A 108,366-nucleotide genomic window follows, 5' to 3' on the forward strand; every position below is an offset into this window, starting at 1 on the left:
TAAAAAGACCCGTCCCATTTCACGAATGTATAATTGTCTTTTTATTTTTAAACATATCTTTATTCTTTATGATCACTTTGTAGTCAAAATGTTTCAATAGGTTTACAAGCCCTTTGATCTTAAATATTTTTATTAGTTGTTTAAATGTGTTTCAACTGTGTTACTGTTAAGTAGGTTTTTGTTTATTTTATCTTTTCTGGTATATTTTATATTATTTTAATCCTAACCCTAATGAAATTTTATGTATCAATGTACATGTAACAAATTTCTTGTGGCAGTCTCTGTTCTTTTCTTGATTGCTGTACATTCCACTTCTGTATTACTGTGTTGGGATCTTAATGTGCCAATTTTAAACAATGTAAAGGCTTTTTTGTTTTTTGTTAATTTATTATCCATAGGTTTATATTATGTATGTAGTATGCTAGAATGAAACTTCATATTACATATGTTAGAAGTAGTATGCTAGAATGAAACTTCATATTACATATGTTAGAAGTAGTATGCTAGAATGAAACTTCATATTATGTATGTTAGAAGTAGTATGCTAGAATGAAACTTCATATTATGTATGTTAGAAGTAGTATGCTAGAATGAAACTTCATATTATGTATGTTAGAAGTAGTATGCTAGAATGAAACTTCATATTACGTATGTTAGAAGTAGTATGCTAGAATGAAACTTCATATTATGTATGTTAGAAGTAATATGCTAGAATGAAACTTCATATTACATATGTTAGAAGTAGTATGCTAGAATGAAACTTCATATTATGTATGTTAGAAGTAGTATGCTAGAATGAAACTTCATATTATGTATGTTAGAAGTAGTATGCTAGAATGAAACTTCATATTACGTATGTTAGAAGTAGTATGCTAGAATGAAACTTCATATTATGTATGTTAGAAGTAATATGCTAGAATGAAACTTCATATTACATATGTTAGAAGTAGTATGCTAGAATGAAACTTCATATTATGTATGTTAGAAGTAGTATGCTAGAATGAAACTTCATATTATGTATGTTAGAAGTAGTATGCTAGAATGAAACTTCATATTACATATGTTAGAAGTAGTATGCTAGAATGAAACTTCATTGGTTTTTATTATATATGTTAGAAGTAGTATGCTAGAATGAAACTTCATATTATGTATGTTAGAAGTAGTATGCTAGAATGAAACTTCATATTATGTATGTTAGAAGTAGTATGCTAGAATGAAACTTCATATTATGTGTTAGAAGTAGTATGCTAGAATGAAACTTCATTGGTTTTTATTATATATGTTAGAAGTAGTATGCTAGAATGAAACAGAAATCTGGGTGAAAGTTGTTTTTGATGATATCTGTTTTTATATTGTATATTCAATTTTAGATGTAATTTGATTGATTACATTCTCTCATTATTGAACTTTTATTTCCTTTCTTTTTGATGGAATTTTTTCACATTTTATTTAAAAATTTTATGACTAGTGAATTTTCATAGAATATGAATTTCTTTGTTTCAATCAAGTCATTCTTTTTTTTTTTGACTTAAGATGTTAAGGTTTTGTATTTTCTAAAGTCTACTTCTTGCTCAAATGCTGCATGTTTAATATGTGTATGTGTTTAGTTCCCAAGAAAACCAGAATTGTGTCCTTCTCATATTTCTAATAGAAAGACTTTTATTATCTTGTTATGTTTTGCATCTTGTGAACTGTTTAATTACATTTTTTTTCTCAAGTACATTACAAATGCAGATTATTTTTTTTTAGAAACAAACTTAAGATTTTTTAAAATGCACTCAATTTAATTCTCTATCATTAAGCAGAAATCATAATTTTTTTTATGTGTAAATTTATTTTATTTTTTAAGTAATTTTTTTTTTTTTACACATAATGACATTTAATAAGATTTATTTCAAAAGTCAAATAATGAACTATCATTGTTTTGTTTTCAATTTACTTTGTCATCAAAATTACAAATTGATTTTTTTTTTTTTTAGATCTTTTTATTTGCTAACTATTTAAAGCCAGACTTTGAACTTTCACTAGTTCATTCTCTTCTGCACTCACCTGCAAGTTGATCAAGGTTCTAGCACAAAGGTTGCTTTCTTTCCTGTTTTTTTTTGTTTTATCTATTTCCCAACAATGTTGTATATACATTGCTTCCCTTTCCCTACACACAAAGTATAGAAAGCCTTCACTTCCTGGTTGGGGTGTTGCATTCCAGATATTTTGTTGTTGTTGTTAATAGATTGGGCATGTTTTTGATTCTACCTTTGAACAAACTGTGATTTTAATTCTATTGTGTCATAGTGTTAACGCCATATCACAGTATTTAAAACATTGACTTTATTGTGAAGTGATCATTTAGAAGTTAGCTACATTTGTATGGTGTTTGAATCTTAATAAATTCATGATGAGTTAAATAAATATTGCAAAATCTATTTATTGATTTTCACTTTCATATAAATTTGATTGACTATGAAGTCTAATAGTTGTTTATTTATATTCCCCATCCAAAGTTTTTTTGTTAGCTGTGTAAATCTTTTCTTATTTCATTTTTTTTTTTGTATTCACTTCTTTTTTACAGTCTATGGAACTTCTTAGTTTAGAATGTACACTTGTTTGTTAAAAATATTTATCTTCATGTTGATGTTTTCTATTATACAGAGACCTAGAAAGTGTTGATTCATTGCTTTCCCCAAATACTTACTTTTAACATAAAAAACAAAACTTTGAGACCTTGAGGGGCTGGTAATGTACACTTCTAACAACAACCAAATGTCTATAGTTTCCCAACAAATGTCAGCTACTTGTTAGAAATGAATGGTCAAGCATGTCATCCCATTTGGAAATCTCAGCCCAGCTTTAGGATCAACCCTCTTGTCCAGTTACTTATTTCCTCCTTGAATAACTAATAGTTGATTCAGGCTCATTGAATTTGATTTGAGCCAGCAAGTCTATTCATAGACACACTGGCTCGAATATTTTAAAAATGGAAAATGCCACATTCACCCCCCCCCTTTTTCTCAGAATAAAACAAAAAAAACCTACAGATGCTTATGAATTGTTGCATTAATCTAAAACTAAATTTACAGGTAGTCTCTTTGAGGTTATTGCAATAACTGGCATCTGAAATACACTTTATTGTTTATGTAAAAAAAATGTTCATGAACTCAGTCAAAGTTTGAGAAATAATGTGATCTCATGTTGACTGTTTGACAAAGTCACTGAATTATATCATGCAAACAATCAGATTATCTGTATAGTTTCTATATGAATCAGCAATGTTTCCTGGCATTCAGCCTTTTCACCTGCAGCATCTAGTTATGAACCTCATATGATTTTCCTGTCTTCCAAAGCAGCCACTGCATTTTGAGTAACTTTTTGCAAGTCTTCATTTCCATTTGAAACTCATTTATAATGAGTACAATTGTGTGGTCATTCTCTGTCTGTTGAGATAAGTCACTTTCAAACTGCACTTTTGGTCAGATTAAGCAGAATTTGAGGCAACTGAAAAGATTCAACTAATATAATTGGGTTGGTTTCAGATCTATAGTATTCTATTTGAATGAGCAGTAAAGCAGAGTATTTAACTGTACTTAATAATACAAGGGTTTTTGCATTGTAGATATTTGATTTTAAATGAATTGCATGCTTAAGAAATCAAAGATATATCAAGTCTAGTATGTGATAATGATGGTTCTATAACTTATTTTTAATTTGGTTTATCTGTGACATATTGAAAGTTGTTTAAAACATGTAAACAATGCACTGATAACTGTGTAAATGTTAAGTGTACAGCCTAATAATGTATTGAGCTTCTATTCAATACACAACGTAATCAGAACACAATTGATATGCAGTTGTTGAGTGCTTGGCATTGACCAGGGTTATTTTTTTTGTTTTGTTTTATTATTCTATGAAGAACAATTTTGTCTTGTATAAAATTTTGCACAAGTAATGGGGGAAAACCCAAAGTAACAAAACAAAATCATTTCCTCCTTTTCAAAGCTGAAGACTTTTTGTATGACCATTTCCTTCAGCCTCTATACCTAATGTAGGATCAATTGAAACTACTAACACAAAAAAAAGTTTTTTCTCAGCTCTGAAACTGAATATTTTTTATTTATTTTTTTATAAAAAAAGGAAAATTTTATACATAAACTGTCAAAGTCGTAAGAAAATTGTTAGAGCTGTATTTAAAATCCCTGTCCAGGTTCCAGGCAATGTCCCTCCACCCATGAATTTACAAGTTAATAAGAGGAATATAAGTGACTTATATAATTTTAAAAAAGTAAAAAAAAAAAATTCCTGCTTTATTAAATTGATGACTTATTTTGAGAGTGATTACTTCAGTTCTTAGAATGAATTATTATTCTTCATAGTAGAAAAAAGCAAAATTTTTATCCCTCCAGTTTCTCCTTAAAAAAGTAAAGTTCCCCTTTCAGACCTTGTGGTCTATAGTGCAGATGATGTAAAGGTCATCTGTTTTTGTGGCCTGCGGTTAACAAGGGTGTCATGTGGTCAGCATAATGACCAACCGCCTTTACTTTTCCCCAACTTACGTCAGGTACCCATTAGAGCTGGGTGGACTCAGAGGTGCCAGAAGATCCCGAAATAAAAAATCCCAGTCTTCACCAGGATTCGAACCTCGGTTCGGAAGCCAAGTGCTTAACCACTCAGTTTCTCCTTAGTTGCCACTTATTTCCTAATAGCACTTTGTATCACTATTGACATCCTTAAGGGTTAAGTTGTTTACAAATATATTCTTTGAAATTGAAAATAAAAAAGGGAGTTTAAACTACAAATATTTTTTTTTGTATTTTGTCTAATATTCATTTTGTAGCAGTTAGGGCAAAGGTCAGTTTCGCACACTAAGTTGAACTTTGGTTTTGATCATGTGACTGAATCCTGGTCCAAGGGAGCATTCAGTGTTTAATGTTGTTTGTATTATATCTACTGCTTGTTATGATATGGGCATTGAAATGATATTTATGCTAGTTTTTATAATTAAACATTTACAATGATTAACACTAAAATGTTGTTGTTATTGTTTTGTTTTTGCGTTTTTTGTTGTTACACGCCAAAATGGGAAGTTAAAGAAAGTTTCATTATAATATCATTACAAAATGATAATCTAGAGTTCCAAGAAAATATCATTACAATATCATTGCATAATAATAATATTACAAAATGATAATCTAAAGGTCAAGAAAGTATCATTATAATTTCATTACAAAATGATAATCAACGTCAAGAAAGTATCATTGGGGCCTATCAAAGGAACATAATTGCATCATTTCTCTACTTTGTCTTGTGTTTCTAGAGCTGAAAGATAGAAATAATAAAGACTTGAGTTTAAACTTGCTCTGTTACAACGTTGAATGAATTCCCATGAGTCTAGTTTGATGTTTCCTAAAGGAAGAAGTCACACGATGTAGTACACTTTACAATCAATGTCTTTCTAATAGAATGACACTTTGATCATTGCTTTCAACCATATGGGAACACATCCAGACATTTTTTTTAAAGAAGCATTTTAGCCAAGTACTTTGTTCTTATTTTCTAAATCAGAAGTATTTTAGCCAAGTACTTTTTTCTTATTTTCTAAATCAGAAGCATTTTACCCAAGTACTTTTTTCTTATTTTCTAAATCAGAAGCATTTTAGCCAAGTACTTTTTTTTCTTATTTTCTAAATCAGAAGCATTTTAGCCAAGTACTTTTTTCTTATTTTCTAAATCAGAAGCATTTTAGCCAAGTACTTTTTTTTCTTATTTTCTAAATCAGAAGCATTTTAGCCAAGTACTTTTTTCTTATTTTCTAAATCAGAAGCATTTTAGCCAAGTACTTTTTTTTCTTATTTTCTAAATCAGAAGCATTTTAGCCAAGTACTTTTTTCTTATTTTCTAAATCAGAAGCATTTTAGCCAAGTACTTTTTTTTCTTATTTTCTAAATCAGAAGCATTTTAGCCAAGTACTTTTTTCTTATTTTCTAAATCAGAAGCATTTTAGCCAAGTACTTTTTTTTCTTATTTTCTAAATCAGAAGCATTTTAGCCAAGTACTTTTTTCTTATTTTCTAAATCAGAAGTATTTTAGCCAAGTACTTTTTTTTCTTATTTTCTAAATCAGAAGCATTTTAGCCAAGTACTTTGTTCTTATTTTCTAAATCAGAAGTATTTTAGCCAAGTACTTTTTTCTTATTTTCTAAATCAGAAGCATTTTAGCCAAGTACTTTTTTCTTATTTTCTAAATCAGAAGCATTTTAGCCAAGTACTTTTTTTTCTTATTTTCTAAATCAGAAGCATTTTAGCCAAGTACTTTTTTCTTATTTTCTAAATCAGAAGCATTTTAGCCAAGTACTTTTTTTTCTTATTTTCTAAATCAGAAGCATTTTAGCCAAGTACTTTTTTCTTATTTTCTAAATCAGAAGCATTTTAGCCAAGTACTTTTTTTTCTTATTTTCTAAATCAGAAGCATTTTAGCCAAGTACTTTTTTCTTATTTTCTAAATCAGAAGCATTTTAGCCAAGTACTTTTTTTTCTTATTTTCTAAATCAGAAGCATTTTAGCCAAGTACTTTTTTTCTTATTTTCTAAATCAGAAGCATTTTAGCCAAGTACTTTTTTTTCTTATTTTCTAAATCAGAAGCATTTTAGCCAAGTACTTTTTTCTTATTTTCTAAATCAGAAGTATTTTAGCCAAGTACTTTTTTTTCTTATTTTCTAAATCAGAAGCATTTTAGCCAAGTACTTTTTTCTTATTTTCTAAATCAGAAGCATTTTAGCCAAGTACCTTAGTCAACACTAAACTTAAAAAGGAAACAACAGTCATAATCAATCATCACACTTTAGATCAAAGCAACTTAAAAAATAACCTAACATACACATCCATAACACTAAAGAAGATTACCCATCACAAATGGAAGTTCTCAATCAGACACAGCAGAAATAAATACCTATCACTGTTAATATTAATAGCAGGGGATATAGAGTCAAATCCAGGGCCTAGATCTAAAGATAGATGCAACATCTGCAAAAAAGTATGCACCATGAAACAGAAAGCCATTCAATGTGACACCTGCGATGAATGGTACCATGCATCATGTCTCCATATGAATACACCTGTGTATTTTGCCTTAGGCAACAAAGATGCATCATGGCACTGTGTACCGTGTGGGTTACCTCAGTTTACATCAGGGCTGTTTGATTCCTTTGATGCATACACTTCTAACCCATACAACATCCTAAACACCATCCCAAACCAAACTCACCAACCACTAGCCAGATCCACTCCTGTTAAACCTAAATCTACTAAAATTAATACAACAGCCTCACTAAACAAACCTACTAAAGAAGTAACACCAAAATACCTTAAAACTTTAGTAATAAATTTTCAAAGCATTAGGAACAAAACAGCAGACTTAGAAATTTTATTAGAATGTGAGAAACCAGACATAATTGCAGGCACAGAAACTTGGCTACATCCTGAAATTTATAATGCAGAAATTTTCAATAGTAATTATGAAATTTTTAGAAAAGATAGGGCTGATAATCATGGAGGAGTTCTTTTAGCAATAAAAAACACTCTTATAGCAGAAGAAATTACCTTACCTAACTCAAAAAATATAGAATCAACATTTTGTAAAATTAATACCACCTCAACATCCCTAATAATAGGCAGCATTTACAGACCACCGAATTCTAGTTTAGAATACATGAAGGAACTATGTAATCAGATTACTACACTTAAAGAGACTAATAAAAATGCAGTTTTTTGGATTATGGGTGATTTCAACCTACCTGATATAAATTGGAAAACACTAACCATAGATAAACACCAAAACCTTAAGGACATAAATGAGCTTTTCATAGAAACTTTACACAACCTAAGTTTAGATCAAATCATTAAAAAGCCAACTAGATTAAACAACACATTAGATCTCTTCTTAACCAACAGACCTGGATTAGTAGTTGATTATGATATTATCCCTGGTCTATCAGACCATGAGATCATAAAAATACACAGTCAGATAAAAGCAGTAGCCAATACAAAACCCAAAAGAAAAATCTTACTCTGGAATAAATGTAACCTAACACAACTACACCAAGCTGCATTAAACTTTCAACAAACATTCTTGTTAGAAAAAGACATTAACCAACCAGTCGATGACCTCTGGAATTTCATTAAAAACCATCTTAAAAGCATTATAGAAAATCATATACCAACTAAATACACATCAAACAAAATAAATAAATGCTGGTTTAATAATAGACTAAAGAAGCTTTGTAAACAGAAGGAAAACCTATATAGAAAATTTAAAGAAACTAATGCAGAAAGAGTTTACAAAAAGTATATAAAAATTAAACACTTAACCCAAAAAGTAAGCAGACAACTGCAGAGTGAATACATAAACAATGTAATATCTAAAGATAACAACAAAAACCTATGGTCATACATTAAGTCTAAGAAAATGGAAACAACAGGCGTAGCGCCATTAAAAGATGAACATAACATAATACATAATGATAATGAAACTAAAGCAAACATTCTAAACAAATACTTTGCATCAGCATTCTCAGCCCCAGGAGACAAAGACATATTACTGAATTTGAACCAAGTAGACAACATAGAAGATATAGTAGTACAAGAAAATGGAATTCAAAAACTATTAGCCAACACCAAACCAAATAAAGCTTCTGGACCTGATGGTATTCCAGCTAGATTACTCAAAGAACTAAGTAATGAGCTAGCCCCAGTGTTCAAAATACTCTTTCAGGCTTCACTTAACCAGTGCAGAGTACCAAAGGACTGGAAAGAAGCTAATGTCACCCCCCTATTTAAAAAAGGAGAAAAATCTGACCCAGGAAACTACAGACCAGTATCACTTACCAGCATCACATGTAAAATCCTAGAACACATAATATGTAGCAACATCATAAACCACTTAGACAAACATAATGTCCTCACACCATACCAACATGGCTTTAGGAAATATAGATCATGTGAAACACAACTAATAGGACTAATTGATGATTTTTCAAAAGGTTTAGATAATAGTGAACAAATAGATGCTATCTTACTAGATTTTTCTAAGGCTTTTGACAAAGTTCACCACCATAGTTTGCTTAAAAAATTAAAATATTTCGGCATTAATGGTCCACTGCATCAGTGGATTAAAGACTTTCTGATAGGGAGAGAACAAACTGTAATAATAAATGGTTCTAAATCAACACCGATAACAGTAAACTCAGGTGTACCTCAAGGAACAGTCTTGGGTCCACTACTATTTTTAATTTACATAAATGATTTACCAAATTGCATTACTTCAGGAACAAAAGTCAGATTATTTGCAGACGATTGCATAATATATAGAACAATAAAAACAACACAAGACACAGATATTTTACAAAGAGAATTAGATGAATTACAGAAATGGGAATCAAATTGGAGCATGTCTTTCCACCCAGAAAAATGTCAGTTGTTAAGAGTAACAAAAAAACTAAAACAAATTAATTCCACTTATCTTATTCATGGCAAACCAGTAACACAGACTAAAAACGCAAAATACCTAGGTGTTATAATAAATGAAAAACTGTCTTGGAATCCACATATTGATGAAACTACAAAAAAATCAAACAAAGCATTAGGATTTATTAAAAGAAATTTGTATAAATCAAATAAGAACATAAAACTAAAATGTTATTTAACCTTGGTTAGGCCAATAATAGAATATGCATCCTCTGTTTGGGACCCCTCAACTCAAGAAAACATTAAGAAACTAGAACAGACACAAAATAGAGCAGTGCGATTCATAACAAACGAATATTCACATTTGACTAGAGTAACACCTTTAGTAAAATCACTTAATTTAGAAAGCCTTCAGGACAGAAGGCTCAAAAGTAAAGTAGCAATAATACATAAAACACTGAACCATAATCTTCAAATACAAAAACAAAATTTAATAAAATACTCTGAAAGACACAAAGATAAAGGCACATTCCTCGTCCCATATGCTAGGACAAATTTGTACAAATACTCCTTCTTCCCTAGTGCTATTAGAGCATGGAATGGGTTGCCTGAGCTAGCCAGGAAAACCAGTGACTTGGCAGAATTTAAGTCATTGGTTAATATGCATGACTAAATGCATGACGCGTAGGACGAAATCATCTTCTTTTTTGAAGTAACGTCTGTATTATATAAGATAAGATAAGTACTTTTTTTTCTTATTTTCTAAATCAGAAGTATTTTAGCCAAGTACTTTTTTTTCTTATTTTCTAAATCAGAAGTATTTTAGCCAAGTACTTTTTTTTCTTATTTTCTAAATCAGAAGCATTTTAGCCAAGTACTTTTTTCTAATTTTCTAAATCAGAAGCATTTTAGCCAAGTACTTTTTTTTTCTTATTTTCTAAATCAGAAGTATTTTAGCCAAGTACTTTTTTTTCTTATTTTCTAAATCAGAAGTATTTTAGCCAAGTACTTTTTTTTCTTATTTTCTAAATCAGAAGCATTTTAGCCAAGTACTTTTTTTTCTTATTTTCTAAATCAGAAGCATTTTAGCCAAGTACTTTTTTTTCTTATTTTCTAAATCAGAAGCATTTTAGCCAAGTACTTTTTTTTCTTATTTTCTAAATCAGAAACATTTTAGCCAAGTACTTTTTTTTCTTATTTTCTAAATCAGAAACATTTTAGCCAAGTACTTTTTTTCTTATTTTCTAAATCAGAAGTATTTTAGCCAAGTACTTTTTTCTTATTTTCTAAATCAGAAGCATGTTTTGCTAACTATTTATTCTTATTTTCTAAATTAGAAGCATTTTAGCTAACTATTAATTCTTATTTTGTAAAAGAGTTAGCTCTGTGGTCATTGTTAGAGTTGTTGACATGTCAATGTCTAGTGTGACAGATTGGTTGAAATGTATGACAAAAGTTGGGGAAATAACTGACAATAGTGTGCAAACATAATTGTCATGTCCGTAGGAATAACAGCAAACAAATAGGACTAGGTCTCCACAGAAAGACATACAGTTGATTTGACAGTTTATGTGAAAGTTGACATTTTTATTGTAAGATAAAATTTTACATTTATTGTGACAGATTGTTACAAGTTTTACATCCTCTTGTCTATACCTCTTCTCTTAGTGGCGGGACAAAGAACGCAAGATAAGGTTCACTTACACAGTCTGCAGACGAGGGAGTAGTTTATATTTGGGTATAGCGTAAAGAGGTGCGGTACTCGTCAGAACCTGTTCAGTGTAGATCTGCAAAGATGAGATGGAATGACATTTGGACCTGATGGTATTCCTGGTTTCCTCGTGAAGCATTTTTTGTTTCTGCTCAAGTCCGAAACTTTAGGAAGGGCGCAGTAATTTTATTTGTTCTGGTCTACAACTGTAATCGCACCGGATGTAGTCGAAGCTATTGAACAATAAGCACCGATACAATAAGGTCACATTAGCATTAACCGATACTAAACTGTCTGTTACGTGCGCATCGCAGTGTAAATGTGGAATGGTGCGAATGCGTGTTGAAAGGAGACCAAAATGGAGGAATAGAAACAAAATAGTGTTTACAGTGTTAATTAAGATTACATTATTTATAAACTATGATTTTGTCGTTTTGGTGTTAGTGTATTGCTAAAAGAGTCTCATTATAGAATAAGACGTTAGACTAGCATTAATCAGAACAGTATTGTACTTTTTTTTTTTTATCTTAAACACAAAACGCACCGATTTTAAACCCACGGGGTCTTCGAGCTATACAAAATGGTTGAGAAGCACTACCGGATAGACAGGAATGCTTTGTTGGCATATATTAGTTAAATAATTACAGACGCTTTCTTTTTTTTTTTAATAATTGAAATAGAATCGCTGCGGTAACACTTTTTAAAAGGTGAAGTTAAAAAAAAACAACACATTTTGTCAACTTTAAGAAATATGAATCCGATGCATAGAAAATTGATTAGGGCCTATCTATTTATACGGACTCGAAAGCAAGCCTTATTATTATCTATTTATTATAATTTATAGACATCTATCTGCGATTTCATGCTGATTATCAGATTGTCATAAATATAATCTGTTCTAAAGATGGTTGATGTCATGTTACAATGTTGCTTTTTTTTATGATAACTGGATCAGTGGTTATCAAACGAAATCAACTTGACACGCCATTACTGTTTTATAGATATATATTACCTTTATTAGATGTCTAGTCCTAAAATCTTTAACTATTCATTGAAAAACAAAACTTAAACAGATATTCACATAAAGCTGTTCGGATCCAAAGATTAAAGCGGAGTGCAGTATTCCACGTGGCTACGCCGTCCTAGCTGTGACCTACATACTTGTCTATCAAGGGTCTTAATTTTTTCTATTTGCATTCTACGCCGGTCTTCGGCAAAACAGGTACGTAACCTACTTAAGACTATAATTTAACGGTACATAGACCATTTGTATGACCTGTATAAAGTACAAACGATGCCATTTATAATTTATACATGTAGGCCTAAAAAAAAATCTTCAAGTATGTAGGCTATCATAAAGTCAAAAGTTTATTTGGAAACGTAGTGTTTATTCCATGGTGCAGATTCTCTGTATTCACTGTTTCTGTGGTCGATAATAAATGATGGAGCAATATGCTCCTCACAACGGTGTCGGCGGGCCGTAAGTATTTCTCTGTATTCACTGTTTCTGTGGTCGATAATAAATGATGGAGCAATATGCTCCTCACAACGGTGTCGGCGGGCCGTAAGTATTTCTCTGTATTCACTGTTTCTGTGGTCGATAATAAATGATGGAGCAATATGCTCCTCACAACGGTGTCGGCGGGCCGTAAGTATTTCTCTGTATTCACTGTTTCTGTGGTCGATAATAAATGATGGAGCAATATGCTCCTCACAACGGTGTCGGCGGGCCGTAAGTATTTCTCTGTATTCACTGTTTCTGTGGTCGATAATAAATGATGGAGCAATATGCTCCTCACAACGGTGTCGGCGGGCCGTAAGTATTTCTCTGTATTCACTGTTTCTGTGGTCGATAATAAATGATGGAGCAATATGCTCCTCACAACGGTGTCGGCAGGCCGTAAGTATTTCCTCATCTAATGCCAGGCACTCATTCAAATTCAGTGGGACTAAGACAGAAACCTGAATTTAAAATCTAGACTTTATTCCTGGGCATTAAATGTGTTTTTTCCCACTCTCCAATGAATTAAACATTCTGTGAAGGCCAATATTAATTTTCATGTAATTTCATGATACAAAAGTATGGACAGCCTAATACTTACACCACCGCATTCTTTAAAAAGTTATATATTTTCTCTACGTTCACTTAAGGTTTAATTCTATCAGCCTACAATGGATAACTTTTGACGTATTCTTAGGGATACAATGAATCGCTAGGTCTGGGTCTGATTTAAACCTAGTTTAAGAACCGTTTTTTTCTGCTGTGTGTGAGAAGAGAGATAAAACAGGTCTTGTGTCGGGAAACATGTTCCTAATCTAGGGGCCGACTTGGTCTCTGGGTTTCTTTCTAGTTCAAGGGAAGAAAGGATGTTACGAAATTGATACAAGGCCTAAGTTGTGCGCGCGTGTGTGCGTGAACCAGACTGAGTGTTTGTATGCTATGCGTTTTATGATTTTATTTTTGTGTTTCAGTCGCATGTGAGTGTGAATATTTATTGTAGATCAAGACAAAGTGTCGTGAGCATCATTTCTTTATGAGATTAGGATTTGAAAGCACAAAGGTAAGGACTTAATTGACAAAGCGCTTTAATATTCAAACAAAATTAGCACCACGTGAATCATTGGATGGACATTATTTGCATGCGGCGTTGCGTGTCTGAACTTTTAAAACATTTTTACGCAATTCAATTTAAAAAATTAAATTTTAAAAAAGTTTAAAAAGGTAAGATAAAATACTCTTGGATATATGATCCTCTGTTTCTAGCCTATTAGCAGAGGGTATCGTGTGGCCAGCACAACGACTAACTTTACATCTCCAACGCTAGTTTAGTAGGTTTTCCTAAAAATTGCGAAATTTTAACATCTGTCTTCACCAAGATTCGAACTCCAGGTCCCTCGGAAGATAGGCGCTTTACCACTCACCCAGCACGGCACAGTTTTTTAAAAAGAAACCATCCTCAAGCCCACAAAAAAAAAAACACATATGAGTGACATAAGTGAAAAGAAAGAGAAAGAGGTCGAGGAAGACGAGAAGAAAGATAATACAAATTGAAGAGATGTCAAACAAATGCCACATTAATGTCCACTATCTATTTAGGACAAGAAATCTAAAAATGTTGCTCAGTACGACGCATCCACCCGAAGGTTGGCTTATTACCAGAATGTATGGCTTATTACCAGAATGTATGGCTTATTACCAGAATGTATGGCTTATTACCAGAATGTATGGCTTATTACCAGAATGTATGGCTTATTACCAGAATGTATGGCTTATTACCAGAATGTATGGCTTATTACCAGAATGTATGGCTTATTACCAGAATGTATGGCTTATTACCAGAATGTATGGCTTATTACCAGAATGTATGGCTTATTACCAGAATGTATGGCTTATTACCAGAATGTATGGCTTATTACCAGAATGTATGGCTTATTACCAGAATGTATGGCTTATTACCAGAATGTATGGCTTATTACCAGAATGTATGGCTTATTACCAGAATGTATGGCTTATTACCAGAATGTATGGCTTATTACCAGAATGTATGGCTTATTACCAGAATGTATGGCTTATTACCTGAATGTATGGCTTATTACCAGAATGTATGGCTTATTACCAGAATGTATGGCTTATTACCTGAATGTATGGCTTATTACCAGAATGTATGGCTTATTACCAGAATGTATGGCTTATTACCCGCATGTATGGCTTATTACCAGAATGTATGGCTTATTACCAGAATGTATGGCTTATTACCAGAATGTATGGCTTATTACCAGAATGTATGGCTTATTACCAGAATGTATGGCTTATTACCAGAATGTATGGCTTATTACCAGAATGTATGGCTTTATTTTTTGTCTTATTGGCAGAATTTAAGTCATTGGTTAATATGCATGACTAAATGCATGACGCGTAGGACGTAATCATCTTCTTTTTTGAAGTAACGTCTGTATTATATAAGATAAGAAGAAGATAAGATAAGATATTACCCGCATGTATGGCTTATTACGGGTTTGTGTAACATATATATATATATTCCCCTTTTTAAAATCTTGTTTTTATTTACTGAGTTCTGTAGTAGGGCCTAGTCTAGTTTTTTGTTTGTTTGTTTTTTAAGCTATTACAAAGTAATGGTAAAGACGGTGTGTGGCGTTTTTCTGAAGTCTACGAATAGAACAAAACATCTAACTAAGAAGAATACCCATAATTCCTCTATTTTGTTTTATCAATGGAGGTATGTCATCTTTTTTGCGGAAGTGCCACTTTGTACGACACTACCAGCTGACTCTGGACATATCTCTTCAGCCAGATGTGACGAGAGGGTTGCGCAGAAATAGAAATTTAGCGCCAGTAACTCGGATCTAATTAAGAGATAATCTACATTCCACGCAGGTAAAATGCAATCGCTTAACACATTGACCTTCCATCATGGAGGCTCAAGTTCGAATTCAAAGTCCAGCAATTTTTTTTAACCTCGCTTATATCAAAGCGCGAACAGTACTCTTGTCAACATGTTGATTGCAGACACCTTATAGACCAGGGCAGTAACTTAAAGCTTTGAAACTTAAAATATTTTTTTTTGTTTTTAAACGTATTTTTTAAAAATGTATTGTACAAATACAGAAGTTCGGGACACATTATGATGTTGGATGGCCAATAATGGAATATGCATCCTATGTTTGGGACCCCTCAACTCAAGAAAACATTAAGAAACTGGAACAGACACAAAATAGAGCAGTGAGATTCATAACAAACGAACATTCACATTTGACTAGAGTAACACCTTTAGTAAAATCACTAAATTAGAAAGCCTTCAGGATAGAAGACTCTAAAGTAAAGTAGCAATTATACATAAAACACTGAGCCATAATCTTCAAATACAACAACAAAATCTAATAAAATACTCAGAAAGACACAAAGATAAAGGCACATTCCTCGTTCCATATGGTAGGACAAATTTGTACAAATGCTCCTTCTTCCCTAGTGCTATTAGAGCATGGAATGTGTTGCCTGAGCTAGCCAGGAAAACCAGTGACTTGGCAGAATTTAGGTCATTGGCTAATATGTATGACTAAATGCATGACGCGTAGGACGTAATCATCTTCTTTTTTGAAGTAACGTCTGTATCATATAAGATACGACACGATCCTATGCCTGCCAGTGTTGACTTGTAAAAGTACAAACTCATTTGTTATCTTTTCCTGAGATCTGATACCCAGCATTTTTCTCTAGCATTTATGAGAGTAAATATTCTTGGATTCTTATTTCTAATGGATAGGATATGTATTAGAGATGTATTAGACATGTATTAGAGATGTATTAGACATGTATTAGAGATGTATTAGACATGTATTAGAGATGTATTAGACATGTATTAGAGATGTATTAGACATGTATTAGAGATGGGAAACGAACCGAACTCGAACCTCACTTACGACCGAACCGAACCCGAACTTTAAAACTGATAGATACGAACCGAACCGAACGAACTGTCCTTACTTTGACCGAACTGAATCAAACCTTTTGCAATATTTTTTAGTTAAAAAATTAATAAATTCAAACTTAGTTTCAGTGAGAGGATTTTTTTTTACCAGTTATTTTTAATTTTTGGAAAACTGAGCTGGATCATTTTGAGTTGTCTTTTTTTTTTTTTATTCACGCCGAATGGTACCGTAACATTTAATATTTGTGCGTTAATGAAATGGGAGAGTCGAAGAAAGGAATGTAGAAGTCAGGAAAAGTGGACAGATCTTTGCCTTTTTATGGAGCACTAAAATAAGCCAATATTTGTTATTGGTACCGGGTATTGGGATGTTAAAACAATTATTTAAACTTTAAATAATTGTTCGCAGTACGAAAAGCAATTTTCAAATCACAGAAAAGATAATCTGCTATGAGGAACATGCATTGGGACCACCACTGGCAAAGAACTGTTCAAAGACGTTTCAGACTTCATAGAAGGGGAGCATTATGAAAACAAAAACATAAACAAATATTGCGGCATTCTTAGTTTGAGCCACCAAGAAAACAATTGCCAAAAAACGCCTAGAGATTAGAGGATTGACGAGAATATTTACCAAGAAGGAACAAGAAAATTAGTCGGCGGTAAGAGCATGGTACAGAGTTGCTCACATTTTAAGTAGTGAAATGAAGCCTTTTTATTCGACATGCGGGGAATGCTTTAGAGGGGGTTACTATCAGTGATGGAAGAAATGTGTCATGAAAGTAAGAATGCAGTTGAAGCCGCCACTCTTTTTTCGCATGACAATTAGAAACCTCAATTAAAAACTAAGAGATAGAGCAGCAGAACTGGAAACGTTTACCATTAGCGCCAGCATATCTGAAAGCGTTCAACTCTTGCTACTTGATCGTAGTACGAAAAGCAATTTTTAAATCACAGAAAATATATCTGCTATGAGAAACATGCATTTGGATCACCACTGGCAAAGAACTGTTCAAAGAAGTTTCAGACATTATAGAAGGGGAGGCTTCTTTCTTTTGGGAAGAATTAGTGGGAGAGACTACTGATACCGTCAGAAGTATGGTTTGATGACATAGCGAACTGGCAGTCAGAGTTATTAGAAAAATTGTCATGTCAAACGTAACCTTTGTGGCAAGTTGAATCAACGAAAATAAACGAAAATACAGCTCTTCATTTAGCAGACGGAAAGGTGCAAAACCAATGTGGCGTAATCGCCCCACTGACGAGCATCTAGAGTCAATGCTTCAACTTGGTGTCTTATCAATGCAGTGGGATCTTCAGACGTTTGGTTTTGGATAAACTTCCTGCATCCTTGAATTAGTGTAAATATTATATTCACCAGGCAGGCGCGGTTGCTGTGTGGTAAAGCGCTTGGCTTGCAATTCCGATGGGTCCTAGGTTTGAGTCTTGGGATCTTAAGGTCGCTTCTGAGTTCACCAAGCTGTTAATGGGTATCTGACGTTAGTTGGGGAAAGGTAAAGGCGGTTGGTCATTGTGATGGTTACATGACACCCTGCTCGTTAACCGTGGACCAAACAAATAGATCATCTGCTCTATAGAGTCTGAAAGAGAAACTTTAAAAAAAATTATATCCACGGGTTTCTAATAAAAGTGCTTTATTTTTTTTTTATGTAATGTTTTTTTTTTTTTTTGTATCCTTTCTGTCATGTGCGACACTATTGTTGGTAATTAAATGGCCCACCGCCGCCAACCGGTGTTTTATCTAATTAATAATAAAATAAAAAATTATTACATGTACCTAATTTTGCTATTACCTAATTTCATAACATCGAACGGAACCCGAAATTTAGACCTGACCGAACAGAACCGAACCCGAACTATAATCGTCATTGAAACCGAACCGAACCCGAACATAAATCTGACCGAACCCGAACTTTAAAATTCCCATTCGTTCGATTCCCATCTCTAATATGTATATGTGATCATAGAAATCATAATAAGACAATGGCGGATGTGTGTGCGTGTGTTTTATCGCGGTGACACAGTTACACATATATCTTATAGACTAATCATAGACTACTTGAAAAAACAAATGTGTGCATTACACGTGGGTGTGCTACAACATTCTACAGTTTCCTGTAGTTATAGTGTACAGTTTCCTGTAGTTATAGTGTACAGTTTCCTGTAGTTATAGTGTACAGTTTCCTGTAGTTATAGTGTACAGTTTCTTGTACTTAATGTCAACAATTTATGGCAGCGTCTTTTGATAGCTAAGACAGTAAGAACTAGTGTTGAAAATATTACAAACACTAGCACACTAGTTGACATTTATGAGCCTCTACACTAGACTACCAATATCTACCTATCTTGTGTTCTTTCCCAATGTAGGCCTACTCGATGTGGCTCACAGCTGTATATAAGGATAGGCAAAGTGAAGATACTAACTAGTTGAAGAAAGAAAAAAAAATACATACATCTAGACTTTGACTAGTGTGTCAATTTATAAACAGCGATGGGCTTACAACTTTTGAGAATAGACAGTCCCTTCATTGAAAGAGATTATATCCAAGGCATAAGACAGAGTGGAATGGAGCAAGACGGTCAACAGATCTATTGTGGTGCCCCAAAAGGCTAAGAGATAGGTGAAGGTAAAGCCGACCGTATATAATGGAGGTCCGGTAAGAGGTCAAAGCAACACGAACATCAAAGATATTTTAATAATTCGACAGCAGTGCGCGTGAACCGGCACCTTCGACATGGTCACGGAGGTCACGGCGTGAACAGCTTGGCAGTGTGGTGCTTCGGACTGTAGTCAGGATGGTCCGAAGTTCGAAGCTTCTCCCCAGGAAGTTTAGAGTAGGACGTTAGAATCAGGGGCGTAGCTAAGAATTTTCCATCGATTGGGGGCCCGGAGGGCTTGGCCTCTTTGGGGGCCCCTGCAGTTGCTTAATATTAAACTTTCAATGTAAAAAACACTCATTTGGGGGCCCCCCTCAAGTGGGGACCCGGGGGGGATTTTGAAATTCTCCCCCTCCTGCCCCCACTTTAGCTACGCCACTGGTTATAATTGTTCTGAAATAAAACAAGAAAAACAACAAAAAAAAATACTTTACCCATGACTAATGACCAATTGTGGCCTGCCCTACTCTGTAATTTTGTAACAAACGGTTTAAACAATCAATAAGTTTCCTTAAACTATCCTGCACGTCATCTCAAATTGTATGTTCACTTCAATGGTCTCGGGTTTATACCCAGAGTCAGCATCAATGTTGTTTGTTTTCCAACTGATACAATGACTTCACTTCAATGGTCTCGGGTTTATACCCAGAGACAGCATCAATGTTGTTTGTTTTCCAACTGATATAATGACTTCACTTCAACAATGAACTTGCCCAACAGACAACATGAACAAGTTGAAAGTAATTCATCGCCTAGTGAATGTTTGTTTTAACTTTAGCATGTAACAACCTTTCATTTAGTGGTCATTGCGAGAGTATCGTTTAGGTGACATAAGTAACAACGACAATGTCTTAGCAGTACATACATTTTTAAGAAAACAAAAGCCTTTACCTCGACCCACAGATTCCAAACGAGACATTAGACCTGTTGGACAATGCAATTTTAGCAAAAATACTAAAGGAGATACAATCGGCGCCATTTTTCTCTATCATGGTTGACAGCACTCAAAGAGAATTACAAATGTATTAAATTTTATTTTCTGAAAATGTTTGGTGAACTCCGATGACACATACAAAAAAAAAAAATCGCAATCAGGTTTTCATATTTGTGAAAACCACAAATCTGCATGATTGACTGAACAAATACTCTAAAGTAATAAAATATCACAATCTTTCTTTGAATTACTTACGATGCCAAGGCAATGTTGGTTTTTCAATATGAGCGGACAGTACAACAGCCTTTTGGTATTGTTTCGACAAAACCAGCCCCTTGCGCATTATGTTCACTTTGTTAAACAACAGTACGTGAAGATGGTCTTCAATGATTCTGTCAGCTGTGTTCATGAACTTGCATTAGAATGTCTTTTAGTAAATGCACCGATACATACAAACTACTGGATTTCATTGTCACACAAAATATTTGTCAATTTTTGGGGGGAGGCAATCAACATATTTTTGAACCCGCCTCAGGACATAACGAAACATTCGGAGAATCTGTTACTAAAGTTAATCAAAACTAACACACATACACTGACACACACAGATCTTCCAACACAAACTAAATCAAAACTAACACACATACACTGACACACACAGATCTTCCAACACAAACTAAATCAATTGAACAACAAAAACAAAAGGTTTACATGTCCACTAAGCGGGAATGGTATCCTAGCAACCTTGACAACAGCGTGTGAGTGTTTCGTTCTAAATGAGTCAACTCTAGTTAAAGGTGAGGTAGCTAAGGGTGGTGGACGGGAAGTCATAAATTAACAATTGAAGAGTTCTTTTACATTCTATCGCATTGTCCTGAGACGCTCAGAAATTGTCTCCCTTTCATTGTCATTGCGTTTGGTCCTGTTCACTATTGTCAATGTGAAATATTTCTTTTTCTGATATTGTTGCTGTTGTTTTGTGAACTGAATTTCTGAAACCATTTTTTTTTCTCAAGGGGATAGGTGAGACTTTTGACTTTTTAATGTAAAATTTTCTTTAGGAATAAAATTTTGGAAATGTTCAGTATTTTTTGTATCATCTTCCTCCCCCCCTCCCCCCGTAAAATTATGTGTATGACTTTGATTAAGACTGTTTTATTGATCAATAACAGTATTATGTTTTGATTTCAAGGACTATACTACAAATCTTATATGAAGTCACCATAGACATAAATAAATATAGACTGGCCGATTAAAGAGTTTTATGAAACGAAAATTTGTGACCTGCAATTTTGTGTACTTTATTATACAGCATTTATGAGCAGTATAAAAGTTAAGTATTCATATCTATTTTGGCCATAACCTATATAAGTATTACATGATTTTCACTAGTGTTTTTTTTTTAAATCTCTAAGAATGAAGATCATGCAATTTTTCATAATTCGGAAATCCGAATACAATAGATATACATGTTTTCAAGTTACATGAAGTGACTTCCTTCGGCCAGTCTATATTTATTTATGTCTATGGAAGTCACTCATTATGACTGGTTTGGATGACATCTTGTACACGCTGTCTCTCCCACTTCACAGTGTCGGATCAAGTTGAATCGTGCACAGTTATTCACTGTCGATGACAAACACTAGAATCAATATAAAAAAAAAAGTACCAATTCGTTCATCAATTTTAAAAAATAACAAATGTACTAAGTAAAGGGTAGATAAGCCTACAAATGTTAAACTAAAGACTTTTATAGACTATAAAAACCCTCTATTTGTTTTTCTAAGTATTTGAATAGCTCAGTGGCTAACACGACGGCCTCGAGTTCAGGCTTAATCAACTTTATTAAAAAAGAAAATCTTTTGAAAAGCACGAACACTTTCTTCCAGATACCCCCCCCCCTCTCTCCAAACTGGTCCACTAAAGTGACAGGGCCATTGCGCATTAAGAGATCTATAAGCAGTTGCGTAGCTAGGGTGAGACGAGGGGGTGGAGAATTTACCCCCCCCCCCCAGGCCCCCCACTTGAGGGGTCGCCCAAATGAGTGTTTTTTTTACATTAAATATTAAATATTAGGCAAAATGCAGTGCCCCCAGAAAGGTCAAGCCCCCCCCCCCCCATCGGGCCCTCAGATGATGGAAAATTCCTAGCTACGCCCCTGTCTATGAGTATGAAATTTGCGTCAAACAAAAAACAGTAAATAACAAGAAAAAACATTTAAAAAAAATATTTCCTTTATTGAACGTATAGAGCGATTATTTGGCTCGCTGTAATTAATGAAGGTTACGTTTAAAAGAAAAAGGAACATTTTAACCCCCCCCCCCCCACACACACACAAGAAAAACATCCTGATGAAGCGAATGTATAATATCTACTACACTTTATAATAATCTAATTATAGTCCTTAAGATGTAGACTAAGAAAACTGTGCGCAAAATGTTCCTAAACATTAATTTGAATAGTTGAATAATACAACCATATAAGTCTATGAATACAACGCTTACATTAGGAAATAATCGAAGACGTATTGTCCTTTCCAGATAAATATTTTCGCGTTCTCTAGCCAAATTTACATTTATTTCCTTTTTTTTTTTACATCGCAAAATTATAAAGGTCAAACTAAGAATTTTCCCGGTGTGGCCAACGAGCTGGTCATTCTTTTCTCAGCGATGTACAGCAACTGTCTAATTTCCAGGAACATTATTTGAGTCCGTTTGATACTCGCTTCCACCCACCCAGATAAACCACCCACGTTTTTTTTTTGTTTCCACGAGTTTAATAGAGGTATTGTAAAAATATTTACAATCGCACAAATTTATATTTATTATTATTAGTCAAGATCTAATTAACATTAATTACATGATTGTCTCAAAAGAACTGATGCAATTACACACAGTATAAGTTTTTTTTTTTTTTACAATACCTCTATTTAAGTAGGAACTTTCTGGAACCTGGGCACGGATCTTAAAACAGATATATACATAGTGATTATTATTAGATTGTAAAAAAAATGCTTATTGCTTTAAAAAAAAGTAACTAAAAGGTCAACACAACCAATAACCTTGGAGGAAAGAAATGCCCTAACAGGTGGTGCAACTTTATCTTTTTTACATGAGAGTGTTAGTCTGACTTCTGATATGGTACTATCACTTTGGTATTATCACTTTGATATTATTACTATGCAGATCCGGATGTATAGAAAAAAAAGGTACAGAAAAAAAAACACCAGATCTAGCCCTAAAGCCATGAACTAGTGTTGTTTTGGGAATGTGAGATGAGTGTTAGAGAAGCACTTACAGGCAACGAAACTAAAACTATTAGGATTGTTCTATTCTGTTTCAGGCCAGGGTAGAGAACTACCAACAAAGGGAAATAATCAAGGAGTTTCTGTGTAAGGTGATAGATGGGTAAGAAACCTCGTGTGGAGCCTTTGGAGGTGTCTCATACTAAAGGTAAACATTTGATTCTAGTAGCATTGACTCACTCTCTCTCTCTCTCTTCCTGACATACGGAGTCAAAGAGAGAGAGTGAGGGAGATTTAATTCTATTAGCATTAATTTCCATTCTCTTTTCTCTCTCTCTCGTAGTGAAATGCGGAGTCAAGGGGGGGGGGGGGGGGGAGGGAATGAGATAGAGCGAAATTTGATTCTAATAGCATTAATTCTTCTTGTCTCGATTTCAAATTGAAAACATTCTCCCAATCCCACATAACCTTCTCAACAGGTCCACTGAGCATACTATGGTCTGCAAGATGAAAGATAAACATTTAAAAAATACATAAAAAAAAATCTCTATATACAATTTGAAATAAAATGAACTATCTTAAAAATTAATTTAAAATATTTTTAGCCCAATTAGGGCATCGAACGCGTGATATAGACATGGTCAGCTTCTTGATCAAATAATTCTACCATTGTATAAGACACCAAAGATTTAGGCTATCGGTAGCTTTATTACACGTAGACATAGACGTAGTCCCTATTGGATTTACTAAAAAAAATAGAAGCAAAGCTTAGATAATCTATCAATAAACTTAGAGCAACTTTAACTTTAATAAACAACTGTTTTTATTCTTGTGCAATTCCAATGCTATAGATCTAGGCCTTTACATCTAGACTTAAACACAATGCTATAGATCTAGGCCTTTACATCTAGACTTAAACACAATGCTATAGATCTAGGCCTTTACATCTAGACTTATACACAATGCTATAGATCTAGGCCTTTACATCTAGACTTAAAAGACGATGCGCAAAATATTCCTGAACATTAATTTCTTGAATTAATAATGCCTTACATTCGGAAATTTCCGAACTCGATAGTCCTTTCAATAACGCGATAGTCCTTTCAAAACTGATGTTCTAGTTCAGGGGTGGGCAACCTATTTGGATCGAGGGCCGCATTTCTTTAAATTTGGGAATGGCGGGCCGCATATGCATATACAACTTAGAAAGATACTCTAGCTAACTGAGTAGAATGTCTTTTAACTCATATTTACACTGTAGTATATTCACGTTTCTTTTTTTTCCCCACACTCCACGTTAAAGAATTACAAGAGTTAGCAATTTTTTAAATCAAATTAAGATTTTTTTTTAAATTGCTGTTGTTATTATTACAATAACTCCACAAATATACAGTTGTACTTAATGTGCAGTATTTTACTTTTTACACTCGTGCATAATGTTCCGGAATTGTGGAACTAGCTAACTAGTTGTTACCCTTGTGACTGCTGTCAAATTACAGTCAGTTAAGATCGAAAAGTAATTATACTTGTTTAGTTTCCTTCCCCCCCCCTTCCCAAATATAATGCTTGTTCACTGGATGAAACAATATATGTTCCGGAAGTTAAATGTCGGGACGAACGAAACTTGCCCTTGTGGAGCATCACCAGAGAATGCTGACCAGGCCCTTCAATTATGCATACTAAATCAGAGACTCTGGCCCCAAAGCCCTCCTATAGAACCAAAATATTCGGAGAGCTGCCTGATCTGGAAACCATTGTGCGGTTCATCTCAGATATAGGATTACTGATCTGAACCCTCCGACGTGTACAATGAAAACAAAGAAGTAGACGAACAGATGTATGTGTACACAAATAGTGTGAACAGCAGCAAATTTTTGAAGTGTTGACATACAGATTCTGGCACCCATAAGACTCCTGTGGTAGTACTGACTGGAACTTCTCTTTGCTCGGAGTTATGTCCTCTGGAGCTGAATCAGCTTCTTCGCTAAATGGCGAGCTAAGGGTATTGAAAACTGATTTTGACGTCTTAAAATTTGCTTTTATAAATTGCAAAATTAAGGAATCTAAATAAGTGTTGTAATTGTAATCATTTCACTAGAAATAGTTTCACCTTTCAGCAAAAGGAAAATGTCAAAACCTGTTTTCTTTTGCTTGCTGGTAGAAATGGGAAGGCCTTGTTTGAAAAGATTTAACATCCATTTACATTTCATATGCAAAAAACTCATTGCAATAGAGATTATGAAACCTGAAATCTGTCTTTCACTCTTCATTAGAAATATTGGTAACAAAGTCACAGTCAATGTCCTTCAAGTAACATAACAATTTCTTCCTTGAGATTTTATAGTGTTCTCGTTTACTTTGCCCATGCTAAGATAGCGGATATATTGGATCATTTTGTTCATAATCGGAACTACCTGTGGTTGATACTCTCAAGCGCTGATAAGTTTGATTATAGTGTTTACTTATATCTCATAAAGTAGAAATTTTATGCAGCTTTGTGCAAACTTTCCTGTTTAAAGTTTATGGTTTTTTTTACCCCCCCCCCCCCAAAAAAAAACACAAAAAAACACAAACTTATTTTACTCAGTCAAAGATCGAGCTCCACCAGTTGTTACCCTTGCCATCTTGTTCCAAGCCTACCCAACATTCAACGCAGTTCTTCATAGCATTGAGTAAATACTGATCAGAGATTGTGTCTAGCATTGAGTGTATTGATGTATAGCCAATAAGCATACTCTTCGTTTACTTGAAACTTTTTATAATGACAGTTTCAATAATTTATATTTATATTATTTTTAATATATTTGCATTTTTATAAGTATATACTGTGGACACACCTGATTTCTGTAGGTGTCGGCGGGCCGCATAAAACATTCCGGCGGGCCGCATGTGGCCCGCGGGTCGTAATTTGCCCACCCCTGTTCTAGTTCTAAGTCTAGTACTCAAGCCGCGGGCACGTTGCCCTGCCTCATCGTGGCGCCCGCGTGGAAACGGCCCCTAGAGGAAGTGGCTAGGCTAAATGGGTAGCAACACAGGACTCCCGTGGGGATGCCCACGGGTAGACGAGAGTCCACCCATTGCACGGGCGGGGTTGTAATAAAGTCCCCACAAACATGTCACCAATCCATGCGCTGTTCCTCAAAGGGACCGTTACATAAATGGCGGATCCCGCACAGTTAGCTTGGTACATTGAAGGAAAATGGCAGAAGTCCCCGGTGCATTCTCGGCCTTCGGCCGTGTCTCTAGTCCACGTGTCGGGGGTCGAACGCATCGGTCAACAGCAATGCCTTACATAGGCATTGTCTAGGGTCTCTCCCAAACAGAACTGTGTGTTCACACAGGTTTTTTTTTTTTTTTTACTGTTTGGCGTCCAAACAGGTTTTTTTTTCAAACTTAGAGCTCGAAGAGCCTTCGGCTCAGCTCTTAGACATCAACAAGTACTCAAGCCAAATTTACATTTATTTATTTTTTACTTTGAAAAATTAAAAGTTTAAACTAGAGTTTCCTTATGTGGCCAACGAGCTAGTAATTCTTTACTCAGCGATATACATCAGCTGTAAAATTTCTAGAAAAATCGTTATAGCTATTTTTGAAATCAGCATTCAGGTTCCGGTCACCAGACTTCCATGAAGTTCTGAATTGAATATAGAGGTATTGTAATTACTATTCAAAACCTGAATGACCTTTGATCCCCCCCCCCTCCTTAGGACAACAAAACTGAAACAATAATTTGTAAGTCATTTATGATCATTGTCACGAGTGTCCGTATAAGGGAAACCTTGACGTAATAGTTTTGTTTCTAAGAATACCAGTTATTTTTGACCTAACTTAAACTGCCTAATAAATGGCTAGATTATGTCTATAGGCTAGATCTATATAGAACACGGCTTTGTGTTTGATCGTCAATGTTTCAGATTATGAAATCTTACCTAGTGTCTGGCAATGGGCTGTTTAAACTGATTAAACATTCAAGGCTTGAAAGTTGCAGAAAAAAAAAGTATTAGGATGTTTTTAAATTACGTTTAAACACGTAAAATCGTTTTCATATTAATCGAGTGCAGAAGGTCATGTTATAGTATTTTGTTAAACAAGCAAAATAAAAAAAAATCCTTTTAAAAAAAGCTTATCTAATGGGGAAGAACTCCGCCATTAAAAGTATCTCTTTCAAGAATGTACACGTTACGCAATTATTTAAGGGGAATAAACCCAATAAATGTAGCCATATATATGAATACTGAAAGAATAGATTCCCTTGTTGATATCAAACAAAATAATTCATCACCAGTAATTAAATGATTATTTGATTACATTTTGTTTTATTGATTCATGTCTTGTCTACGCCAATGAATAATTGTGCGAAGTTTCAACTTCATCCGAGAATGGGTGTGGGAGAAATAACGTGTACAAACTTTTTACCAGACAGACAAACAGACAGGCAGAGTGAGTTATAGGCCTATAAGCTTTTGTAATTAAAGGACACAATTCCTCTTCACTCTCAAATATTCTGTCTCTCTGCCTCTGGCAATCTCTCTCTCTCATTCTCTCACTTTGTTTGTCTCATCTCCTTCCTTCCTTCGCTTTCTCTCTCTCTCTCTCTCTCTCTCTCTCTCACTCCCTTCTATTTAATCCCCAAAACAAGGAGTTAATGATTGGACTATATTAACATTTGTCTCAACGTAACTCATGCCTGAACTCAGAAGTAAATTACATCCAAAAGCTATTAAACATATTTAACTCATGTCGCGACATAGATCTCAGAGCGACAGATGGCGAGCAGAATCTTTGTAAACTGTATTGAAAAAAAAAAAAAAAAAGATTTTTAAGCAACATTTTTTTTACAGCTAGAAAGATCTATTTGAGACCTTGGTGGCTGCTCGATGATGCGCGTGGTGGCCAAATGACAGGTCTACGGTTCAAATTCTGTTCAGGTACCTGTTACCCTCATGCTCGGTTACAAGTAGGCCTATAAGTAATGTACACCCTTCTAATGTCATAGTAATGTCTGTTCCCATCTTTGACAGAATTTCAGTTGCACAAATCAAAGTTTAGATTAAAAGAAAAACATAAAAAATAAAACAAAGCTTATAAGCCTTCGAAGTGTAATTGTATCATTTACTTTGGATCAACAATGTAGGCTAATTAAATTTGTAATAGATCTAGACCAACAACAATAAATCTGATCGATTAGAAAATTTTTTAACAATTGTTCTTGCTTATCGCTATTTCCTGCTTTTAGCTTTCTCAATACACTATGATTCTATCACTTATCTGGAGCAGTTGTGAACATTGGGGGGGGGGGGAGGGAATGGGGCATCCCTGTTAATTCAAACTTAAGTTGTGACGTAATCAAGAAAAGAAATAAGAATCTCTACAACAAAATTCATAATCTGGATTAGAAAACAATAGTCGAAATAAGGTCGATAGTCGACCATCTGTTTCCCAGCTCACAAGTCTCGAGTGCTGGGCCAATGTGTTAGACTCAACTGAGCACCTCATTGGTACGTTGTGACAATATGAAGGATAAGTCGCAGTCCCAGGAGACAATACTTCGTGAAGGTAATTACACCTTGATCTAGATCATTATTTTATTATTAGTATTTTAGCTTAGCCAAAAGTAGTATCAATTCTCTTCCCTTTCGAGAGTTTATAAGATTTTAAAAAATATTTTAAAGGAAACCTCAGAATTTGCGCTATTCAATTTTAGCTTTATCATCATAGGAATCCTTGGGCCTTAGGCCTCTTTTCTTTGCCTCTTTTTTGGGCTTTATGTGCCTCTTTTATGGGGCATCTTGCCTCTTTTGTGGGCTTTCTTTTTTTTAATTTTTTAAATATTTTTTTATAGGTTTTTATTTGTAAGTTCTAATAATTTACAAGTATTAAATCATAAACAATTGAAAAGTGATTAACCTAAAAATAGAATAATAGTAATAGAAATATTATTTAATATCAAAGACATACTACCTAACCAATGAAACCACTAGAGACGCTATGCTATTTGTTTGTTTGTAAAATGTTTTACTTATTTCGGATGTTCCTTCAAAGTTGAAGATAATTACTTCCTAGTCCAAGCCTCCCGCAGGACGACGGGAGCGGGCAGGGTTTGAACCCGGGACCATCGATAAGTTCGAACGACAGTCCAGTGCGCAAACCGCACGACCAGGCAGCCATCCATTCTATTTCCATATTATCGCTATCAAAAAAAAATAAAATCCAAGAATTCTTATACACTTCTCAAACGATTTTTTTTGGTAAGTATAATTTTAATTATTTTCGTTTAAAAACAATAAGATCGGCCTACATTGACACTTCAGTTTTATTACAGCACTATATTTTAAGAGCTATCCACTCCTTTCTGTTATTATTTTGTACAAAGCTTCTATCAACTCACTCTGTCTGTCTGTCTGGTAAAAAGTTTGTACACGTTATTTCTCCAACGCCCAATCTCGGATCAAGGTGAAATGTTCACAATTGTTTCTTTTACCTGACAGCACAAGATCAATTTTTTAAATTAACAAATTAGTTAATTAACTATTGGTAATTAATTATTTTTGTTTGGTATCTTGGTTAGGAGTTCGGCATTTCTCCAACGGGGCCTTTATGCAATAAGGGCCGACTGGGTGTCGAAATCGGCCATGACATTACCTGACCATACACATTTAGAATCAACTCGACTTTTTTTATTCGACATTTAAAACTAAAATGTTTGGCGAACATGTTTGAATACTTTTTAAAACGTTAACGAGGGTGTCATGTGGCCAGCACAACGACCAACTGCCTTTACTTTTCCCCAACTTATCAGGTACCCATTAGAGATGTGTGGACGCAAGGGCGCCCTAAAACATACTCCAAAATTGAGTTAAGTCTACTCATGAAACTCTAGGCCCTACTAATGGAACAACTACTTTGAGTGAATCATACAAATGAAAATTTGCAATATTACTTAAATGGTTTATCTGGTATTGAAAAAATGAATTCTTACATTGAGAATGAAATTTATAATTTTAAAATTTTTATTTCAAAACATGTGGCGGGCCGGATCAATTCTTAATAATAGGCCTATTCATGTGACTTGTGATGCCATGTTGGAGTCAAGTACATTGAAATTAAACATTCGTTGCGAATTTTATAAGTACATAGTTCCGTTATGGATTTGTCCTAGTCATCCCATAATAACTTTAATGAAGTCATCCCATAACAACTTTAATGAAGTCATCCCATAACAACTTTAATGAAGTCATCCCACAATAAGGTTTATGAAGTCATCTCATACATGGCCGGAGTAATTCTAGTTGTAAATTATTAAATTAAACCATTTTAACTTATATATAATACAAAGGTTTCCGCAATCTCCCCATTTTCCAGGGACTCCTGGAAATCTCCTAAAATTATTAAAATCTCCTGAAAACTCATAAAAATTTCCTGTAAAATAGACAAAATTGTCCTTTTGGGGTGCCAATCTAAAATAAACGGCATTTTCAGCTTTCATTTTTTTTAAATTTATTGATAAGACGAATGTATTTTCTAATACAAAATCTTAATTTTGAAATTATGCTTATCCCTACCCAAACTGGGCCCCGCGCCATCCATTTCGCCTAGGGCCCCGCAATCGTTAGGGCCGGCCCTGATCCCATCATAACGTTAAGAACATAATAGTATAGGTACATCCTTTTGTTGATGGCTTGTGTGTATATCTTATTAGGGAGTGAATCTCATCAGAAGTACTATATACGCGTATACGGGTATAGGTTATTTCTTTTATAAGGAACTTGTGGTAAATATGTCTACTATTGCACTGCCTATGCCTCTTTATAGGAGCAAGCTAAAAAAAATTATATATAGGACTTACTTCCATTCAAAGTTGTCCATTCAGCGGCAGCCCCACCGACCAAATGGCTGTTGGCCTACCGTATTCTTGCCCGAACGCCCATATAGCAAGTTCGCCTTGGTAAGTTACTTCTTGTTTGTTTCCCTTTACAGTGTGTTATCATCACACGTTTAATTGATCACATTATCGACTGAATTATCAACCACACACACACACACAAATAGTTCAATTATAGTTCTAGTTACAAGAGAGCTCCATTGTTTGATATTAATATAACATTACAACAACATTATTGAGGTCTGCTAACCGTTTCAAATGTAATACAAAACAACCTTCAAAAGACAGGTTTAGGTGGAGCCTCCCCCTTAGTTCACACAGCTATAATGGGAACTCTTCAACGTTTAGAGATAAACCGCCGGCTGGTTATTTGACCACCTTCCCCAACCGATGGTACGAAACGTTAATTATTTAGAAGTTCGATGGTAGAAATGGAAGAGGGGATGCTCATGGAGCCTAGAGAAACGGTTTAATACAGTGATGCCCAAAATACGGACCGCGGACCAGATCTGGCCAGCGACATGGTTCTATCAGGCCCGCCGAAACGTCAGAACAAAATGTAGAAAAAAAGTATCTTTACCCCCCACTTTTTTCTCTGATGGATTGGTACCATGACCTTTAACTTTTGTGCGGTTAGGAAATGGGACTCTGAATGTAGTATCTACCAGGAAAATTGGGCGGATCTTTACTTTTTGTGGAACATGATAATAAGCCAACATATTTGTTTTATAAAGAAAGTGTGGCTGTTTTAAAATAATAACAACATAAAACGGCATTATGAAACAAATATGGCGGGCATTCTTGATTCGAGCTGCGAATAAAAGATTGTTTAACTACGCCTAGAGATTGGAGAATTTATGAGACGTCAAGAAATTTAGCCGGTGGTAAAGCTAGCTACAATGCTGATCACATTTTTAAGAAGAGAAATGAAGGCTTTTCCCGACGCATAAGAAAAATATTAAACTTCCAATATCTCATTAATTAATGTACTTTTCTATAAATGTCTAATCACATAGTTTCAGGTAATTTCATTTCGTTGTAGTACATTTTCAGTGATGAGACCCGCGACACGAGTGTCGGAAATAAAAATGGCCCGCGGGCCGAATTAGGCTGAGCATCATTGGTTGAATAGATCTGGAGAGAGTTCTTTAAAAACCCGTCACCACGTCGTGAGTATGCCCATACTGACCCAGGGACTGGTGGTAATAGATGCACTAAGAGACCATCCTCCCCCCCCCCCTTTTTCCGTACCATAATCTCGAAGGAGTGCACAAACAAGACTGGGAGGTGGGGATCTATCTTTAGTACTCAGCTGTACATAATACATTATCTTATTTCCAAAAGTCAAAGTGATTGTAATCTTTTAGAACTTATAAAATATGAAGAAGGATAATAATTAGAAAGTGACATTTTTTTTCTTGGAAACGTTGCAAACCCTAGAGTAAAACAATAAACAAAAAGTCTCTCAACATACTCACACATTCACATACAATGACATCCCTATGAGCGGCTTGAAGAAGTGAACACTTCAGTTGGCAAGAACTTACAATAGGTTTGCAATTAGTAATCGGAAAGTACCGTAGACACTAGGATATAGTCGAGTCATCCTTGGTCACCATTTGATTGAGTGGGTCACTCAGTACGTAGTACACATCCATGTTTAGTGGACAGGTGATAACAAGCTACAAGGCGCACACATGTTCTGTTTAAACACACAGACACGCACACTCTTCGTCTGACACGGAAACACAGCAAACACAATTAGAACTTATACAAACACAAATGTGGTAAAATTTTCAGTGGAGCTCTTTGTGATTAAATGGAGAAAATTAAGTTCATTTGTCTCTGGATAGGGCGATCAGCACATTGACCAAGACAGGGAGAAATAAAGAGAGACAGGGAAAGAGACAGAGACAAAGAATGATAAGAATTAGAAAAAGAGCGAAAAAAACGGAGAGAGAAAGAGAGATCAAAAGACAGAGTCATCGAGAGAAAAAGAGAGAGACAAAGAGGGAGAAAAAGAGATAAAAAGAGCGAAATAAAGAAGGAAAGAAAGAGAGAGGACGGCAGGTAGAGAGAAATTGAGAATGGAAGAGAAAGAGAGAGAGAGTGAGAAAAAGAGAAATAAATAGAGTGAGAGAAAAAAAAAGAAAGAAAAAGACCGAAGAGAGAAAGAAAAAGACCAAAATAGAGAAAGAAATAGACCAAAAGAGAGAACGAAAAAGACCAAAAGAGAGAATGAAAAGGACCAAAAGAGAGAAAGAAAAAGACCAAAAGAGAGAAAGAAAAAGACCAAAAGAGAGAAAGAAAAAAGACCAAAAGAGAAAGAAAAAAGACCAAAAGAGAGAAAGAAAAAAGACCAAAAGAGAGAAAGAAAGCAAATAGAAAAAAAAAAAAGAGAAAAACTTATGGACTTGTCACCTTTATTCAGGCATGTAGTCTTACGAGGGTGGCTAACTCAAGGACAAAGAAAGAGAGGAAAGATGAGGGGGCGAGATGGAGTATGAGTAAAAAGAGTGAGTGAAAGACCAACTTGATGGCCGGAGAACGATTTAAAAAAAAAGGCAAACTAGAACACCCATTTATGTTTGTGATATTTGGATAAAAGTTACAACTGGCCTTGAAACATTTGTTGACATTATTATTATCTAACAAGTTACAGACTTTCCTTCAAAAGTAACTATCTTCTTGCTATATAGTTGATATATACTTCACTGACTATTATAGTCTACATCCTCTTACTAGCGAGGATTTTCACGAGAAACTTTACGATGTCAAGGACCTTAAATTGAACCTCAATGTCGTCAAATGATTTTGTGACCATTCTCGTGATACAAAGAGAGCCGAAAATTGGATTCTGAAGTGCTAAAAAAAGGGCACATTCTCATACTTATTAAACAACATAGCTAACGAGTTCTTCCTTTAGTCCGCACACCGGAGACACCAGAACGCTTGCGATCTCTAGTTTTGTTCTATTATATAGGAACTTCTTGAATACATTCACCGGAAATATATTTTTATTTATTTCTTTTTTTTTTAATTTTTGCTGGAGACCCCTCGTTTCGGAAACCAAAAGCGTTCCCACTTGGCCATCACGCCTCTTCACCATAACTCCTTCTCTTCACATCTCTTTCTTTTACTTTTCTCTTTTTCTCAAGCTCTCTTTGTCTTCACTGTCTCCATCTCTACTCTCTCTCTCTCTCTCTTTGTCTTCCCTGTCTCTATCTCTACTCTCTCTCTCTCTTTGTCTTCCCTGTCTCTATCTCTACTCTCTCTCTCTCTCTCTTTGTCTTCCCTGTCTCTATCTCTACTCTCTCTCTCTCTTTGTCTTCCCTGTCTCTATCTCTACTCTCTCTCTCTCTTTGTCTTCCCTGTCTCTATCTCTACTCTCTCTCTCTCTCTTTGTCTTCCCTGTCTCTATCTCTACTCTCTCTCTCTCTCCTTGTCTTCCCTGTCTCTATCTCTACTCTCTCTCTCTCTTTTTGTCTTCCCTGTCTCCATCTCTACTCTCTCTCTCTCTCTTTGTCTTCCCTGTCTCTATCTGTGACAAGTCAAAAACTCGCTGTCAGAGTCACTCTAAATTATCACAGCATTAATTATTATTTTTCATTATTTATTTATTTTATTTTAATTATTTCCCCATCCTACCCCTGAATTCTTCACCCGCCACACCTTTTCCTCTCCAGGCTAGACTTAGTTGACCACCTTGGAGATAGCTAAGGCGCGTCCTTTCATTTATCTGCCCTTGATCGGGGAAAGGTAGACACACAATCTCTTTTTGTCTTACCCGCCGGATGTCTGAAGGACGGTCGCGGTTTACACCACCTTGGTTACAATGCAAGCTAATCCTCCCCCCCCCCCTTTTCTCCTACGTCTCTCTTTGATCTAGGAGATTACGCGAGTCAAAGTGCCTCTCGACGCTCCCATCTTAAGTCTAATTCACCCACGTGTAAGATAATTCTTAGCCTAGGACATTTCCGGTGTCCGCCCACACTTTTCAGGCATATATATATAGTAAACCAACTCAAATCACCCTCTTTCATTCTCATTCGAGCTGAGCTATCGAGTCTGGACTATATCACTTATTCTCTCTCCTAGAGGAATACCTGGTGCCTCCCTCAGGTGTCTGCCTATTTGTTCGATATCAAGAATCACCTACTATTTATGTGCTCAGTGCTATTCAGCACTGCACTAGCTCACTGACCTGCCTATTTATCGGATCACTTACCTGCCTATTTGCCTACTGGCCTATCTATGTGTTTAGTGCTAATCAGCGCTGCACTTGCCTAGTTGCTATCAAGAATCACCTATTGCCTAGTTACTGGATCAACGATCCATTTACCTGCAGTTGTGCTTAGTGCTATTCAGCGCTGCATTTGCCTACTGAGATCTACTCAACTCTACTACTTGGCGCTATCGGCATCGCCCGCCTATTCGACAGCCCACCTGTCAAGCTATTAGGCGCGACGTCCCTATAGAGTCAGATCTGTGCGAGACGTCATAGCTACGCCAACCCCCTGCAACTCACTGGACATATCCTGTTACCCACACTGCCCACGGCAGATCAGCTCTGCCCGCAGTAACCTTGTGCCCACGGTATCCGGCCGCCCGCCATACTGTGCCCACTACAGATACTAGAACTTGGGACTAAGACTCCACAAGAACTATATCGCCGGCGTCCCTCTATCCGCTAGAGCGCCACCTCCAGCTGCAGAACCTCAAGCCAGGACACAGCCAGCTGCGACATCAACAGGAATACCAGCTAAGTCAGAGGACAAAGTGACATACTCTCTTATTATGTGCAAGAGTGATGATTAAACATAGAATATACTAGAGATAGATGCAAACCCTCCCCCTTTTTATTATTATATGTATATTTATGTAAATAAATATCCTTTATTTTAACTTTTGTATCTATCTTTCATTGCTTTGTCTCGTTGCGTGCCTGCTCCCGATTCATATGCTGATAAGTGGGGGTGTGATAGCTTCAAAAATAATCATCCCCTAGACATAAAACGTGCCAAACACACGTCACATTTCCCCACCTGTCACATTTTGGCGAGCCCGTCCGTGGATTTAACCCATCTTTACAGCAGGCACGAACAGGCAGCAATAACTAAATTCCATATCAATTTTTTTTGTAAGAATATTTATAAGTATCATCACTTCGCATTATCAAGAGTGTCACTTCTGTCATATTTTTATATTATTATTACAACTGTATTTAATTTGTAATATTTCATTGCAGGAATTTTGTGATTAACGTAGGCAGACACCTCATTCCCCTTTTACTCTTTCTTACATTCAGCGGCTCCTTTCTACATTTTACCTCTTACTATCTTCCACCTCATCCTCTTCCTAATCCGGCCTCTTTAACCATGGACTTAGCTGAATTAGCTTCAGATTTCGAGGCTGAAGGAATATTATGTGGATTTGAAGGTCTCGAGTTAGAAGACTACGTACGAAGACAGATTGAAAGGGCACAAAGAATGGAAGCCCATGAACTAAAAATGAATGCGATTAGGCAGGAAATACTAGAAATCAGACAGCGCTATAGACCGCAGAATTTGGAGCTGAACAGCACACCCGCAAGACAAGACCAGGAAACAGAGGAGAGTGGAATCATGACTCATGTCGAAACAGAGCACACCGCCCCATCAGACACAGACGTTGCTAATAAAGGTGAAACTACCACACCTGATGCCCCTTCTCTCGACCAGTCCACCTTGTCTACCCAGCCCAACCCTTCAGCTCAGTCTAATAGTTCTGCAAACTGCGACGCTCCATTCCAGCCCATGCCCCCAAGCCAACCCCTACCTAAAAAGGCACCAGTCCAACAACCAGCCTTGCGCAAAAACGGCAACTTCCCAGCACGTAAGCCTCGTCATGACCAGAACAACCAAGCCCACCGTGACTGTAACAACAGCACGCGTGGCAACAAACCTAACCGTGCCTACCGTGACTGCAACAACAGCATGCGTAGCCACAAACCCAACCGCCATAAGCAGCAAGCCTCACAGCGCATTTCAGTAATGACCGCGGTCCCCAAACCCTCTGTGTCTAATCAGCAAACACGTACTGATAGAACAGCGGGCGACCCATACGTCATATCAACACTGACTGTGGCCCCTGAACACACTGCCCTTGGCTCTACGAAAACGGAAGTCCTACCGGCACTTCCTCACCCTGTCTCATCTTCCCCCGGGATAGAGACCATTCTGGTTAACGGGCGGTACGTCCGGTCCTTATTTGACACAGGCTGTGCGGTAAGTTCAGTTATCTGCAAAGCACTGGTTGATCAGGCTGATCTCACAGATAGAACTGTGACGATTCAGTCCCTTGACCGTGAGATTCCTCCAAAGGTTCTTCCTATTGCTAGGGTCCACGTAGAATGCAAGTACGTACGTGGCACCATTGACGCCGCCGTCATGGACACGCCAGTGTACGACTTCATTCTAGGCTCCAAATATGTCCCTCTTGGAGAAGTCAACAAGCCATACTTCTCTCTGCCCGTCGGTAGATCGACGAGGCAGAAACGTGGCCGCAACCAGCTGGTTGGAAGCCCTGGTCGCCACACTGACACGCCTAGTCCCGACTCATCAGCGAAGCTCAAACCACACTGCCCTGGCATTGACACTGCTAGGAAGTCACGAGGTAAAGTGTGCCCGCGCACTCGTGAGGGTCTACTTGACCCAGGCTACTCAGCCAAAATTAAGCAACATTCCTCTGACATTGACAGTGTCAGAATGCCCCGAGGTAAGATCAACCCTTGCTCTCGTGGACTCACTCCTCTCCATGGCTCATCAGCCACTACTCCGAATCAACCTCTCCCTGGCATTGATAGTGTCAGGAAGTCACGAGGTAAGCCGAACCCTCGCGCCCGTGAAAACACTTCTCCCTATGGCTCCTCAGCCACCATTCCAAATCAACCTCCCCCTGGCATTGATAGTGTCAGGAAGTCACGAGATAAGCCGAACCCTCGCGCTCGAGAAAACACTTCTCACCATGGCTCCTCAGCCACCATTCAATATCGACCTTCCCCTGGCATTGACCATGTCAGGAAGCCACGATGTAAGCCACATTATTGCACTCGTGGGGACGTTCTCCGGCAGAACTCCATATTCTTTATCAGGCCACTCTTCCCTGACATTGATCGTGTCAGACGATACCGAGGTAAGCTGACTACTTACTCTCGTGAAGAAACGCCTTACAGCGGCTTCGGAGGTAAGCCCCAACGAGCACACGTGCCTTGGGCACCCCGCCTAAGCTCCAATCACCCTCCCCAATCCGCCCCAGGAAGGAAATATAACTCATCCAATCGCCCAATCTACTCTCCCGAGCAGCCCGACATGTTTCACCCAGGTGACTACATATTCAGGGACGGAAAGTAGACCACGGACAGACTTGGACAGACTCTCCTCCTGGCATGGCTACCCCTTATTTTTCCGGATTTTTTTTTTCTAATGCTGTGATAACAACTGATCTTAAAGTTAGAGTGACATCAGTCTGCTCGCACTTTATGGATCTTTCTGCGATAGATCCATCTTGGCGGCGGCGTATGTGACAAGTCAAAAACTCGCTGTCAGAGTCACTCTAAATTATCACAGCATTAATTATTATTTTTCATTATTTATTTATTTTATTTTAATTATTTCCCCATCCTACCCCTGAATTCTTCACCCGCCACACCTTTTCCTCTCCAGGCTAGACTTAGTTGACCACCTTGGAGATAGCTAAGGCGCGTCCTTTCATTTATCTGCCCTTGATCGGGGAAAGGTAGACACACAATCTCTTTTTGTCTTACCCGCCGGATGTCTGAAGGACGGTCGCGGTTTACACCACCTTGGTTACAATGCAAGCTAATCCTCCCCCCCCCCCTTTTCTCCTACGTCTCTCTTTGATCTAGGAGATTACGCGAGTCAAAGTGCCTCTCGACGCTCCCATCTTAAGTCTAATTCACCCACGTGTAAGATAATTCTTAGCCTAGGACATTTCCGGTGTCCGCCCACACTTTTCAGGCATATATATATAGTAAACCAACTCAAATCACCCTCTTTCATTCTCATTCGAGCTGAGCTATCGAGTCTGGACTATATCACTTATTCTCTCTCCTAGAGGAATACCTGGTGCCTCCCTCAGGTGTCTGCCTATTTGTTCGATATCAAGAATCACCTACTATTTATGTGCTCAGTGCTATTCAGCACTGCACTAGCTCACTGACCTGCCTATTTATCGGATCACTTACCTGCCTATTTGCCTACTGGCCTATCTATGTGTTTAGTGCTAATCAGCGCTGCACTTGCCTAGTTGCTATCAAGAATCACCTATTGCCTAGTTACTGGATCAACGATCCATTTACCTGCAGTTGTGCTTAGTGCTATTCAGCGCTGCATTTGCCTACTGAGATCTACTCAACTCTACTACTTGGCGCTATCGGCATCGCCCGCCTATTCGACAGCCCACCTGTCAAGCTATTAGGCGCGACGTCCCTATAGAGTCAGATCTGTGCGAGACGTCATAGCTACGCCAACCCCCTGCAACTCACTGGACATATCCTGTTACCCACACTGCCCACGGCAGATCAGCTCTGCCCGCAGTAACCTTGTGCCCACGGTATCCGGCCGCCCGCCATACTGTGCCCACTACAGATACTAGAACTTGGGACTAAGACTCCACAAGAACTATATCGCCGGCATCCCTCTATCCGCTAGAGCGCCACCTCCAGCTGCAGAACCTCAAGCCAGGACACAGCCAGCTGCGACATCAACAGGAATACCAGCTAAGTCAGAGGACAAAGTGACATACTCTCTTATTATGTGCAAGAGTGATGATTAAACATAGAATATACTAGAGATAGATGCAAACCCTCCCCCTTTTTATTATTATATGTATATTTATGTAAATAAATATCCTTTATTTTAACTTTTGTATCTATCTTTCATTGCTTTGTCTCGTTGCGTGCCTGCTCCCGATTCATATGCTGATAAGTGGGGGTGTGATAGCTTCAAAAATAATCATCCCCTAGACATAAAACGTGCCAAACACACGTCACATTTCCCCACCTGTCACACTATCTCTACTCTCTCTCTCTCTTTGTCTTCCCTGTCTCTATCTCTACTCTCTCTCTTTGTCTTCACTGTCTCCATCTCTACTCTCTCTCTCTCTCTTTTTGTCTTCCATGTCTCTATCTCTACTCTCTCTCTCTTTGTCTTCACTGTCTCCATCTCTACTCTCTCTCTCTCTCTCTTTGTCTTCACTGTCTCCATCTCTACTCTCTCTCTCTTTTTGTCTTCCCTGTCTCTATCTCTACTCTCTCTCTCTCTTTGTCTTCCCTGTCTCAGTCTCTACTCTCTCTCTCTTTGTCTTCACTGACTCAGTCTCTACTCTCTCTCTCTCTTTGTCTTCCCTGTCTCTATCTCTACTCTCTCTCTCTTTGTCTTCACTGTCTCTATCTCTACTCTCTCTCTCTCTCTCTTTGTCTTCCCTGTCTCTATCTCTACTCTCTCTCTCTCTCTTTGTCTTCCCTGTCTCTATCTCTACTCTCTCTCTCTTTGTCTTCACTGTCTCAGTCTCTACTCTCTCTCTCTCTCTCTTTGTCTTCCCTGTCTCTATCTCTACTCTCTCTCTCTCTTTGTCTTCACTGTCTCTATCTCTACTCTCTCTCTCTTTGTCTTCCCTGTCTCTATCTCTACTCTCTCTCTCTCTCTCTTTGTCTTCCCTGTCTCTATCTCTACTCTCTCTCTCTCTTTGTCTTCCCTGTCTCTATCTCTACTCTCTCTCTCTCTTTGTCTTCCCTGTCTCTATCTCTACTCTCTCTCTCTCTCTTTGTCTTCCCTGTCTCTATCTCTACTCTCTCTCTCTCTCCTTGTCTTCCCTGTCTCTATCTCTACTCTCTCTCTCTCTCTTTGTCTTCCCTGTCTCCATCTCTACTCTCTCTCTCTCTTTTTGTCTTCCCTGTCTCCATCTCTACTCTCTCTCTCTCTCTTTGTCTTCCCTGTCTCTATCTCTACTCTCTCTCTCTCTTTGTCTTCCCTGTCTCTATCTCTACTCTCTCTCTTTGTCTTCACTGTCTCCATCTCTACTCTCTCTCTCTCTCTCTTTTTGTCTTCCCTGTCTCTATCTCTACTCTCTCTCTCTTTGTCTTCACTGTCTCCATCTCTACTCTCTCTCTCTCTCTCTTTGTCTTCACTGTCTCCATCTCTACTCTCTCTCTCTTTTTGTCTTCCCTGTCTCTATCTCTACTCTCTCTCTCTCTTTGTCTTCCCTGTCTCAGTCTCTACTCTCTCTTTGTCTTCACTGACTCAGTCTCTACTCTCTCTCTCTCTTTGTCTTCCCTGTCTCTATCTCTACTCTCTCTCTCTTTGTCTTCACTGTCTCTATCTCTACTCTCTCTCTCTCTCTTTGTCTTCCCTGTCTCTATCTCTACTCTCTCTCTCTCTCTTTGTCTTCCCTGTCTCTATCTCTACTCTCTCTCTCTTTGTCTTCACTGTCTCAGTCTCTACTCTCTCTCTCTCTCTCTTTGTCTTCCCTGTCTCTATCTCTACTCTCTCTCTCTCTTTGTCTTCACTGTCTCTATCTCTACTCTCTCTCTCTTTGTCTTCCCTGTCTCAGTCTCTACTCTATCTCTCTTTGTCTTCACTGACTCAGTCTCTACTCTCTCTCTCTCTTTGTCTTCCCTGTCTCTATCTCTACTCTCTCTCTCTTTGTCTTCACTGTCTCAGTCTCTACTCTCTCTCTCTTTGTCTTCACTGTCTCAGTCTCTACTCTCTCTCTCTTTGTCTTCCCTGTCTCTATCTCTACTCTCTCTCTCTTTGTCTTCACTGTCTCAGTCTCTACTCTCTCTCTCTTTGTCTTCACTGTCTCAGTCTCTACTCTCTCTCTCTCTCTTTGTCTTCCCTGTCTCTATCTCTACTCTCTCTCTTTGTCTTCACTGTCTCAGTCTCTACTCTCTCTCTCTTTGTCTTCACTGTCTCAGTCTCTACTCTCTCTCTCTTTGTCTTCACTGTCTCAGTCTCTACTCTCTCTCTCTCTTTGTCTTCCCTGTCTCTATCTCTACTCTCTCTCTCTTTGTCTTCACTGTCTCAGTCTCTACTCTCTCTCTCTGTTTGACTCCCTCCGTTTTGTTCCTTTTTCCCCCTTATATTATATATCTACAGTTTTATCATTTGTCCTCTAGATCTGGGTCGTGGTCTACGAATATAGATATAAGTCTGTTTATTACGCAACGCAAATTCAAAACATAACAACGGAAAAATCTGCCTCAATTTTGGTCTTGATAGAGAAAAAAAAAATCAGGTGTGTGACCTAATTTTCAAGTGTGTCGCCTAGGTTAACATCGTGAATCTCGTCTCTCCCCCCCCCCTTTTTTTTTTTTTTCTTTTTCCACCGACCTTCCGCCACACGAACAACACACACACACACACATACACAGGTTTCATTAAAACGATGTCGTGATAGTCTCCCACTCTCCCTCCACTATAAAAACAATGTTTCTGCTTTGTGTTGCTGTTTGGTGTTACTGTACACCATGTCACTAAAGCGGATGCACTCAATCCAAAAACTTGCTAATCTAGATCTATTTCATTTCTAGTGAATAGTTTTACCCGCTGTGAGTGGATTACTAAGACAGTTATTCGTGGATTTTATTTCGTCGTTGGAAAACTTGAGTGTAGCCTAATTACATGTACTAGATCTATAACTTTAGGCTAGATCTGTTTACATCTAGATAGATTCAAAGTTACTTTTTTTTTAAAATTAATTTAGACCTATACTGAAATGTATGTGAAATGGTTGATAGAGTAGAGATCTCTGTCTAATAATCTAAATTAAAATCTATAAGTTTTGTATTTGGTGGCGATTTAATTTTTTTTTTTTTTGGGGGGGGGAGGGGGTATTTTACTTAACTGTCGAAGATATTTAGTTCTTCTGGATTCTAGATGAAAAATTCGAACTAGAATGTAAGCTTCCTTTGTCTAGTTGCCTAATAGGTATGCCAGCCTAATATATTGCCTCACATTGCGTAGGGTCTAGTCATTTTCTTGTTTGAAGTAGCGTCTGTATTTCATATCTTCTTCTTATCTTATATAAAACAGACGTTACTTCATAAGATAAGAATATGTTAACAAATACTACTAAGAGTAATAACAAATCATAATTGTAGGCGTATTAGATCTAGATGTTGTGATATTATGTGCATAATTATAGTAATAGATACCAGAGATTACTGTGAAATGTTAAGACATGTTAGTGAAGTTAACTAAATGTTGAATGGTAGTCTTTGATCCTTTTGACTGCAGGTAAACAGTTCGATTCCTGGATTTTAGATCCCCTCTTTTGATTTCGTTCTTATCTTATCTTATATAATACAGACGTTACTTCAAAAAAGAAGATGATTACGTCCTACGCGTCTTGCATTTAGTCATGCATATTAACCAATGACTTAAATTCTGCCAAGTCACTGGTTTTCCTGGCTAGCTCAGGCAACCCATTCCATGCTCTAATAGCACTAGGGAAGAAGGAGTATTTGTACAAATTTGTCCTAGCATATGGGACGAGGAATGTGCCTTTATCTTTGTGTCTTTCAGAGTATTTTATTAAATTTTGTTTTTGTATTTGAAGATTATGGTTCAGTGTTTTATGTATTATTGCTACTTTACTTTTGAGCCTTCTGTCCTGAAGGCTTTCTAAATTTAGTGATTTTACTAAAGGTGTTACTCTAGTCAAATGTGAATATTCGTTTGTTATGAATCTCACTGCTCTATTTTGTGTCTGTTTTTTTATGTTTTCTTGGGTTGAGGGGTCCCAAACGGAGGATGCATATTCTATTATTGGCCTAACCAAGGTTAAGTAACATTTTAGTTTTATGTTCTTATTTGATTTATAGAAATTTCTTTTAATAAATCCTAATGCTTTGTTTGATTTTTTTGTAGTTTCATCAATATGTGGATTCCATGATAGTTTTTCATTTATTATAACACCTAGGTATTTTGCGTTTTTAGTCTGTGATACTGGTTTGCCATGAATAAGATAAGTGGAATTAATTTGTTTTAGTTTTTTTGTTACTCTTAACAACTGACATTTTTCTGGGTGGAAAGACATGCTCCAATTTGATTCCCATTTCTGTAATTCATCTAATTCTCTTTGTAAAATATCTGTGTCTTGTGTTGTTTTTATTGTTCTATATATTATGCAATCGTCTGCAAATAATCTGACTTTTGTTCCTGAACTAATGCAATTTGGTAAATCATTTATGTAAATTAAAAATAGTAGTGGACCCAAGACTGTTCCTTGAGGTACACCTGAGTTTACTGTTATCGGTGTTGATTTAGAGCCATTTATTATTACAGTTTGTTCTCTCCCTATCAGAAAGTCTTTAATCCACTGATGCAGTGGACCATTAATGCCGAAATATTTTAATTTTTTAAGCAAACTATGGTGGTGAACTTTGTCAAAAGCCTTAGAAAAATCTAGTAAGAAAGCATCTATTTGTTCACTATTATCTAAACCTTTTGAAAAATCATCAATTAGTCCTATTAGTTGTGTTTCACATGATCTATATTTCCTAAAGCCATGTTGGTATGGTGTGAGGACATTATGTTCTACCGATAGTAAGAAAATTATTTACTTAGTTCGGGCCTTATCTTTTTTTTACCATTAAACTTTTTACCGTCTTTCTTTCATGTTCTTTTTACAAAGCTTATATCAACTCTGTCTGTCTGTCTGTCTGGTACAAGTTTTGTACTCGTTATTTCTCTCTCTTCAAATTCTGGGATCAAGTTGAACATTTACGTCTGTAGGCCGAGTATATATAGATTTATATATAGGACTTAAATACACGAATCAATCCAAAGTCGGTTAGTTAATCAATTAGTACTAATTAATTAATTTTGTTTTATATAACAGAAAGGGAGCTAAACTCTGTGATTTTCAGATAAATGGCAGTACTTAGCTGTTCATTCCCTCAGATAAGCTGTGTTTTAAAAAAAGTATTTTTTTTTCTATTGCTTATTTATCACTTCAATTTACATTTTGAATATATAAATACTTATTTTAACACTTTCTTTAAGATGCTCATTTTTTAGCCGGGAGTGGGGTGGGGGGGGGGTGTCGGAGTTTTTTTTAATAAATGTAAGCTCACAATAAAAAAAAAAACAACCTCCGTCTATTCCTAAGTTCAGGATAGACAACACGTTATTTTGTGTTTGTGTTGTTCGCTCATTGAAGTTTACAAGCACGGCGAAACGAGCACACACACGACCGCCTAGTCAATAATTAGTATGCAGTAGAATTATCAATGTCAATGTCATAACGATACTATAACTGACAAGTAGAACAGGTGACATGGCTTTGTCCCTACGTTCTAGAGTATAGTTCATGGACTAAGGTTTTTTTAGAAAACTTTTCTGCCTCTCAAGACATAGTGACCGAAATGTCTTTCTATTCTTGCCGGTTGTGTGTGTATGTGTGTTTAACGAAAAAAAAGGGAGGGAGGGTGTTTTCTGTTGGTCAAGAGCCTAAGGTAGCACGGCCTAGCCCAGGACCCTTCTTGTGTCTCAGCACTGGCCTAAATCAACCTTTCTGGATCATATACATTGATTTGACCGGTTTTTTTAAAATCTAGAATACACAGCACAGGCCTATATATGATTATGCATTTTAGCCTGTGTCACTATGGTTATAGTACTTTTATCTCAATGATATCACATGTACAGAGAAGTTATTTCTGGTGGAAAACACTTTGCATAAAATAATCATAACAACAAACTAGTCACTCTAGTGGTCCTACATTTGCAGCGCAATATGAATTTAATGAATGTGTCAGTCATTTCAAATCTCGTTAAAAGTAAATTAGTCAATGTAACAGCAAGAGAAACTCCATTTGTCTGTGTGCAGTGGCTCGCACCTTGACAAGGGGCAGACAACCATTCTACACTTCTTTATTTCCAAAAACCAAATTTATTTTCCATTATAAAGATAATGTTGCACTTATTTGTTAATTTTCTAAGTAGCATTCCCATTTCTCATTGGTGCAGAAAACGTGAATAATTCTTCAGAAGAGAAATCATTTGTCTGGGTTTTGTATTGGTCAGTCTGGTACTTTGGGCGGTAATGAACGCGTGTTCAAGAAGAAATTACTTTCAAAATAGACATAGATCAGTGAGGACTATATGCTCTGCTTCACTATCTCTTTACTATAAATCTATCGGTTATCTATGCATCTATATCATCTATGGCTTGGTCTGCATTTAAACCGTTATGCGTTCGAATATATATATTTTTTTTTTGGGGGGGGGGAGGGTTAAAACACCTAGATACAGTGTGTTTTTTTTAAAGCTTATGTAACTATTTTGATTCTTGATACATGCATTCAAAGCATGAAATCAGACTTATTTCCGGAGCCATCGAGATGACAGAACGTCAAGGGTAACGTAGCAATGAACGAAGTCCGTACGTATAAACAAAACTTGTTACAAAGACTGCACCTCACGAGAATTTCCTGTACCTTCCGTAGGTTGAACTTTGGAGGTCAGATCAACAAAAAGCATACGCTTTAGGTATTCACTTGACTGCTAGGTCAGCATTGACTGGACTGTTTAATTGTGTGATTTGGGCCTCAATGACTTTGACAGACTCAACATTCATTGGACTGTTTAATTGTATGAGTTGGGCCTCAATGACTTTGACAGACTCAACATTCATTGGACTGTTTAATTGTATGAGTTGGGCCTCATTGACTGACAGACTTTAAAGTTTTCAAAAGTTACGCTCTACACATTACTGGATCTTTTCTAAATGTAGTTTTGCCCTAGATAAATATGCGTTTCTTGGACAAAGGAGATCTTATTCTTTCTTTATCTGCCTGTAGTCCCATCTGGGGTACTAACGAGCTTCTTCCAAACGTTTCGGTTCGGGACAATCTCTCCAGCTGCCCCCACGTCATGCCCAGCTACTTGGCATCTGCTTCCAAATCTCATTTACACTTATATTGTTCGTTGAATTTTATATCCTTGTAACAATATTTTTTTTTTCATCCAAGTGATAGAAGAGAAGCTGTTATAACATAGAGGTAAAGGATGATGATAATATTTAATAATTTTTTGTTGGTTTCATTAATTTGAATGTTTTCTGTTTCGGATGCTCCTTCAGAATTGAAGATTATTACATCCTGGCCCAAACAAGACCGCGGTGGATTGCGGCGAAGGATTCGAGCCTGGAATCGTCTTGACGATAGTCCAGAGCGCATACCACACGACCAGACATCCATCATATTCATGTCCCATCCACTCCCCTAAAAACATGTACAACTTACTTACCAACAAATAAGGTGCGTCGGTTGTGTCTCCGTGTGGGGAGGGGGGGGGGAGGATGGTGATAGTGGCGCACACCCTCTGTTACCCTTTTAACAACTTTGTCTCCTCTCTGATTGAGGGTAACGCTGGGGAGGAAGTACACTAAAGTGGGTGCCACTAGTGGCTTAGCGGGTTTCAGTCAAATTAGATATGAAATGTAACTTGGTGGTAATCGGGTTTAGTTCACGTTATTCAAATAAGATTTCGATTTTAAAAGGTAATCATCGATATTTTGCTGCCAGTCTTTTTCTTGTTACATAAATTAAACTGAATTTAGTGGAAGGTTTGAGCCAAACCACCAGCGGTAACATTGGTGCAACCTAAGATTTACATCCTTCTTGTGACAGTTTCACCTACATGTTACCATAATCGGTCAAACGGAGTCACTCCTTTCAATGGAAAGGGAAGTGAACGAACTAAGCTATTTTAAAATTAATTGTTTTCCTATCCCATTGCGAGTAGAAAGAGAAAACAAGTCAAGTTAATGTCTACCTGAAGTGTCGTGCATTGGGCGTGTTTAGAAAGGGACTTAAAACAATAACCCTTCTTTTGTGTTACTATTCTAATAGTCTCAATCTCAAGGCTTATATCCTATCCCTTGAGCGATTGGCTATTGTAATACGTCGTATCTAATTTTAACTTCCGGTATGGGTTTATACTTAGACATATTGATTGGGCCTCAGTTTTGACATTTAGAGCCGAATGTTTTAAAAAGAGGTACAGTTTTTTAGTTCAAATATTATTAAACCAACTTAAATAAAAAAGGTTTTTGGTCTGGCTTAAAAAAATAAAAAGGCAATCATCGGGAGACTAGGCAAGAATATGTGACTAGATAAACATTAGTAGCAAGAACTTATAGGCCTAAACTTAATAGATTCTTTGTAAGGAACTTGTTAAGTAACTACATTATTTTCAATTTTTGTAAATTAATAGATTCTTTGTAAGAAACTTGTTAAGTAACTACATTATTTTCAATTTCTGTAAATTATGGTTTACTTGATTTTACTTGTTTTTGTTTTGTTTAATGTTTGTGCTGTATCGTCTGCTTACGTAAACTTCCGGCAAGGTGCCTTATTGCTTTCATTTTTTTTTTTGTGGCTACACAAAATGCAGTAATTAATGCGACGAGACTAAAAGATAATGCGCATCTAATACAAAATTATTGTACAATATCTCTGAATACTGAATACTATTATAGACTTCACTGCTTGTTAATTAATGAATATAATATAACTAGGAGAAATATGATTACTGACATTATCTAATGTACAATGTAACTAGCCTAAGTCTATTGATAAACAATGACATTTGATAGGCGTGACTCATACACGACTTTATCCGGGTTTAACAAATCGCCCGTCACGCGTGATGATCTTGGCCAAGTTTAGCTGTGAGTCTAGATCTGATTTCAACCGATACATAAACCCAGTTCTTTCAGCTCCACCCTTTCCAATTTCTGTTACTTCTTGTCATAAAGGAGTATAAGATCTAACTACACCAGTACTATACTTCTAACTAGCTAGAATATTCTAGTCTAGACTGTCCTTTAATGTTTGTTTCCAGGTCTTTATCTAGATCACCAAACTAGAATCTTCTATAGTACATTTCGACATCTTATCTTATCTTATATAGCCTAATACAGACGTTACTTCAATAAAGAAGATGATTATGTCCAACGCGTCATGAATCTAGTCATGCATATTAACCAATAACCTAAATTCTGCTAAGTCACTGGTGTTCCTGGCTGACTCAGGCAACATATTCCATGCTCTAATAGCATTAGGGAAGAAGGAGCATGGACACAACCAGGAGTTTGTTTAGAGTAGGGGTGCGGATTGGGGCGGAATTTTTAAAAATTCTTAATTGCACATTCATCATCATCAAACTCCATTTGAGTGAAGGCTTGAGAGGCTCTAATCCTCTCTTGCAAAAGCCCTGGGACAGAAACCCTGCTGTCTTGCGTAGTGCATACATGTCACCATACAGGTCGAGAATTTTTGGTTTCCCAGACCTGTCGAGGCGGAGATCAGCAAGTCTGGGGCAGTCAAACAGAATATGAGGCACGGTCTCCTCTTCTTCCCCGCAGCGGGGGCACCGTGAATCAAAATTTGGCCATAGCCGTGAGAAATATGAGCCAACAGGTCAGTGGCCTGTCCTGAACTGTGCTATAATATCTCACTTTCGTGGATTAAATCCTGCCCATACGAGTAATTGCACATTGGCTGTTGAGAGCAAAGTCATCAACTTCATAAATACGTTTTTTTTTAAAAACTCTTTTTGAGTTAGTAGCTACTTGTATCTCGAGTATATTTCTTTACGCTTGTACATTTTTGTTTCAAATCGTTTGTTTTGATCGATAGCACACAACAGGGCAGTTCGGTCTAGTTCACATTATAGTTTGCAATGTCATGTGTGAGTTAGACAGGTCCTCGGGGGGTCCTTACGAGTTTTATTTATTTATTGTGCGTCTCTTGGTTAGGCAATCTAGACTTTTACAGTACATCAATAAATCTAGACTTTTACTGTACATCCATAAATCTAGACTTTTACAGTACATCAATAAATCTAGTCAGCCCTGACGGCCGGGTGAAATCAGCATGTTTGAATTCTAATGTGTAGTGTTAGTATTGGCAATTCTACTTTCAGTCGACCTACTATTCAATCGATTGTGTGACTTAGACATCACGTGACTATTATATATTTTTAGAAGTGTCTGTAAGTCTTTCTCTTAAAGAAATACACAAGTCAGTTTTAAATAAGATTCAAAGATCTGAAGTCATGACTGTATATATATCGAGATCTAAGCTACAGGATTGTATTTAGAGTGCGCTGCAGAGATCCCGCTCTCTACACACACAAATATATACACTATGTCTAGCGGTGCGATGCAAAACCTTTTAAGTTTTTGTTGTTGTTATTAACTTTATTAACACTGATATTAACTTTACTAATTACCGATAAATCGATTTCCATTTCTTTTACTTCATGTAGTTGAAAACACTGAGGTGCACATTAGAATTTATGGAGTTGTTTTGATCAGAACGCGGGACACTTTGAAAACATACACAGTTCCGTAGAGTTAAATGAGTACCCGGTACCTGATATAGTGCGCTGGCAAGATTTAATAAGACATTCATAACTGAAATAAAAAACTCCGTTGGCAGATAATCTCGTACACAAATTCAAAGTTCACGGAGGAGGTCATCGAAGCAGACGGTCTCGTTGCGTCTGCTCTTATTGTGAGTTTGTTTCGTACCAGTAATTTGATTTATTTAGTAAAGTCTTGACAGATAAGCTTTGCAAGAGAATATGAAAATAAGCCAAATCTATCTTTATAGCCTATCTATATATTTAAAGGCAAGGTCCCTGATGGACTGACATGTCCCTAATTCTCCCACTAGCCTTGGACGAAAACAAAAATTTAACCATATACTACTTTCCGTATGCCTAGAACTACTAAGCACATTTTACGATCAAAACCACAGCCGTTACATTTACCGAAAACGATTCTTATTCGTAATTTCGACCCAACCTTTTTCAGTTAATCCGCCATATTTAAAATTTTCAAATTTATACTTTCGTTTAGATTTTGTGAGTAATTTCTAGTCGGTATAGTGTCAGACTCTACATCAGAAGGTCAGTGGTTCAAATATCGAACCGCATGATTTTTTAAAAAAATTGTTATAAATTTTTTAAATAGTGTTTTTGCACAATTTAAAATTAGTAATTCGATCTACACAAAAGCTGAAACAAAATCTATAACCTCGATACGTTTTAACACTTGATTCAACGTAACATATACTCGAATACACTGGCCAAATGTGAGGTTGTTGGCATGCGAGCAGTTTTATTGAAAGTGCCAAAAAAAAAAAAAATAAGGGTCAGGGGTACGGCCAAAGTATTGCGTAAGCATTTGTAGGGTGTAATAAGAAAAGAAACAATGTATAGTCTTGGAACTTGGACCAAATCAATGGGCTGTTAATGCTGGTACTTTATATATTATTTGTTTTTAAAATATTGACGTAACGTTATTTTATATAAAAAAAAAATAATACATCGTATGAGAAACGATTATTTGGAATAAGTTCATCAAATCTTTACTATCTAGACGAACTGCTATCTGTAAGTTTGACTTGAAGACCTGTACAAAGAGCCAAATTAATGCTGGGAACGTAAAAAAGAATTAAATGTATACACCCGACTTAGATCTATACACCCGACTTAGATCTATACATCCGACTTAGATCTATACACCCGACTTAGATCTATACATCCGACTTAGATCTATACACCCGACTTAGATCTATACATCCGACTTAGATCTATACACCCGACTTAGATCTATACACCCGACAGATCTATACATCCGACTTAGATCAAGACACATTCCATAGATTTACATTTTCTCGTAGCTTACTTCAAGTTTCAAGTAGTTTCAGCGTGTATCATACCTTCAGCTTCAAGTGTCTCATATAGATCTATATGTAGGCCTACATTCTTTAAGATATTTGGAAAAAAACACGCATACATTTTTGCATCGGGGTAATTGCAAATCAAGACGTGTCTTTGATATAATGCAATGATACGTGAGCTGTAAAGGATTGCCCCTTCAGTGTATTATGACCTACTTTCTACTGGGAGTTAAATACTAAAAATAATCATATCAAAGTGTATCATTACGCCATGCTGTAGCCAAATTCCTTCCAAATAAAAAGTTCGTTCAGTTTCTCCTTCACCTGTCATCAGCTGCTTACATTAACGCGTAAGTGTCAAGGTTATGAGGCGGGAAAATTATGCTCTCGATTGACCGGCAGGTTATGTCCAAAATCCGGAAATAGCACATTTTTTTTTTTATTTTCAAGTTTGTGTGAATAACGAACACAACAAAAGCCCCACGGCTAAAGTGCAGTTTAATACCTAGCGCTAGTCTTTCAAATACATAAGAAGACAAACCAGAACGTACTGTTGACTATTATAGAGCTTTTGGAGGATGTTTGATGTTAGAAGTATTGCCTTTAGTCTTTAGGGCAAAGATTTGATAAACCAATTATTATACAATGACACTAGATAGATAATCCTTCCCGTCTATCACACACACACACATATATATTTAGGCCTATATATATATATATATATATATCAATGTCATTATATAATGAAAAAATCAAATATATATAGGCCTATATATATATATGTATATATATATATATATATATATATATATGTTTTCATAACACATTGTATTTATTACTTTATGTCACCACCTCAAAGTTGGTGCCATAGAGTAGAAACCCTAATTCTGTATTGTGTATGTTAATTCCATATTGTGAATCTTATTCACAACCCATGTTGCACTAAGGTGAACACTTTTGACCTTAGGTGAACCAGAGAGTTAAAGGCAGTCAGTCCACATAGAGATCTTGTAGTAAGCACTTGATAGAGTCACTTAATATACAAGCAGTAGAGTTAGATGTTTAAAGTAGTTGGTTATAGAATAGTTACTAAGTTCTTACATCGGTGATATTTCTGTTGGATTAATACTGACCATTCTTGGGTCGAATTGTATATTGTATTCACTATGTGGTGTTATATTAAACTTATTGTGCCTGCTACATCCAGCATCATTTCATTATTCTGTGATTTATATCATGAACCCAATGTCACCACCACGCCTACATTGATGAACCGACAATGATAGCACAGCATCAAACATAACTACAGCCACATTCATAATATCTAAAATAACTACGGTGACACTTTACTTTAAAACTCGTTCGTTGTGTTTGCTTCCACTTGCTCCATAACAGTGTTAAGTGACCCCCCACAAATATAGGTCTACTCATGGGCGTAGCCAGGATTTTTTTTCGGGGAGGGTTTTGGGGGGGGGATTCCCCCCTGACCCCCCCCCCCCCGCGGAAAAAAATTATATATATATATAATATATATATATATGTGTGTGTGTGTGTGTGTGTGTGTACATAATTAATCTTTATTACATTCTGACCCTTTCGGAAGACGTTTATTGTTTATTGTAGATTCCCCGCCCTTGCTAGCAAGGGGTCTGGGGGAGTTCGCAGCGCTCCCCCAGCGCGGGGCGAAGCCCCGCCGCCGAGCACTATTTCTGGTATTGAAAGCCAACAAAATGCATATTCTGAGGTATCTACAGTGCATTATCTTGCTATTAAAAAGTTTATTTCAAAAACCTAATGTGCTATTCTTACTGACTTAGACCCTCTCGCGCCGTTCGGCGCATTTTCCGGCAAGCTGTTTCCGCAACTCTTATTTTGCGTAATTCATTTTGTGTGAGAACATGTCCCGCAAAACCTCATGCGACGCTCTGTCACAACCTTACAAAGGATTCGACTCCCAGTTCGGCATATGATTTCTTTGATTTAGACCCGATCTCTATGACTGACTCCTAAAATCTGTCTTAGTCATCTTTGTTGAGACACATTTAATGATTTTCAAATTCGGCAGAAGACTATTCACACTTTATTAATGGAGCCCAAGCCACTGGTAGAAATTTGTAACCTTTCTTGACTACGCTCTTGGAATTGCATGCCTGTATTTTGCTTTAGATTTTATATCGAAAAGGAAAGTTTTTTCGTCAAATCATCTGTTGATGGGTTTTAAACTAAGAAATCTCTGGAGTTTTTTTGTTTTGTTTTTAATTCAAAACCCCCTTTAGCTACGATCATAGAATTTGGTGACTGTAGTTTGCTTTAAAATAATATTGAAGAGAGAGGTTTTCAACTCTAAACGCTCTGTAAGGGAATTTTAAACTCAAAACCATCTGGAGGGGTTTTAAACTTTAAAGTTAAAGCCATCTGGAGGAGGGGGATTTAAACTCAAAACCCCTTTGGCTACGCTCATAGATTTTATAGTGTGTAATTTGCTTTTTTTTTTATATTGACGAGGTACTTTTTAGCTTCAAACCCCAACTGGAGGGGAGGGGGATTTAAACTCAAAACCCCTTTGGCTACGCTCATAGAATTTTGAGTGTGTAATTCGCTTTTTTTATATTGAAGATGGGGTTTATCGTAAATTTTGGAGGGGGTTTTAAAATCAAAATCTTCCTCAACTGTGGTGTTGGAATTTGGGGATTGTTGTTTGCATTTTTTTTGTTTTGTTTTATAGAAGAGTGGGATTTAACTGCAAAAACCTCTGGTAGGGGGTTTAAAATTCAAAACCCCCTGTAGGGGTTTTAAACTCAAAGCCCCCTTGTAGAGGGATTTGTATCTCAAAACCCCCTGATAGGTGTTTTTTAAATCTCAAAACCCCCTGGTAGGGGGATTTAAACTCAAAACCCCCTGGTAGAGGGTTTTTAACTCAAAACTGCCTCGGCTGTGCTGTGGTAAGTGATGATTTAGTATTAAAATCTCACCTAAAATAAACAAAATGAAAGCAAAAATCAGTCACTTAATTCCGTTCCCCCCCCCCCCTGCGGGGGGGATTTCATTTCGGGGGGGGTTTGAACCCCAAGAACCCCCCCCTGGCTACGCCCATGGGTCTACTTACTTGTGTAGACGACGATGGACAAAGGGGTCACTCTGTTTGCTTTTGCCTTGACCAGGACTATATTCCTGGACATTTACAGATAGGTGGACTCAGAGGACTCCCGAATTAAAAGTTCAGATAGGTGGACTCAGAGGACTCCCGAATTAAAGGTTCAGATAGGTGGACTCAGAACTCCCGAATTAATGTTGCATCCTTCAAATGGATTCAAACTCTAGACCCTAGTTGCAGACTTTTGCTATGCAACTTTGTCGCTGCACGCACAATTAGCTAGGGACTCATTGTTAGAAAGAACTGTCCTGTGGTTTGACGCATGCTAAAATCAGCAGATTCATCTCATCAACTGGTGTGAGAGCAATAAAACAATCACTCAAACCGATTGTTTATTTTGAACTGTGTCAACAGAACGAATAGAGCGTCTAAAAAGGGCAAAGTTCAATTAAATGTGAACTTAGGAGATTTCCCAAAACAAAAAAAAATATTGGAGCGAAATTTCAGGTTAGCGATAAGGCAGTCCTATTACATTGTATTTAATAGCTGATGACAAAGGCTTCGGCTAGCCTAACATTGGTCCGCTACTGACAATTTAATCTACAATTGCATCCATTTACACTAGAGGGAAAAAAGAAACTTACTTGTATAAGAGTTCACATGTGTAAACAAAGCACCCGCCCCCCCGAACAACAAGTTTCCTATAGCATTGTATTAAACGTGTCTAAAGTGGTCCTTTACATTTCAAAAGCCATTTAATGCTTATTAACTTCACCCGTTTTTTTTGTTGATATTTTATAAGTATTTATTGCCTTAATAACACCAAAATGTATTGGCAGACGTCAGTTCTTAGCAAGTAGCGGAATAGAGTTTATGAGAAATGGACAAGCTCTCTTCCGAATCCCAAGAAAGACGACGCCTGCTGTAAGCTATCCCGACAAGATCAACGTCTAATCTTTTGCCTCAGAACCAGACACAGACAACATATGTTCCAGAAGCTTCAAATTGGAACCAGTGAAATCCGCCCTTGTAGAGTGTCACCAGAGAATGCTGACCATGTTCTTCAAAGCTGCATTCTTTAGCAAGAGGCCCGAGCAAGACACTGGACCTATAAGAAGAAAACTACATGGAGAGCTCCCTGATTTGGAAACCACTGCGCAGTTCATCTAAAGTCTTAAGTATCGGTGTAGTCATCTGGACGCTTCAACATAATAATGACAACGAGGAAGTTGAAGTAGAAGCAAGTAGCAAGGTATCTATGTGTTACTGGATGGCTCACTTTCCCTTGTAAATATCGGAATATTTTAAAATTACTTTTCAAAGCAATTGTGTTACATTTTCCTTTTGGTCACAAAATACTTTTTGACGAAGAATTTAGTAAACATAATGAGAATATCTTTAAGCCACTTTTTTCGTAATCAAATACAATTACTATAGATCAACGAATTCTGTCATAGATACATGAGCCTTCAGCTCAATTATTTAAACTTTAGTGTCAGCTCTGTTAAGGTCCACTAGATATATATGATAACAGATTATTTAGAGTACATAGCTAAAAGTAAAGTTTTCATATCGCGCCAATATCACAGTGTCATCATGACAAATGTCACTGTCACCATGGCTCCTGTCAATAGTTGTTTCTCTTCGGTCCTCCCTCTGACTAGCTCCCCCCCCCCCCTGACGCAGCGTGCAGAGCATCTATTGATTACGTTCATATTATGACAAGGATTGTAGTCTAATAGCTATGTTGATGTTTGCTGTTGATGTAGACTTGCACGTGACTCTCTATGTCAACACAATAACGTGACATGTACATATGGAGGAGGTGGGGGCTTTTGTCTATGTCGTGAAATTAATATCGAACAGATTTTCTGTCGTACAGACTATAACAAGCTTTTTTTTTTATTTCAATGATTTTACCTTTGCTTCCTGACATCCTGTTTCGTATATTAGGAAGACTAGATTTAACATTCATTTATTCTTATCATTTGTATAGGAAGCCAACGACTTTGTATCTAAATTTAGATGGATTAATAATAATGGCAATGTTTTCGATTCCGAAGGTTTAGGGTGAGTGAAATGTTTCACGTGACTAATCAAACCCAGTTGCAGCCTGCATATTTTGTCACTTTTAATAATGCAGATAAAAAAACAACATTTAAACATTTGATGTGTAACGAAATTGTTTCCTGAAACTTTATGATCAATTTACATAACTTAGGGACATGTCCAAGCTGTACTAAGCGTTTTCCTTTTATTTTCTTACCAAATACTGTCAAAATAGTCTCAATGTGTCTCCTGCCTACACAATAACTAATAATAAAGTGTAGATCAACTCTAAAAGCACTATGTTATAACTTGCAGGTGTTTGCAAAAGTTTTTACGAGGCTAGTGTTAAATTAAAACGGAACAATTACAATTAAAAAACGTGTATTTAAGTTGTTAGCTTATTTTCTCCATTGTTCTTTATTTTAAGCAATCCTATCCCAGCCTGCACCACACATTGCATGCTCATCTGTTGATCTAGTCACTCTGGTGATTGCTAATTAATGGGCTGATTGTTGGTGACATGTTCTACTGGTTTTTCCATTGACATCACTTCTATCTCTCTGTACACAAACAATGCTCTTGTTTAACTTAACACTACTTCTCTCTGTACACAAACAATGCTCTTGTTTAACTTAACACTACTTCTCTCTGTACACAAACAATGCTTGTTTAACTTAACTTTACTTCTCTCTGTACACAAACAATGCATGTTTAACTTAACATTACTTCTCTCTGTACACAAACAATGCTTGTTTAACTTAACATTACTTCTCTCTGTACACAAACAATGCTCTTGTTTAACTTAACATTACTTCTCTCTGTACACAAACAATGCTTGTTTAACTTAACATTACTTCTCTCTGTACACAAACAATGCTTGTTTAACTTAACATTACTTCTCTCTGTACACAAACAATGCTTGTTTAACTTAACATTACTTCTCTCTGTACACAAACAATGCTTGTTTAACTTAACATTACTTCTACTTCTCTAGTTCTGTATTTCTCTTTCTCCAATCTCTAGTTCAATTTCTCTTTTTCTCTAGTTTACTCTCCACCTCTTTCTGACTCTCTCAGTCTCACTCTCTCTCTCCCTCTCTATCTTATTACTCCTCTCTGTTTCTCTGTGTTTTTTTTTCACTCTTTCTTTCGTTTCTCTTTCTGTTTCTATATCTATCACTGTCTCTTTTCTCTTTCTCTCTCTTTCTGTGTCTCACACAAACCGTCTCAAACACAGTCACATACACACACTGTCTCACACACGTCGTCTCACACACTGTCTCAGACACACATTGTCTCACACACAAAGTTACACACACACTGTCTCACACACGTCGTCTCACACACTGTCTCACACACAGTCACACACACACTGTCTCACACAGTCGTCTCACACACACCGTCTCACACAAACAGTCACACAGAAACAGTCACACACTAACAGTCACACACAAACAGTCTCACACACACTGTCTCACGCGCACACTGCCTCACACACGGTCTCACGCGCACACTGCCTCACACACGGTCTCACACACACACTGTCTCACACACGGTCTCACACACACACACTGTCTCACACATACAGTCTCACACACACACCGTCTCACACACACACCGTCTCACACACACAGTCTCACACACACACCGTCTCACACACACGGTCTCACACACACACTGTCTCACAGTGTATATACATAGATCTCTTTTCAAAACATTTATTTTCGTTTGTCACTTTAAATACTTGTCGTTCATTAGTTCCTTCATCGAAATAAAACACAAATAATATTGCACGTACACCCTCCTCCCTCTTACAGACACACGTTCACACTGAAAGCGAAGAAAATAAGTTCAAAATGTCAAAGAAAAAAGTTTAGTTTAACAAAAAAGACAACTAATTGGGCCTTGGGAGGGGGGGGGGGCTAGGACCCTAAAATATGCTCGACTGTCATTCATATTTACAAGTTTTAGATAAACAAGACTCAGCTAGTAGAACAGCAAGAAGAAAACCCTTTAAATATCTCGCTGTGTCGCAATGAAATATGTCATAGTGGATATTCATTTGACTTCCTCGACCTTTAAAGTCTAGATACAACAACAAAAGACACCTTGATAAAAGCAGGCAGTTGACGCATTCTTCACGTTATACATACACTCGTGGATACAGAAGAGTTCTGTTTCCTTGATAGAACAAAAACTTAGGAAACTAGCTTTCAAAAAGAAAAAAGAAAAATGTAACAATAATACTTAAAAAGAAAAAGGATGCTTTTATAAGAGAAATTAAAAGAACCGCAAAATTACTGCCATATCGATTGATACTGCAAGATTTATTTCCTCTTTTCTATACAAAAAAAAACAACAACATCATTTATTAATTACCTTTAATTAACTAATGGGTCAATTATTAGCGGCCCCCGAAAGGGGAAAAGACGCTATTAGTTTTGTGCGAAATGTCTGTCCGTCTGTCCGTCCGTCCCGTTTAGATCTCGTAAACTAGAAGAGATATTGAAAATCCGACTTCACAATATTTTAGACCATTCAAAGTTCTGATGCAACGGCTACTTTTTTTTTTTCCTGAAAGCGAAAATTCTAATTTCTAAAATCAATTATGCAAGCAGTTTTTTTTATAAGAAAAAGCTAATTAGTATGCATTATATGTTAGACCTAGTTTAAGACGAATAGTAATCTTATAAACATTATTTTCGTGAACTTTTTTTTCTATACATTATTTTTTTTTTTTTTTTTTTTTTTTTTTTTTGAGGATTCGAATATGAGATTGAGCCTTTTCAAAACAATTAACTTATTTAGTTCGAACCGACGGTCCCGGGTTTGAATCCTGGTAAAGACTGGGATTTTCAACTTCTGAGTCTACCCAGCTCTAATGGGTACCTGACATTAGTTGGGGAAAAGCAAAGGCGGTTGGTCGTTGTGCTGGCTACATGACACCCTCGTTAACCGTAGGCCACAAAAACAGATGAACTTTACATCATCTGCCCTATAGACCACAAACTAGTTAGGCCAGGTTCACATCTAACTTTACATTCACTTTCACGTATCCTTTGATCTGCGGGACGGTTGGGGCACTACACAAAATCTGTTAACCTTCTTTCTCCATTCTTATCTCTCATTTGTCTTTGATATAATTTCATTCGGATGTTCTTTCTGAAAACATTGAAGCCTACCTGGGTGGACCACTGGTCGTGCGGTTTGCGCGCTGGACTGTCGTTTGGATTTATCGACGATCGAAGGTTCAAACCCTGCCTGCTCCCATCCCCCGTCGTCTTGCGGGAGGTTTGGACTAGGAAGTAAACTATCTTCAACTCTGAGGGATTATCCGAATTATGTAAAACATTTTACTTCGGGGGCCGATTTTGAGTTTGTGTTTCCACACAAACTGTCTTTTGTAACCTTGTTTTTTATTGATTTATATGTTTTCTTCGCACTGGCGGATCCAGGGGGGGGGCGGTAGGAACGATCGCCCCCCCCCCACTCGTCCGACCCTTTAGTATAGAATTCACACAATTTGTATACGAATTTATTACTTATCTTAATAATATATATTAATTATTTATATTTCAATATATTTTTAGATTATTTCGCCCCCCCCCCTTTCTAGTATTTTGGCCGATTTGGTAGGGTCGGGAGGGGGCGATGGCATCAATCCGCCCCCCCCCCCCAACCATAAACTTTCGAGTGGGGGGGGGCGGTCCTATTTATTTGTAGAAATCACAGCTTGCTAACAGAATCAATTAAATATCTATATGATTAAAACTTTTTATTGGTATTTTAACAGGTCTTTATATTATGTCGTTCATCTTTGGCCGATTGGAAGGGGAGGAGCGAAACCTCTACTGCCCTTCCCATCTAAACCCTTTGAGTGGGGGGGGGGCGGTCCTACTTTTATGGAGAAATCATAGTATGTGAACAAAATTAGTCGAATATCTATATAATATAAACAGGTGGAAGTGCGATACATGCAATCACCTCCCCCCCCCCCATCGGACAAACCAATACTTTTTCTTTTTGTATTATAGTAAGAAATTACAAAATAAAAAAAAATCTGTCACTAATATAATTTATATATGCTATAAAGTAAATTCTTATATCGAGTCGCCCAACCTCTATTCTTTAATGCAAAATGCAATCATTAGCAGAAATTATAAAAAGGAGGGAGGATTAATCGTTTTCATTTTACCGCCCTTCCCCTTTCCAGACAGAGTTTGTCTAATTTCACATGAATTTATCATAACTATTTTAAGAAAGACTTTGCTTTGGAAAAGTTATAATTCAAACGAAATTTTTCAATATAACAGTCACGGTTGAGATGAGTTCAAAAGCCAGATGATCTTTTCCTAGTCGACTTTTTCCAACCTTTACTCTATCTCATATTTTTCTAGTTAAATAAATTTAGGACTGTAACTCACAATTTATGCTTACATTTTATTGAATATTATTAATCGAATTTTTTTTTTTCGGCGGCGATCCTCAAAGCCTTAATCTAAATATGTGGGGTATCTTATCTTTTCAAAGAACAAATCGGTTGTATTTGCAATGTATTATGGGACTATAAATTCATATTAGAATTTCTTTCCACATAATTCAAAAGGTCCTTTATAATAGAATGAATAATGAGCTGTAGGTCAGGAGAATGCGTTACTGCAGTGAAGAATGCCAAAAAACGCTTTTAGCGTTGAGGCTTCTCCCCGAACCTCACTGATGAGTAATAAGCTGTAGATGTCAGGAGAATGCGTTTCTGCAGTGAAGAATGCAAGAAAACGCTTTTGGAGTCGGGGCTTCGCCCCGAACCCCACTAATAAATAATGAGCTGTAGATGTCAGGAGAATGCGTTTCTGCCGTGAAAAATGGAAGAAAACGCTTTTGGCGTTGGGGCATCGCCCCGAACCCCACTGATAAACAATGAGCTGTAGATGTCAGGAGAATGCGTTTCTGCCGTGAAAAATGCAAGAAAACGGTTTTGGCGTCGGGGCTTCGCCCCGAACCCCACTGATAAATAATAAGCTGTAGATGTCAGGAGAATACGTTTCTGCAGTGAAAAATGCAAGAAAGCGCTTTTGGGTGTCGGGGCTTCGCCCCGAACCCCACTGAGGAAACTTACAGCCCTTTCCCAGACCCCCAAGCGTGCAAGAGAAAGGCCTCAACATGACAGTTTTTTTTCCTGTTTTTTTTTTCTCCGAAGATTGAGAAACAGTCTTATTTTATTCTCATATATATATTGTTACGTATTTCTGAATCTTCTGGCTAAATGTATTAGTAGGCATACAAATAAAAACACTGTAAAGAACTTGACGACTAAACTTTCAGTTTCATATAACTTTAATGACTATTAACTCTAACATTACTGTAACATGTAGCGTAGAAGACTGTACAATATCTGTCAGTTTACAGTTAGCTATACTTCGTTGCACTGCATTTCTTCACTTCGTTGCAATTCATCTCTTCTCAACTTTCCTCGAGCCGTATTCCACAGAACAGACCAACGACACACTTCCCAGTGTCGCTCCAGGTCTCCTAAAGCTGAACCAAGTCGCACTCAAGTCTACCGAATCAGAGCCGCACACGTCTTACATCGACTGTATCGACTGTAACGGCTCAAGTCCACTGTAGTTCGCTGTATAGACTTTAACGACAGTAGTCCACTCCAGTTAACTCTACCCTAGTTAACTTGCACCGAGTCGTACACATTTCTCTTCCACAGAGCCGCACACGTCTTACATCGTCTGTATCGACTGTAACGGCTCACTCACGACTCCATACGACTGACTTTCACATTAACTCTCTGGCTTATATAGAGTCCCTAATCGCTTGTCCAAAGTTGCACAAACACGGCTAGTATCCTCTGAAATAACACGTGAGGAAACGTCACATCCTGTCTTTGTTTATACATGTAGATTCCAGAAAACATCGGCTGCAGTGTCATCTTGCCGGGGTCACAAGTTGTGACCTTTATCTGTCACTGTTCATTAGTAACTGTCCCTCTACTTAGATCTATTCGTCCCCTGGAACAACACGTGAGGACACGTCACATCCTGTCTTTGTTTGTACATGTAGATTCCAGGGAACACCAGCTGCTGTGTCATCTCGCCGGGGTCATACGTTGACCTCTACCTATCACTGTTCATTTGTAACAATATATATATGCTGTACGCACGTTTATGCATAGGGTTAGGGTTTACTGGGCGTTAGGGTTAGGGTTTGGAAAAAAATCGCCCCCCCCCCACTCCAAAGTTCTGGATCCGCCAGTGTTTCTTCGACAATGAATAATTGTGCAAAGTTTCAACTTGATCCGAGAAGGGGGGGGGGAGTGGTAGAAAAACGTGTACAGGATTAGTACCCGGAGGGAGTACGAAGTAAGTTGATTTAGGCTTTGTAAATGTAGAAAATAAAAACAAAATCTGGTTTCCACGTTCTGCATAAGTATTGAAATTACACTTTATTGAAAACTCTTTTAATATTGATAAAGAAATACTTAATGACATCTCAATGTGAACCTAATATTTTATAGGATTTAGTACATATATCAATATCTTCCTATTTTCATTATACCTGTTTTATAATGACACATTAATGTTTGGTATACACTAAAGCCTCCCTGGAATCAGGAAGTCAGAATGCCCGATACAATATGACCTAGCAAGTGCCAAGTCAGGACAGGTATTGAAACTATCGCTGGCACATTTATTGCGATATTGTGCTCCTGTTTCTATTTGAACTGAAAGTTATGACAGGCACTGTTGTTAAATTAGTAGATGGTGGGTTATAGAGCCAAGCCCTACTGTTTCCTTTCAAAGAAACGCTTTTTATTGCCAACTTGTATGCAACTAGTACATAATATCCTTGAGAAGGTATTTACTGGTCGTTGACATTGTTGGTCCTCACAAGTTCTTCCAAGATCACTAGAGATCAAATAAAATTGCATTGCATATTGCGAAGTGGTCATCTGTCTTATAGGTTCAATGCTGAATCCACAGACCTATATATAAATAGGTCTGTTATAGAATGGCTTCGGTGGTACCATCTGAAACTACTAGAGTCTAAACACTGACAGTAGAAAATTAAAATTGAAGCATCTTAGATGTTAATGGCAATTAATCTCCGAAGATGTGTTGACCATTGTGATAGATGTCGCCAACTGTGTACATTTTTGTTTACGATGTCTCCCCCTCACACCCATTGTCTCCCCTCACACCCATTGTCTCCCCCTCACACACAGTGTCTCCCCCTCACACCCATTGTCTCCCCCTCACACCCATTGTCTCCCCCTCACACCCATAGTCTCCCCCTCACACCCATAGTCTCCCCCTCACATCCATTGTCTCCCCTCACACCCATTGACTCCCCCTCACACCCATTGACTCCCCCTCACACCCATTGTCTCCCCTCACACCCATTGTCATCGTGTCTTTCTGGGAATTCGTATCATCGCCTCCTCTTTCACCTCCGTGTATCTATGATATAAGAAATCACGTGACACATTAACGTCTTATCCTCATGTCAAACCAATGTGTCTGTGTGCTTGTGTGTGTGTGAAACATAACTCTTTGTTCAATAGGGCAACACCCTCCTCTCTTTTTCTATCTACGGCTGATAATTACTTCTTGAAACAAGAGTCTCTAGTGTACCAGTGTTACTCTTACACTCAGGTGTGTGGTTCCGGCACTAGTCTAATAAACGACCTGTGTACAAAAAGCTGAAATAAGGTGTTTTTTTAAATGGTCTATAGGCTTTAGCAAAGTCGCTTCCTTGTTGATAGAACAGTATCAGCAGAGTTACTAAACAAGTGCGTCTGCGCTGTCACCAATAGACTGTGTTCAGTGTGTTTGGCATAATGTTAACTTAAAATAAGTGATTTGTGTACTTAAAAGCTGTACATACTTGATGTACATATCGTGTGATCTGTACACAATCAATTATACTGAACTGTTCGAGTGTTGGATATGGCCAAGAAACAGCATACTGAAGGCAATGGAGGGACGTTCACGGATATTAAAGGAAAGAAGGGCGCTTCATCGTCCACTAATGGTTGGTTTTGGTTTTTTAAAACTAGATCTAGATTTAGATGCTGCCAGGTTTTAATTTCTTTAACGGTTGAACACATGTAATATTTTTATTATATATTTATTTTAGAAATGTTTTAAATGTGAATTTTTAAGTGTTTTTTTTTAATATTCCATCTCCACGTATGTAGCTGTGTATATGTACTTGTACTCACTTGATATTCCCCCTTCCCCTTTGTTTTTAGGCCTATTCCAAAAGTTTTAAAATCTGAAGTGAAACTATTGTATGCATGTTTAGATAGATGGGATAAATGACTCACAAAGACATAAATAGTCTATTGGTTGAGTTGTTGTCCGTTCAGACCTAGATGCCTATAAATGTCAACTTCTTAAGATAGTAGTCAAATGATGTGTGTAGAAAGAGAACAGTTTAAAACTCGATTCGATTACGGATTTTTACTCGATTCTATGTTTATGTTCGATTCTAAACAATTTTAAGGATGTTAGAATAAAAGGTCAGTGTTGGCCGCTAAAAACAAAGGCTAAAGACCTACATTACTTAGTGCTAGAATCGAAAGAGGTTAGACATTGCATTTTTACTGTGGATTATTAAATAGCAAGATGTTTAAGTTTTAAATTGTAAACAGAAATATTTCGTTGAATCAAAACTTGAGGGGGAAAAAAAATAATTAATTTTTTTAAAATTGGGGGGGGGGGAGAGTAAGAAAAGAGAAAATAAAACTTTATAAAAAAGAATGTTCGCCGGGATCGAGGTAAAAATATTCCTCAACCCCCCTGTTAGAGAGTAGTTAAACATGTACTAGACAGGTAGGCCCTATATAAACTAATCGGTTGTAAAAGAAGACTTACATTTTTCTCAGGGCCCATAACTCTCTTTCACTAAGCTTAGAAAGCGTGCTCGTTCTCCTAACTTGTATCCTGTCTTTTCGTTTTTTAGTTGACATCATTCTGTAAAATTAAAGGCGGTTGGTCGTTGTGCTGGCCACATGGCACCCTCGTTAACTGTGGGCCACAGAAACGGATGGCCTTTACTTCATCTGCCCTATAGATCGTAAGGTCTGAAAGGGAAACTTTACTTTTTTTTTTTTTACATAGTGTGACGTCTTATATTCACTTTCTCTTGTACGTTTCTGGTTTCTCCCTGTCTCTTCTCTCACTCTACCCTCTCTTCTCTCACTCTACCCTCTTTTCACTCACTCTACCCTCTCTTCACTCACTCTACCCTCTCTTCTCTCACTCTACCCTCTCTTCACTCACTCTAACCTCATTTCACTCACTCTACCCTCTCTTCACTCACACTACCCTCTCTTCACTCACTCTACCCTTTCTTCTCTCACTCTACCCTCTCTTTACTCACTCTACCCTCTCTTCTCTCACTCTACCCTCTCTTCACTCACTCTACCCTCTCTTCACTCACTCTACCCTCACTTCACTCACTCTACCCTCTCTTCACTCACTCTACCCTCTCTTCATTCACTCTACCCTCTCTTCACTCACTCTAACCTCATTTCACTCACTCTACCCTCTCTTCACTCACACTACCCTCTCTTCACTCACTCTACCCTTTCTTCTCTCACTCTACCCCCTCTTCACTCACTCTAACCTCATTTCACTCACTCTACCCTCTCTTCACTCACACTACCCTCTCTTCACTTACTCTACCCTCTCTTCACTCACTCTACCCTCTCTTCTCTCACTCTACCCTCTCTTCACTCACTCTACCCTCTCTTCACTCACTCTACCCTCTCTTCACTCACTCTAACCTCATTTCACTCACTCTACCCTCTCTTCACTCACACTACCCTCTCTTCACTCACTCTACCCTTTCTTCTCTCACTCTACCCTCTCTTCACTCACTCTAACCTCATTTCAATCACTCTACCTTCTCTTCACTCACACTACCCTCTCTTCACTCACTCTACCCTTTCTTCTCTCACTCTACCCTCTCTTCACTCACTCTACCCTCTCTTCACTCACTCTACCCTCTCTTCACTCACTCTAACCTCATTTCACTCACTCTACCCTCTCTTCACTCACACTACCCTCTCTTCACTCACTCTACCCTTTCTTCTCTCAATGTACCCTCTCTTCACTCACTCTAACCTCATTTCAATCACTCTACCTTCTCTTCACTCACACTACCCTCTCTTCACTCACTCTACCCTTTCTTCTCTCACTCTACCCTCTCTTCACTCACTCTACCCTCTCTTCACTCACTCTACCCTCTCTTCACTCACTCTAACCTCATTTCACTCACTCTACCCTCTCTTCACTCACACTACCCTCTCTTCACTCACTCTACCCTTTCTTCTCTCACTCTACCCTCTCTTCACTCACTCTAACCTCATTTCAATCACTCTACCTTCTCTTCACTCATTCTACCCTCTCTTCACTCACTCTAACCTCATTTCAATCACTCTACCCTCTCTTCACTCACTCTAACCTCTCTTCTCTCACTCTACCCTCTCTTCACTCACTCTACCCTCACTTCACTCACTCTACCCTCTCTTCACTCACTCTACCCTCTCTTCACTCACTCTACCCTCTCTTCTCTCACTCTACCCTCTCTTCACTTACTCTAACCTCATTTCACTTACTCTACCCTCTCTTCACTCACACTACCCTCTCTTCACTCACTCTACCTTTTCTTCTCTCACTCTACCCTCTCTTCTCTCACTCTACCCTCTCTTCACTTACTCTAACCTCATTTCACTTACTCTACCCTCTCTTCACTCACACTACCCTCTCTTCACTCACTCTACCTTTTCTTCTCTCACTCTACCCTCTCTTCACTCACTCTAACCTCTCTTCTCTCACTCTACCCTCTCTTCACTCACTCTACCCTCACTTCACTCACTCTACCCTCTCTTCACTCACTCTACCCTCTCTTCACTCACTCTACCCTCTCTTCTCTCACTCTACCCTCTCTTCACTTACTCTAACCTCATTTCACTCACTCTACCCTCTCTTCACTCACTCTACCCTCACTTCACTCACTCTACCCTCTCTTCACTCACTCTACCCTCTCTTCTCTCACTCTACCCTCTCTTCTCTCACTCTACCCTCTCTTCACTCACTCTAACCTCATTTCACTCACTCTACCCTCTCTTCACTCACACTACCCTCTCTTCACTCACTCTACCTTTTCTTCTCTCACTCTACCCTCTCTTCACTCACTCTACCCTTTCTTCTCTCACTCTACCCTCTCTTCACTCACTCTACCCTCTCTTCACTCACTCTACCCTCTCTTCACTCACTCTACCCTCTCTTCACTCACACTACCCTCTCTTCACTCATTCTACCTTTTCTTCTCTCACTCTACCCTCTCTTCACTCACTCTACCCTTTCTTCTCTCACTCTACCCTCTCTTCACTCATTCTACCCTCTCTTCACTCACTCTACCCTCTCTTCACTCACTCTACCCTCTCTTCACTCACTCTACCCTCTCTTCATTCACTCTACCCTCTCTTCACTCACACTACCCTCTCTTCACTCACTCTACCCTTTCTTCTCTCACTCTACCCTCTCTTCACTCACTCTACCCTTTCTTCTCTCACTCTACCCTCTCTTCACTCACTCTACCCTCCTTCACTCACTCTACCCTCTCTTCACTCACTCTACCCTCTCTTCATTCACTCTACCCTCTCTTCACTCAATCTAACCTCACTTCACTCACTCTAACCTCTCTTCTCTCACTATTCCCACTCTTTACTCACTCTACCCTCTCTTTACTCACTCTACCCTCTCTTCACTCACTCTACCCTCCTTCACTCACTCTACCCTCTCTTCATTCACTTTACCCTCTCCTCTCACTCTAACCTCTCTTCACTCACTCTACCCTCTCTTCACTCACTCTACCCTCTCTTCTCCCAATCTACCCTCTTTTCACTCACTCTACCCTCTCTTTCTCATACGACTATTTGTATCCTTGAATACTCTTTCTTCATATCTATTTCAACTAGACCCATTGATTTGAATGCTAACCCATTTAAATTTTATGATGTCATAGTTTTTTTTAAGCAACTGAATTATCGATTGCGTACAACTCTGTGCAGATGGTTGACGTAGTGTAGGTAATACACAGACCAGGCAGCTGGGGGTGCAGTGAAATGGTGTTTACGTCAAGCGCCTTTTCCCAGTCCCAGGACACACAAAAATCTTTTTACCCATTTAACGCTAGAATTTACCCACCTGTTATGCCCACCTGTCCAGTTTCACTTTATCGCTGCATCTTAATTCGAACTACCACATCACCCTACGCCCTAACTCATGTGAGAACATTTCCTCGTTGTCCAGCAATTTCTAAGATGTCAGAGCATTTAAACTTCAAACGTCAGCAAGTTACTCATACATTTACTGATCAATTTGAACTCGGTGAAATTTCGGAGACACATCTTGGTCAAAGAAACATGTTGACAGTATCCAACCGAGTTGTCCTCGCCTGACAGAATGAATACGTAGGCCTACTTCCTATTAGCTTCATGGAGTGACTGGAATTTCTTCAATGCGCAACCGTGTGACTTTTGATTATAGAAAGTGAAAAGTCTTATATATAGTTATGCAGTGGCGTAGCTAGGGTGGAGGAGGAGGGGGGGGGGAGAATTTGAAAATCCCCCCCCCGGCCCTTAATTGAGGGGGACCCGCAAATGAGTGTTCGAGATTGTTTTTTACATTAAATATTAAATATTACGCAAAATGCAGGGGCCCCCCAAAGAGGTCAAGTTCCCCCCTCCAAATGAGGGGGACCCGCAAATGAGTGTTCGAGATTGTTTTTTACATTAAATATTAAATATTACGCAAAATGCAGGGGCCCCCCAAAGAGGTCAAGTTCCCCCCTCCAAATGATGGCAAATTCCTAGGTACGCCACTGTAGTTATGTTGTTGTTTTTATTTTTAAAGAGGAATGTGATAAATTAAAATGATAAAAGGTTGTATCACTGATCTATATAATTAAGCCTACTTAAAATACAATCAGGTGAGATGTCTACACTTGTTCAGGGCCTCAAACTTCGATCAACAGACACGCAGATATATACTCGATGTTGAAGATGATACTAAAACGCCATAAGCCGAGGCTGATATCAGCAAAGATAAGCAATTATTGTGCTCGCACGGAGTGGGTTAATCAATGCCAGCCACGGAATATGCCATCCGCTGTACCTTACTCAAACTGTCTGGCTTAGGCAAATCGCTTTGCTTTCTTTCTGTTATTTACAGAACCGCTCCTGATTTGAAAAGTCGCGTTCTTCCTTGTTCTCTCTTTTCTTTTCATTTGTAAAAGTCAATGTGACTTAGATGTTTTTATGACGTGAAAATGTTTTTAAATGTATGGTCAACCAAAACATTTTAGGACGAGACCCAAGCGAGTGTTGTTTCTGAACATGAGCAATACTTATGCTTCAAGTTGTTCTTCCCATCAGAGATGTCCTAACGACGACCTCGTGATAAGTTGCTAGACTTCCCGTCAGAGATGTCCTAACGATGACCTCGTGATACGTTACTAGACTTCCCGTCAGAGATGTCCTAACGACGACCTCGTGATACGTTGCTAGACTTCCCGTCAGAGATGTCCTAACGACGACCTCGTGATACGTTGCTAGACTTCCCGTCAGAGATGTCCTAACGACGACCTCGTGATACGTTGCTAGACTTCCCGTCAGAGATGTCCTAACGACGACCTCGTGATACGTTGCTAGACTTCCCGTCAGAGATGTCCTAACGACGACCTCGTGATACGTTGCTAGACTTCCCGTCAGAGATGTCCTAACGACGACCTCGTGATACGTTGCTAGACTTCCCGTCAGAGATGTCCTAACGACGACCTCGTGATACGTTGCTAGACTTCCCGTCAGAGATGTCCTAACGACGACCTCGTGATACGTTACTAGACTTCCCGTCAGAGATGTCCTAACGACGACCTCGTGATACGTTGCTAGACTTCCCGTCAGAGATGTCCTAACGACGACCTCGTGATACGTTGCTAGACTTCCCGTCAGAGATGTCCTAACGACGACCTCGTGATACGTTGCTAGACTTCCCGTCAGAGATGTCCTAACGACGACCTCGTGATACGTTGCTAGACTTCCCACGAGAGATATCCTAACGACGACCTCGTGATACGTTGCTAGACTTCCCGTCAGAGATGTCCTAACGACGACCTCGTGATACGTTGCTAGACTTCCCGTCAGAGATGTCCTAACGACGACCTCGTGATACGTTGCTAGACTTCCCACCAGAGATGTCCTAACGACGACCTCGTGATACGTTGCTAGACTTCCCGTCAGAGATGTCCTAACGACGACCTCGTGATACGTTGCTAGACCTCCCGTCAGAGATGTCCTAACGACGACCTCGTGATACGTTGCTAGACTTCCCGTCAGAGATGTCCTAACGACGACCTCGTGATACGTTGCTAGACTTCCCGTCAGAGATGTCCTAACGACGACCTCGTGATACGTTGCTAGACTTCCCGTCAGAGATGTCCTAACGACGACCTCGTGATACGTTGCTAGACTTCCCGTCAGAGATGTCCTAACGACGACCTCGTGATACGTTGCTAGACTTCCCGTCAGAGATGTCCTAACGACGACCCCGTGATACGTTGCTAGACTTCCCGTCAGAGATGTCCTAACGACGACCTCGTGATACGTTGCTAGACTTCCCGTCAGAGATGTCCTAACGACGACCTCGTGATACGTTGCTAGACTTCCCGTCAGAGATGTCCTAACGACGACCTCGTGATACGTTGCTAGACTTCCCGTCAGAGATGTCCTAACGACGACCTCGTGATACGTTGCTAGACTTCCCGTCAGAGATGTCCTAACGACGACCTCGTGATACGTTGCTAGACTTCCAGTCAGAGATGTCCTAACGACGACCTCGTGATACGTTGCTAGACTTCCCGTCAGAGATGTCCTAACGACGACCTCGTGATACGTTGCTAGACTTCTCGTCGACTCTTTCCTCCCTCAGTGCATAGTGAAGCCTCCAATGGCCTGTCACATTGAACTCGTTGATTTTATTATTATAATTTTAGTATTATTAATTACTTTTATTATTAATTTTTTATTTTAGTATTATTATTAATTTTAGTATTATTATTAATTTATTATTATTATTATTTATTTTATTATTATTAATGTTATTATTATTAATTTTTTTAGTTATTTATTTTATTATTATTAATTTTATTAGTTATTTATTTTATTATTATTAATTTTATTTTTATTATTAATTTTATTTTTATTATTAATTTTAGTATTAATTTTAGTATTATTATTAATTTAGGCTATTATTATTTATTAATGTCATTATTTTTTTTATTAGTATTATTTATTATTGTTATTATTCGCGGTAATGCAGCCCGAGACAAACGTCTCTAAAATGTATTTGGATCCTCTATTGTAAAAAGTTGGACACCACTGCTTTAAATCATTTTTATAAGAAGCCTATAGAGTAAGACTATGCCAACGTAGAAGTCCTAAAACCAAAACTATCGTCAATGTATCTCAGCATTGACCTAATCAGTGGGAAAAGCCGTTAACTAATTACATTTTATTCTCAATTAATCCTTTCGTATACAAGACAGGTCTGAACTATTCATAAGACATTATACAAGATCTAAATCTACATATAAAGAAACTGGTGAAACGAATGGCCACATTGAATTCATGTCACTATAACTTCAGTCCTTGTCGCTAGCATCATAACTAGTCAAACTGCTCCTAATACAAACCCAAGAGACGGAGTTTCTCTTTTTTTCCATTTCCACCACAACACGCACACACGCACACTTTTTCTCCCTATTTGAAAGTAAATATAATAGCTATGTAAAAAAAGGGGAATAGTTTGAATTATTGGGCGGGGCCATTTTCATCCTAGTTAGACAGAAAGTACATATGTAGAGGGGTTATGTTCAGTAAAAGTTTTTGTCATCATTTAAAGTTTTTAGAGTCAGGCATTCGTGGGATATAAATTCATAATAATTGTTAGTGTGTGTGTGTGTGTGCTGCCATTGTGTAGTTGATGACCATGAGTACTGTTGATATACCGTTGGACATTTATTTACTTGCAGACACTCCGTTAAAGAAAGGCTACGATCCATCACGGCAAGGTCCCAAGCGGAAGAGGTAAGGTATTTGAGTGGATGGTTATGTCTATCTCGGGCTCGGATCTCGTTCACCACTTAAACTGGACATTTAGTAGAGTGCCTTGTCTCTTTCATCAGTGAAACTGGACATTTAGTAGAGTGACATGTCTCTTTCATCACTGAAACTGGACATTTAGTAGAGTGCCTTGTCTCTTTCATCTCTGAAACTGGACATTTAGTAGATTGCTTTGTCTATTTCATCCCTGAATTTGGACATTTAGTAGATTGCCTTGACTCTTTCATAATTGAAACTGGACATTTAGTAGATGGCCTTGACTCTTTCATTCCTGAAACTGGACATTTAGTAGATTGCCTTGACTCTTTCATCACTGAAACTGGAGATTTAGTAGATTGCCTTGTCTCTTTTATCCCTGAAACTGGACATTTATTAGATTGCTTTGTCTCTAAGTCTCTTTCATCACTGAAACTGGACAACAGATGTGTTGCTCTCGGACCTTGAAGACGACATAAATTGTGACGTATTTTTAACGTATAATTAACTAGTTAGCCACCACGTGAAATAATCCTTCTAAAAAAAAATAAGCAAAGTGTTCCTCAAAATACTTAGAATGTGCTTCTTCTTCTTTTTCTTCGTTCTCGAAGTGTTCCGTTAAGGAAAAAAGGTTTGGGAAACACTGGATTAGACCCTAGCTAGAATCTAGTTTCAGTAGTAGCCAAAAAAAGGAGACTTCAGTTTCTGTATAACAGAGAATTCTTTCACTAACATGCGATTTTCTATGCAGTTTGTAAAATAGTTTTTCTAAAATTAAACTCTCTATACGCGCTTCAGAAAATCTGGGCTGTACAGTCCCTTGAAAAAGTGTCCTACGAGATGAACCTCAGTCGTTTTAAGACTGGAAGAGGCCAGCAGCAATACGCTTGTTACGCCATAGCCTATACCTAGCCTAGAGTTGCTAAGTATGGAATTGTTGAACACATTGAAAAGATCTATATCTAGAGAGCCGTGCAGCACTCAAGATGTTATAAAGTTTACATTGCAGATCTGTCTCCGGGCAATGTTGGACTCGAGTATGGGGTAAGGCACGATTGAGTGGGCTTGACACGCTTAACCAAACACAGAGTGTGTAGTGTGTAATCCACTGCTGCATCAACGTCAACACATTATTAAATGGTTCATGGATGAGAAAATGTTCTTACAATTGTGTCCCCTTGTTAAGCTAGTTCAAAGAATATGTTAACTCCCTTAAATAGTCCTAAAGTATATTATAAGATAAGAAAGCATGTCAGAGTGACTTTATATAAAAGTGTAGGTCCTTATTATACATTTGTAACTTTATTTAAAATTTGGAATTTAAAAAGTATTACAAACAAATACATCTACAATTTAAAAATCTGACAGCCACTAACTTATCCTCCTACTATCAACAGGTCATGTACAGATGTAATATGTTGTCTTATATTTATCATCTTCCTGGGTGGACTCGTTGTAGTAGCATATTTTGGTAAGAATCTTTACCCTCTCTTTCTTTATAGCAGTACATTAATAGCATTTGTATTAACTGTGTAATTTACCTTTGTTTTATTTCCCCATTACTAAGTTATTTTTAGACAAAAACTTGAAATAGATTAATTTCTTAGCATTGAGATCTACTGTTTGTTTTTACCTATAAGAAAGCTTTGCCAAGTTAATTATCATAACCTTTATTTCATTATCTTTTTATTTTATGTTTTTTGTATGCAATATACGTTACTTATATCCTATTATCTAATTGTTTTATTCTTTTATTTGCAATATGTAAAATATTACTGTTCATTCTCTTTTTTCTTGTGGGTTAGTTAACACAGATTTTTTATTTATTAATTTTAGATTTGTCTCTATTTTTCAGCCTTTGTGTATGGCGATCCACAGTTACTAATCTATCCAAGAGATTCTAATGGAAACTTGTGTGGTCTTGGAAAATATGAGTAAATAATGACACCAGTTCTAGTTTCTTTAGAGACATGTAGTCTGATTAATTAGAATAACTTTAATAAGTACAATGTAGAATTTTGTTATCATTATGTGTTGCTTTGACCAAACCTTTAACACACATGTTTGAATAAAAGAACATTGTGCCACTATACACAATCAAAACTCTATTAAAAAATTTTAAAATAGATGTCATTTTGGCTTTACCTTGTAAATCTCATTTCTAAAACCAAATCAAAGAAATAACATTTTTGAAAGTTCCAATTAATGTGTCGACCTACAATTTTGATTTTTTACAAATGTAGACCAAACTGCTTTTGGCAGAAAATTTGTTTAGATTAAAAAATAATATTACAAGTATTTTGGCATTGATGGTCCATTGCATCAGTGGATTAAAGATTTTCTGATAGGGAAAGAACAAACTGTAATAATAAATGGCTCTAAATCAATACTAATAACAGTAAACTCAGGTGTACCAAAAGAAAGTTTTAAGTTCACTATTATTTTTAATTTATATAAATGATTTACATAATTGCATTAGTTCAGGAACAAAAGTCAGATTTTTGCAGATGATTGCATAATATATAGAACAATAAAAACAACACAAGACACAGATATTTTACAAAGAGAATTAGATGAATTACAGAAATGGGAATCAAATTGGAGCATGTCTGTCCACCTAGAAAAATGTCAGTTATTAAGAGTAACAAAAAAACTAAAACAAATTTATTCCATTTATCTTATTCATGGTAAACCAGTAACACAGACTAAAAATGCAAAATACCTAGGTGTTATAATAAATGAAAAACTGTCATGGAATCCCCATATTGATGAAACTATCAAAAAAGCATTAGGGTTTATTAAAAGAAATTTCTATAAATCAAATAAGAACATAAAACTAAAATGTTATTTATTTGGCTAGGCCAATAATAGAATATGCATCCTCTGTTTGGGACCCCTCAACTCAAGAAAACATTAAGAAACTGCAACGGACACAAAATAGTGCAGTGAGATTCATAACAAACGAATATTCACATTTGACTAGAGTAACACATTTAGTAAAATCACTAAATTTAGACAGCCTTCAGGATAGAAGACTTAAAAGTAAAGTAGCAATTATACATAAAACACTAAACCATAATCTTCAAATACAAAAACAAAATTTAATAAAATACTCAGAAAGACACAAAGATAAAGGTACATACCTCGTTCCATATGCTAGGACAAATTTGTACAAATACTCCTTTTTCCCTAGTGCTATTAGAGCTTGGTTTGCCTGAGCTAGCCAGGAACACCAGTGACTTGGCAGAATTTAGGTCATTGGTTAATATGCATGACTAAATGCATGACGCGTAGGACGTAATCATCTTCTTTTTTGAAGTCACGTCTTTATTATATAAGATAAGATAAGTATAAATTTATTAGTATGAGGCATATCTTTAACAAAAAAACAATGAAATTCCAAAGTGTGACAGAATATAAATATGTCAACAAGCCTTTAATGATCAAACAGAAATAACAAAGACACAAATAAAGATTTCTTTTGTTATTATTCCATTATTTTCATTATCAAAGCTAAACTCTGATGTAGTCTACCATTCAAACTTGAAAATTATAATTTCATTGCAATTTTAAATTTAAAACATATTCAGAGATGTTAATTGTTAACATATTTGACACATACTTTTGGTCAGTATATATTTGCATAAATATTTTATGATATTCTTTTCTTTCTAGAAACAAAAAGTATTTATTTTTCTTTGATCTTGTTGAGTGTGGAAGAGTTGGACCTGGAGTTTTTCTTACTGGATGTCCAACACCACAGGTACTTAAATAATCCATTTTACCAGAATTTATGTTTTTCTATTCATCAAAAAGAATCCATCAATTATTAACAGTACCAAAAAAAAAAATAAGACAATGAGCACAAAGTATTGACTCTCCTCTTCCTGTGACATTTTATGTCTTCAGAGGAGATCTTTTTCCTTTGCAACTTCTCATGTGACTAAAGAATCCAATCCTTGATATCTGAGGTCACAGTTTGGACATCTGTAATCACCAAGCACTGTTGCACTTTCACCCTTCTTTCTACTTTTGGTGTGTATGCCATCAGCAATCCAGGACCCTTTCAGTATGCTTGCTCTCCATGTGGATCTGTTAGTGTCAATTTTGAAGCTCTTCATGTCATTTTTCGTACATCAGAATACCTTAAAAGTGGGTGACCTGCCATCTATTAGATCACCATACAGTATGTCTTGTGAAAGTTGACCTTGTGGGAGTCAACTTTAGTGAGCAGGACCAAGCCAGCCAAGACATCTGCATCTGATAACAGCGTGGATATCCTGGCACCCTGCTCTTTGCAGCACTTGATCATTGGTTATTTTATCTTGCCAACTTACTGTAAAAATTTGCCTGAAAATGAGTAAACATTTTATATTTTGATTTCTTTTGTTCTTTCCTTCTATTTTTAATGTAAGTATCATTATGTATCACCAATGTTAAGAACTATTTATTTTGTATAAAAAAAATTAATAAGTTAAAAGATATAATTAACCATTTTTTTTAAAATAAATACACTGACCTTTCTCATCTCAGGTATGTGTTGCGAAATGTCCAGACACTGATTATATTTTTGCGGAGGATCTAGTAACTCAAAATAAATCCAAACTGATTTGTAGAGATGGAGTTGAAACTTCAAAAAAGGTTAATATTAAATACATTGTTCTGTTCTTGAAAAGCTTTAAAATCTGAATATATATCAATAATGTGAAAATATCTTTAAAAACATAATTGAGTTGTTGTTTTTTTGTGCCGGGGGGGGGGGGGGGGGAATGTATTTCTACAGACTTTAAGAATTCTCTTTAAATGTTTATTTTTATTTTACCTAGAGGGTGGACCAACTTGTTTTGGACAAGGACTGTGCTGCCTATTATTTTAAAAGTGAAGCAGGTAGATGTCCTTCTGGATTCTTTAGCTTAATAATAATTTAGGATTTTTCATACAGGAATATTGAAATTAAATAACAATTATATTTAATAATTTTTTTATGTGGTAATATATATTATATTTCTTAATGATCAATTCATATATTTGTTTTTCATAATTAATTTGTTTGCCTACCAATAAAAAAATTGGCATTTAATATGAATTATTTCTTTTTTCAGTGATCAATCGATGTCTGCCTATTACGGAGATTTTGGACTTAGGCAAAGATATAGTCAACATAGCTGGGAAAAATCACACAATAGTAAACAATGACAACAAGACTCTAGATGGAGGAGATATAAACTATGGCATTAAGTGAGTGTTAATTATGAAAATGTGAAAAAGTTAATTTTAAACAGTGTAAAGAAAAACAGGGGACCTGACAAAAAAGTGCGGACGAAATAGCGCCAATGAGTCAGCAACAGTAATTTTATTTTGATTTTATCATTATTTTTCTGTCATCTTGCAGTTTAACACTTCAGATATCATAAATAAAAATATGCAAACATAATAGAATACAAGTTTTGAAAAAGTAAAAAGCTCCTCTTTCAGACACTGTGGTCTATAGGGCAGATGATGTAAAGGTCATCTGTTTCTGTGGCCTATGGGTAATGAAGGTGTCATGTGGCCAGCACAACAACAAACTGCTGTTACATTTCCCCAACTAATGTCGGCTACCCTTAGAGCTGGGTGGACTCAGAGGTGCCCAAAGATCCCAAAATAAAAAATCCCAATATTCACCAGGATTCGAACCTGGGAGATATGTGTTATATAAAAAATAAACAACTCTCATGGGTGTCATATTGGTAGCTTATTGGGTTTTTTATGTGTCTGAAAAAAATTATATTAATAATTTTTATCAGGCTTCTTACTCTTCATAAATATCTAAAGTATGCTCAGCAAAAGCCCCATAAAAAGCTGTACATGTACAAAATATGTTTTATAAAACTTTTTGTTAGTGTTTTTTTTTATCATTATTTTTTTTTAAGGTATCAATTTTCTTTCTGTTATGTTTCTGTGAATGCTTTTTATGTTACATTTGTTTAGTACCTTCTAACATATTTGATTTATGTTTGTATTCAGAGTATTTGATGCCTTTTTAAAAGCCAAAGAAATAGGAGATAAAATTATAGCTGATGTTGTGGCATCATGGTGGATGATGCTTATGTGAGTAAAGTTCTTCAACTTCCTTTTTTTGTGTGTAGACTATAGTTTCAATCACAATACAAACAAAACAAAAAACCAACATATTGTTACAATAAATTAGTTTGGTGAAACTGAATGTGCTACTAGATCTATACAATGTTGCATTCGTTATAATTATAAAATATGTTGAATTTTCTATTTCATTTGCTGATGATGACCTACTATCACATTAAAATTTAATTTCATTAAACTATGCTTGACTGAGGGATTTGGAGGCTCAAATAATCCTATTAAAATCCTGGATTAAAATACTGTGATAACATCACACTAGAACTTGTTTTTATTCTTTACACAATATACAACTTACATCAGTTATTAAATTACACAAAGTAAACACAAAAATAAATATTAGTTGCATAAAACTTTATACATGTTTGTGATTAATTAAGAAAGACACAAGGATAAAGGCATTCTCGTCCCATATGCTAGGACAAATTCGTACAAATACTCCTTCTTCCCTAGTGCTATTAGAACATGGAATGGGTTGCCAGAACTAGCCAGGAAAACCAATGATTTGGGAGAATTTAAGTCATTGTTTAACAGGCATGACTAGATGCATGACGCAAAGGACGTAAATATTCTTTTTTGAATTAATGTCTGTAGCCTATTATATAAGATTAATTACCAGTTTGAGTATTTTTTGACAAATAAGTTTTTATTTATCTTTTTTTTTAATTGCACAGAGGTTTAGTAGTTGCTATGGTCATCTCAATGATATGGATTGTGTTGATGAGATGGATCTCTGGATTCATGATCTGGCTAACAGTATTACTTTTTGTAGCTCTATGGCTTGCATGTAAGGTCATTTTTTGTTTGAAACTAAACTTGTAGAATCCTCACTGATATCTCAGTTTACTGAGTTCATAAGCAACTAGATTAAGTTCATTGACTATGTTTGAATGATTGGTTAACTTAAGAATGAATCATTAACATAACAGAAAAAAAAGTTAGATTAGTTATGATTTCTCATGGAATGATAATTTATTCAAGACAACATTGAGTGTTGTATGTGTTGTCATTAAGATATTACCTTTACATTTAAATTAATGAAAAAAAACAACAACAATTAAGTAATCAGGTTTGTAATAGTTTTTTTGAGGATATGCTAAAACAATATACTTGTTTAAATCTATTCTTAATATCTAAATATAAATCATATTTTAAATGTATTTCTAATAAGCATTTGATAATTTAATAAACACTATTATGTTATTTTACAAAAAAAAAACAACCTACTTATAAAACATGTAATAATTCTGTTTCCAATTGTATTAGCTTTTGACATCAGCATAACTGTGGGTCATTATTACTTTGCAACGTTTTTCTTAAAATGTTAAAAGCTATAAACCAAATATATTTATAAAAATATATAAATAAAATTTAACTAATTTGTTATCATACTGATTTTTATTTGTTTCATCACTATAGTAACCATCTGTTGTTGGTACTTGTACTTTCAAAACAAAGGAACCAATGAAACCTTGACTGTGTATTTAATTTGGCAGCTTTCTTTTGAAAAGGAAAATCTTTTCTTAGCTGGAGGTAAATATTTAAAAAAATATAAATGTAAAAAGTAAAAAAAAAATTAAAAAAAAATAATTCATGAATAATACCTTTTAAATTAATTTTTCAGGCATCATTTTTGGAGTGATATTTGTCATTGTCTTTTTTATAATGCTGTTTTTGTGTCAGAGAATACGAATTGCAGTTGCACTCATAGGTCATGGAAGTAGGTAGGTATTACTTTTTTTTTGGACTTATAGATCTATTTGATTATGGCTTATGCAGCTCTATACAAGTCTGAAAATATGGTTTTATTTCATTTCTCTTAGAGCTAGTTAAAATATATTTAAATGTTGGCAATACGTACTTAGAGTACTTTCTGGGATAAATTGGGGAAAAAGGTACTCTATTATATATATTCCATATTAAATATCTGTATAACTACAGAAAATAAAAGCTTAAAGGTTTGCTTTGAAAAAAACAACATAAAAACCATATCAAACCCATCTTTCATTTTATTTTGCTTATGTAGATATCTATTTTATCAATTTACTTCATCTAAGAGCTACAATACAAGAAGAATATGATATGGCTGATAAAGCTTACTAAATTATATATATTTCATCAGAATGTTCAAAAATGGGTCATTAAAGTTAAATAGAAACTAGAGATTCGTTTTAAAATATACATGTGTTTACGGACTGTTTTTCAACTTCAGTTAAAAAAATTTTTTAAATTTTTTTTTTACAGAGCTGTTGGTTCTATGTGGTCAACTCTTTTCTGGCCTTTGGTTCCTTTTGTTTTACAGCTTGGCGTAGTTGCACTCTGGGGTTGCATTGCAACGTATCCTTTACTTCAGTTGATTTGATATGCTTTACATTTGTAACAAAATACAGACTACTAGACTTCAGTCAAATCTTATTAACAAGATATTTATTACATTTTGTCAAAAAAAAATTTTTTTTAAAAATCAACAATTGCAAGGGAGATAATTAAAAATGTGAAACATTAAAAATGAAATATTGATACAAGTTCCCTTTATTTTTTGTATTTGTTTCTTAACTTAGTTTGAGATTTCTGTTGACCATAGGAAGAGCTCCACAACCTTCTGGGAACTTCACTCTAGCCAATGGCACCACTGACATTGCAAAATACAAAAGTGATGTGGAAAATTTATTTGAGAGAATCCCATGCGAAAGCAGTGTAAGTGTTAGCTTCATAACTAAGGCACCTTCAGTGCTGACCTTAAATAATTGAAACATCAAAAAAATAAAATTACACAATTTATTAAAAACCTGCCTATGTATATGTAAATCGACAAATAACTGAAATTCATATATTGCAAGTTCCATAGCAGAGACAGTGTTAGACTATTAAATATCAGGTTATAGTGCTCTACTATGATAGAAATCTGATCTAAGATGCACAATTTTTTCATTAAATTTTTTATAGATATTGTGTAAGGCCCCCACCAATTGGAGACCATAGGCAGCAGCCTAGATCAAGCTATGTGCGGAGCAAATTTCTTCTATCTTTTGTCATATCTTTAACCAGTCATTGCAAACGTGCGTAATTCCAAACATCTGGAAAACTTCAGAAATCATACCAGTGCCTAAGAAACCAAAAATAGATTGCTTAAATGATTTCCGCCCAGTAGCACTAACACCTTGTTATGAAATGTTTTGAAAAATATATCCTTAAACAACTTGTAGCAAAAGTCAATAACAGCCTAGACCCTCACCAATTTGCATACAAAGCAGCTAGAGGAACTGAGGATGCCATTCTATTGCTTTTGGACCAGCTTTATAAGCATCTCGACATACCCAAAACATATTCACGAGTCCTCTTCGTAGATTTCTCCTCGGCTTTCAATACTATACAGCCACATCTAATGATAAACAAACTGAGTAACTTAAATGTAAGCCCTTACTTACAAGCATGGGTTCTAAACTTTTTAACCCAACGGCCCCAGTATGTTAAAGTCAACAACACCAAATCGTCAACTCGAGTACTATGTACGGGTGCTCCACAAGGTTGTGTACTTTCTCCTGTACTATACACTCTTTACACTAATGACATAAGAAGCATCTATGACTCAGTTAAACTCATTAAATTCGCTGATGATACTGCCATAGTCGGTCTTATTTCAGGAGACGAAACTCAGTATCGAAGCTTGATAGAAGAGTTTACAAACTGGTGCACCGACAACTTTCTAGAACTGAATGTAACAAAAACTAAAGAACTTATAATAGATTTTAGAAAGAAAAAACAAACTATACGTGAACTGCAAATAAACACTACATCTATAGAACAAGTAAAGGCATATAAATATCTAGGCGTTATCATCAACAACAAGCTTTCATGGGAAGACCACCTTGGAACTCTGACAAAGAAAACAGCCCAGCGACTCTTTTTTCTATTCAAACTCAACACTTTTAAATTAAACAAGAAGATCCTTGAGACATTTTACGGCGCGACTGTACAAAATCTGCTAACATACGGAATAAGTTGTTGGCAAGGCAACGCCTCATCTAAACTGTTGTAACGTCTAAAAAACATTAAAAAAGCATCAAAAATTACACTCACAACATTACCACATTTAAAGGAACTTTTTGAACAAACGTGCCTAAGAAAAATCAAAAAAATCTTGGAAGACAACGGCCACCCGCTCCATCAGAACTACGTCAGGTCGTCGCGAAGTGGGCGACTGCTGTCAATCAAAACAAGAACGGAGCGGTACAAAAACTCGTTCGTACCTCACTCGGTCAGACTCTATCACCGCCACTCATTGATCAGGGAACATGAAATGCACCAAGATACCTGTGCGTAGTCGCTGAATGAACTCTTTATGTTGTCTGTTGTATTTATGTGTATGTTTCTGTTGTGTTGTCTTTATATGAGAAACGAGTCCTTGTAATCACAACAAATTTCCGTAATGATCAATAAAGCAGTCTTAGTCTTAGTCTATGCCTAAGGTTGGCCCTACATCTTCAATATCAGTGTTAGATTACTTGATATGTTTAATAATTTCACTTTTTTTTTCTTAAATTTAAAATCTTGTTTTAATTTTGGCATTCAGCAAAATGACACTGAAGGAAAGTTGTGTGGCTTCTTAAAGTACGGCAAAGGAGAGTAAGTAGACATGTGTCTGTTGAGATATTACATTTTTTGAGTTTTAACAATTTGCAAGAAGAAATGGCTGAAAAAAAAATGTTTATTCATTTTTTATGAAATAAAAACAAAATAGCCATTTCAGAAAATATAGAGCTTTTTTTTTTCTAACTAGAGCAAATATATATCAAATTTTATTGTGAAATATATAGATTTGAAAATATTGCTCTTATTTCCATTTTCAGATCATCTTATTGCATGTAATATTTTTCTCCTAGATTAACTTATAAATAGACACATCAGAGAAAATATATTTTAAGACAATAGGGTTATAAACTTTTTTTTTTTTTAAATTAATATTCATTGCTTTTTTTTTTCAGCTATACTATCTACCTCCAAATATTCAACCTCTTCATGTTTTTCTGGCTGGTAAATTTTGTCTCAGCTCTTGGCCAGCTAACACTGTCTGGTGCTTTCTCAAGTTATTATTGGGCTTTCGATAAGTCCAAAGATATTCCAGCTTTACCATTATTAGGAGCTTTTTATAGATGTTTCAGGTAAGCATCAAATATATTTTAATCTTAATATTACAAGCATCATCTTTCTTACTTACTATAGTTTACCTTGAAGTAAGGACTCAAGAATTTCTTCTTGTAATTGTCAACAGATACCATTTAGGCTCTTTGGCTTTTGGGTCTTTGCTGATTGCTATTGTTCAAATCATCCGAGCTTTTCTGGAATACTTGGACAGCAAGTTGAAGGCTTCAGAGAATCCTGTTGCCAAATTTTTTCTCAAGTAAGTATTGAAATTATATTTTGGAAAATTAAAAAAAAATTATGGAATAATTCTTTATTGATTTTTTTTATTATACAATACAATGTCAATTTTATTTATCAGCCTAAAACTTTTTGTTTTATTAGCAAAATATGTTTTATTTTGTTTGTTGTTTTATATGCTTTGGATGTTCCTTCAGAATTGAAGATAATTTACTTCCTAGTCCAAACTTCCTGTAGGACCATGGGGAATGGAAGTGGGCAGGGTATGAACCCAGGACAATGAAGAAGTCTGAATGACAATCCAACTTCCATAACTAACAACCAGGCAGCCATCCTAATCCTAAATATTTAATTATTTTGGTATTATTTCTTTGCTATTTAAGATTCTCTACTATTGAGCCAAATCAGGACTTTAAAATGTTGGATCCCTGTTCAGGTTATTAAAAATTAATGATAGAAGGTCTGAGGGAGTTATGTCAGCTTGTTCAGTGATGTCTAGGGTGCCAAGCAATTTCCTGCACTCCAAGCTGCAGAAATGCATTATTCAGAAAAAAACAATGAAAATGAGCAAGTTGTTTTTTTAGTTGTTCAAGTTACGTTTTGGAGCTTACATGTTATTCTAAATGGAAGTAATTTGAAATTCACAATTCACACTTGCATGGTGTGAGCAGAGTACAGCCAGTGACTGAGGTTAGGGCTTATACCATTTATTATCCAGAATATCTGTGAAGCCAGTCAGTGACTCAGCCTCTTCTGTCTATATTCATTAGGTAAAGAGCCTCTGTTGCATTTACAAAATAAAGCTAGCCCATAGAAAAGTATGAAACATTTGTACCTTCTCTTATTGTTTTACTTACACAAGGCTCAATCATTTGGGCTTAAAAAATAAAGTATAAAATGTAAGAATTCTTCAGCCTTGAGGCTCTGTGATCAAACACTTTTACACACCATAAACACTTTTACACACCATAAACACTCTACACACCATTAAGTCCCAGCTGATTGAAAAAAAAACAATTTTTTTTCTTTGAAGTATTATTGTTTGTTTTTTTCAGGTGCCTTAAATGCTGTTTTTGGTGTTTAGAAAAAATATTGAAATTTCTCTGTAAAAATGCTTACATCATGGTATGTTTTAATATCATGCTTACATATGTAATCTAATTTGTTTTGAGTTTATTGTATTTACTGTAGGTTTATTACTTATTTATTATTACTATTAGTTCTTCTTCCTCTTCTTCTTATTATTGTTATTATTATTTATTAGTTTATTATTGTTTTTATTAAGTTTATTATTATATTTTTTTTTTATTACTTTATTAGTTTCTATAAATCTACTCTAGGCTACATAGACAACTTCAGGTTTTAAAAAAAATTGTTTTGCAGTAACTTTTGTGTTTTATGTGTAGATTGCAGTTTATGGTAAAAATTTCTGCACATCTGCAAAGAGAGCATTTGAACTGATCTTGAAAAACTGTGTGAGAGCTTTTGTTCTTGATAAAGTCACAGACTTCCTGTTCTTTGTTTGCAAGTTAATGGTTGTTGGTGCTGTAGGTGAGATACATTTTTGAAGCAGTCCTTTAGGACAATATTTGTTTTTATATGAGCATTCAAGTATCGAATTGTGAAGAAAAAAATCTCTCTGTTAATAGTTCCATAAAGTTTCAATTCATGAAACCTAGATTTCATAATATGTCCCTTAAATAATAATAATTACTCTCAGCCAGAGAATATTACTCCAGATTAGGGGTGAACAATTTAGTGAATAAGTTTTGGACATTCCTTCAGAAATAAAGATTAATACATCCTAGTCCTAACCTCCTGCAGGACTGAAAGGGATGGACATGGACAGTGTTTTTATTAAGAACCATCATGAGGACAGCTTATAGTGCTTACCACACACAACATGTCAGCCAGCAATTGGAACTTAGGAAAAAAATTAATTTAGCATAGAAAAAAAAAAGGAAATAAAAAATTTACTTTAAAAAATTAAAAGTTGCCTGTTCATTTTTTTAAATTTATTTTTAAATGAACAAAATCTAATAAAAATTAGAATATCTAATTAATGTATCCTTGTTGTTATATCAAATTAATTGATTAAAAGTATTTACAAAAATATTAATTCCTGAATGTAGCAAAATATTTTACTTTCATTATGGCCATCATAATAATAAATTCTGTAGCCTCCTAGCGTTATATGATACTTTATTATAGCTTAGTTTTTCTTCAGATGATTTTACACTTATTATTTTCTAAATTCAGATTTAAGCATTTAAATTTTTGTGTCTAGTATTGTCATTATAATCTCTATAGATTTTTAACAGGTAGTAACTAGTGCAAATATAAAAATTGATATTGCTCAAGGTTGTTACCAGACAATGTATAAAAAAGTATATAAAGAATGGCTGAGATATTGTCTCCATACAGAATATCCTAACACATTTTTTTTTATATTACAATTTAAGCTAATAATTTTTTTTTACTAATAAATTTTGTTTTAATTAATACCCAGGTGTGATCGCCTACTTCTTCTTTGATGGGAAAATAACATTCCTTAACCAGTATACACCTATGCTCAATTTTTATTTTGTGCCAATTATTGTAAGTTGATGGATTACTTAGTGAATATCTGGTTCATAAAAATAGAGTGTCAGTATGCTAAATTATCAATCAAAATATTAAAATCATTTGACTTCAATACATCAATGTCATGATATAAAATCAAGTGTCATGGTCATGATGGTAATGATTGTGGATGTATTTACTTACTTTCCTCATGCTGCAAGTTCAGAGTCGGGCTCTTGTAATACACAGATACACATTGAATATATTCAATGTACAGTGCTCTTTCTTCACTAGTGCCATTAGAACATGCACAGGTTGCCTGAATCAGCCAGGAAAACCAATGACTTAGTAGAGTTTAAGTCTCAAATTAAAATGCATGACTGGATTGACACAAGATTACCTGTAGGATGTAATTATCTTCTTCTTTTAAGGAACATCTGTAATGTAAAAGATAAGAAAATAAAAACTTAAGGGTCATGTTAGGATACAATTAGGAATTTGGAGCAAAATGTTATTGGTTTCTTCAAATGGTAAATTTTTTCACTTAGAGACAATGATGAGACTAGTAAAAAGAAAAATAGGATTTGAAATGTAATGAAAGTAAACATATAGAATACGCTTTGCAGAGTGGTCAGCTTTAGTTTCTCTAGTAGATATTTAACTTGGCCTCTTTCGATGGTTCTCTACATTATGCATTAAACTTCTTGTTAGACATTGTTCAAAAAATGTTTTTTTTGTCTTTTTCTGTGTCCTTTTCTTTTAGACCAATCATAATGTTTGTGCCTTGACCTTTTAATTTACATAGGTTTGACCTGTTCAAATTAAAAACCATGTGTTTCTTATAGTACATTAAACACTGAACCATAATCTTCAAATACAAAAACAAAAACTAATAAAATACTCAAAGATAAAGATACATTCCTTGTTCCATATGCTAGAACAAATGCTCCTTCTTCCCTAGTGCTATTAGAGCATGGAATGGAAAACCAATGACTTGGCAGAATTTAAGTCATTGATTAACATGCATGACTAAATTGACTAGGAATATGTGTACTTTTTTGAAGTAACATCTGTATTTTATAAGATAAGATAAGTACATCCTAGCTCATCAGTCTGTGACCTAGATCTAATTGGCTTTAAAGTAGGCCCTATCTGGCTACCAAAATCTGAACACTACACTTTTGATTGAATACAATAACATTTACTATTCTTAGAACAAATCCAGTTTAGCTTTCAATTCTGTCTTTTTAGTTTTCTTAATACTTCAACATTTCCGAACAAACAAAATGTAAAACTAACTTTCATTCAACAAATTTGACTATTTTAGGTTGTTGTGATTGGTGCTTATATTATAGCTGACTTATTCTTCAGTGTTTATGAGATGGCAGTAGACACAATATTCCTTTGTTTCTGTAAGTTTATGTTTCATTAAAGTTAAAATCATTTAGAAGCTGTTGCACTATTGATTCTTTAAGAATACAGAGTACTTTACACTGCTAACATTTGAATTCTTTTAACCTTTTGTTTTTAAATGTGAATCTATTTTATATTATTTATTTTACAGTGGATGATATAGAGAGAAATGATGGCTCACCAGAAAAGCCATATTTTATGGGGAAAGATTTGATGAAATTACTTGGAAAAAAAAATTTAAAGCCTAAAGCAGAAGGATGATGACATATCTTTTGAACAATATTCTTTGCCAAAACACATTTTTGTCCATTTTTGAAGTATTCAGCATTTTTTTTTATTATGTATATAGAGATTAAAATTTTAATATCATTTTGGCTTACTTTGTTTTAAGCAAAATCTTTCTAAAAGAAAGAACAGTTTCACAGTTGTAAGTCTACCAGCAATTAAAATTGAAAATCATTTCAACATAAAGCATACTGTGTAGGTAATGCTGACAGTCTTGCTATATTATCAAGCATAAATTGATTTGATGTGAGTTAAGAGGATTCTAGGGTTTGTATATATACATAAAGTATGTTTTTATTGTAATTAAGTCAGGAAAGCTTACTTTGGTGTTTAAACAACATCGCAAAATTGTATCTTAATTTACTACCTTCTAAGTCTTTTGTTAATTTTATTGTTGTTAATGTTTGTACATATCAATTGGCAATACATTTTTATTCATGTGATTGAAGAGTTCCTAGCAATGTGTTCTATGCAATATACATTCTTGTTACAAATGAACATTGGGTTAGAACTTTTCAATGGCTGACTATTTCATTTCTTATGGTCAAACTTGAGTTTAAAACTATGCATTAAATAGTACTTAAAGACATTTTAAAAATGTAATGCCATAGAGACCCCCCCCCCAAAAAAAAACAAAAAAAAAAACAGATCAATGTATCAACTTATTTATTAAAGTTATTATGTCAAACTTTGTTTCAAGTTTAAAAAACTATAGCAGGTTGGACTAGGGAATGAAACAAAAGTCTGTTAAGCTGATTTTCAGCAAAAAGCAAAACAAAACTAACAATGTCCCTATCACTTTAACTAATTGAACTCTATCAAATCTAATTACTCTGTGTTTAGATAATCAATACCAAAGCTTAAAAAAATATGTCACAATGATATTAAAATTTTTTTTGTCAACTTCAGTTCTATTTGATGGCTTAGTCAATCGTATTCTTTTAGTTGACTAATTTTAGTTCAAACCAATAAAGCTACAATACTCTAAGAGTGCTCTACATTTTAATACAAGCCTTAAGAAGTAATTTCTGTATTTAATATAGATATCATTTTTTGCTTTTTGTAAAAAATTGTTCTGAATTCCATCTATTTATTGTATATAATGTTTTTAAAATGAATGCTATATTTCTTTTTTATTTTGTTTTGAAAAAGAATTGTTAGTTTTTGTTGCTACCAGTTTGATTTCAAAAGTTCAATTTTTCGATCAAAGTTTCTTTCAGTTATAATTTACAATCTGATCATGAGGAGTTCAAAATTTCTTTCACTTAAGCAATAAAGCAACAAACGCACCAATAGTTGGGAGAAATATTTTCTGATTTACTTAATTCTCTTTGATCAAATTACATTCTTATATATATATATAACTTGTTCTTGTTCTTAAAAACACTCTGTGATACAGTTGTCTATTTTTTATTTCAATGGACAAATGTTTACTTTATTTTTAACACCAAAAAGTAATATCTTGGCTTAAAAATAATTTGAATTTATTTATTTTTTTAAAGGAATTACACTATTCATTCATGATTGTAAACATGTATTTCTTCAATTGAAAAAAAAAAATCTTCTAAAATATTTTCAAACCCAATTTATTTTCTCATTCAGATAGAAAAAATATCATTTCAAAATACACATAGTAATATACATTTTATTGTATATATATATATATATATATGTTCACTTAGGTTGCCATTGTATTTTTTGTTGTTGTTGCCAACAGGGAGTATCATTATGTATTTGATGTTGCCCAGTATTTATTATTTATGTAAAGTACAAATGTAATCATTACACGGTCTTGCAATTACTTTAGGGATTGTTGTTTTTGTTTATGCCAATACATCATTGTATGCATCTAGTTCTCTCAAACATTTTCAGTGACAGTTCAGTTCTTTAGGCTGGCACAAAATTTGTTCACAAAAGTCTTCTTCAAAGTCGTGAGCACATGTCTTTCAATGCAATGATCTGTAAATAAAACTAGGGAAATAAAAAGATGTGTTTTTGGTGTGTGTTTCATAGCAATGTGCTGTAGCCCAAGTCATCGGAAGGTCTGAGTCAAACTTTCACACTTTCTCCCTTGGTCTCTCTTCCAACACTTTATTAAAGTTTTGTTTTATGACCCTTTTTACCTCTTCAACAAATGAGCCTAATGCCACTAGGTAACGTTGATTTTACCCCATTAAATAAAATTAATGTTTGGTTTTATAATCTTAAATCTGTGTTATATAAAAAGAGCATTCATTCTTCTATAATTATATACCTAATAAAACATTTTCTGATTACATACAAAAAAAGTGATTGAAGTTTAATCATAACAGGGGAGTGAAACACAAATGAGCAAAATAAATAATTCCATCGGAACGTGGAAAATAATTATGGAGATAAAGGGTTAGGATTCCAAGTTAAAATTGTTGTGCTGATGGGAATTTTTAACTTTGAATTACCAGCATTTTAATAAGTTCATCTGGCATCTTCAATGATGGGTGTAGGACAGTGTAGGTGATGCATTTTTATCCTGGCCACTGAATCAGGTGCACTCTTATCAGTACATTACTCCAGTTCTATAGTGATACAAGAATCAGTCACATTTAACGTATGACTTTCTGACTTGTTAGTATCAAGTTGGATATTGCATCTGGAATTATGACTTATGATGTGGTTTGTAAGTATTGTATCAAACCAGACATTTCTTCCAGACTTATGACTTTCTTACATTTTAGTATCAGGCCTGACATTTTTTCCAGACATGACTTTCTGACTTATTAATATCAGGCCAGAGATTTCTTCTGGGCTAATGAATATTGGGCATGTTAGTAACAGGCCAGACATTCCTTCTGAAAAGATGATCATGATTAGGTCTACATCTTAGCCTTAACTTCCTGCAGGCCTGCACCAGTTGACAGAGGGCAAGGTTGAAAGGTCTTTAGGAGCCTAGACAGACAGCCACTTTGATTGGAACAAAACTACATGATTCAATTGTATTATTTCTAAAGACAAAGTAAGGATCAAGGGAAGTTATTAATGTATTGATTTTCTACCCTATCATCTGTATATACTCATCAAAAGTCACATTTTGTTATTAAATGTTTGTGAAATTCCTTTTAAAGTTTGGTTAGATTTTATATAGATAAAAGTTGGCGACCTATTTAAAAAATATTTAATCTTTTAACATCTACTTGTGAGATCTATGCATTTTTGTGAGGGAGGGAACATGAGATAAAAAAAGACTTTATAATAAACTGATTTTAAATGACCATATTTTCCTCACCATATTGATTTTTACAAAGCTCCTATTAACTCTGTCTGGTAAATAGTCTGTACGCGTTATATCTCCAGGTAAACACAAGAATCAATTTTTAAAAAAAATTAGTTAATTAACTATTGGTAATAAACTATCTTGCTTGGTATCTGGAACAAGGGAAAGACATTTGATTTGACAGAAGTGGTGACATAAGCTGAAATACTCCCCTTTATAGGTCACCGCTCTTAATTGTAATAAACAATATATAACTATGTAATATTCTCTAGTTAAAAGTACCTCACTAGCAGAGTGGTTAGCACGTCTGCCCGAGGAGGCGTGAGCCACGAGTTTGAATTCAGGTTGTTATCCCCCCTTTTGTATTTTATGGACCTCAGTACTATGATCTTAGCCAGCCCAAAATTGCCATGAATTGGATTGTATTTTAATCACTTGAATTAAGATCATTATCATCATCAAACTCCATTTGAGTGAGGGCTTGAGAGGCTCAAATCCTCTCTTGCAAAAGCCCAGAACAGAAACCTGCTGTCTTGCGTAGTGCTTACGCGTCACCATACAGGTCGAGAAGTTTTGGTTTCCCAGACCTGTCGAGGCGGAGATCAGCAAGTCTGGGGCAATCAAACAGAATATGAGGCACGGTTTCCTCTTCTTACCCCAGCGGGGGCACCTTGAATCAAAATTTGGCCATAGCCGTAAGAAATATGCGCCAACAGGATAGTGACCTGTCCTGCACTGTGCTATAATAGCTTGCTCAGGCCTGTACAGCCTTCACCACGGGGAAGTGCGGTCAGGGCGCCTCATGCGCTTCCACACTCCACGGGCTTTTTGGGACTTGTCCCAGCACTCAGACCACTTTTCCATTTGTTGTTTGAATTATAGCCAGAGCATGATGAAAACTCACAGCCTGTTCGGTGGGTGGAATTTGCCCTACTTGGTGGGCCAAGGAGTCTGCAATAGTGTTGCCAGTCACACCTATGTGACTCGGTACCCACTGCATTATTACAGGGGTGCCATAGCGCTGCTTTATATTGTGTGAGGCGATGATGACGGTGTCGATATTGGGGGGGGGGGGGGGGGGGCATGGTCCCTTGCCGAGTTGAGAGTCAATGACCTTTAAGGCTTCACAGACTGCCATAGTCTCCGCATCAAAACTGCTCTGATTGACATGACCCCAGCACGCTCGCCTGGTGTAGGGGTTGTGTCTGTCGGGGCTATAGCTTATGCTGAACTGATCAGACGCCGCCAGACTAGTGAAGGTTCAAGCCATTAAAATTTGCGGGCTCTAAACTGGTGGTTACAAAAAGGTCTCCTGCCTCACTCCACTTTCGTGGATTAAACCCTGCCCATATGAGTGAGTGGTTGAATTAACTGGTCTTTCGATCGTTTTACAGTCGAATGTCAATGTCTGGACTGTTTACACTGCTCGCTCTAAGGGGCAACCCAAATCTCTTTGCCCTTGACTAAAGATAGCTCCGGGCTATGTACGACCAATTCCATAATATAGTTGAAGACAGGAGTACATTCAACACTAGGCTATTAGACTACATCTAATTTACTCTCTAAACAAGATTTGCAGTCAGGAAATGTGCCAGCGAAATGCTGTTTTTAAAGAAAATGCACAGATCTTTAAGGGGCTTTGAGCAGCTGGGTAGTGGAACAGCACAGTTCTGAAGGAGCTTGTAAACAAATAAATGTAATCTTTCTGTTCTGCCAATGATTTGAAGTTGCAGTCCTTGTCAAACAAATTAACATCTTTTATAACCCATCTCTTAAGGTAGTCTGCATGAGAGTATATCCTTTTTTTTTTGGGGGGGGGGGGGAAGTTTTATGATAAGGAGTTTGTCAGACGGAAGGAGGACATGATATAGGAGGACCATGAGGACATATTTTCTCATTTTGCCAAACATCACGTGACCCCAGCGCTTCCGAAGATGTCTGTTACGTCTGTCTTTCTTTGGGGTTAAAATAAATTCACTTTTGCCATGCGGTTATCGGTAATTGATAGACATTTAAAATATATCTTCCCTCACAAATACTTGCTATAGTGTCAGTTGTACTGTAACTTTAGACTAAAAACATTCACCTACACTCCTTCCAATGCATTCATTTTTTTTTTTTTTTTTGTATTGTTTCTCGTAATGAATACTGTTTATATAGGGCAGGGACCAGCCCAAAAAAATAGAACAACAAAACCTAATGAAATACTCTGAGAGACACAAAGATAGAAGCACATTTCTTATTCCATACGCTAGAACAAATTCACAGAAGTGCTTCTTTCCTACTGCCATTAGAGAATGGAATGGGTTGCATGAATCAGCCAGGAAAATTTACGACTTGGCAAGAGTTTAAGTCATTGACTAACATGCATGACTAGATTGACACATAAAATGCGCAGGACGTAATTATCGTCTTTTTTGAAGTAGCCAATCAAATGTTTCAAAAGAAATGAAAAGCAGAAGTTGAGTTCAATGGTGTAATGAGGACTATTTGCTATGGCGGAGAGTTGAAAAGGAGGGGGGGAAGGGAGAGAAAAGTGATAATTGAATTTACGCCCGGTCAAGGTTATAAAGGGGAGGGGTGCGTGGCAAAATATACAATATAAAGCCTGGGACCAAATCAACGGGCGTATCCGGTGGATAATGTTAGTTATTTGCTATTTAACACATTTAGCAAAGTAATTCTTTAATGGGCGAAGAAGGTAATTAGTGTATTTATATATAAACAAGACTCTTTTTAAAAAAAAGTCTTTTCTAAAAACAACTTTTGCAAACATTTATTGGACTCCTAGACAAGTTAGCACCTTTCAGCATCAGTTTGGAGCGTACAAAAAAAAAAGCAAACGTCGAAATAGAACTAAAGAAAAACCAAAGATAGAAAATTATATATTGTTTTTTTTTCCAATTAAAAGAAAGTGCTACAGAACTTGATATAAAAGTTATCCGTTAAATGTCTAGTAAAACAGATTTAGGATACCAGTCAACTGTCGATACTGGAGAAACTGCAAATCCTGATCAATCTTCCGAATCGTTAAGTCATTTAGAAACAGGCTCACCAAAATCGCATTTAGTAGAAGCCGGTAATTCAGCAATGATATCAAGTCCTGTTGACGGTGTGAATTTCGTAGAACCACCATCATATGAGCAAAAGGAGAAAAGAAAAGATTCCTACATCCACAGGAAAATGTCTGCCTTTAGAGGTAGGCGAAATAATAAACAGTGGTCGTCATTACGATCTGGCTTATTCGTTGTCATAGAGAAGATCTGTATAGATCTAGACTAGTAGGCCCTATAAGTTATAATGTGGTCATTGGTTAACATGCATGACTAGACGCATGACGCATAGGACATGATTATCTTATTTTATAAGTAACGTCTGAATTTTATAAGATAAGATAACGATACTCGTCATGTCTATCAGACGTTTAAGAAACGAGGCCTGAGTTTAGTTAGTAGAGGCCCTAGGCAGAATTTGTGTGGAGGCCCCACCCACTTCAAGCTACTATTTAAATACTTAAACCTAATAATATTAATAAATCTACTGATACATTGAAAAGCATGTCGTAATTTTGAAGAAAGAAATATAGTGGGCTACTTGTAAATTCAATCATTTGTTTTCTTATATTTACTATACATCTATTGTTATATGTTTTTGAAATGTGGAGGACCTCCTGAGGAATAAGGTACTGGGCAGCTGCAACATGTTGAACTCTTTAAAATTCGAGCCTAGTGGTGACTGGCCCATGCTTCAGGGGGTGTTATGGAGTGTGTGTGTGTTTCTGTGGTGACGGTGGGAAGAAGTTAGCGATTGGTTGTGAATGATGCAACACAGGTGGCATTGTCGTCATTGGTTTTAGTTAGGACAGACAACTCCAGAACGTGAGACTGAAAGGTTGTGTTATTGTAGTGAGTTGGATTTTGTTGAAAAATATTATTACTAAAGTCGAATACATTTAATCTCAAACCGACTTCATTTTGTCTATATTATAATAAAAGTTTTGTTTAGCATTGCTCACAACGAAGTTATTCAAGCCATTTCAAGTTTTATTAATTAATATTTATTATGCCTATAACGGTTTAGTTGTGTACCAGCAGTCGACTGCTGACAATTAAACACTTATGCAAAACGCACCTTTGAATCATTACAGCAGTGTTTCTCAATTTTTTTCAAGTAACGGCCCTAGTGACCATAACAGCTTACTTTCGCGCCTGCAATGAAATCCGGCTACAAGCTATTTATCGACATAGAAAAAACATGAATCAACAACAAAAAAAAAGTAACCAATTAGACAATTAATTACTGATAATTCATAATTTTGTTCAATAGCAACAAGGGAAACTAGTACTTCAGTACTCACATATATGAATGATATATGGCTAAATTTGTTGGGTTTAGTCCCCACAATATACCCCCCCCCCCAAAAAAAAAGTAATTATTAGTCAATTATTTATTGATAATTAATTATTTTGTTTGATATCGAATAAGGAAAATAACCAGCACATTATTGGTGGATATATAGTTTTAAGGACGGAGTTCTTCACCTTTAGATGAGCTTTGTTTTTTAACATTTAACAAAATATATTTTGCTTGTTTCTCTTGTAAACTCATTGAACGAAGCCGAAGCTGGGCGTTGCAAGTCATTCTAATATACATTCATACTGTATTTGACTTTCAGCATCATTGATTGAAGGTGAGCTGATGTACAGGGGATGTATTACTAAAAGGTAGACTGCTTGTTCCACTTATAATTAGCCCTATGATAAACAGTTTTGTCAGCCCTTCTTTTCAAAATTGGTTCATTCGATCTAAGTGTTATTTATCAAAAACAAAATCTAAGTATTTTTACAAAGCTTTTATAAACTATGTCTGTCGGCCTGTCTATCTGTCTGGTAAAAAATGTGTACATGTTATTTCTCCCACACCCAATCTCGGATCAAGTTGAAATTTTGCATATTTATTTCTTGTTCCTGACATAAAAATTAATAAATAAAAAGAAATCAATTAATTAATTAATTAATTATTGTTAATTAATAATTTTGTTTGGTATCGCTTGGTATTAATTGAATTACTCACCCTTCATATATTGTTTAAAGAATTAGGTCCTCGCTTAAAAGCTAGAAACTTACAATGGAGAGCTACGAAAGATTCTATTTTCATAAGAACTTAGGCACAGTGGTTAGTGTGTTGGCTTCGGAGGCTTGAGCCCTCGAGTTCGAATTAAAGTCGTACTTTTAATTAAATATATATATAATGCATTTTAAAAGCTATCACGGTAACATTAACACAGATACACACTTCTTTCTCCCCGACCCCCTTTTTTTTTTCCCCTAACTGATCCAGACAAGTGATAGGATCATAGTGCATTGAGAAAGCAAAGAGTATGAAATAGCGCAAAACAAAAAACAATTGGTACACTTACTTCTAAACGCACAGATTTATTGTTGTTAGTCTATATCTATTAGAAATTTAATTATTAGACTTACTTAAACTCCTAGGTACAATTACACTTAATATAAGCTTTGTTTTTAAAAAGTAAATTTCTTGTACATGTTCATGTTTCTCCTCTAGGACCTGTACCGATGTTCTCTGTTGCTTTGGTTTCGCCTTCTTTCTCATTGGTTACTTTATCGTGTCTATTTATGGTAAGTAGAAATTATTTCCTTCTTTTCAATTGGACACCACTTTTAGTATCCCTCTGTATATGCACTGTGGCTTGTGATAAAGATAAACAGGAGGATGTATTGTTGTATCTTAACATTATAGAATTGGTTGTATTTGCATTGAATAATTAAGATAATAGTAATACATTTTAATACCCCCCGACATTTAGAGTAGACTTATGACCTTTATCAGATGAGTTCATATACCCTATGTAGGCAATAGTTGTGCATGTAATTATCTGTACACAAGCTTTAGCGTAACAACGAGATTATAATGGAAAAAAAATCTATTAATACGTTTAAAATTATGAACAGAAGATATTTCTAGAGTGAACATTCCATTCATTTTACAATTTAAAGTTTTTTTTTTAAATATAGACTTGTTTGAGTCATACAAAAACGACATTCTGATTTTGGTCAAAAAAAAACCGCAAGATAAAACTGTTCTGTCATGTAACGAGATTCTCAGGGGGGTCTCAAACAATCTTCTGCAAAGGAACATTTCCAGGGGGAAGAAAGTTTAGGAAATCAAAAGAATCGATCTGAAGACAACCTTAAGAATTGGACTCTAATCCTGGTAAAAGTCAGAGAGAAATGGAAAGAGAAGGTCGAAAGATCAGGCATGACGCCCCAAAGGTCCAAAATGCTATAAAACTAAGTAAAGTTTGAAGGCGATATGACTTCACGTTTTGTGCTTCTCTTTCTTTCTCTTTCCTCCATGAACCACGTCAGCATTCAGCGCTGGTAACCCATTGCTTCTTGTTCATCCCATTGACTCTAAAGGAAATATCTGTGGCGTAGGCAAGTACAAGTAAGTAGTCCCAATCCAGTCAGTAATCTAACATAGTCATCTAGCCTAGTCAGTAATCTAACCCAGCCAGTAATCTAACCCAGTCAGTAATCTAACTCTGTCAGCTATCTAACCTAGTCAGTAATCTAACCCAGTCAGTAATCTAACCCAGTCAGTAATCTAACATAGTAATCTAACTTAGTCAGTAATCTAACTTAGTCAGTAATCTAACCCAATCAGTAATCTAACCCTGTCAGCTATCTAACCTAGTCAGTAATCTAACTCAGTCAGTAAGTTAACCCAGTCAGTAATCTAACCCACTTAGTAATCTAACCCAGTCAGTAAACTCTTTTTAGTTATATTGTATGTTAGAGGAGTTAGAAAACTACCTGATACCTGAGTTGCTTTTAGTGTTAGTTGAAAGAGCTACAGGTTACTTACAGGTATATAACCCTAATCACAGACTTTATCACTAAAACCACTGGCCATATTGAATCTCTGGCAACGTAAAAATGTGAGATGTTTATACTACAGATTATTCACGGTGATGTGTACTTAGTTTAAGTTTTCATTTTCGACTTCATTATACAGCTCTAACAAACTTTTCGCTTTCATCTGTATTTGGTTGTAAGTTTTGTTTCTTTTCATTAAAAACAATAATCACCTTGTTGATCTTTTGTTTCATCCACAAGAGACCACATTTTTCTAGATCTATGTTGTTTTTTTTCGCTTCTCATCAGAGATAAGCCAAATCTTTTTATGTTTGATCTTTTGGAATGTGCGAAGTACGGACCTGCGGTATTTTACTTAGGCTGCCCAACGCCACAGGTATAGGTATTTTTTTTTTCAAAGCTTATATCAACTCACTCTGTCTGTCTGTCTGGTACACTATATCTCCCACTTCCCATTCTCGGATCAAGCTGAAACTTCGCACAATTATTCATTGATATAGACAAGATATGCATCAATAAAAAAAAAAGTAGCCAATTAGACAATTAATTACTGGTAATTCATTATTTTGTTTAATAGCAACAAGGGAAACTAATATAGTTCCTCCTTCCTGGCCGAAGATGAGCACAGTTCTCATTTCCTATGGACTCGAAAATAACTGTAAAGTCTAATACCCGCTTTAAAAAGCCGGCCGCATACGTGGCATGGGTGGGTTTGGTCACTTGCAGATAGGCCTGCTTCTCTCAGCTTTTTGTTGGTTCGGCGCTCTTTCGCCCTGGCCACTCTTCTTGCTTCAAATCCTGAGACACGGAGACTCACAGCTACACGCCATGAGGTGCGATCGAGAGCTAGTGCTTCCCAGCAACAAGAGAAACTAATACTTCAGTTATTTACAGATATGGCTAAATTTGTTGGGTCTAGTCCCCTTAAATAATTGCTAACGCTATTTCTCCCTCACACATTCTCCAGTCAGGTTGATACTTTAAATAATAATTTATTGTACATAACAGAACATGAAACAATAAGCAAAAATACTCAATTAGCCAATAAATTATTTTGTGTAATATCGAATAAGGGAAATAACTTCCACATTATTAATAAATATAATTTTTTTAGGACGGAGTTCTTCCTCCCTTAGATAAACTTTTTTTTTGAAGGATTTTTTTTTATTTTGCTTGTTTAATGTGTTAACAATGAACTCCGTAGCCACTTAAGTGCCGTTTCTTGTACTCTTTATTTGTATTCTGTTGTGGACAGGTTTGTATTGCTGACTGCCCCGATTACTACTATGTATATCTGCAAGATGTGGCCACACAGAACAAAACAAAACTTATATGTCAAGATGGCGTTGATGTCAAGTCGAAGGTACATCCTACCAGAAGTAGGCCGATATCTGTATATCATGGCCTAAGTGTAGATCAGGGCATAAAAACTCGCACTTTTAACTGGTTTTGCTGAGGATTTTTCAAATACTGGGTAGATTAAATGTTATGAAGCGTATGAATCTTAAAAATAAACATGAAAAAAAAGTAGATATGTCAATACTTTTACACCAACAATAAACTAGTAAGTTCGGTACATCTCATGTTTTTCTTATTGAGAGATGTTTCATCATGTTTCCTTTCCAAAACACTCTCGATTCTTAAGGACAACCTGCACCCATTAAAGCACTGTTACATAAGATCTGAACGAAGTGGTCGTCTCCTTTCCATTAGGACTAAAACAGAAAGATTTAAAAACTCCTTTATCCCACTGTCGGTCAGAGTGTTACAAGATCAGCTGTCGTCATCGAGAAGTACATAGAAGTCAAACTCATAAAGCGCTGGTTGTGAATGTGTATGTGTTTCGTGTGTGAATGTTGTTCGAATTTTTCATCTATACTGTTATTGTACAGTAGTTACGCTGATGTTGTCAATTATAGTCAAACTGAATTTCCATTTGATTGGATCAATAAAATTATCTTATCTTATCTTATCATAAATAATGTTCATTCCTACTAAGGTTGATTTATTAACTGTTTTACGTAATCATAGATTTAATAATTCATTGAGTTCTCACTGACTGATTAAGGCAACACTTTAAATGCTTGTTAGCACTTGAAAAACAACACTAATTGTTCTAATTCGTACAAGTGCTTCATCTTCCCTAATGCCATAAGAGCATGGATATACGTTGCCTGAATCAGACAGGAAAACTAATTACGTAGCAGAGTTTAAGTTTCTAAGTTACATGCACGACTGGACACATGGATTTGGCTTAGGACGAAATGATCAAGGCTACAGTTAAGAAGTAACGTCTGCTATGAGTGCAGACGAGAAGAAAGAACGCAATAGATCTGATGAAACTGGCGATTATAGATTTATACCTAAAATAAAATAGTTAAATATACAGAAACTTTTTGTTTTCTTTGCCTAGAAAGTTGAGAACCTTGTTGCTAACAAAGACTGTGCGGCCTACACTGTTAAGACCAAGCCAGGTAAGTCATGTGAGTTTTCTTTGACATTTGTGTCAGTGGCGCAACAAGGGAATTTTGGGGCCCGGGGAGGTTGGCCTCTTTAGGGGGCCCCTTGTATTTTGAACTTCTACATCATGGCATGAGATAATGGCGTAATATTCATTATTAAATGTAAAAAAATAAAATAATTTCAAACACTCAAGTGGGGGTTTGGGAGTGATTTTCAAATTCTCCCCCCCCCATCTCCCCACCATAGCTACGCCACTGATTTGTGTGTATGTTTTAATGCTATGATGAACGGTTCTAAAACATCAGATTGAACTACGGCACAAGATGACAAAGCGTTGCTACAAATAACTGGGGGTACTAAGTCTTTGCTACAAACATCTGGAGGATGACAAGCAGTCGCTACAAACAACTGGGGGTGATACGTCTTTCTACAAACATCTAGGGAAGGATAAGCCTTTGCTACATCTGGAGGAGGATAAGCCTTTGCTACAAACAACTAGGGAATGATACGCCTTTGTTATAAACAACTGGACAATGATACTTTTTCTACAAACAACTGGGGTGATAAGCCTTTGCTAGAAAAATCTAAGCAAGGATTAGCCTTTGTTTTAAACATCTGAAAGATGATAAGCCTTGGCTACAAACAACTAGGGGATGATAAGCCTTTCTAAAAACGTTTGGAGGATGATTAGCCTCGGCTACAAACAACCTGGGAATGATAAATCTTTGATATTTTGAATTGTTGAGAGAGTTGAGTTGAGGCTCTTGAAATTTAGGTCAGAATTCCCTTCCCGCCCTTCAGGGTCTAACATGACTTCAACTAATGGGCGTAACCAGGGGGGGGGTCACCCCCTCCCCGAAATTACATCGTGGGGGGGGGGGTTGGTATTTAGCGACATATTTTTTGCTTTGATTCTATTTATTTTAGGTCAGATTTTAATACTAAATCATCACTTACCTCAACGCAGCCAAGGGGGTTTTGATATTAAAACCCCCTACCAGGGAGTTTTGAAGTCAAATCCCCCACGAGCATAGCTAAGGAAGATTTTGATTTTAAAATCCCCTCCGAAATTTACGATAAAACCCCCTCTTCAATATAAGACTATCCATACATCAGTCACCAGGTTCTATGAGCGTATCCAAGAGGGGTTTGTCTTTAAAACCCCCCTTCATGGGGTTTAAGCTAAACACTACCTCTTCAATATAAAAAAGCAAATTACATACTCAAAATTCTATAAGCGAAGTCAAAGGGTTTTTTAGTTTAAACCCCTCTTCAGCGGGATTTGAAGCTAAAAAATACCTCTTGAATATAAAAAAAAAATATTAGGCCTACACACTCAGAATGCTATGATCGTAGCCACAGGGTGGTTTGAGTTTAAACCCCCCTTCAGCGGGGTTTGAAGCTAAAAAATACCTCTTCTATATAAACAATAGCAAATTATACACTCAAAATTCTATGAGCGTAGCCATAGGGCGTTTTGAGTTTAAACCCCCTCCTCCAGAGGGCTTTTTTTTAAAGTTTGAAACCCATCCTGAAGGTTTTGAGTTTAAATACCCCCATACAGAGGGTTTTGAGGTTGAAAACCTCTCTCTTCAGTTTTATTCTAAAGCAAACTTCAGTCATCAAATTCTATGATCGTAGCTAATGGGGTTTTGAATTAAAAAAAAACAACTCCCCAGATTTTTTAGTTTAAATGATTTTGACGATAAAACTTCCTTTTTAACTAATTAATGGCAGGATAAGGCATGTAGATACATCAGAATATGCAATTTGTTGGCTTTTAATACCGGAAATAGTGCTTGGCGGCGCTTGGGGGGGGGGGGGGAGCTCACAGCGCTTATAATTTTTCTTTTTAAATTAACTGTAAAGCTTATAATAACTCACTTTGCCTGTGTATCTGGCCAAAAGTCTGTGCACGTTATTTCTCCAATCTCGGAACAAAATTAAATTTTGCACACTTATTTAATTGACGTATGTTTAAGCCAGTTTAAGGTGAGGCTGGAATGTCGTGCCCATACTTACAGTAAATAAATATCAATGTTTTAGGAAAGAGATCAAGTGTAGAAAAAAAAAAAGGTCCCGATCGCTATCACAACCACACAAAAACAGGATTTGCACACCGAGCGTCGCTGGTAAAAGCTATATTCAGAATTAAAAGAATTAAAATAAATTTACGTTGTTTTCTTAAAAGTTATGGCGTTTATTGAACTAAACTGAAGAATTCTTTTTGGGTCATTGTGCAGTTTTGAACAGATGTCTACCCTCTCCCGTGACTTTCGATGACAGTGGAAAAATACTTGTAAAAAACAATTCTACAATTACGCTTGTGGGCTCCGACAAAACGACTATTGACGGGAAAATCTTAAACAACGCTTTCAAGTAAGTTAGTATTACAGGTTTGGCAGCTATAATGTTGCAGGCTAGGCTTATAACATAGGAAGCGATCTCCTGGAAAGATCATTTCTCTTTGTCGGGTAATCTGTAGGCCTATTCTGGCCGTTTCCCACAGCGAACTGAATTAAAGGACATAAATAAACTAAGTTTATTTTACCCGAGACTAGGTTTGTTTAAATTGATACGTAACAGGCATGTTATCAACAAGGCAGAGGAAAAAAATTCCAAAGGAGCGTTCCGAGGTAAGGGCTTGTTCTCTGCAATAGTAAATCTCAGAACCACAGCTTTCTACGAAAATATTTGGGAGGAAATCGCTCAAAATCAGATAGCTTAGTTACATATTGGGTGTGCTAATGTAAACTTCGCAGAAAACAAAAGGGTCAAGGACACTTCAGAAAAATGCAGACTAAGAAACGCGTCCTAAGGATGAATCATTCCGATGGCAACGTTGGTCGGTCCAATCTTCGTCTGATGAGCCATACCTATCATCTATCTACCTGACCCTTGGCAGAAAAAAGACTTTCTTAGCGTTAGATGTGGCAAAATATGTAGTTCACTAATGGGCCTGCTTAGATACAGGAAATCAATCAATCAATCAATTTATCTATCTATCTATCTATCTATCTATCTATCTATCTATCTATCTATCTATCTATCTATCTATCTATCTATCTATCTATCTTCTTATATACGTTACGTCAAAAACGAAGATGATTACGTCCTACGCGTCATGCAAAAGTTTATACACGTTATTTCTCCTACACCCAATCTCATATCGGTATATATAAACTACTATTATTTTGTCGCTGTCTCATTTAGCCGCTTGAATCTTCTTTGAATCCTGTAGATCCTGTACCATGTGGTCAGCTGGTCAGAAGGCCTACATACCGTGATTACTTGCACATTCGCAACAACGTCCTTAGGTGCAGTGTGTTAGCCCTAGAAACAATGCAATCCTATGTTTGAAACATGTATCGACGTTTATTTGGTTTATATATATATATAATTGCTTCCAGATTGTACGATATTTACATTGAAGTTCGCAAATACAGAGTAGAACTAACGAAAGATGTCGAAAATTCGCAGACCTTTATTTGTGTGTAAGTTCTCATTCATTCTTTCCAACTGTAGGATTGGCCTATAAAGACGTCTAAACAAGCAAAATAACAAAAGATTGATTAAAAAAAAAAACAAAGCTTATCTAAGGGAAGGAACCGCTAATTATTGCCATTTATCTGTAAATGGCAGAGTTTAGCTCCATTTCTGTCATGAATTAATTTTCGGATTGATTCGTGTAGTGTTATCGAATATGAATAATGATGCGAAATTTCAACTTGATTCGAGAATGGGAAGAGGGAGGAAAAGCGTAACAAAACGTAATAAGGGGATTAAATCCATATATATATATACCACATCTCTCATTAAGTAGCAGTTATTCCTTCTTATTTCGATACTTAAAAAAATAATAATCCATAATTAACTAACTGGTTACTATTTTTGATTGGTTCATGTCATTGTCAGGTACAATGAATACTTGTGCAAAGTTTCAACTTGATCCGAGACTAGTAAGTGGGAGAAAAAATATTTTAAAACTTTGTGCTAGATACAAGCCTCTGACAAATGTTATAATTATGGGCAACTGGCCGGGAAAAGTAAAGGTGGTCGGTCTTTGGGCATGCCACATGACACCCTCGTTAACCGTCCTCACAGAAAGATAATCTTTATACCTCCTCCCCCCCTTTTTTTTCCAGTTTCATATATTTCAAGGTTTGAAAGCGGTACCTTTACCTCATCCAACTATTTTATGCCTTTGACAATGACTTCGATCCTGCAGCGTTGGCCATGCCTCTAACATTTTCAAAGCTTTGACATTGACCAAATCAAAGAAACTTGACATTGACCAAATCAAAGAAACTTGAAATTGACCAAATCAAAGAAACTTGACATTGACCAAATCAAAGAGACTTGACATTGACCAAATCAAAGAAACTTGAAATTGACCAAATCAAAGAAACTTGACATTGACCAAATCAAAGAGACTTGACATTGACCAAATCAAAGAAACTTGACATTGACCAAATCAAAGAGACTTGACATTGACCAAATCAAAGAAACTTGACACTGACCAAATCAAAGAGACTTGACTTTGACCAAATTAAAAAAAATGACATTGACCAAATCTAAGAGACTTGACATTGACCAAATCAAAGAGACTTGACATTGACCAAATTAAAAAAAAATGACATTGACCAAATCTAAGAGACTTGACATTGACCAAATCAAAGAAACTTGACATTGACCAAATCAAAGAAAATTGACATTGACCAAATCAAAGAGACTTGACATTGACCAAATCAAAGAAATTTGACATTGATCAAACCAAAGAGACTTGACATTGACCAAATCAAAGAAACTTGACATTGACCAAATCAAAGAAACTTGACATTGACCAAATCAAAGAAACTTAACATTGACCAAATCAAAGAAACTTAACATTGACCAAATCAAAGAAACTTAACATTGACCAAATCAAAGAAACTTAACATTGATCAAACCAAAGAGACTTGACATTGACCAAATCAAAGAAACTTAACATTGACCAAATCAAAGAAACTTAACATTGATCAAACCAAAGAGACTTGACATTGACCAAATCAAAGAAACTTAACATTGACCAAATCAAAGAAACTTAACATTGACCAAATCAAAGAAACTTAACATTGACCAAATCAAAGAAACTTAACATTGATCAAACCAAAAAGACTTGACATTGACCAAATCAAAGAAACTTAACATTGACCAAATCAAAGAAACTTGACTCCTATGAAACTTTTGATAATGACCTCACTTCATTGATTGACAACTTTTATTGTATCTGCAGGTTTCTTATACTGGCCATGCTTTTGTCTTTCGCCTGGATAGTTGCTATGAGGTTTATTGCTGTTTATATGGTCTGGCTATCTATAGCAGTCATTTTAGCACTTTCTGGTATATGTAAGTATATTAAAGACGACATTCACTTATCTAGATAGATTGACTCATTTCCCAAAGGCGACAGTCACTTAGCTAGATCACAGATCTCGATACCTGCCGACCTATACATACAGTCGGATCTGTTAATTGCACTGGCGGATCCAGGGGGGTAGGGCGGACGAATTTTAGTATATAATTCACACAATTTGTATACGAATTTATTACTTATGTTAATAATATATACTAATTATTTATATTTCAACCTATTTTTAGATTATTTCGCCCCACCCCTTCTAGTATGAGAAAACAGCCCAGCGAATCTTTTTTCTATACAAACTCAACAGTTTTAAATTAAACAAGAAGATCCTTGAGACATTTTACGGCGCGACTGTACAAAATCTGCTAACATACGGAATAAGTTGTTGGCAAGGCAACGCCTCATCTAAACTGTTGCAACGTCTAGAAAACAATCTTTAAAAAAGCATCAAAAATTACACTCACAACATTACCACATTTAAAGGAACTTTTTGAACAAAAGTGCCTAAGGAAAATCGAAAAAATCTTGGAAGACAACGGCCACCCGCTCCATCAGAACTACGCCAGGTCGTCGCGAAGTGGGCGACTGCTGTCAATAAAAAAACAAGAACGAAGCCGTACAAAAATTCGTTCGTGCCTCACTCAGTCAGACTCTATCACCGCCACTCATTGATCAGGGAACATGAAATGCACCAAGATACCTGTGTGTAGTCGCTGAATGAACTTTTTATGTTGTCTGTTGTATTTATGTGTATTTTTCTGTTGTGTTGTCTTTATATGAGAAACGAGTCCTTGTAATCACAACAAATTTCCGTAAGGATCAATAAAGCAGTCTTAGTCTTAATATTTTGTAATTTCACATGAATTTATCATAACTATTTTAAGAAAGACTCAAACGAAATTTGTCAATATAACAGTCACGGTTGAGATGAGTTCAAAAGCCAGATAATCTTTTCCTAGTCGACTTTTTCCAACCTTTACTCTATCTCATATTTTTCTTTAAATAAATTTAGGACTATAACTCACAATTTATGCTTGAATTTTACTGAATATTATTAATCGAATTTTTTTTCCGGCGGCGATCCTCAAAGCCTTAATCTAAATCTGTGGGGTATCTTATCTTTTCAAAGAACAAATCG

The 108,366-nt window shown here is 36.2% G+C and overlaps 2 protein-coding genes across 5 annotated transcripts in view; both read left to right on the forward strand.

Moving 5' to 3' along the window:
* Positions 1 to 13,504: 13,504 nt before the first annotated feature.
* LOC106074618 (choline transporter-like protein 2) lies at positions 13,505 to 91,195 on the forward strand. 4 transcript variants are annotated; one of them, XM_056042839.1, is made up of 23 exons: positions 13,505 to 13,724; positions 23,566 to 23,675; positions 73,363 to 73,417; positions 74,827 to 74,900; positions 75,285 to 75,363; positions 77,105 to 77,192; positions 77,963 to 78,070; positions 78,256 to 78,316; positions 78,532 to 78,667; positions 79,436 to 79,519; positions 80,242 to 80,354; positions 80,987 to 81,100; positions 81,192 to 81,291; positions 81,812 to 81,904; positions 82,135 to 82,264; positions 84,141 to 84,193; positions 84,553 to 84,729; positions 84,840 to 84,968; positions 86,005 to 86,074; positions 86,356 to 86,500; positions 87,459 to 87,547; positions 88,839 to 88,923; positions 89,076 to 91,195. In XM_056042839.1, the coding sequence occupies exons 2-23, from the start codon at positions 23,627 to 23,629 to the stop codon at positions 89,183 to 89,185; spliced, it is 2,142 nt and encodes a 713-aa protein (XP_055898814.1). In that variant the 5' UTR covers positions 13,505 to 13,724; positions 23,566 to 23,626; the 3' UTR covers positions 89,186 to 91,195. The 4 variants fall into 4 exon arrangements, with proteins under 4 accessions (XP_055898814.1, XP_055898815.1, XP_055898812.1 ...); XM_056042837.1 differs by lacking the exons at positions 13,505 to 13,724; positions 23,566 to 23,675 and adding exons at positions 42,812 to 43,032; positions 64,994 to 65,292; XM_056042838.1 differs by lacking the exons at positions 13,505 to 13,724; positions 23,566 to 23,675 and adding exons at positions 42,812 to 43,017; positions 64,994 to 65,292.
* Positions 91,196 to 95,282: 4,087 nt separating this feature from the next.
* LOC106074617 (choline transporter-like protein 2) overlaps positions 95,283 to 108,366 on the forward strand; it is a 46,526-nt gene continuing 33,442 nt past the window's right edge. Inside the window, exons 1-10 of the mRNA XM_056042379.1 lie at positions 95,283 to 95,658; positions 97,135 to 97,183; positions 98,028 to 98,101; positions 98,852 to 98,930; positions 99,650 to 99,737; positions 100,617 to 100,724; positions 101,775 to 101,835; positions 104,068 to 104,203; positions 105,235 to 105,318; positions 107,100 to 107,212. Of these exons, the coding sequence (XP_055898354.1) occupies positions 95,409 to 95,658; positions 97,135 to 97,183; positions 98,028 to 98,101; positions 98,852 to 98,930; positions 99,650 to 99,737; positions 100,617 to 100,724; positions 101,775 to 101,835; positions 104,068 to 104,203; positions 105,235 to 105,318; positions 107,100 to 107,212 (1,042 nt within the window). The 5' untranslated portion in view covers positions 95,283 to 95,408. The remainder of the gene's footprint in view (positions 95,659 to 97,134; positions 97,184 to 98,027; positions 98,102 to 98,851; positions 98,931 to 99,649; positions 99,738 to 100,616; positions 100,725 to 101,774; positions 101,836 to 104,067; positions 104,204 to 105,234; positions 105,319 to 107,099; positions 107,213 to 108,366) is intronic.

The sequence above is a fragment of the Biomphalaria glabrata genome, chromosome 9, assembly GCF_947242115.1.
Source record: "Biomphalaria glabrata chromosome 9, xgBioGlab47.1, whole genome shotgun sequence".
NCBI lineage: Eukaryota > Metazoa > Mollusca > Gastropoda > Planorbidae > Biomphalaria > Biomphalaria glabrata.

What these genes read in the sequence shown, in the direction of transcription:
- LOC106074618 (XM_056042837.1), top strand. Translation starts at nt 65,208, where the DNA reads ATGGCCAAGAAACAGCATACTGAAGGCAATGGAGGGACGTTCACGGAT. An exon ending in AAATCTTTTCTTAGCTGGAG is followed by an intron (nt 81,101 to 81,191) that starts GTAAATATTTAA and finishes TTAATTTTTCAG; the next exon opens with GCATCATTTTTGGAGTGATA. An exon ending in GTTGCCAAATTTTTTCTCAA is followed by an intron (nt 84,969 to 86,004) that starts GTAAGTATTGAA and finishes TGTTTTTTTCAG; the next exon opens with GTGCCTTAAATGCTGTTTTT.